The sequence below is a fragment of the Acanthochromis polyacanthus genome, chromosome 16 (assembly GCF_021347895.1).
Source record: "Acanthochromis polyacanthus isolate Apoly-LR-REF ecotype Palm Island chromosome 16, KAUST_Apoly_ChrSc, whole genome shotgun sequence".
In the NCBI taxonomy this organism is placed as follows: domain Eukaryota; kingdom Metazoa; phylum Chordata; class Actinopteri; family Pomacentridae; genus Acanthochromis; species Acanthochromis polyacanthus.
Genome location: NC_067128.1, coordinates 16,296,389 through 16,440,567, shown reverse-complemented (window position 1 = coordinate 16,440,567; position 144,179 = coordinate 16,296,389). Strand labels below are relative to the sequence as shown.

At 39.2% G+C, this 144,179-nt stretch overlaps 4 protein-coding genes and 2 long non-coding RNA genes across 7 annotated transcripts in view; 2 read left to right on the top strand and 4 right to left on the bottom strand.

Annotated features, from left to right (window-relative positions):
- Positions 1–2,974, bottom strand: part of LOC110950242 (uncharacterized) — a 39,207-nt gene extending 36,233 nt beyond the window's left edge. The window contains exons 1-2 of the long non-coding RNA XR_007947442.1: positions 2,865–2,974; positions 2,116–2,242 (exon numbers count right to left, since the gene is read on the bottom strand). This is a non-coding gene — a long non-coding RNA (uncharacterized LOC110950242). The remainder of the gene's footprint in view (positions 1–2,115; positions 2,243–2,864) is intronic.
- LOC110950256 (triadin) overlaps positions 1–22,048 on the top strand; it is a 37,036-nt gene extending 14,988 nt beyond the window's left edge. Inside the window, exons 7-32 of one of the 2 annotated variants that reach the window (XM_051960534.1) lie at positions 1–886; positions 2,129–2,260; positions 2,975–3,181; positions 3,261–3,323; positions 5,367–5,405; positions 5,742–5,783; positions 5,897–5,965; positions 6,106–6,141; positions 6,263–6,304; positions 6,406–6,459; positions 6,604–6,651; positions 6,749–7,030; positions 8,401–8,448; positions 8,541–8,579; positions 8,754–8,786; positions 8,959–9,006; positions 9,090–9,131; positions 10,859–10,906; positions 11,060–11,107; positions 11,210–11,257; positions 11,411–11,527; positions 11,920–11,955; positions 12,585–12,629; positions 12,721–12,747; positions 15,929–15,973; positions 16,429–22,048. The exon at positions 1–886 is cut by the window's left edge and continues 836 nt beyond it. In XM_051960534.1, the coding sequence (XP_051816494.1) occupies positions 1–886; positions 2,129–2,260; positions 2,975–3,181; positions 3,261–3,323; positions 5,367–5,405; positions 5,742–5,783; positions 5,897–5,965; positions 6,106–6,141; positions 6,263–6,304; positions 6,406–6,459; positions 6,604–6,651; positions 6,749–7,030; positions 8,401–8,448; positions 8,541–8,579; positions 8,754–8,786; positions 8,959–9,006; positions 9,090–9,131; positions 10,859–10,906; positions 11,060–11,107; positions 11,210–11,257; positions 11,411–11,527; positions 11,920–11,955; positions 12,585–12,629; positions 12,721–12,747; positions 15,929–15,973; positions 16,429–16,577 (2,673 nt within the window). In that variant the 3' untranslated portion in view covers positions 16,578–22,048. The remainder of the gene's footprint in view (positions 887–2,128; positions 2,261–2,974; positions 3,182–3,260; positions 3,324–5,366; positions 5,406–5,741; positions 5,784–5,896; positions 5,966–6,105; positions 6,142–6,262; positions 6,305–6,405; positions 6,460–6,603; positions 6,652–6,748; positions 7,031–8,400; positions 8,449–8,540; positions 8,580–8,753; positions 8,787–8,958; positions 9,007–9,089; positions 9,132–10,858; positions 10,907–11,059; positions 11,108–11,209; positions 11,258–11,410; positions 11,528–11,919; positions 11,956–12,584; positions 12,630–12,720; positions 12,748–15,928; positions 15,974–16,428) is intronic. The other variant, XM_051960533.1, reaches the window with a different exon arrangement.
- A 4,142-nt stretch (positions 22,049–26,190) lies between these two features.
- On the bottom strand, positions 26,191–98,170 carry clvs2 (clavesin 2). The gene is made up of 5 exons (XM_022192706.2): positions 96,767–98,170; positions 93,140–93,314; positions 40,477–40,587; positions 39,825–40,057; positions 26,191–37,240 (listed from the first exon to the last, which is right to left on the bottom strand). Exons 1-5 carry the CDS (start codon positions 97,153–97,155, stop codon positions 37,147–37,149), a joined length of 1,002 nt encoding a protein of 333 aa, XP_022048398.1. The 5' UTR covers positions 97,156–98,170; the 3' UTR covers positions 26,191–37,146.
- Positions 98,171–120,403: 22,233 nt separating this feature from the next.
- On the bottom strand, positions 120,404–131,416 carry smpdl3a (sphingomyelin phosphodiesterase acid like 3A). Its single transcript, XM_022192705.2, has 8 exons — positions 131,186–131,416; positions 129,353–129,566; positions 126,356–126,500; positions 125,441–125,537; positions 124,730–124,893; positions 124,299–124,479; positions 123,967–124,091; positions 120,404–123,273 (listed from the first exon to the last, which is right to left on the bottom strand). Exons 1-8 carry the CDS (start codon positions 131,277–131,279, stop codon positions 122,968–122,970), a joined length of 1,326 nt encoding a protein of 441 aa, XP_022048397.1. The 5' UTR covers positions 131,280–131,416; the 3' UTR covers positions 120,404–122,967.
- Positions 131,417–133,442: 2,026 nt separating this feature from the next.
- LOC110950234 (fatty acid-binding protein, brain) lies at positions 133,443–135,466 on the bottom strand. The gene is made up of 4 exons (XM_022192704.2): positions 135,317–135,466; positions 134,968–135,140; positions 134,385–134,486; positions 133,443–133,717 (listed from the first exon to the last, which is right to left on the bottom strand). Exons 1-4 carry the CDS (start codon positions 135,387–135,389, stop codon positions 133,667–133,669), a joined length of 399 nt encoding a protein of 132 aa, XP_022048396.1. The 5' UTR covers positions 135,390–135,466; the 3' UTR covers positions 133,443–133,666.
- Positions 135,467–142,608: 7,142 nt separating this feature from the next.
- LOC110959908 (uncharacterized) lies at positions 142,609–143,630 on the top strand. Its single transcript, XR_007936787.1, has 2 exons — positions 142,609–142,697; positions 142,787–143,630. It is a non-coding gene; the product is annotated as an uncharacterized LOC110959908 (long non-coding RNA).
- Positions 143,631–144,179: the final 549 nt, after the last annotated feature.

The following is a 144,179-nucleotide window of genomic DNA, read 5'->3' as shown; positions in this document are numbered from 1 at the left end:
ACTGACACCTCAGATGTCAGTGAATCAGCACTTCTTTCCAGTGAGGAGGAGGAGGAGGAGGAGGATGATGATGTTGATGAAGACGACATATTAGCTGAGAGTGTCGCGACATCTGACAGCGATGATGTCATTGAAGAAGACTCTGATGATGACCTGGATCTTCCTCCTATCACAAGTGACGACGAGGAATATGATGATGAGAAACTCCCAGAAGAGGAAGATCTGCCCCCTCTGCCTCCTGTTGAAGATGACGACGAAGAAATTAAAGTTGCTGAAGACACTGATGAGGATGACGAAGAGGATGATGATGATTTGGACCAATCAGACGAGGACATCTCTGTTGCATCCTCTGAACACTTTGCAGACGATGAAGACGATGAAGATGACGATGACGATGAATTTGACAGTGACCTTGACAAAGATGTCGTAGCCAAACTTGAGGACACTGAAGACGATCGTGACAAACTTGATGATGTCATTGAAGAAGACATCCATGATGATGATGATGATGATGAAGACAAAGAGGAAGAGGAGGATGTTCCCCCCTTTGCGAGTACAGACAGTGGAGTCTTAGGTGATGAAGATGATGATGATGACATTGCTTTTAAAACAGATGAAGAATCTGTTGGAGAGACTGTCTTCAGTGATGACATCTCCTATGACACAACTGATGATGATGATGATGATGATGAAAAAGATTTTGATACGAGCTCATCTGAGTTCAAATTTGATCTTGAAGATGAAAAAGAAACCACAGAAACAATTGTTGATGCTGACAAAGATGAAGATGACCTTAAAGATAAAATCACAGCAGAGTCATTAGCTGATGAGGATGAAGATCATGATGAAGATGATGATGATGGTGTTGATGACATCTTGCTGGCAGGTAAATTTCGGCATGATTGATTCATCTTAGTTTAAGATGTATTAAAGTTTACCATCAACACAACAGGGACCAGTTTCTGATTGGCTAAAAGCTTTCCATTCAAAAAAAAATCTTCCTAGACATCACACTCTAAAAAAAAAAAAAAAAAAGGAAAAATGAATGCACCATTTGCATCAATCTGAGTTATGACAGCTTCTAATGAAATGATGTCTGACCAACAAACTACAATTGGTACAAGTCTCTAAGGTGATTGCTCCTAAAAATTAAGTCGCTCTTAATGATATACTTAATTACTATAATTATGAGCACTGAATATTACATTCAAAGAGGACTTTAAATCCTGATCTCAAGGTGAAGAAAAATGTAGTCTTTTTGCCAGTTTCATTGGAATTTGATTTTAAATCAACTGACACTGAAATCTGAGTCTGAATTACACACAATATAAAACGTTGCTGCATTTACCAGTAACATTATTAACTCAGCCCAACGTGTGCAAATAATGTTTGCAATCTAAGAGGTTTTGTCTGAGATTTTTTTTTATCTTGCAATTTAATTAAGTGGTGGGAATTGGTCCATTGAATTACTTGTTAGAATGTAGGGCTGCATAGTATTTAAAATAACTGACAACTTAAAGATAGTGTGGGTTTAACTGTGGCCAAAGCTCTACATGTTTACTGCATGATCTGTTCTTATATAGAACTCAAGTCTCACATCGAAGCCCCAAGCAGCCAACATTTTATTTTCTCACTACAATGTTCTTACTTCAATAATCATCTGATAAAGTGCCATTTTCTAACAAAGACCTTTCTGTTTTTAGTCCTCATGAATTAAGTGGACAGTCAGATTCATGTCTGTTGTGTTGCTGAACTACAAGTCCACCGTAGCTGTATAATATTCCACTCAGCCTGAAACTCTGTTTCATGTTGTGCTCCAGACTTTCCATACATCTTTGGGAGGGCAACTCGATCTGGCTTTGCACTCATCATACAGAGCTTTGGGGTGCTGATATAAACGGTCATTTGTGTTGCTTGTGTGATGGCAACAGCACACTGCTCACCGGGTGCCTATTTTTGGTCAGCCTTTCTGTTGCCCAAATTAATTAATATCATTATAGCATCAGGTTGCTGATGTGTGTTTTAGTTGTTTCATTTTTATTTATTTTTCACATCATTCCAGTTCTCGAATGTTTAGCGTGTCACAATACATGTGAATGTGTATTTATACTTTACTGTGTGTTTGAAGCTGCCACAGCATCGGTGCTCACTGTCCAGGAGGAGGCAGCAAAGACTGAGGCAGACGACGATGATGAAGAGGACGAGCTTGAACAGGCTGAAGATGAAGACAAGACTGAAGAAGCTGAAATAGAGCAAACTGGTGAGAAGCACATTGTCATTGTGGTTGCTGTGATTTGTTAACGTATATGGTTGTTCTGTCAATCTGTTGACTTGAATGAGCTTCCACACTTCCTAAAATCTTCTGTAAAAATCTATGATGAGCATTATTCTCTTAGCTAAAATAGCAACAGTAAATTATTTTGTACTGGTTGTACGACAAATTTAGACACACCTATAATAATACAATATATAGAATCCTTTTTTAAAAGCAGCAAAATGTCTTTTACAGAGAAAATTATTGCTATGGAAGAGTGGGCAACAAAAAAAATTAATATTTCAGTCACAGTGCTTTATTATCTCTCGCTTCAGTCAGACATCTACAGTTCAGTGGAGCTTAGAATCCTCAAACCTTTCCTGCAGAAAGACTCTCAGTGGTGAAGCCAAAGCCAAGACCAGCCAACACTACAGCACTGTCAAATGGAGCTTATATGGTTGGTTTAAAAATGTAGTAAATCTTATTGCTATTTTCTCTTCTTGTTCTCCTGCAATCTGTTGCAGCTTTTTAACCAAATGTCTTATTTTTATGCTGGAAACAAATAAGTCTTAGAATCTGATATTTTACTGCAGCATTATGTTGCCCTTACCAAGGTAGGAAAACTCACATCCTGTCAGTTCATCCATCCACAGCTGTACAACAAGATCCTATAAATGAATGTCAATCTCTGTTCGAGTGACTTTCTGCTTTCACCATCAGTTACCAGCCAGCCTGTTGCTCCTGAGGAGGAGGATGGAGAGGACGAAGAGCCAGCGACCAAAGAGCCTCGGAAATCTGTCGATGAACCTGAAGATAAGAAAGAGGAGTATGATGAAGATGATGATGATGATGATAAGAAGGCAACAGTGGATGTGATGAAACCTGTGCCTGAACCGGAGGAAGAAGCACCAAAGACTGAACCCACAGGTCAGAACCCACAGATAGCTACAGAAGTTCTTTCATATTTGTCTTCTGTGTACTGAAACTTTATGCTTTGTGATTTCAGTGTGCCCCTGTATGCTTGCTGCAAAGACCAAAGAGTCTTCCACGAAGTCTGCAGACACAAAAGGTTTGTATTATGCATTTTTATGTACCACACTGCTCGGGGAATAAATTTATTGTGTTGAGTATTATATACAGTGCCTTGTGAAAGTGTTCGGCCCCTTGAACTTTTCAACCTTTCGCCACATTTCAGGCTTCAAACATAAAGATATAAAATTTTAATTTTTTGTCAAGAATCAACAACAAGTGGGACACAATCGTGAAGTGGAACGAAATTCATTGGATATTTTAAACTTTTTTTAACAAATAAAAACCTGAAAAGTGGGGCGTGCAATATTATTCGGCCCCCTTGCATTAATACTTTGTAGCGCCACCTTTTGCTGCAATTACAGCTGCAAGTCGCTTGGGGTATGTCTCTATCAGTTTTGCACATCGAGAGACTGAAATTCTTGCCCATTCTTCCTTGCAAAACAGCTCGAGCTCAGTGAGGTTGGATGCAGAGCGTTTGTGAACAGCAGTCTTTAGCTCTGCCCACAGATTCTCGATTGGATTCAGGTCTGGACTTTGACTTGGTCATTCTAACACCTGGATACATTTATTTGTGAACCATTCCATTGTAGATTTGGCTTTATGTTTTAGATCATTGTCCTGTTGGAAGATAAATCTCCGTCCCAGTCTCAGGTCTTTTGCAGACTCCAACAGGTTTTCTTCCAGAATGGTCCTGTATTTGGCTCCATTCATCTTCCCATCAATTTTAACCATCTTCCCTGTCCCTGCTGAAGAAAAGCAGGCCCAAACCATGAGGCTGCCACCACCATGTTTGACAGTGGGGATGGTGTGTTCAGGGTGATGAGCCGTGTTGCTTTTACGCCAAACACACCGTTTTGCATTGTGGCCAAAAAGTTTCATTTTGGTTTCATCTGACCAGAGCACCTTCTTCCACATGTTTGGTGTGTCTCCCAGGTGGCTTGTGGGAAACTTCAAACGAGACTTTTTATGGATATCTTTGAGAAATGGCTTTCTTCTTGCCACTCTTCCATAAAGGCCAGATTTGTGCAGTGTACGACTGATTGTTGTCCTATGGACAGACTCTCCCACCTCAGCTGTAGATCTCTGCAGTTCATCCAGAGTGACCATGGGCCTCTTGGCTGCATCTCTGATCAGTCTTCTCCTTGTTGGAGGTGAAAGTTTAGAGGGACGGTTGGGTCATGGTAGATTTGCAGTGGTCTGATACTCCTTCCATTTCAATATGATTGCTTGCACAGTGCTCCTTGAGATGTTTAAAGCTTGGGAAATCTTTTTGTATCCAAATCCGGCTTTAAACTTCTCCACAACAGTATCTCGGACTTGCCTGGTGTGTTCCTTGGTCTTCATGATGCTCTCTGCACTTTAAACAGAACCCTGAGACTATCACAGAGCAGGTGCATTTATACGGAGACTTGATTACACACAGGTGGATTCTATTTATCATCATCAGTCATTTAGGACAACATTGGATCATTCAGAGATCCTCACTGAACTTCTGGAGTGAGTTTGCTGCACTGAAAGTAAAGGGGCCGAATAATATTGCACACCCCACTTTTCAGTTTTTTATTTGTTAAAAAAGTATAAAATATCCAATAAATTTCGTTCCACTTCACGATTGTGTCCCAGTTGTTGTTGATGCTTGACAAAAAATTAAAATTTTACATCTTTATGTTTGAAGCCTGAAATGTGGCGAAAGGTTGAAAAGTTCAAGGGGGCCGAATACTTTCACAAGGCACTGTACATACCACATGTGCGACCAAAAACAGAAGCAAATGAGAAGTCACATTGTTGCAAGACAAGCTGACAAATCCACTGAAATGCATAGTAAAGAGATTATAGAGCACCCAAACAACTACTGCAATGTGTGTTTGGAAGCTCTGTTAAGACAAGACACATTCGTATCGTATCATATCCCATCATAAAGTATTGTATTGTTTCATATCATTTTGTATCCTGTCCTGTCCTGTTGTATCGCATCGTATTATATCTTGTCGCATCCTATCAAATCCTGTCCTATTGCATCGTATCGTATAGTTTTACATCCTCGACTTTGCAAATGAAGGTCTGGTTTTTGTGTTTGCAGATGCTCCCAGGAGGGTTTCAGCTGTGAGAAGGAAAAAGGGTAAGGATGACTAATGATTTTGAAGCTGTCTCTATTAATGTCACCAAGCAAAACTTTGAAAAAAAAAAAGAAAAAGAAATTGTATGTGTTCAAGTTCACTTGTGAAAATAAAGCTGATATTGTAGGGTAACTGCAGTTTCTAAGCTGAAACTAAAAATGCTTTGTGGAGGCTGGCTTGGAGGTAAATGGCAGAATTTAGGGCAGGAAAGTCCTTAGTCCTTTTGTGCGGCTATAATGTGGTAGCTGTAGTGAAACACTGTGATGCAGAACCAAGTGAAGGCCCTTCACATGGTTTAGTATCCATTTTTATTCATTATGATCATGTTTCAATTTAAGAGCGGGCACCTGTAAAGACAGAAGAAAAGCCCAAAAGAAAAGGTAAAACTGATCACCATCTTTGTATCACCTTTATCTTGAAACTTAGCATATTTATTCATGCTGATCCTTACCATGGTGTGATAAATACAGTCATGTCAATGTGTTGTATCCAGCTCTTCCCAGAATTGCAGGTCTGCAACCCAGAATCAAGAGGATCATGAGGACTTCTCCTCTTCTCAGAGGTACGGATATTTAATGCAGACATATAACAGTGAAAAGAGATTTGTCTGTCATTAGCAGAACATATATTTTAACACGTTTTCACAGTTTTGACATGAATTTCTGTTGGAATTAATAAAGTTTTATCTTATCTTCTATAAAGTGAAAAGAGAGGAGAAGACCAAGACTCCCAAAACAGGTGAGTGAACCATTCCACTACTAATAAGTCACATTCACCATCATTTTGTGATGACGGACAGAGAACGTATTGTACTTCAAATACAAACCAATTGCTGTTGGTGTTTGGTCCTAATTTACAGAGACCAAAAAACAAGAACAGGACACTGAATCTGGACAAGAAGGTAAAAACCCCACCATTTTCATTATTCACAATCACACTGAATTCTGATTGTTGCCTTGGATTATAAATAAACACAAACCTGTTATTTTGTTTTTATTACAGTTGGACCTTGCAAACCTGCACCTGTCTATTGTCCATCCCCACCTGGATGGTACGGTAAGTGGCAACGAATTCAGCTATCCATTTAAATGATATTCTGCAGGGAAAATTATAACCTGCAGATGATTGTCTGCTTCACTTATGCCGATTTCTCCTATTCATCAGAATAAATGTCAAGTTTGCTGTTTCTTTTTCTTTCAGTTCATCACGTAGTCACAGACAATCCATACCCTCCTCCGACCATGCCAGGTATTTACCCTGCTGTCATATCAGCTTTAAGTGTTTCGATCAGTGTGAGTATTGCTTTCTCTGCTGGAAGATTAAAACATAATTTTACCATTTTCAGCTCCGTCTGCTCCTGTTCTGACCGCCCACCCCGTCCCTCCTGGAGCTCCATCCACACAGTCTCTTTATCAACAGCAACCTCCTCCACCACCGATGCACCCGCTGTACGCACAGTATCTTCCATATCCACCAATGATGCAGCCAATGATGCCGCCTCCACCCGAATCCGCTCAGCCAGTCCAGCCAGCCCAGGCTGCGCAGCCAGAAGCCCCAGAACAAGCCACCCCTGTTCAGCCCGAGGTCCCGACTCCAGCTGCCGAAGCCCAGCCTGCTGCAGTTCCAGGTTAGGGTCAGGAGGAGTTCAGAGTTTAAACACCGGTTGATAATGCTTTAGCCTTATATTTTGTTCTATTTATTTGATTAATTGTTCCTACAGTCTCAAACCTGCCTGTCAGTGTGTTTTATGCAAGTCAAGTTCACATTTTTAAAACATTAAATATTTGAATGAGATGTGAAAAAAAAAAAAAAATCAAATCCAAACATAATACTTTAATTTCAAAGCTAAATTTTCAGTATCTTGAAAATGTTACTTATATCTTAATGTTACTGAAATAATCCTGTGAATCTTACATTAGTTACAATAATAAAACTACCTGCCTAATGTTGGATAGGTCCCTCTATTGCTGTCAAAACAGCTCTGGTTCATACAGGCCTTAACTCCACAGACCTCTGAATGTGCACTGTGGTATCAGGTGTTACGTTGCCTTGTTTTCCCAGAATATTCAACAGATGCTTGATGGCGTGAGATCTGGATGATTTGGAGGCAGAGTCAACATCTAAAACTCTTTGTGATGTTCCCCAAAACATCACTGAGCAATTTCTGCTGTGGGGCAGTGAGCGTTATGCTGCTGAAACAGGACCCTGCTCTCAGTGGGAACACCACTGCTATGAAGGGGGAAACGTGGTCTGCAAATATGATGCAACATGTCAAAGTAACATCTACACAAATGCCAGCAGAACACTGGCCAGAGCATTTTGCTGCCACTGCTGGCTTTCCTTCTTACCATAATGCATTCACTGCCTTCTCTTCCCCAAGGAAATAATGGGCATGTACCCTGCAAGACCTGTCGTTTTAAACATGTTCTCATCCAGTTGTCTAACTATCACTACGGGGTCCTTATCCAAGTCGCCCACATCAAGAACTGACTTCATGCTTGCTGCCTAATATATGTCCGATAGATGGGACTGTAATGAGATATTATGTCTCATTAGTGTATGTATTAGTGTGTATACATACACTATCATTCAAAAGTTTGGAGTCACCCAGACAACTTCATGATTTCCATGAAACTCACACTTTTGTTCATGTGCTAACATAATTGCACAAGGGTTTTACAATCATCAATGAGCCTTTCAACATCATTAGCTAACACAATATAGCATTAGAACAGGAGTGATGCTTGCTGGAAATGTTCCTCTGTACCCCTATGTAGATATTCCATTAAAAATCAGCTGTTTCCAGCTAGAATAGTCATTTACCACATTAACAATGTCTAGACTGTATTTTTGATTCACTTAATGTTATCATCACTGAAAAGAAAACTGCTTTTCTTTCAAAAATAAGAACAAATTTTTCATTTTCACAATAAAATTAAATGTTGCTTTTGAAAACAACTATAATTAAAGAAAAAAACAACTCTTTTTTTCTTCAAGAACCAGAGATGGTTGAGGAAGAAGTGAAGGCTGCTTCCACTAAGAAAGGTACAAACTACTTAATGTGCTAAACTTGCATGCATAATTACTTTCCACTTAATTACAACAGTGAACAATAATTAGGATCTTGTCATTTTCAGCTGCAGCAAAGAAAACCAAGGCTGCTGATTCAGAGAAAGGTACTGTGTGCTTCTCCACACCCACTAAACACCTAATTTGCCCCCTAACCGGAATATTTCCCTGTAACAAACTACAGCTGCAGAACACAGCAATGATGTACAATGTGCTATATGAATGCATTCATTAAGGAAAATTAACTTTGCATACCCATTTCACTGCAATTACCCCCTCAGAGCCAGCAGCAGCCAAAGACAAAGCCAAGAAAGGTAATTCATGTTTACTGCTGGTTAATTTGGTATTTTCACTATCGTGCACTTGAGTGTTGTTACAAATGATACAGACCGCAATATGAGCTGTACTCTGTGGTAAATATACAAACACATTTACACACACGAAGATATGAAGAACATCATTCAACTTTTTTTTTTTCAATTCTAGATGCTGCTGTTTCGAAAGACAAAAGCAAAGCAGCCACTGCAAAAAAAGGTGAATATCAACTATGCGTACCTTTTATATGATTATAAACCACATTTAAATGTTTACGCAAACCTGTGTGTCTGTTGCTACAGAGCCTGCTGCAAAAAAGGAGAAAGCCAAAGCGGCTAAGAAAGGTAAAGAACATGTTGGTAGATTCTATAAAATATGTACAATACAAACATTCAGTTTTTTTCTTATTTGGTTCCAATACACACGTGGACAAAATTGTTGGTACCCCTCAGTTAAAGAAGGAAAAACCCACAATTCTCACTGAAATCACTTGAAACTCACAAAAGTAACAATAAATAAAAATTGATTGAAAATTAAATAATCAAAATCAGCCATCACTTTTGAATTGTTGATTAACATAATTATTTAAAAAAACAAACTAATGAAATAGGGCTGGACAAAAATGATGGTACCCATAACTTAATATTTTGTTGCACAACCTTTTGAGGCAATCACTGCAATTAAACGATTTCTGTATTTGTCAATGAGCGTTCTGCAGCTGTCAACAGGTATTTTGGCCCACTCCTCATGAGCAAACAGCTCCAGTTGTCTCAGGTTTGATGGGTGTCTTCTCCAAATGGCATGTTTCAGCTCCTTCCACATATGTTCAATGGGATTCAGATCTGGGCTCATAGAAGGCCACTTTAGAATAGTCCAACGCTTTTCTCTCAGCCATTCTTGGGTGTTTTTGGCTGTGTGTTTTGGATCGTTGTCCTGTTGGAAGACCCATGACCTGCGACTGAGACCAAGCTTTCTGACACTAGGCAGCACATTTCTCTCCAGAATGCCTTGATAGTCTTCAGATTTCATCGTACCTTGCACACTTTCAAGACACCCTGTGCCAGAGGCAGCAAAGCAGCCCCAAAACATTACTGAGCCTCCTCCATGTTTCACCGTAGGGACAGTGTTCTTTTCTTCGTATGCTTGGTTTTTGAGTCTATGAACATAGAGTTGATGTGCCTTACCAAAAAGCTCCAGTTTGGTCTCATCTGTCCAAAGGACATTCTCCCAGAAGCTTTGTGGCTTGTCAACATGTATTTTTGCAAATTCCAGTCTCGCTTTTTTATGATTTTTTTTCAGCAGTGGTGTCCTCCTTGGTCGTCTCCCATGAAGTCCACTTTGGCTCAAACAACGACGAATGGTGCGATCTGACACTGATGTACCTTGGCCTTGGAGTTCACCTTTAATTTCTTTGGAGGTTGCTCTGGGCTCTTTGGATACAATTCCAACGATCCGTCTCTTCAATTTGTCATCAATTTTCCTCTTGCGGCCACGTCCAGGGAGGTTGGCTACTGTCCCGTGGGTCTTGAACTTCTGAATAATATGAGCCACTGTTGTCACAGGAACTTCAAGCTGTTTAGAGATGGTCTTATAGCCTTTACCTTTAAGATGTTTGTCTATAATTTTTTTTCGGATGTCCTGGGACAATTCTCTCCTTCGCTTTCTGTTGTCCATGTTCAGTGTGGTACACACCTTTTCACCAAACAGCAGGGTGACTACTTGTCTCCCTTTAAATAGGCAGACTGACTGATTATGAGTTTGGAAACACCTGTGATGTCAATTAAATGACACACCTGAGTTAATCATGTCACTCTGGTCAAATAGTTTTCAATCTTTTATAGAGGTACCATCATTTTTGTCCAGCCCTATTTCATTAGTTTGTTTTTTTTAATAATTATGTTAATCAACAATTCAAAAGTAATGGCTGTTTTTGATTATTTAATTTTCAATCAATTTTTATTTATTGTTACTTTTGTGAGTTTCAAGTGATTTCAGTGAGAATTGTGGGTTTTTCCTTCTTTAACTGAGGGGTACCAACAATTTTGTCCACGTGTGTATGTGTTTTGTATAGAGCCACCTGTGAAAGAGAAAGCCAAATCTGCTGCAGCTCCTAAGAAAGGTAAAAGACCATATAATGTTGTAGAATTTGTAGTATTTCCAAAATTAAATGCAATCTGACATAACCCTCTTTCATGTGAAGGCGAAGCTAACATTTTAACAAGAAAACAAATTATTCTAGCTGCTAATCACAACTCTTTCCTCATTATGTCAGAGCCTGCAGCTGTTCGACAGAGGAGGAAATCAGCTTCTGAAAAGACAGGTAATACCACACACTGACATTCATTCATTTGCATAAAGCCAATCATCAGTCATGTCAGTGACATGAAAGATGATTGCAAACTAATTGTTTTTCTCCCCTCAGAAGCATCATCTGTCAAGAGCAAAGTCAAGACATCTGCAGCAGTGACAGGTAAAGCTTTGACCATGCATGATGAAAATTAAAATTCTCACCCGGTTGAAGATTTTCTCACCTGCAGCATTTTTTTTCTATTATGCACATGGCATTAACTCACAATTTCATTCACTATCAGTTTAAATCTCTGAATTAATTTGCATTAAACAGATGCAGAACGGCATCCACAGCCAATCAGACTAAGACCAAGACTAGAAGCCTTCAAGAGGGCGAATGTTACCTCTCCGGCCAAAGAGGAGAAACCTGCCAGATCTTCATCTGAAACAGGTCATTTGTCAGCGTTTGCTCTCATGTTTTTCTCTCTAGTATCCTCTTCTTTCTCTCTTTTACCTCACCTCAACTGGTCGAGGCATACAGCTGCCCTCCTTGCACCTGGTTCTCCCACAGATTTCTTTCTTCTGGAATGGACTTTGATTCTTCCCACTGTGGCCAATGAGCTGCTCGAAGAGTATTGTTTGGGAGTGTTGTGTTTTTCTCTATAATGCAACATTGTAAGGTCCAGACTATGGCAGGTGTCCTGAGCTAACTTAAAGAAAAACACTGAATTGTACTAAATGTTTCTTTTGCTAAAGAGGGACCCAAATTATCTACTGTTAGCGCTTTGTGTTTCAGTGTTCTGAAGCCTAAGGTTGGTAACAGTGATGTCTTTTTATTTATAGCCAAGACAAGATCAAAATTATTGGCAGAGAAGAAAAGTAAGTTTGTATTTTTATGTCTGCTTTGGGTGCTTGTAGGTTAATCCTACATGTTGACTTTGTTACACTGATGGCATTCTTGATGTTTGGGGAGAAGACTCAATAGGGACATCAAGAAGGTAGAAGTTCCATTTTGTTGCTGTCTTCCCTGAGTTTAACCAATCAGCATTGTGGCCAGCACAACATTTTTTTCATGGTCACTCAGAATACTCCAGGGCAGTTAGTCTTTCTTTTGCTCTGAAATGGACCTAATTTGTTGCAAGCTAGGGTATGCTAGCATGTAAAACAAGTTTCATAAATGTGTTATTTGGCTTTGGGTTAAATTTTAAGAATCTGAACAAATAAATAAGTAGAAGTCAAACACAGGAAAAGAAGGAAGGAGGGTGAATTCTTCTCAGAGAAAAGCTCTTGAAACATGTTGACATCTTTCATGGCAAATGACACCTCTTGGAAAGAGACGCAGATTACGTGATTAAATGGGCTGTTTTATGCATGATATAGTTCTAATTAGGGACACGTCAAGCCATATTATGCTGAGAGGGGAATAATATCGCAAGAATATTGAATGTACACCACAATTACGGAGAGTTATTTGGCAGGCTGTAATAGGGCTGTCTCTTTTCTCACAGGCAAAGCAGAGAAGGCTGAAAAGAAGTCTGTCAAAAAGGCTCAAGGTATGGATTTAAAGTAGAGAAAGTGAATCTGATGTGGGCTGAGTACATTTCACACTGAGTGCCTTCATTTTTCTTCTCTCTCAATTTTTAGATAAAGAGAAACAACCACCACAAGCTCGTAAGTATGACCTAATCAAAGTTATTTATCCTCACATAATACCCAGTCATTTCAGTGACTATCAACATGTATCTGAAGAGGTCAAAGGCGAGATTGTTGGTATTTATTGCGGCAGATCTTTTATTGAAAAGGCTTCATCAGTTCTATTCAAGACCTTCAGACATTCAAACCTCTTCATTAATGTCACCTGTGGATCATTAAGCTCATCATGTTGGAAGTCACATGGTTTAAGATGGAGGATGTTAGACTTTATGTTGCTCATATCCTCCTCAACTGTTGTTGTAGCTTGACAACAGCATCCTTTTGTCAAGCTGGGGCATTTCCTACATAACCTTTAAGAGACTCAGGGCATTTCCTACTTATTCCACTGATATGCAGAGGTGGAAAAAATGAAAGAATAAGTTCTACAGCAAAATGTCAATTATTTATCTTTTTCTAGATTGCTAATTCTGATGCAACAATCTGTAGACAGTCTTTTATTGTTGTAGCTTATCAAGATAGAACTAGTTTCTTTAATTTATAGTTTGTTCCTTAAGCTACTAGCTCCCAATCTATAGGGGTGTCAAGATAAAAATTAAGGGATCACGAGTTATGAACCCATACGATAGTGATCACGTAATTCTTCCATCCTAACAGATGAACAGAAGCCTAAGTAGTGAACATGTGTGTTGATTATCAGTGTATTGGTGCTACAGGGCAATGCCTAGGAATTTATGACGGCGTTATCATATAAATCACCTTTAATTTAACATTTCCATCATTTAAATGAACTGATAAAGCCTCTTGGATGAATGGAAAAACACAACTACATAAATCCGACTTATTACCTTTGGATTTTCAATTCTCTGATGACTGAAGCTACAAAGACACACAGTGGTGCTATTAATTGCTTTATTTTCTGACAGTAATGCTTTATATCATATGCTTGTTGTTAATAGAGAATGGGAAAAGAGCTTCCTGTAAGGCCTGAGGTATTCAGTTAATTTTCACCATCTTTCCACTGGTTAATTCAATATGAAGAGACATTCACTTTAATGACATTAGGAACATAAGTGATTAGAATTTAATGAGATGAGCTGATTGGGACCAGATTACTGGCCCTTTGAGCTGCTTTGAATTATTGGAGGAGATTATGGCCTTTGATGAATATAGCAACAATAATACTTAGCTGGATTGATTAAATCCATGAACCAAAACACATTAAATTGGGGTATTAGTGGTCTGTTCTTATTGAGTCATCCAGTGGATTATCAACACTCCCTCACTGCCCCGAGTGACTCCACAATTTCCTAATATCTGACACAGCTGCTCCTGTTTCTTATGGTTGAGATCAAAACATTTTTGATTTCTTTGGTTCAAAGCAAAGTTTAAAGGTTAACATGAAGCATTTTATGATTTTGGTATAGAAAAATAATGTTTTTGTTTTCTGTTTTAACACGTTTGTATGGTATTTTTATATTCTTGAAGACATATCGTGAATGACATCAGCAGTCAATGCTATGACAGAATTTCCACCTTGCTGTATTCAAAAGCCTTAAAACGAGTAACCGAGACCACAAAATCATTAGGAAAATGTTTACTGAGTTAGCAGATTAAGTAAGAAGTTGAACATTTTCTCATAGACTTCTATACGATCAGACTAACTTCTGCTACCAGAGGAGTCACCCCCTGCTGGCTGTTAGAAAAAAATGCAGGTTTATGGCACTGACTTTTCAGAATCATATGTTATGTTTACCTTCTATGTATCATCCATGGTTTGAGCAGAATTCTAAGTGTGCTGCTGTGCTCAAGTTGCAGTGAACTGTGGATGCAAAAATAGGCAGGAATCTCATCGATCTGATATTTCAAAGGAAGCATCGATGCAGAATTGCTTCTGAGCCATTTCAAGCAAGAAGGGATTATTTTAATGAAAAAAACTTCCCAATATGTAAATTTGATATACAGACTTGAGTTTATAGAGATTTAATTAGTGTCTGGCAAGGGACTTTAAAGTAGACAAACTAAAATCAGAACAGTGCCTGTAATGATGGGTTTAATATTTTTTTTTGAGATGTCACTGCTTTATAGGCACTACCAACCAGTATATGAATTTTTGAATGATGAAATTACCAGTAATTACCAATAAAGCCAGTCACAGTTCTCTGGAAGAATAACAGACACTGACCTTGAGTAGTTTGGAAAGAAACAGTATCAAGTATATTTTTTAAATCACAAAATGACTAATAAATCATACTGAAACTTGGATTGAATTGAACTGACTCACTGAAGTGAGTCATAATGACAAAAAAGAAAAGTTTTTTAAGAGATGCCCTCGGAGCTTTCCACTCTGTGGTGTGCTATGAATTGGAGAAACAACAGATATTTTGTTGATACATGATGTTTATCTACTGTCAATTCCATCTTGGATAGTGGAAGCTAGACAAGAGTGCTAACTGTTATCATGCAAGTTATTTAAACATCTGCTGAGTGCCTGTGGTAAGGTCGAACAAGTGTTCCCCTGAAAAAACATTAACATTAGTGAAGTTGTCATTGCAGAAAATTGACATTTAAATGTTTCTCTTTTAATGAATGAGACACAAAACCAGTAAAAGCAAATATCCATCCATCCATTGTCTATATACTGCTTAATCCTCATTAGGGTTGCGGGGGGCTGGAATCTATCCCAGCTGATTTAGGGTGAAGGTAGGGGACACCCTGGACAGGTCGCCAGTCTATCACAAGGCTACATATACAGACAAACAGTCACTCTCACATCTACACCTATACAGACAATTTAGAATAACCAATTAACCTGGCTAACATGTTTTTGGACTGTGGGAGGAAGCCGGAGTACCTGGAAAAACCCATGCAGACACAGTGAGAACATGCAAACTCCATGCAGAAAGATTCCAAGCCCAGGCCAGGACGCAAACCGGGGACCTTCTAGCTGTGAGGCGACAGTACTAACCATGGAGACACTGTGCAGCCTACTTATTTCCAGCAAAACAGAATTTCAGTTTTAGCAGCACAACAAAATACATGAATAGAACATCACTGTGTTTGCTGAATGAAACCCAGTCTGCCCTACCTCTCTATCCTCTTGACATGCATGTAGATACACATCCTCTGTATCCTCCTCTCTCAAAGACACACAATCACATGATGCCGATATCTCATTTAGTTTTATTCTTATTTCTTGCAGAAGAGGCCCAGACTGAAGAAAATGTTACAGAAAAGAAGAAACCTGGTAAGAGTTGCAGTAATTGAATGACATTACATGATGATGGTCTATGATGGACAGTTTTATACTCAGCAACCTTTTAAAATGACAGGTACAGGGTTGGGTGTTTTCCTACAAACACCTGTGAGACCTGCAGACATGTGACAAATTCGAGAAAAAAATGAAATAATCAAGGCTTAAGTGGTAGCATTGAGATCAGCATTGCAAGCACAAAAATAGATCAGTCTTTTTATGGAGATAAGGGATTGAGGAGCAGGACAACACCTCAATCACTGCCCTCCCTGTTGTACATCAAAACCACTCTGCCCTTGCCACCTGTTCGTTCTCACTTCTCATGCCCTATCCAGCCTCCTTTTCCTGTCCAGTATAACTAACTGTTATTGCCTGCTAAGATTCAACCACAAACTTTAACCTAAACCATCTCTTTATAAATCACCTACCGATGTTTTGTGTCTTCACAGGCCAGAGATACTTCCAGTGCGTTTATGTCCCGGGCAAAAATGCACAGTACCCTCTACGACCTTTCACCCCAGCCATGTCCCCCACCATGTTGTCCCCTGCCCTCCGGTCAATGCTGGAGCAGAGAGCAGCCAAAGCGTCGGGGCATTAGGACTACAACTCCTCACCTCATTTTATTAACAGCACTGCATCTCCCAGTCCAGCAGGGGGAGATGTTTGAATCTGTGGCATCTTCAGATAGAGAAGACCACCACAGACTCACAGAGAAAAGTGGACAGAACTATTTTGTCTTTAATTTATTGATGTATTTTTTAAGTGGTTGAGCTCCTGGGGTTGATATTTCACATTTTCATTACTTGTTTATGCTTCCTGTGTTTTGCCACCACTACTTGCCACTGCCATGCCTCGCTTGTGTCTTGGATAAAAAATACTGGCACCATTTTGTGAAAAATTTTATAGTTATAGCAGCTATAATGTACATAAAGAACATGTTTATAATTTAGGATGGGATAAAGGGCCACAACTTTGCATGTCAGTTTTTGTTTTTCTTTCCATAACACCTTCTTTACAATGTATTGTTAATTTAAAACAGTTTAAATTTAGCTTAAGTTTTAAAGCAACTTATTTTCAAATTCAGTACTATCTGGAATATGGAAAATATCCTGCACTGAAATGTTAATGGGGAAGTTTACTTTATTAAATTCTGAAAACAAACAACTCAGATTGAATTTTGATGGCTTTAAACATCACTTCAAACGGCATATTCTATTGTTTTACTACACAAACCATTAAATCAGTTTTGTATTCAAACCCTAATATCAAATTTCATAACATAAAAGAACTCTGGATTGACAAGTTTCCACTGTGATCCCCCGCCCCTCAGTTTTTGATTTGAAAACATCAGATTTTACCATCTTGTAGCCTCAAATTCCCTCGCCGGCGCTTGTTTCTTCTGCTTTGCAACAGATTAGCATGCAAATGTTGGAGGGTCAAATCCCAGGAGCTCCCACATTGATCCCAGCTGCATCCCTGTCTCTGATGTGTCTCATCAACACGTAGGTGCACGCTGATGAGCGATGAAACACTCTCTTAGACATGTTAGACTGCATCTTGACCAGTTCACCTTCACAGGTGGTGTTTATTGCCAATTAAAGCTACTTCTGTTATTTTTGATTAAAAAGATAAAGAGATAAAAGACAAGATACATGTAGATACTTTATATACCGCACCGCACTGTGTGACACTAATCAAAATATGGATAATAGGATGAACAATAAAGGTTTGCTTAGATCCAGGAGGCACTGAAAAGACTTTTATAGGCTTATAAACATAAACTCAGTGTAGCGTAGCTGCAATACACATACATTTTTAATGTGTTTGCAAGACCATTATGCTAATGCCAGGTGCAAATTCAGTCAAGGTTCTTGTGTGTGACCTGTAGGGAATCAGCCTCCTCAATATGTTTTATTGATGATTCAATTAAAGGATTCAATGACAGCAATATAATACATTATTGCCTGACAATACCATTTAAAGAGCAGGATTGTCTGGATTTTTTTCTCATAAGCCGAAGACTGCAAGATTGTTTAAAAAAAGAAATGCAATTCATGGACAGTCAATGTCTTCTATTGTTGGTTTTTCATCCAAACTACTTGCATTGACTCTGTCCAAGTCACAAATATCAGATGTTTTAAGTCAGCATGTTCAGAGACAGGGAGTCAGTGCAGGACAAGTTTGATGTGACCAACTCATGAGACGCTGTGATGTTTGCTACAGTGAATGAATGTCATTTGTGTTACTCATCAGCGTATTAAGTCTGATACATTGTCATATTTTCAGTTACCTCACTCATTCATAGCTCTGGTTTTGGGCCTCAGCAACAAGGCTGCCTTGTTGGTGCTACAAAACCTTTGCTGAGGATTACCGGCAGTTTGCTGTTGTCGTCTTACCGAATGGAAACCTGATGCTAAGAGAACCAAAAGGATTTTGTTTTTTACATCAGGAATAATCCTGGGATTCAAACCCACACTGGCCCAGAGTCTGCTGTAATGTTCACTTGATATTAAGAGTTTATTCTTTCTCGATAGTGACAATCTACTAAGTGATTTTATTTCATTCATGTTTGTAACACCAGTTTTGTCAGTTTCACCGTTAGGTAACGTGATAAAGCAGTGCAAGTCACTCATACCGTTGTAATTTTAACCTAGTAAAACCTGGTGAACTGACTTATACCAGCTATTGAAGTGTAGACTGAAGTCTGAGGTAAGGCAGTTGCTAGTCTTTGTTGTGTTGCAAATCTATACACAACTTCACAGCACTAACCTCAAAAAGTGAAACAGAAAGTGAAGCACATTATAGAGATGATGCAAATCTATAAAGATGTGAGGGGAGACAAAAACATGCAAGTTCCATCAGTGCAACCTGAGGTGAAGAAGCATCTTATCCTTCAGCTGTATGTCCCTGTTACAACAGAAATAGCAGATAACTGAAGTTACTGTAGAGTTCTGACTGGAGTGATGTTTACAGAGCTACCTTTGTGTTTGCTGTCTGATCAAATCTCTGCTAGATGTACTGAAAATGTCAACCACGGTTCAGATTTTTGAGTGTGAACTTTGGGTTGAAAAGTCTCAACTGAAACGAGGTTAAGGCAGTTCTGGGCTTTCTGTTGCCGTGCAGGGTTTAGGTCAGCTGGCCTGAAAAATCCAAATATGAAGAGTTGTTTTATGTCCAAATGAGATCTGACAACCATTAGCAGTAGCAGCCTGCTGAGTGTATATGGATATAGGAGTGACCTTTAAAACACACTTTAAAAGGGTCCAGGTGTGAAAGAGATACTGTAGGTGGTTGTTTTTTTTTAAAAGAATCCTATTCCAGCACGGAGATGCAGCAGTTGTGTGGTTGTGCTGTCTGGAGGCCATGAAGATGTATAAAATTAACAGTCAGTAACTGCAGGATACAGCTGTAGCTATATGCTGTAATTATGTTTTTAAGTATTATTAGCAGTGATTTAATGTGACTTAAAGAGGGTTATCATCACATGTAAACAATGCAAACGAAAAGGAACATGGTGCAATCAGAGATCAATCTAATATGATGTCAGTACAAATTTTATGCATTTTCATGTGAAGCTAAAGATGGGAAACCAGGTTCAGCCTTGACTACTGTATGTCTCTGATTACATGTTTTAAATACATGTGTTTGGATGATGCTGTTAAGAGCAGATGATCTGCTTTTACTTATGCATGTTCTGCTGAAAACTACCGTGTGACACTGTTATTATTGTGTTTTACTTTGATGTCTTGCCTACTTTTTTTCATTCTTTGATTCTTCTCTGGTCAGTAGTTATCTGAAACCACAGCTGCACAAAGACCATGTCATAGGTATTGATCTGCGTCTTCCGAGCAGAAAAATGCTGATTTGGTTTTCCAGTAGACGTTTTCTAGACTTTATCCAGGATTAGAATGCTGTTTGATGCTCTTAAAAGTCTGTTCAGTTGTGTAATCGCTACATATTCCAGCTTAATTAACAGCATAAATCTTCTTATTGCCTGCTTCCTACTAACCATTTGACCAACTAAACTACTTAAAGGTTCCCTGCTTAGTCATTGAGCACTGATGGTTTGCAAGAGCTGTATTTCAGGAATCCGTTTCTTAACTGTGTCCATCAGTGTGCACAGAAAAATGCAGATTGGAGTTATGAGCATGGAGTTAAAGACATATTTATACTGATGACTGCAGAGAACAATGGTACAAATATAAGTAGCAATGGAGGGCAAATACATTTTAGCAAGTGTAGTGCACACTGTACATTAAATGAGCCTACCACAGGAGAAAAGTAGCAAGCTAAGCTATACCAATATGGCAAAATTAGTTACTAAATCAGAAACAACTTTTTTATTTGACTTTTTCTGTCCTGTTTTATTCATTTCCCACCTACAGACTTTGTAAAACATGTAGCTAGCTAGTAGTTAGACAGAAAAAGCTATTTGATTCAGAAAATAGCAGGAGCTACAAGAAATGCAGTTAAACTAGTAAGCTTATGCACGTACTTGTAGCAATGTTGCTGCCCAACGCTGAAAACACAATGTTGAGGCCTTTAACATAGAACCAGGCTAGTTTTTTCTTGATCTGTTTCCAGTATTTATGCTAAGCTAAACTGGCAACCTGCTGACTGTAGCTTCATATTGACTAGAGACATTTTAAAGTTAATATCAACTCTCTCAAATCTCTCAATGAGGGGAATAAGCATGTTTCCCCAAATGATAAACTACACAAAGTTGTCAACATTTACTTGAGCATACAAAGTGCCAGACATGTTATCTTATTGTTCTGTTGAATGTGGACTGTCCAGACTGCTGAATGCAGTGTAAACAGTCCAGCAATCTTTTTTCTAATGAATGAGATGGATGTGGGCATGATTGTTTGCAGTGATTAATAGACTGTCAATGTAAAATCAGCTCTGTTTCATGCGTTTGCCGCATTAACACAGTACGCTGCTGTGCACCCAGTGAGAAAAAGAGGGAAAACATGTAGCAGAATAATGCCAGCTGATATTACAGCTGCACATGCTGCTTTGTATCATGTTTGTTAAGACCTCAGTTTTTTAACCCTCTAAGGAATATTCAGATGATATAAAACCAGGTTTATGCTCCATTCAGTGTTTAGGTTTCCTACCTGCTGCAGGAGCTACAGTTCCACAGATAAGGTTTTTAAAAATGATTTGGGTTGCAGCATTTGGTTGGGACTTGCAGAGTAGTAACTCACTGTCCTCTTAAACTCAGTTTTCATTTCATATTTTCTGATGGTGACTCTCTCAGCAGTGACATAGATAACTGTCCTGGGATTTTTGTCACTAAAACCTACAGAATCAGTCTGAAAACCTTCAGTCAGTGGATGATATGGTGATTAGGTTGTAATTACAGCAATAAGGGTGAATTAATTGCTGGAATTGGAAGGTGTATTAATGTCATCTTATCCACAATACAAAAGATATGAGGTTGTGTGGTTGTGTTAGAGGATGATGTATTTATTTTGTTAACAGTTTCTTCTGTTTTCTGCATGATAAGGTCATTTGAACAAAGACTGCAACAGATTTTTTTGAGTTTTATTTCACACAGTTTTAATTCCCTTCCACACAAAGATCACCCTCCAGTGTAAAATACAACCAACAGCAGTCACTCAGATGCTGTACAAAGACTGTAGATAATTTCATTTGTTGCACTCTGGAGACTCAATACTTGGTTAGGTCTCACGCTGAAAGACAAATTCATACAGTGGTTTGTGCAGAAAATGTAATTTATTTTAATTAGAGAGGATATTTTTGTGTTGTTGTAGTTCATCAGGCTGTAATGTGGGCAATAATTTTAGCTATGTTCCATTAGAAAACAGTATGAACTACGTGTTGCATGTCTTATAAAGCAGAGGTGTGTGATGCAGCCACATGATAAGTCAGGCAGCCTGACTGAGTCACATTTCAGGAGCCAGTTAAAGGTCACAAGTGACATTTCAGGCTGTGGAAACATCACTCGAGGGACAATACTGAGAATATCTGCTGTGTAAGATGTAGAGTATGTTCACCACAATGCAGTTTTTGTGTCATAATTTGAATAAATATTTGCAGATATTTGCAAGGGTGTTACTGTGTGTTTCTTTATATATCTGGAATAATTCATATGGAAAGAAATTCGTTATGGGGGCGATCATGAGCAGGAATCTTGCTGAAACACACCTGAGCTATTTATTTGTGTTTATGAGAATAAGTAAAAGAAAAACACTCAGTAGAGATACAAAATGAGGAATCTACAGCAACTAATATCAGAAAATAATACAGAACCTGTGAGACCCTTCTGCCATTATGTTCTGTTATATTCTGAATTGTTACCAGGTGAGTGATTTTTCTGGTTTTCCTTCACACAATAATCATATTTTCACCATAAATTGATATACAAAAATGTATTAAAAAATCCCTTGATTTTCAAAATTTCCTGTGGGAGGAATGTTAAGTCACACCTACCCTTTGCAACTGCTTTTTTGGTTATGCATTTTACTGATAAAATTCAGTTCTGACCACATGGTGGTGGGTGTTATGAGTGGAAGCTCCAATTTACAGGTCACTGTGTTTTACTCATATAGTGTGCAATTTGAACGAAGTTTGGATTTCAAATAATATGTTGACATATTCTCTTAGTCTGATTTGTTCAGGTAGATCCTCAGTAAAACTAGTACAGTCGTATTGACAGTTATAAAGCAAAGCAAGAAAGAAAAAATGACTGTAAATTAGTCATAGGTTTTAAAATGTCAGTTAATGTGTCATATGTGGATATTTCAGATATGAATGTTCTCCTGTGTCCCCCATAGCAACAACAACAAGACAATATAGATAATTAGGGTCCGAGCACCGATGGTCCGAAGCTAGTCTATAACTAGCTGTACATGCTCCGATCTGCCTGAAACTTTACATGTGTGATCAGTCCAGTCCTGATCACATCAGTGGCCCCAAATACACTCTCGGTCACAACGCCACCTGGTGGACATGTGTGGATTCGCCGACTAGCAAGGAGTGTATTTGTGTCTGTTGATTATTGCCTTGCTGCAGTTAGGATTGTTAGAGACACATGCAAAGGTTCTGAAAAAGATGACCTGATTTTGAAATAAATTTAACGATGAATCATTTCTTTAGTATTTTAAGCAAGATTTGTGTTGTATTTCATCTTTTGCAGTTTCTAAAGACCAATAAAAAGAAAAGGCCCTGTGGAGTAAACATTGGGTCAATATTTGTAACGCCACATTAGGAGGTTGCCACAGATTGTAGACCTTTCAGGCTTATCTTCCATTCTGACTGCAAAACACGTCTAGTTCTGTGAGATTCTTTGGTCGTCTTGCATCTGCTGCTCTTTGAAGGTCGATGCACAAATGTTTGATGCTGTTCCGGTCGTGGACCCTGAGGCCAAAACCTTCAACTCGTGCCTCTTGAGGTGGATTTTCAGGTGTGTTCAGGATCATTATCTTGTTCTTGCATCTCCTCTTTTCATCCTGAGCTTTTTTTTTTTTACAGAAGGTATGATGGTATGATGTTTACCCTCAGAGTTTGCTGCTATTTAATTGAATGCATTCTTCCCTCTAATCAATGACATGTTCCCTCTGCCACAAGGCCAAAGCAAGATGAATGCATCCCAACATTAAACAGTTAGAAACCTTTGACCATTGCAGCTAAAAAGTGGTATTTTAACATCAGCAGGCTTGTGTAGCTGTTCAAACCTTTGATGTGGAATTTCGAGAATGCAGGATGTTTTTCTTCTGAGGACTCTTCACTGAAGGTCATATTTGTGTAGGTGTCGCTGAACCACTTCAGGGACTTCATCAATCTTCTTGAAGGCCTTTTGAGGGTTTTGATTTGCCTTTATACAGTCTATGGGTTTGAAACGACAAATGAGGCCAAGGAAACAGATATGGACTTTGTTGAACTTTGCAAACCACCGTTCAAGTTAATTATCAAATCAATTAATTGTGTGTCATTGTGGCGTAAAACACAATGTTATATAATTTAAATAATAGTAGGATGTGACTGGACTGCACAGTGGTGTAGTGGTTAGAATTTTCGTCTTGCAGCAAGAAGATCCCCGGTTCACGTCACGGCCTGGAGTCTGCATGGAGTTTGCATGTTCTGCCTGTGCATGCGTGGGTTTTCTCCGGGTGCTCCGGCTTCCTCCCACTCCAATAATATGCTGAAGTAAATTGATTACTCTAAATTGCCCGTAGGTGTGAGTGTGATTGTCTGTCTGTATATGTAGCCCTGTGACAGACTGGCGATCTGTCCAGGGTGTCCCCTGCCTTTGCCCGAGTCAGCTGGGATAGGCTCCAGCACCCCCAGCGACCCTAGTGAGGATAAAGCGGTGTATAGACAATGGATGGATGGATGGATGGTTGGGATGCCCATCAATGTCAACGTCACTTTTAGTTCTGTTTATTTATTTTTATTTTACTAACACCCATTTGCTTTTAACCCCTCACATGTTGTGTTGTTGTAAACTTACTTTTTCAAATAAATACTCGTCTAACCCTGTGGAAACCAGCGTTTGAGCTGTCTTTGTGTTGCTCCTCACGTACTTCAGACAGCCGGGAATAAACAACATTTTGTGGACCAAAGCCTGAACTACGATGTTTTTAGAGCAACATGCTATACTATAGGCTTTTTTTTAATTGACATATTACATTGACGTTTTTTTTGTTTTTGTTTTTTTGTTGTTCATTAGCAACATATTATAAGAATTTGAAGAGCATTAAAATTACTATACTTTTACTTGTGCAATGAACTATTTTTCTATGGCATTTTTTAGACCACATATTATACTCTGATGTTTTCTTGAATAACATACTATTTTGACAATATACTGCACTATGACATTTTGTGAACCACATATCATACATGACAATTTTAGGGAACATCCTATCATTTTGCGCTTTTTGAACCACATAATAATCTGTGGTTTTATTTTGTTGCTGACATGCTATACTATGAACTGCAGGTCAAAGTATACTATACTTTGACATTTTCTGAACTACATCCTATACTATGGCGTTATACATAGAATGCTTTGGTTACATGTTGATTTATCATCTAGATTTTTTTTTTCTGTTTTCTTTTTTGACGGGATTACCACAGACCTGACCGTGAACACCGTTGACACTTACCTGAAGGAGATGCTGCCTGCAAAGGGTCTGAATACTTATGACCATGTGATATTTCAGTTTTTCTTTTTTAATAAATTTGCAAAAATTGCTACATTTCTGTTTTTTTCTGTCAAGATGGGGTGCTGAGTGTACATTAATGAGAAATAAAATGAACTTTTTTGATTTTGGCAAATGGCTGCAATGACACAGAGAGTGAACAATTTCAAGGGGTCTGAATACTTTACCCACTGTACAACTTCTTTTGAAGAGGCCCTCAGATGCTGCAATCTCTGACCTTAAGGAGGAACTGCTACTTTCACTCTGTAACGAGATGGCGGTTATTTTAAAGACCCAGCTCCTGAGTGAAAATTTAACATCCATCAAAACAGAGCTGCAGACAGTTAAATCTGAGCTGTCGGTCAGTATTTCAAACATCAAGTCCGACCCGGGTGCCCTAAAGCAGGCTGTGGGTGAAACGGAAACTTCAGTCTCCACATCACCGATGACATCGTCACACTCCAAAGCAGAGCACCTGTCTGCTGAACAGAGAATAATAAACTGCTGAAACAGTTGGTCTGTCCTTTTGTCAGTGAAAGCTAAACAGGAAGTGGTTCACTGAGGATGTCGTCCATTCAGTCTCCTTCTTCACAACCAGATGAGGTTTTCCAGTATGCAAACTTTCAGATTGTCGCCCTACAAAAAGAAAGAATTGGCATGACTCCACCTTCTTCAAGAATTGTTAACTCGAAAACTAATGTTGCCGATTTCCCTAGATTTTACGTATGGCCAACTGAGCCAATATTCAGTTGGAGATAGTCAGACGTCAACTCTTTTTAAAATCTAGTGAATAGAGGAGGAATGACCCGTGTTGTAATCTTGCCTAAAAAGCTGTAAAGAATGCTCATTTATAACTTTATACCTTTTAGAGATCAGTTCTACTCATTAAACTATTCACAAAAATGGAAAGCTGGACCAAACTTTAGCATGCCACTGTTCATGTCAAACCTACTTAGATACTGCGTTGGTTTGAAAAGACAAATGTGGTGAGAAAAGTCTTAAGACACAAAAACAACACAACTGTGACCAGTGAGAAAATCTGCGTGTGTCCATATTTATTTTGATCATTTTACATAATGCATTTCAGCAAATTGCCTTTGAGGACATTTATACATTTAACACCTGCTAACTGAACAGCTTTTGCTCCTATAATATACTGGCTTTCCATAATAACTTCACAATTCAGGTTTAGTTTGGTCTCCCTACAGCTCCTACTGTAACTATACAATCAGTGATATGAAAATTAAATAAATCAACTGAAAGCAATGCATTCATTTTTCAAAAATTATCAGTCATTAAAAAAATGTCATTCAGCGTCCAACTGTTCAAAGCACAAATACTTAACGAGAAGAAACAATACATTAGGTTCTTAATGGAAGAAGTGGCTTTGGCTGAGAGAAATCGAACATTAGTCAAAGTCAGTGATAAATGAACATTGCTGGTCCAATTACCTACAAGCAAATAAATCATTACAGAGTGTGTAGTACACTGACAAAGCTTATGAACACAGAATTTCAGTCCAAAATGAAGCATTAATGTGAATAACGGCGCGTGAAAATTGATTAATGAAATCAGACAAAGATGATTGTTTCATTTCACATTTTCATGACAGACATCATTTGCAGAGATAATGTTTTTTTAATATCGTCACTTTGGAACAAAACTCTCGGTGTGAACATTGTATCAATCTATACAGTTGCTGTGCTGTCATTTCTGCCACTTTCACTGATCTATTAACTGGGAAAACAAAGTCATGCTAATCAGCGTAGTTTGGATTGCCCTATTTAACAGCAGGACATTTATTGTACAGCAGTGAAACCACACTTGTCCTCTTTCGGAGGTGTGTTTGAACCAGATGAAGGCAAACAATACATCCAATTTCTATATGGAGTTATGGCAAAGTCATCTCTTGTACAATCTCCCAAACATATGATAGACACGTTCAATGTATATATTTTATAATGGGATGAAGTTTTGCCCTAACTTGGAGAAATGCTGCCCCAGGCATGGAGAGTTTTTATTTTCATCACAAATGTGCTGCTAACCACACTGGGAACCACCATGGAGGTCCGCTAGAGAATTACCACAGCTGATTTTTTTAATTCTTAGTCGGTGTGTTTTATCATGAAATGCGCATTTGCTTCCTGCTTTTTTCCCCCATACGAAGTGATTTGGTCTCATCAATAGGATGTAAAGTTTTGTGCTACAGTACAAGCAGTAAAGTGGAGAAAGTATCAGTCAAACAGGAGTTAAAAGCTCCATTTTCTGTACTGCAGTAGTAGAAACACATGATTATCAGCGTTGTTTCTTTAAAAAACAAGCAACTTGATGAAGCCAAATTATATAATATAGTATATATGCTGTGCACTCACACCAAGAAGAGCCTTAAAGTTGGATTTTGTTTTAAACCAGTGAGCTCTTTAAAATCCTCTGATGGTTCTTGGATTACAGTAACGCTCTCACTGAAGTTCAATTAAAGCAGAAACCCTGTAATTTCTCCACGAAATGGTGAAAAGTTAATTTCACTTCTTATATTTACTTTGTTGATACTTAGTTTTAAAAAAATCACAATGAAGCTGCTAAAGCTGACAGCATGTAGTGTTTGGAGATGCTTCAGGATGTGAGGCAGCCTGCGCCCCACGGAAAATATGAATCTTCTGATGCCAAAAATGCGATTGTGAGTCATTTCATCAAGCAGTTTGTGAGTTCTGCTTGTGCTGAAGTACATATAGTAACTTGATGCTAAATTTGCAAGTCCTGCAGATCTCTTGCACGCCCATTATTGGTCATTTGTTTAGACTAGTGAAGCACTGCAAAATTAATGGAATAATGGAATTAATGTCAAGTTGCAAATCTGAGCTTGTAGGTTGCAAATGTGGGAAAAAGACACATCATAAACTTGCATGTAAATTCACAGATACTTCATTTATGTTCATATATGTGTTCTTGAAATATTACTTTGTATGGGAGAAAAACAACATGTGGGTTTTACATGTCCATTTTAAAGGATTCACAGTTTCCAGAGAAAAAAGCCCAGAACTGAGTTATTTGTGTTCATATTTGCTGAGATGGTCGAATCAAAGGTTTAAGTAAATGGCTAAGGACCTCCACAGTGGCTCCCTGAGTGGTTTTAAAAACCTGAAAGCCGTCAATACTGATACATCTGTTACAGCTGGTTTCTGAAATGTATCCAGCAATACTTTGATCCAAGAATTGGTAGGAAAGACATAACAACAACACAGAGATAACATTCGAAATGCTGGATTTCTTAAATAAAAAACTGATTCTAAACTCATACTTTACACTTCATACAACATCTGACACCTTTGTAATAAACAAGGTAGATAGCAATTTTAATAAAATACTGACAAAAAAAAAAACATTTCAAAATCTTGCATGTGTGGTAAAGCACAAAGCATCACCCAATAAAGTATATCTGTAATAAAATTAAAAATCTTCACCTGTGAGTTACTGTTTTTAAAGTCCCCTACATAGTTTTACAACAGAAACTTCTGATACTAGCGTCGAACACTTTAAAATAATCAGCGAACCTGCAGGATGCTCTGAGTGACACTCAGCTTCAAGCAGTATACAGATGTTTATTTCATGTAAACTTTGTATCCTAACAACTGGAAGCATCTACAGTGACTGTGTGAGTGTGTGTGTGTGTGTGTGTGTGTGTGTCCCTGTTTATGGTGCTGATCTTTACATTTCCTCCTGAATGTCTGATATTCAGATTGAATCGGCTCTTACTGTTCGGCTGCAACTGTGAAAAACAGATCAACTAATGCACATGAACCAGCATCTAAAACACTCGATGAGTGTGTCTGTCTGCATCCCCTCTGACCCACAGTTTAAGTCTCTCTGATGTCCACACAGTCTGATTGTATACTTCCCCTCTAAGTCTGTGACTGATTAATTCAAAGTCGTACAATTACTTCTCTAATGCATTTATAGTAAAAAGGCTGACAAATGCCAGTATTTGGTTAGTTTAAAAAAAAAGGTTTGACAAAAATAATCTTATTGTTAGTACTAAAGGCTTTAAATTACACCTTTGTGTTTTTGAAAACTGGCAGCTGTACTGGTGCTGATAAAACTTTGGATTGAAGATTGTTGATGAAGTATGCTTTGCTATTAATAGGCATCTTTCCACTGCAGGAACTCGGGGCAGGCAATGAGGTGGAACCAACATTTACAGGAATGGCCTTGTAATGGGCCCAATCAGGTTCTCTGTTTCCATTGTGGTGCATTATCCAACAGCTCTGACCGAGAAGTGCACCCAAACAATGATAAATAGTGATAATAGAGCGTATTGCAGCTGGATAGCTCGATGACTAACACCCCTGACTTTAACATAGAAGATTGGTGGTTCAAATCCAGGTCAGGGTGCAGTTGTTCAGTGATGACCCTTAGGCAAGATCCTCAGCGTTGTCCTATCTACCTTGTCTTGTATCTACTCTAAGATGTGTGTTGCTTTGGATAAAAGTGTCTGCCAAATGAAATTGTTGGTTGTCATTGCCAATTCTATGAGCACAAAGGAACAATGGATGCTTGTTAAGCTAGAAATATTGTCATTTTTACATTGCTGGAGGTGATGTTTCACAGGAGATGACTGCTGCTGAATGAGAACATCAAGGGGGCAGAAGAAATAACGTTCATTGTCTTGAATTTTTTCAGGGCAGCTCAGAAGCACCTGCCCCACAGTCGGTAAGCTCAAAGGTTTTAACCCACAGCCAAACAGCCTGCAAGGTCCTGCAGTGAAAAAACAGCCTGATGATTATCTTTCAGTCGAAGAAGAAGTTTCTTACATAGTTTATCCCTAACACCATGAAGAAACTGCTATCAGATGATTTAGAGAAACCTCAGATTATGTTCACTGACTAATATCCCCGATGAAAATGATTATATTCTTTCTTTATCTTGCTAAGATTTGGCAACTGCAATGACTTGGTTGAGTTTTTATGTCCTTATTTATTTTTATCTCATTCCTAGCAGACTGCGGTTCCAGTACTGGCACTGAACATTAGCCCTGGATATAAATAACTGACTACATTTACATGCACAAAATGTTCCAGATTTTGTCCCTCGTCCAAAAAGGACAATCATCCTCCTAAGCTGTTTATATGAGTAATGAATATATAAATATCATAATAATACTCCCGCTTAAATTCTCTAGTTTTCCATAGACAGGTAATAGGTTGTTGTTGTGATATGTATCCAAAAACTCGCAGACATCCAAATTCTTCCTTTGTTAATGTTTAAATACAGGTGTCTTTCTCCTTCTGAACAGAAATATGGCCCTTTCTTTTGGCATACATCTCTACCCCATTCTTGCAAACTGTTGTCTTGTTGGTTTGTGTGCAACAAACAGAGAACAGGCAAGAAGTCATGTGTCTGTGGTAGAACACCAATTGAGATGCATATGTGTTGAAAGAATGAAAATTAAGAGGGGCAATCAAAAATACTGTATTCGGGATATGCTGTTTACATCACCCATATCAAATTCAGAATAACAGTGGAATATTAGTGTGCATGTAAACGCTATTATTGTCATATATAATATAAATCCTGTAGAGGGTGGATTGGATAATTACAAATATTAATTTTTACTTTCGCAAAGAAGAGTCAGCAGGGATTGTAGGCCTTTTTAAATCGGGAGTCAAGGATTACTGAAGCAGATTTAGAATCAAAAGCAACGTACAATCCATATGCTGTCATTGATTGCAATTTGTAATTGTGTGAATGTGTGTGTTTGTATCGAGCTGTGTAGACAAATCTGAAACATGCAACAGCAAACTATGCTCCACAGTAAGGACTTACACTGTCGGAGCTACTATTTGCATAAAACATTATGTGGATGAGTCTTATGTGGTGAAAAGTAAACATTAACCATCTTAAAATAGAAATTAATTGGAAGATTAGGCAAGACAGTCCCCTGCGACTCTGCATGGCAAAAGAGCTTTAACACTGTCTAGACTTTCTCACTGAATTAAAGTCTTTAAAGCTTTGGAGGTTTATTAAATTACAGCAACATATTTAATGTCCTGTAGACTCCAGAAAGACTTTAAATTAGTTTAGTCTACTCCAGCAAGTGAAACAATAACTAAAAGTTAGTTGGTTTTTTTTTGCAGGTTTACAGTCTAAGTAATCACAAAAACAGAGCTGTCAGTCAGAGCTTGTTGTCCCCAGCATCCACCCAATCTTCTTCCAAGCGTTTACTCCAGTTCATGATGCTGAACTCCACACAGTTCACCAAAATAACATCTCATAATAAAAGCTGAGCCTGGGGTAGTTTCTAAAACGCTGCCTCTTTACTGCTTCAATCCCATTTTGTGATTTAGGCTGATGGCATGCCTGGATTTTTCTGAAGAAAATGCGACTTTGCGCAGGTTTAGAGAATAATGGCGGTGTAATTTTCCATCATTTTCATCCCCGGTAGCTTTTTGCCACCGTCACAGGCATTGAGAGGTCACTGGGTCTCACTGCACTGAGAAATCTCTTTAAGAAATGGCTTGAAAAGAAAGAGCTCTGCCTTGATAAATGGAGTTCAAAAAGCACCTATTGTGTGTTTTTTTCTCCTAAAATGACTTTAATGATGCAATCATCAGAGGATCAGAAGCTGTTTCCTTCTAATAGAGCTGATTGTGCTCAATGTTTTCTCCTCTCTCTTTAGTGCCATTACCATGGACGCCTCCACTGAACTTGCGTTTACTCAGTAAATGCTTTTACTTTAGTACATAGAAGACACAAAAACAGGAGGGTGTGACTGTTGAAGTTGCAGCTGACTGTGAGTGAAGTCGACTGAGAGAGTGGGATTTACTAAACCCACTCCCTCAGCAGTGATTGTCCAGTTACAGCTCAACAAACTGAACTCGTCCTGTCAAGCCCATGGGACTGTAGGGAGAGAAGCAATTCAGAAGGAGTGTGGCGTCTTTGTTTTAATGCTGCATTCATGCCATGTCATTTAACTACAAAGAGACGAGTGAGAAAGAAACTTTTACATGAGCCTCGATGAAAAGAACCAAAGACATGTCGACAAAGAGCTGTCATCGTGGCATCACCAGTGTCAGTTACAGCAAAAATGAAAACCTAGATGAACTCTAAACAATGAATTGTCTAAAAAGAAAACACTGTATTTGGTTTTGCTTAGCAACAAGCTGCACGAATATGAAAAGTTGCTCATTTAAGTTGGTTAATTTGGTGCGACTACAAAGAAGACTTGAAAATTCAGGCTGCAGAGTGGGTCTTAATACATATAAATCACATGGAGCACTTGAAAGTCTGCTCACAACAGGTCTGGAGATTAACAAGCGACTCTCCCATGAGGCGTCAAAAGAAATGTGACTGGATCACTAATGGCAGATTCAAGGTCAGTTTTCTGAAAGACATTCTTGAAGTGTTTAATGTATGACAACTGGCCAGGCTGGTTCTAATTCAGCTCATTAGCATTTTATTGTTAGTTTAAAAAATTAAACTCTGACATGCCAAATGCATCGTACAGATTGATTTTTAAAAAAAATATTATTAGTCATAATTGTACACATTATTGTACAAACACGTTGATTATTGTCCACCTGACAACACTGGTAGCTTTAGCCTCTTTAGCTTTGCCACTATATGAAATGAAGGAGACACATTTAAATTGAAAGTTGGTGAAAGTTCATTTTTACATTCTTTCTCCCTAATAATTTGTGTCTCAACCTGAACTGAGCGAGTGCTTAAATGTATTTGCTTCTCTGCTGCTCTCAGTGTTCACATACTGTATTTTAATACAACTGAATTCACAGTGAAGATGTTGTCATTTACACGTTTCTGTTTCTGCTGTCAGACACCTGAACGAATGTTAAGTAGTGACTGAAATTCAGTCCATTAAGACTTCGTGTTAACCAGTGTTTGTAGCTATTTGTAAGCTACTTATCTCTGCTTCACTAAAATTCTCTTTTGAAAAACAAGGTTCAAATCTTTGAATTTGATGAAATCTCCATGTAAAATGATCACTTAGGGAGAAGTTAGAAGGAATAAAAAGTAATTCCCAACTGTTTTCATTGCAGTGCTGTCAATCACAGACGAAAAGAGAGTCTTCTTCCTGTAAGGGGCTTGAGCAGAAGCAAATCAGCTGCATTTAAAGCTTTAGAATATAAAACGGCCTATTTAGAACAGGGATGAAATCAGTATTTGCACTATTTTGAGCTGAAATGTGAAGGACACACTGGGGACACATGAGACTTTAATTAACTTGCTAAAAAGGGGCACGATATGGGACCTGCTCAGTCTGTCACTGGTGCCATTGTAATCTGAATACGTGCCGTGTATAACCAAAAGCCCAACACGTTTAGCAACACGGGGTGAAGCAGAGGGTGAATTAATAATAAAAATTCAATGAGACATTACTGTGAGCTTTAAACAGAAGAATCCTTCCAGGCTTTCCTCACTGCTGCTGACTGATCACATATTCAGCACAGTGATCATCATCATCATCATCATCATCATCACACTGGCAGATTATCTCCATCAAACTCTGATTTAGACTTCAGTGGAACCATACGGACCACACTGAGCCGAAGGGGGAACCACTGATAACGGAGTCTAACTCCACTTTGCGCAGGGTTGAGCCTCTGAGCGCTTGTGAGTGGGGTTGACATGTCATGAACGCTGGTGTGATAGTTTAACATTCCAGCTGTCTGCTCTCATTGCAGCCGGCCACCTCACGCTTCTTGCCTGCCGGCTTTTCTGTGATCTGCTCTGCTGTCTGTTATCCAGCCCGCCTCTGCTGCTCTGCTCATCAGAGTCACAGTTTTCCAGCCTCCTGTCCTGTCTGCCGTCTTAACATTCGGCTGTCATACCTTTGCACTGCATGCGCCGGTGGGGAATGGGTGATGTGGAAGAACATAAACTACCACATGTCAAACACCTTCAGCTGGTGACAGTTTCATGCTAAAAAAAGTATTTATGGAAAACATTAGTGGAGCAAGCAAATAATAGTGTGTGCCAATATATCCTACTATATCTACACTGCAGCAGTAGTTTCTCTACCGGCTGAATTTCAAGTGTAATCTGACTAATTATAAGAAAATAATGTACTTTAAATATGGATCATCTGAAGTAAAATCTAATAATTGTTTAGTCTTTAAAGTTTCTGTACAGAAAATAATAAATGCAGAAAAAATGAAGGATCATACTTTGACCACATTTACTCTCAGTCATGTTTACAACTTCCGTCCCGCTGTGTCATTATTCAGTGAACTTTTTGGGGCTAAATTATTGCAGTTAACCAGATGTCTGCAGGTGTGGTGTGCTCGGGAAACATTTTAAAGAGGCCTTGTGGATTTTGTCTTGTAAACAAACAAAGCATTGCTTTAAATTTTATTTGCTATTTCAAATTTTTGTAGCATTTCTGTCCATGTTTACTGGTCCTAAACTCCACAGGACACCCTTTAGGGCCTTCCCACACCTGAAAATCCAACCGAAGTTTCATGTTTTTATTTCATTGTTTTCACTGATTTGGTTACTTTTGGTTTCATACTGCTTTTACATGAGTGCACTGAAGTACTTCATATTGCATACTTTCTCCCTGTCATCATTGCCCACATGAGCTGCATCTTCCTATACTTGACATTGAGTGATTTGTAGACAAATACCCAAAACAGGCAGCTTTCCACCGCAGGAACTTCAGACAAATGCAAGGAGGTGGAAACCTTCACATGAATGACCACCTAAGTGACCATTTCAGGCTTTCTGTTTCCATTGCTGAGTTGGATCTGACAGCTTTGACCACAACATCAAGTCAGAGCACATCAACATGACAACAAATAGTGGTGTATAGCTCAAGTGCTTCAAGTGGCTCTAGTTCTATTGGCAGATAGAAAATAAACAAAATGGAGGGTTTGTTATGTTAACCCATGTGGTAAATTTTACAATGTTGATGCTAATAATAAAGAGGAGAAAGACAGATAGTCGATGAGAACATCGAGATGGCAGGAAAAAGCCATTTCTTGTCCTCTCAATAGGGCCACTCAATAGTACCAGCCCTGGAGTAGGTATTTTTTTCATTACATAGATGGCCCGAGAAGAGGTTCTACAGGTGGCAGTTCTTGCAGCAGGAACACAAAGGAAGGTTACCTAAACAACCCATAAGTTCCACACTGGAATACACCCCAATGCTGTGTAGATCATCGCCAAAAGATAATTTTTTTCTCACTGGTTTAGTATTGCTTTTTCCACCTTGTGTAACGGCAACTCGTCTTTCCCCTTTCCCCATTCTGACTAATATCTCCGATAACTTTCATCCAAAAAAAATTTGTCAATCTAGAGACAAAACACAGTGGTTCAGTTTGATCCAGACTAAAACCTCCTTTTGTCAGACCAGAGTTTGGCTGTTGAGTCTGAGTTGTGGTTTGTGGGAGTTTCTACAACTGATTCAAATGAGCGTGGTGTGAAAAGACTGTAAGAGTCTGCTGCTAAAAGTTATCTAGTTCCTGAACCACACACTGAACGCAGGAATTGTGAGATCAGTGTACTTCCTGCACTCAAAAGAAGAAAACAATTAACCTAATGGTGCTACTGAAGTCATTTTCTTGTCACTTGACGGCACATGAATGCTTAAAGTCTTCAATCTGTTAATTATTATTTTAGCGTTGAATACAATTCAAAGCTCAAGAAAAAGCTAGCAAGTGTCAAACTGCAAATGCTAATTATGTGCTTAAATAAATGCAAAGAAATTCAATCACAGCTGGGATTAAGGAAAATAAATTAATTCTATCTTGGGGTATGTGGCAGAAAATAATCAGTCACTAATACTGTGTAACATATGTATAATTTCTATTAAACATGCAAACACACCAGTACAGTCCTTTAGTGCCTAATTCCCAAATCTTACAATACTGACATGTTTACCCCGATGGCATGGAAACAGATGGTTTGCTGTGGTAATGTCTGACTTGTCAGAAGATTATTATTGCCAAAATACAACACGTGCCACAAAGTCAAAGGAGAGGATGACACTTGCCTTTTCTCTGCTTTTATAAAATTACATTTAACCTTCTTCATTTGTCTGGCAGCCCATTATATTCTGAAAATATATCTTTTGGTCATCTCCTGCCAAACAAATAAATAATGATGTGAGTCGATGTTCAGAAAAGAGCCTGCAGCTTTCAACTAATGGCAGAGGAAAGTACTCTACTCTGTGACATGTGGGTCAGAGAAAGAGAGAAAATGGCTGAAAGGAAACAGCAGATGATTCATAGAGCCAGCTCTTACCGTAAAGGGGGGTTTGCTTTTCCAAGAGATAACTGGAGCGAGACCGATAGTTCAGACATTGTTTTCACAGGAAAGACGCCAAACCCCCTAATAAACACCTAGTAAACTCCCAGTAAACCCACTGCCTGTTTGCCAGTTTGGGTCCAGGAGGTTGAACAAGCTCGATAGTGTTGCTGCTGCTAATCCTGAGCCGTGCTTCTTGCCCACAGTTTCCTCGAATTACTGTACAAAAAAGAAAAAAACTGCTGCTCCGGAGCTCCGGCAGTGGCCCCAAGCCCTCTTTGAAGTATGACATCCAGTTTTTCACATCCCTCCTCATCTATATATTATACAACTGTAAGAAACACTGTTTTCACACACATGTGGGACCTTCACCATTTGTTTGTCATTTGTTCTCAGTTTTGCTTGCTATTGAGCCGTGTCTTCCCTGCCCCACATTGGATTGTTTAAAGACGTTAATTTACAGTTTCTTGAATTGGCACTTGACAAATAACTAAATAAATAAATAAATATATAGAACACCATCAGTAGCTCTTAGGATGGCCTTTGATCTGAGGAAACGTCTTTCTCGTCTCTGGCCGTCTTGAAACTTGAATCCAGCAGTAGGTGCGGCAGCGTTTCTCTGGAGGAAGGTGTTTTGCAGGGCGCGCGTTGCTTCCAGTATGTGCACAGGTAAGTCAGTGTATTTGTGTGTGTAAATACTGATTTGCGTTTGCTTGTCAGCTGTTAAAGTGTGGTTTAGTCTAGCGAGAGCAGCGGCTGCATGTTGTCTTCTTCGCTCTTGACTTTGTCTGGTCGCTTCAGGACTCCAGGTTCCACCACTGACTGAGACCTGCAAGAACACACAGAAAACAAAATGATCAGCTTTATTGTAGTACTGGTCCTAAAGCTCTCATTGATACTTAGTAATTGAGACCTGGATGTGAAATTTTTAAACAAGATTAAACAAACTGCACTGGCAGGTTTAAATTCTTAGTCAGGCAGATTCCAGTTTGTCATGTCCATGAAGATCTTTCCTCATACACAAGACAAAGCTATAGAGTTCCAAAGGGTTCTGTGCTTGGATGGATACTTTCCCCCTTGCACGTGCTTCCCTTACAGAAACTTATTTGGAAATGCTATATATACTTCATTGCTATGCAGATGACACCCAGTTATATTTATCTGTGAAGCCAAATGAAACAAATCATTTTTCTAAATTTCAAGCTTGTCCTAAGGACATAAATGCCTGGTTGAACTGTATTGTACTTCTTCTAGAGCTGCACAAAACCGAAGTTATGGTATTTGGTCCTAAACACCTCAGAAACACTCTCTGACTAGATACACACTCTAGATGGCATTGCATTGGCCTCTAGTTCTACTGTGAGGAATCTTGAAGTTATTCTTGAACAGGTATCCTGACATTTAATCCATAAAACGCATCTGTAGGAAAGTCTTCTTTCTTCTTTCAACAGTAGGATTGATGTTGAAAAACGAGTTCATGCATTTGTTTCTTCTAGGCAGAACTATTGTAAGTCACTATTATCATAAAGCTCCATTAACCCAGTACTTAGAGGAACTCGCAACATAAATCATGTTTCTCCCATATTAGCTTCACTTTAATGGCTCCCTGTCAAATCCAGGATAGAATTTAAAATCCTTCTTCTCACATATGAAATTCTTAATGGCCAAGTCCCAATGTATCTTAAAGACATTATTGCACCTTAATGTCCGAACAGAGCCCTTTGCTCTCAGACTGCAGGTTTACTTGTGGTTCCCAGAGTTTCCAGAAGCAGAATGGGAGGCAGAGCCTTCAGCCATCAGACCCCTCTATTGTAGAACCAGCTGCCAGTTTGCATTGAGGAGGCAGACACACTCCTTACTTTTAAGATTAGCCTTAAAACATTCCTCTTTTATCCTGAATTATTTCTTTGTTGCTATAGGAATAGACTACTGGGGAACTTCCCATAATGCACTACTAACCTCCCCTTGTTGACTTTCCACACATTGATATGACACTATATGACATTACTACAACATTGCATGCCACTAGCTTTGTGTCTCCTCTCTCCCACAGTTTGCATTTCATTTTTTCAATAAGCATCTCTGAATCTAGAGCTACATGTTTGTGATACTGGTCTAAAATCTGAAGTGTTTATTGTCTTTGCAAGCAATATTTGTTTGTTTCTGCTACGCTTTTCACTTTAACCTGTCGAGGCAGATATCAGCAGTCCCAGAGCCTGGTTCTACTGCAGATTTCTTGTTGTTTTCTCTTTCCATTGTTGCCACGAGTCATTTGGATGTCTAAAGCTTCTTTCTATGAATTGTGGCTGTAAGGTCTTCAAAGATTTCAGCCTCATGAAATGAAAAGCTCAAGAGAATTGCTTTTTAAATACACCGTGCCAGATAGCTTATAAGTGACTAATCATTCAATGATGATTGGCAGGGTTGTGTTGCCCTTCAGTGACAGTCTGCTGTCTTAACTCATTGCTGTTCATCTTTTAGGGTATGAATGTCTTTGAATGAATGAGTCAGTTGATGTTTTTCGGTGGTGAGAGGATTTACTGTCACAGAGAATCATACTGGTGCCCTATAGGGGGGAATGACACCACATGAAATGTCAAACGTGCTCACAGCTGCAACATGACAAAGAACCCTCTGCAGGAACGTATTCACTCTGTTAGGATGGAGCAAAGAAACTTGAACATCCCTTTGTAAATACAGAAGGAAATCCAAGAATTTCAACCAATATAATCTTACAAAATTCCTTATTGTATTCTTTAAGAGGTAGGGTTGTTTCATCTTTTCCATCTCTTATTTATTCATCTGTTAATATCATTATGTTTCTATGCTGCTTCTTTCTTTTCTGTCAGACCCACTTGAATCACACACAGGTCATATTTTCTACCATTACTTCCTGCTGTTTCCTGTAAAAGAAAGAAGTCATGAAGCCATATTCAGTAAGATGAAACCAATTAGAGCTCCTCATCAGCTGAGCCCAAGATGACAAGAAGACCACAGTGAGATCAGATCTACACATTACACATCTATTACTATCATCATCTAATTTGTTTAGTCTAATTGTGCAAAAATAACCTCATCAGTTTCACAATATAGTGCTGCTCTGTTTAAAACTGGTGAATATAAATGGATTACTTTAAGTGTTTTGGCCCATGCAACCCTAGACATACTGTAATTTGCTGCCTTGATTAGCTTTAAATGTACTATTTAGTTTTAAAATCTGCCTGGCTTCATTAGGCAGTAAAGAGTTTGGAAGAACAGTTTACCAGAATCTGTGCAGCAGTTGTAAATATTTTGGGTGCGAAGAGGATTAAGTGACACCGCATATGCTGTCTTGGAGACTACAAACAAGCTCTAAATCTGACATTGTATATGAAATCAATAAATACAATGGATGTGGAGGAGTTAAAACTGACCTCTTCATGGTTTTTGGGGACAGGTTCTTCTCCAGGTCTCTCTCCAGGTCTTGTACTGACAGAGTGTAGGATTCCGGACAGTAGTCAGTCTCCTCGTCGTAGGCGTGGTCCAGTAGCGTTCGAGCCCACGTCCCCATGTCATACGGCGGCATCATCCCACCGAGCTCTGACGGCAGGATCTCTGGGTGGATGAGCTGGTGGAGGCTGTTCAGGTTGTTGCCATGCATGAAGATCTGCATATGGAAAATATAACTACAGTAAGACAGATTGGCTGCATATTGCAGCTATGAACAGTAAACAACAAACATTAAAACTACTGTGGATCCATTTAAACAGCTTTCATGCAGACAAGACCGTAACTTCAGTGGCCAGTGACTTCTTTAATGTCCTCATCTATAACTTGAGCGTAATTTTTGAACATGTAGCTCTGTTTATGTGTTGCTATATGGTTTGTGACATTTGTGCAAGATGACTAACCACAATTACTTTGGAAACTATATATATAACTGTAGAAAACGAATTCTAATAGATGCAAGAATGTGTTCATATCCAGTGCAGTTCATTTCACCTCCACAGCTATTCAACACAATATAGACATGTTTCCTGATTTGCCACAGTTGAAAGCTGACTAATGATCAATGTCTTAGCTCACCCTCTTCCTGGTTTTGTCTTTGAGGAAGGGTCGAATGACGGTGTAGAGAGCATGGATGTACCAGGGCTGGTTCACGAAGTGGATTCCTCCAAATCTGGCAGGAAAACTGTCCTGTTGGAAAACACAAACAAAGGAACAGAACTGGTGAACATCCAGAAGGCTACCAATGGATAGTCCAATGTTGATCAGTGTTTTTTAAATCTGGTTATCAGTGGAGCATTTTCTGGTAAAAAGGCGTTCACAACAGCTTCAAAGTGAAACCTTTCTCACTTTCAATTTGATGACGTTGACTGAATGTTTGCATTTCGACCGTACGTGCAATAATGACAATTTTCATTCTCTAATGTGCATATAACAATCCCCCACCATTATGAAACCAACCAAGAACAAAAACAGAAAGATCTACCAAGAGAAATGGAAAAAGCAGCCTTAAGGAGGTTCACACCCATGACTTTGTATTGCTGAGCTTCTAAGGTAAGTAGCTGTTTTAATTAAAGCAGCACACAGCACAGCATTGTACTTCTTAGACGGCAAGGACAACAACCACGTTCAGCTTTGGAGAAGTAGACGCTGTAACCCCTCATACTGGTACATGCATGTTTTAGCAAGCATACTTTTCTTATTTTATATTAATGTGTACAAATGCTTCCATTTCAATGTCCTGGAAGCTTCTTTTCAGCTGCACACAGCCTATATAATTCCATATTTATGACATTTTATATGAAACATTAAATGTGCCAAAGTAAATGTTTTTATATAGACCACATTTTGCCTACCAGAGCAGTAGTATGCCTTTGCAGAAATACTTTCACACTCATCAGTATCATCTCTCTTCAACCTACAACTGAAATGTGTTTTATGACACGCTGATGTTGTAAACACGTCTTAGCTGATTGGAAAGAGGGTATCACTGGATAATCTATGATTCCTTTATAACTGGTGTATTTCTATTCTTTGTTTACAAACCCCAAAAATGGAAGAAAAAAAGTTTCAGGAGTCAAAATCAAAAAATGGAAAGCAAATACAATCAAATCCATTCTATTTTATTTGGAAATTTAGGTTTGTTAATTTTTTTTAAATAATTTAAACAAAATATTGAATGGTCTATCTGTTATTTTGTTACTAACTGAAAGAATCATAAAACAAAGCTAAAATTTTGGTTTTTGCTAATTCCTTTTATATTTCTCAGTTCGAACAGCAGAATGAAGAGCAGACAGGCAGCAGAAGTACAACGTAAAAATGTTTCTAAATGGATACTCCGATCATTTAGGCCAAACATCACCCACATTTTAACTGCTAACTGACTCTGAAATACCTGTTGGTGCTCACTGGGCTTTTACTGTCTACAATGGTTGTTTACTTTAAGATGATCATGCTGCAGCAGGTTATATTTTACTTGCACTGTTTCTGTACTTAAACTAATATATCATCAGCAAAATGTATAAGCCAACTTCAAAATGCTCAGAATAGAACATGGTTCTTTACTTTTGTGGGAGGACTATACATGGCCAGTCTCAGTGGATTTCATACAAAAATAAGAATCTCAAAATAAACGTATTAAATGATATTAAAAACTATGAATGAAAACAAGAAATGAATGTGTCATCCTAGTTGTGTTTTTCTATTTATGCTACAAACAACTGTTGTCAGAACTGAGGCAAAGCTCCTTATTATGATGTTCTTTATTTGTTAATGTGATATTGTTTCCTTTTGAAGCAGCTTTTTAGGATAGACAATCAGGCACACCGACAAATAACTACGCTGCAGAAGTTTTCTAGAAATGTTTAATGCGTATTTCACAGATCGTCAACCTGAAAAATTGCATATAGTGATTAAAAACATACAGAAACACTGCATAATGCAACACCTTGTGTATTTACCAGATGACATGAGGAGATAGGAGATAGAAAGCTCAACCTTTAAAAAACAGTTGTACATTATTTTTCCCAATACTTGAATCAATCAGTATGCATTTATCAAAAAGATAAATACACTACTTTTTGTGTTTTATTGCAAATTACAAGGAGCCTGTCTCAATCAAAAGGACTTTTTTCAGTGGTGTTTGAGTCCAGCAAATGAAAAATTACCTCTGTGGGTTTCCTGTCCCTTTTCATTGGATTAGTTCTGTAAATGGGCTCTAATCTCATAGTCAATAGGAAATGGTCGGTCTATTTTGAAGTCGCCGCACCAGAACGCCTGAGGGAAATGAGTCCTTGTTCATACAGGTTGGTGTGTGTGGAGTCGAGGCCCAGCACAGTGTTTCCTAGAAGGCTGGACACAATTATAATAATTACAGTTCACTGCGTGTGTGTGAGTCATAATTTGGCTTTGGTCCAGCTGTACGCTGAGATTATATTCTGACATAACAGAGCTGGCTGATGAAAATGGCTCAGGGCAGACATTTATATAAAAAACGTTGGCAATGTGGGAGAGACGGAGACAGTGGCAGTGTCTGAGGTCAGGCCAGGTTTGTAAATGAGGATTTGACCGATATGAATGATCGTGGTTGAAGTCGCCGGCAGTGGCTTGGCTCTGATAGATGGGATGTTGGCTACCAGACTGGACGAAGCTTTGGTCTCCTTTTGTCCAGAGCAGCACACAGTCTCCGTCTACATATTTACAAGGCTAACTGATGTGTTAACGGACGGCCTCAGGAGGAGGATTCCTGTTAATGTGGTGACCTTTTATCTCACTCGTCAATCAGACCAAAATGTACCTTTGACCAGCATGAGGAGGTTTCTTTCAAAGCAATAAGCATATTGTGATATTTACTGCAAATATTAATCACTTGCAAGAAAAAAACTCCCTCTGATCTTTCCCCCCGGGTGACACCAAAAATTCCACAAATCCACATGTAATCCTCCACTGCTAGCATATATGACTAGATTTTGGATTACTGGCAGGAAATAATATCGAAACAAAAAACCTTGTTATTTTTATTTATACCAGGTTTAATAAAAAAGATGCAATACAATGCCTTTGTTTCAGCATTTTGACAATAGTAGTTTATATTAACCCCCTGAACCCAAAAATATGCCAGCAGATTTGAAAGGCTTGTTTTGTTTTTATAAATTGTCAATACTGCACTATTTATCATGAACATAATTGCTTAAAGGTTGCTGCTAGAGGTACGGACCCGTACCCATAGCCTGTGGACTACGGATACGGCACTTGCCATTTGCCAATCAGATATGCGAGATCTGGTCACGTGACTCCCGGTAGACGCTAGCGGTACGGACCCGTAGCATCGGTACTACAGGTACGGACCCTAAACCTGACCCTAACACTAACCTTAACCTTAACCTTTGCTTACCTTTCAACAGTTTGCAGTGGTTAGCAGCTTCTTGACTCGCGAGACTCGCGTACGGGTCCGTATCTGTCTGGCAAATGGAAAGTGCCGTATCCGTAGCCCACAGGCTACGGGTACGGGTCCGTATCTGTAGACACTACCTTGCTTAAAATAGATTCAGCATGGCTCAAAAGCTGTTTGTAGAGGAGAAAGTCATTGAGAGGTTTTGCACGATACATTCAGCATGGTGAAATATCTTTATAGAATTGATGTGCAGAGCAATGGGGAAATGCAGAGCTTGTAGAGATTGTAAAAAAACAGAATTATTAAAATCCCTGTGCAGAGTCACCATTTCCCCCATTATTAGCTACACATGGATATTTGGAACAATGTTGTACATATTGATTTCAGAAAATTAAGCTGTTGATCTCGTCTTTTTTGCAGATTTTTTTGTAATGATTTGGCACTCTGCACAGAGGACATTTCTGAGTTTTCTCCACTTCTAGTTATGGTTATTCTGCTTCCGTAGAGGTCCAGGACTTTAAAATGCTGTGAAAAATTAGCCCACATCATAGAAAAATGTGACAGGAACAAAAAAAATAAGCAAGGCATGAAAGAGACAAAAAAAATAAAAGTACTAATGAGCTGCAGATTATACACCAGATTAAATTGTTAATCCATTCATTTTGCTTCAAATTATATTCATGAATCATCTTTCATTCACATTTTAACCTCATTGCTCCCTGAAGAATTGGACCACGATGTTGCAGATGGCGATAAAATTAAATTAGATTAAATTAAATCTTTCCTCTGTTGCTCCAGTCAGTCCACAATTAGATGAGAGTTTTTATTTACATTTCAATGAAAGATATTTTTAAAAGCTTTTAAAAGGATTCTCAGTTTTTGTGTCTGTATAAGCTCTACACATATACATATGCTATTCTCACCTTAAAACGAAAATAACGCATGAGATGTTGCAGATATGTTGGTTGTGAAATGCTGGCGTCCAAAAAATTCAGCGCTGGTAATAAAGAAATCTGTTTTGGCCAAGCGGCGGTCTGACAGCCCTTCCTCCTCTCAGCTGTCTGATCCCTCTGGGCTCCTCTGACTCTGAACCTCTGGCCTGCCCTCTGCTCTGAGAGACATTTTCGCTTTGATGAAGGGACCTGCTGCATTATACATGAAACACTGAAAATGGAATGTGAGCTGCAGGGCCTCTGCTGCACTGGAGGAAGGAGGAACGGGAGCTAAAGGATTGATCTGCCTTCACCAAAGTGATGTCTGAGGGAAAAGAAACAGGTATGAGGTATTCAAATACAGGTGGAAGACTCTGCAGTGAGAATAACAGAAGGTAGAGGAGAGTCAAGAGGTGATGAAAGATGTGAGGAGATCTGGAGCAGGGAGGATGGAGACAAGGGGAGAGTATACTGAAAAATATTTTTTCCTGCTTTAACATGTAAGATACTCCTTCTGCAAAGAGTAACTTTAAAGGTTTGATTCTTGTGCAATGAACCAAGAGAGCAAACAAATGTGGAGGTCGGTAATTTTAGTGATATTTTCAGTTCAGTTTAGAAGCTGAAGTGGCTTTTAACATCCTCCTCCAATCAAGTGAACAGATAAATCATCTGGCGGGAGAACAAAGCGAACCCTCTTTCAGTTGTAAAAGTTAAACTAAATTTGCTTTTGCTGAAAAAAACAAAAAGAAAGAAAAATGCATTAGATAAAAGTAGTTATTTGTTTATCTCAGTTATTAACCAGTGAATCAAGCATTTATGCTGGTCAGATGTGGTGGACAAAGGATAAAAACACTTCATTCTGATTCTGATGTAAAACAGTCTATCTGAAGCCTTTACTACGAAGCTTTTTGTTATCTGGCCTCACTAACCTAACAACCATTGTCATGTGAACTGGTCACACGAAGCTGGTTATCAGCTCAGTAAGTCAACTTAAGGTTTCTGATTGTGGCTATGAATACAACCACATAAAGGTAGAGTTACAAAGAGATGACCAATCACAAACACGTACAGGTCAAGAGCAGCATATAGGGCACTGATACGTCCTCTGCTAGTCGTGTGGTTTGTAATGGACTTTGTACAGCCTCTGCGTGTCCAGATGGCTTGTGGAGACTGTATTGTTTACAGCTGGCTGAAGACCGAGACTCTGTTAGCCTTTGCTTGGTTTTACTTAGTTCTTTGATTTAGCAACATCTGCCAGCTCTGTTTTCCTTTGTTTGACCACTTTTGCATTACTTCCGTCATTGAGCAATGAATTGCTTTATCTAACTAATGACATCCGGTGGTTTTGTTACACCCAGCTGACCCTAGGTTGGATCCTAACAACACTGTTAGAAATATTCATACACAAATGACACAGAGTTTATTCATGATTTCAAAGTGGAAAATTCTGTCCACATGTATGACCATAGTTGATAAAACTACAGCGACTTAAGCATAATAAAATGTGTTTTGTTATTTGACTACCTGTTGCCATATTCAGTGGTTGCTGTATTGACTAGAGAAGTCATGCTCTGTAACACAATAACATCACTGCTGTAAATATGATGTGAAACGAAAAAATCTGTCTATCCTGTCTCATTGTTATTGGAGATAATTTAGTATTGGAAGTAAATAATGAAGATCCCGCTTTATTGTGTCAAGTTGTGTGTAAAAGTGCACAAATCCCTCTCTTTGCAAACCCTCATATGGATCCTGTTGCTGCGGATATTTAATCAACTTAGAGGAAAGACTCCTACAAACAGCTGGAAGCAACGAACTGAACTACAGCTCCTGGTGACACGTTGAGGTCTGTGTGTCTCCTCCATCAGTTAAAGGCACTAACGATATATGTAATAAGTGCAGCCTTTTTGTAGTTCTGGAGGCGAGGCTCTCCGAATTGGAATCGCGGCTCCGCACCATGGAAAATAACCCGCTAGCAGCTAGCCAGGCCCCCTTAGCCGGTGCGGACCGCAATAGCTTAGCTTGTGTAGCATCTGTTAGCCGTCCCTTAGCAGCGCCCGAACAGCCGGGTGGATGGGTGACAGTTCGTAGGAAAAACAGTCCTAAACTCAAGCCTGCTGTCCCGGCTCACCACAAACCGCTTCATGTTTCTAATCGTTTTTCCCCGCTCAGCGACACACCCGCTGAGAAACCAACTCTGATCATTGGCAGCTCCATAGTCAGAAACGTGAAGCTAGCGACACCAGCGACCATAGTTAAATGCCTCCCAGGGGCCAGAGCGGGCGACATAGAAGCAAATTTGAAACTGCTGGCTAAAGATAATCGTAAATATAGTAAGATTGTTATTCACGTCGGCGGTAACGACACCCGGTTACGCCAATCGGAGATCACCAAAATTAGCGTGGCATCGGTGTGTACTTTCGCCAAAACCATGTCGGACTCCGTAGTTTTCTCTGGACCCTTGCCTGATCTGACCAGCGATGACATGTTTAGCCGCATGTCGTCGTTTCGCCGCTGGTTGTCTATGTGGTGTCCATCAAACGACGTGGGCTTTATTGATAATTGGAGCTCTTTTTGGGGAAAACCTGGTCTGATTAGGAGAGACGGCATCCATCCCACTTTGGCTGGTGCAGCTCTCATTTCTAGGAATATGGCTGATTTTATTAGTACTCCTAAAGCATGACAACCCAGAGTTAAGACCAGGATGCAGAGCTGTAGTCTTACACACCTCTCTGCAGTTTCCTCACAGCTGTCACCCTCCAGTAATTCAGTTAATTCAGTTAATTTTATTGAGACTGTGTCTGTCCCCCGACCACCAAAATTCAATAAATTAATCAAATCAAAAATATACAAAAGAAATAGTAACCACAAAAATTTAATAAAAATTAATACCTCTATTTCAACAGAGCAAAGAGACAGGAAAATTAAATGTGGTCTGTTAAATATTAGATCTCTCTTGTCTAAATCTCTGCTAGTAAATGAGTTGATAACTGATCACCAGATTGATTTGTTCTGTTTGACTGAAACCTGGTTGCAGCAGGAAGAATTTGTTAGCCTAAACGAATCAACTCCCCCTAGTCATATTAACTGTCATATTCCTCGAATCACAGGCCGAGGAGGAGGAGTAGCAGCAATCTACCATTCTAGTTTAAAATTGAACCAGAGGCCTAAACCTGATTACAGCTCATTTGAAAATCTCACTCTTAGTCTCTCTCATCCAAATTTGAAAGCTCAGAAACCAGTTTTATTTGTTGTTATATATCGTCCTCCTGCTCCTTATTCTGAGTTTTTATCTCAATTCTCAGACTTTTTATCTGAATTAGTGCTCAGTTCAGACAAAGTTATTATTGTGGGTGACTTTAACATTCATGTTGACGTAGACAGCGACAGCCTTACAACAGCTTTTAATTCATTATTAGACTCAATTGGGTTTTCTCAACATGTAAATAAACCAACTCATAGTTTTAATCACACTCTTGACCTTGTCCTGACTTATGGCTTAGAAATTGAAGAGTTAACAGTATTTCCCCAGAACCCTCTTCTTTCTGACCATTTTATGATAACATTTCAATTTAAAGTAAAGGATTGTTTAGCAGCTGAGAACAAATATCATTACAGTAGGTGTTTGTCTGACAATTCAGTATCTAAATTTAAGGAAATAATACCCTCACTGTTTACTTCAGCAACATTTACTGATAAATCAGAAGGCAAATATTATTATTTTACCCCCACAGAAGTGGATTATTATGTTAATAATGCTTCAGCCTCACTGCGTACAACTCTTGATAGTGTTGCACCTGTAAAAAAGAAAGTTATATCTCAGAGAAGACTTGCTCCTTGGTATAATTCCCAGCTGCGGACTTTAAAGCAGGCATCCCGAAAGCTGGAAAGAAAGTGGTATTCCACTAATTCAGAGGTAGTGTATGTGGCTTGGAAAAATAGTCTAGTAATCTATAAAAAAGCTCTTCATAATGCCAGGACAACTTATTATTCATCTTTAATAGATGAGAACAAGAACAACCCTAGGTTTCTCTTTAGCACTGTAGCCAGGCTGACAAAGAGTCAGAGCTCTGTTGAACCTTGTATTCCTTTAGCTTTAACCAGTAACGACTTCATGAGCTTCTTTACACAGAAAATAGTTATGATTAGAGATAAAATTAATCTGGCCCTTCCTACAAATGTCACAGATGCTTTTGAATTGGCTGTTAGACCTGATGAATCTTTAGAATTCTTCACTCCTATATGTCTCTCTGAACTAATTTCAACAGTTTCTACATCCAAACCATCAACATGTCTTTTAGATCCTATCCCAACTAGACTCTTCAAGGAGATTTTACCTTTAATTAATTCTTCAATGTTAGATCTGATTAATCTCTCTCTAGTAACAGGCTATGTACCACAGGCTTTTAAGGTTGCTGTCATCAAACCTTTGCTTAAAAAGCCCACTTTAGATCCAGATGTGTTAGCTAACTATAGACCGATATCCAACCTACCATTTCTCTCTAAAATTCTGGAAAGAACAGTTGCAAATCAATTGTGTGAACACCTACAAAGGAATAATTTGTTTGAAATGTTTCAGTCAGGCTTCAGAGTGCATCATAGCACAGAAACAGCTCTAGTGAAAGTTACTAATGACCTTCTCATAGCATCAGATAATGGACTAGTCTCTATACTTGTTTTGTTAGATCTTAGTGCAGCGTTTGACACAATCGACCACAAAATTTTATTACAGCGTCTAGAATATTCAATTGGCATTAAAGGGACAGCACTGGATTGGTTTAAATCCTACTTATCAGATAGGTTCCAGTTTGTGCATGTCAACAATAACTCTTCTGAGCAGACTAAAGTTAATCACGGAGTTCCTCAGGGTTCTGTCTTAGGACCGATACTTTTCACATTATACATGCTTCCTTTAGGCAATATTATTAGGAAGCATTGTATTAACTTCCATTGTTATGCAGATGACACACAATTGTATTTATCTATGAAGCCAGATGAAACTGATCAGTTAGCTAGACTGCAAGATTGTCTTAAGGACATTAAAACCTGGATGACTTTTAACTTCCTACTGCTAAATTCAGACAAAACTGAAGTCATTGTATTTGGCCCCAAACATCTTAGAAACTCGCTTTCAAAGCAAATAGTTACTCTGGATGGCATCACATTGGCCTCCAGTACTACTGTGAGGAATCTTGGAGTTATTTTTGACCAGGACATGTCCTTTAACTCACACATAAAGCAAGTCTGTAGGACTTCCTTTTTTCACCTGCGTAATATTGTAAAAATCAGGAACATTCTGTCTCAGAGTGATGCAGAAAAATTAGTTCATGCTTTTGTTACTTCCAGGCTTGACTATTGCAATTCCTTATTATCGGGTTGTCCAAATAGCTCTCTCAAACATCTACAGTTGATCCAAAACGCTGCTGCGAGAGTACTGACAGGAGTTAGCAAAAGAGATCATATTTCCCCTATACTTGCTTCTCTTCACTGGCTTCCTGTTAAATCCAGAATAGAATTTAAAATCCTTCTTCTGACATATAAAGCTCTTAATAACCAATCTCCATCATATCTTAAAGATCTGATAGTACCTTATTATCCTAGTAGAACTCTTCGCTCTCAAACTGCAGGCTTACTTGTTGTTCCTAGAATTTCTAAAAGTAGAATGGGAGGCAGAGCCTTCAGTTATCAGGCGCCTCTCCTGTGGAACCTGCTCCCAGTTTGGGTTCGGGAGGCAGACACCCTCTCTATTTTTAAGACCAGGCTTAAAGCGTTCCTTTTTGACAAATCTTATAGTTGGGGCTGACTGGGTGACCCACAGAGGTTCGGCTTGTGTCTTCATTGTACAGCTGACTCCTTCTTGGACGTCCCTTCGTTCTGCCCCTAGTCATGCTGCTATAGGCCTAGGCTGCTGGGGGACTTTTCTTGACGCACTGAGCCCTTCTCTATCTACCTTTACATTTAATATGTATACCGTTATTGCAGTACATTCACTCTGTTTCCCCCTGTGCTATTTCTCCGAGTGTCCCTGGTCCCAGAGCTGGATGCTTCAGATCTGCGGTCGATGTTCCACCAGCTGGTCCAGTCTCCACCATGTCCACTGTGGGATGCTGCTACTGACCTTCCACCAGCCCTCTGCTTCCAATTCCCTTTTTCCACGAGTCAACTCTGCATCGCCTTCAATATACTGTTATGCTAACTTACATACTGTTTGAATTTTACTGCTAGCTATATAAGGAGTATGTTTAATGTCAGAGCCGTACATCATAAGAGTAAACTATGAGTCAGTTTTCAATGTTAGCTTATACTTTGTCTGTGTCACATATCCTGTCATGCATGTATTCAAATGTGTGTTGTGTTTTCCTTGCTTTCTCACCCCTCCCTCTTCTCCCATCCCTCCCCCTTGCCCTCTTCTGTCCTTCTCAACCCGCCCGGCCAGCAGGCAGATGGGTCCCCCCTATTTAGAGCCGGGTTCTGCTCGAGGTTTCTTCCCTGTTAAAAGGGTGTTTTTCCTTGCCACTGTCGCCTTTGGGCTTGCTCTGGGGGTCAGGCATATGGGTTCTGTAAAGCGTCTTGAGACGATTTGACTGTAATTGACGCTATATAAATAAAATTGAATTGAATTGAATTGAATTGAATTGAATTGAATTAACTGTGTTTTTATATGTTCTTTGTGAGGCTCATAAGTGGCTGCACGGCTGACTGGCTGCTTAAGTTAACAGTCGCTAAAGTCAAATAATTTTGCTTTCATTCAACACCATAGCTGCATTTACTGAAACTTGGACATCAGAGCTTCGGTAAATGAACTTGACCTATCAGATCAGCAATGGCCACAACAAGACTTCAGGGGTGGCCCTGGATTCCCCTATTTCCTCCTTGGAGGCACCTCTGATTAGGCTACTATTATCTATTCTATTAAATGAGTTGCTCAGATGTGTTCTTGTGGTGTGTGAAACAGTTTTAGCTTCATTTTTTCAGGTGTAAACATGACAGTGCTAAACAGTCTTGGCAGCAAATAAAGATCAAACTAATTTAAACTGGTTAGTGGGCTTCCTGCTCACCTGCTAAAGTCAACGAGTACAAGGCTGTAGCGCTTTATCAGTCTCATTTTTAGGATTCTATAGGAAGGCCTAAAGAACAAGGAAGTTATTTGAATAATCTTGCAGTCAAGAGAAAATTAAAATAAAGCTTAGAATCTATATCTGTCATACAAAATACCACAGAAACTCTTCCTGTAAGCAGCACACTGAGCTCCAGGATCCTGAGAGAGTAGTGATGCTTGTTGATCAGTTGTTTGGAAGGCATCTGCTGGTGAGGTGTGCAGCATAAGTTACCATGGTGATACTCTAGTGAAAAGTGAATCACAGCTGGAACCCTGAAACCCCAGAATTAAAACTGAAGTCAGGTCCCTACACCCAAATTCTGCTTCACAGTACAAATCTGAACCGCATGAGTAGAAATAGGAGTATTTATGTGAAAAAGAAGGCATTTAAAATTGTCATGGAAATCCAACCAACAACTGGAAGTAAAAGTCAGACTAACAATCCGCACCCACAGTTCAGAGAAAATTCAATTTGGCGTTAGTTCGATCCAACAGATGTTAGTCAGGATTTGTCAGTAAAGCATCAATATATAGACACAAATCTGCACAATTGAATGACAATCTATTCGGAATGGACCAATCAGAGCAGAGGTGAAAAATACTCAGAGGATCATAATGAATGGAGATAATGTATCTACATGTCTGTCTTTTCTGCACCATCAGATTCTCATCATCTCAACTTTCACAGCTGCTGGTGTGAAAGGATGCAAACTCTTCATGGATCTAACAGCCACAAGAGCTCCCAAGAGCTTTATTATGTCTTAAATACATTTAAATCTGAACGCTTTTCTTACATTTCTACTTATTTGTCACTGTTCTTGGTGTCCATCTCAGCTAAGAGACTGAAACTGCACAAGCATCACTCAAAAACATGAAATATACATGAAGAAAACAGGTTTTGAGAGTCAATAAAGCATAAAGCCAATACAGAAAAACTGCCACGCTAAAAACACTAAGCAAGATGTGAGGACAATTCACAAATCAATGGCATGAAACCTTAAAGGAACCTTTTTTTAGCCATGTTTTTGCCAGAAGATGGTTTTGAGTCTCATCCACATCTGACAGAGTTGAAAAATACTAAAATTTTAACCAAGCTAGTTGGCAAATAAGCAGCTTAAATATTCAATGGATGCAAGCTGCCAATTGCAGAAACCAGTCAGTCACAACCACTTTAGCATTTCCTTTGATGTTCGGCCACTGGGAAGCAAACGTCGATTCTAAACAAATGAGGATTTATTTTTGGCTTCCTGCTCGAGGTCACTGCTGAGTGTGTTCAGTTCCAGCGAAAGGTTGAAGAGAATTAAAGGTGACAGAAGATGAAGATAAATCTGTTAACACCGACTGGACAAAATGTGAAACTGAGGAGAAAACAATCAGATTTATTTACACAATTGTACATTTAGATGTTGCTCCATCTCTCTGCTCTCCCTCCCGGGAGCTAGTGGCATCACTGGAAAAGGATAAACCCATTAGAAAAGATTTTCTCTTTAAAGCTTGGTTTTTTGCTGTAGAAAGCAGCTCCCACCTCCTGCTTTGTGACATTAAGCAACCCTGCAGATTTTCCTCTAAATCTAACCTGAGGCCACAACCTGCAGAATGCAGCGGAGCAGCTGCCAATCTTATTGGTGATGGTCTTTTTTGTTTGACAGCAATTATAGTAATGACTCACAACTAATCTCCTCATTGTTTTTTTTTTTATAAAGGAGACTCTACCATTCATTTTTGTCTTGAAACGTATGTTTTTGTTTTTCCTACTTTACATTTTATATTTGATTAGTTTCACTCCTAATATGTTTTTTAGTCCTCTGATAATAACAACTGAAGACTGATGTATGCAGGGGATGCACAGTTGTTCAGTGGTTAGTATTGTCACCTTGCAGCTAGAAGATCCCCGGTTCATGCCCCAGCCTGGGCCTGGGATCTTTCTGCATGGAGTTTGCATGTTCTCCCTGTGCATGCGTGAGTTGTATTTGGATCCTCCCACAGTCCAAAAACATGCTCAGGTTAATTGGTTATTCTAAATTGTCCATAGGTGTGAATGTGAGTGTGATTGTTTGTCTGTATACGTAGCCCTGTGATAGACTGGTGATCTGTCCAGAGTGTCCCCTGTCTTCACCCTAAGTCAGCTGTGAGAGACTACAGCCCCTCATTGACCCTAATGAGGATTAAGTGATGTTTAGATAATGGATGAACGGATAGATAATGGACGGTTAAGCCAATCACATCCAGCCGTAGTGAGGCCCACCTGCTTCACCAATGTTACCCTGTCGCCCTAATATCTGCCTCCAAACACTGTACAGATGACAGAGGTGGTAAACCACTGCATTAGTCTGGAAATGTTTCTTTCATTTTTTCTAATTCTATTATCCAAAACATACTTTAAACTGAGCTTATTTCCAATTGAAATATTGCACATGATCATGTAAATCTCAAAATGCACATCAAAGGTTCAAGTTCATATTGAGTGACTTTTTTTTGTTTTCATATAAATTTAGTTTCTGACTTGTAGGTATACTTTTACATCGACATCCAGGTGGAAATTCCAACTGAGAATCTGAATTTTTTTTTTTTTTTTTTTTTACAAAACTGTGATTTGGTGCTAAATAGCATAGCAGTATCTAAGACTCAGACAAACCTAATCCTAAAGCTTTGAAGTTACTAATTAATATACACAACCATTCAAAAGTTTGGGGTTGCCCAGACAATTTCATGTTTTCCATGAAAACTCACACTTTCATTCATGTGCTAGCATAATTCCACAAGGGTTTTCTAATCATCAGTCAGCCTTTCATCACCATTAGCTAACACAATGTAGCATTAGAACACAGGAGTGATGGTTGCTGGAAATGTTCCTCTGTACCCCTATGTAGATATTCCATTAAAAATCAGCCGTTCCCAGCTAGAATAGTCATTTACCATATTAACAATGTCTAGACTGTATTTATGACTCATTTATTGTTATCTTCATTAAAATCGCATTTCCTTCGAAGACATTTCTAAATGACTCCAAACTTTTGAATGTTAGTGTACATAGATTGACTGTTTACAATATTTGAATGATTGCAAAACAAACAAGAACAGAAATAATATATTTAGCAGAAAATAAATAATTGGTTCAAGTTTGTCTTAAAGAATATAATTTGTAGTTGAACCGTTAATGTATGGCTTTACCCAAACTATTTTTAAGACATTTTTGGGTAATTAGAAGATCTGACATGTTTTCTTCTCATTTTTAGATTTACTTTCTGCTACTACAGGTAATATTGTAACCACAGAAATTAATATAAAAGATTTACTGAGTGTAAACTGTGGTGAGTTCTTTTCTTTAATTTCAAAAGCACAGATGAAAAACAGTTATGTGGAAGCACATTTTTCCCTCCTGTCACATCTTTACTGACTGTGGGCTCCTTTTTCACTGTAATATAAAGTCCTGCCCTTCTATAGAAACTACTGATAGAAGTAGAGAGAACTCAAAAATCAATTTAGCACGGAAAGTGCCACAAGTCATAGAAAAGGACAAATCTTTGAGTATTAATTTTTTGTTTCCATCCTTGTCCCTCTCCTTTCTGCTCTGTGTTAGCACAGCCTGCAGTTCTGCTAAAATCTCCCTGAATTTTTTTTCAGGTGACTATTGTTACAGTCGTGGCTTAGAAACTTGTGACTTCTCAGCTGTGAGGAGTGCAGCATTTTTAGTTTCTCACAGAACCTGTTTTGTGCAATTGCTGTATTTTTAAATGAGACATCCGTAATAATGCGATTTTAATTGAATTTAGATCTGAATAATTTTATGGCAGCAGTGCATGTCACACAGGAGCAATTCAAGGACCATCAGAAAGCCGAAAATCCAATTATTTTTGGAAAAATGGTAAATTTTGGCATTTTTAAAAAAAAAAAAACATGTCTTAAAAGTCACCAGCAGATTTTGGGGTTCGGAGAATTGAATTAATTAATTTATAAATGCTCTTTTATACCACTCTGTGGTCCATGTCGCCTGTAAAGCACCAATCTGTTTTGTTGCAAATCATGAATAACAGCCAATCAACACTGAAGTGTTGTAAAGTTCTCTTTTACACCTCACACCACCTGTTTTGGCTTCAAAACAATAACACAAGAAGATTTTTTTTTTTAATTTGCATGATATTGAATGTACCTTTCTGTACTTGTCTGTTCTGCATTGTGCATGATAAGTTAGTCCACAGGCTTTAAACGGTGCCAGTTTAGAACACAGGTTAGGTGCTGTATCTGGTCCAGATTTGGAATGAAGATTGGGTTGTAAACGCTCACAGGGTCTAAGAATCAGACTGATTCCTGGGTAGGTTTTCTGAGGGTCATACAAGGAAGAATCTGGGGTATCAATGAAAACACAATGTGAGGGATAACCTCCTTAAACAGTATTCATTTTCAACAGTTTGGTCAACATTTGTGCAATACTTCTGTCACTGGAGTAGTAAATGCTCTTTAAAGATGCATTTCACTGAATTTTTTGCACAAAGTTTCTTTTTAATGTTGAATACGATCTTTAAATTGTTTTCCCCTTATTGTTATTGTCTTGATACATAAACAAATAAAGTCATTTCAATTAGGTTTGACCCAAAGACTTTTATTTTCCCCACAGATGCATATCAGCTTCAAAGTATCTGTCATTGATCTCTTTCATTACTAATAATCAATTTCATTATTGGCCTAAAAACGTGTCGATCCATATCTAATACACACTGACTTCATAAAAGTCCTTTTTAATAATTTCTTTCACTCTGTAAATTTATCTTGTAACACTGACAGGTGCCACTGATGTCTGATGGTGTGAAAGCTTTCAAGTCGTAACCTCAACAGCCCCTCCATCCATCACTCCCTTCTGTCCCACGTGACTTGAATGCAGCCATCAGTGTCATTTCTCCTGCTGCTGTTATAAAACACAAACGGACAGATTGCCACCAACACTGTGTGTGTGTTGAAAGACTGCGGGTTTAAAGGCGTCCATGCGACGCGCCGACTCGCCTGTGACGGCTGAAGCAAAGAACAGATGAAGTCAGCCAATTGTCAGCAGCCACATCTGCCTCTTTACTGAAACATCTGTCCAGCGGGATTACAAGCTGCTCTGTGACTCAAACAGTGAGTCATCTTTAAGGATGCTGAATTTACTGAACCACACAAAAGCTGCAGGAGAAATAAAGACAGAGTTTTACAGCTGAAAAAGACTCTAATTACTGCAACTGACATGAGACCCTGAAGACCGATGCAATGATAAGAGTTAGAGAAAGTGTGAAGATGGTGCATTTAGAGTATCCATATATTTTCTAGCCTTCCTGCATTAAATCACTGTTATTTGGTGTTTGATTTCAGGCTTTTTTCTTAAAGCAGAAGCAAAGTGCTACCTGCAGTTCTGACCCTGCAGCGTTTACAGAGAAACACTTCAGAGAGCTACAGGATGACTGAAAGGATTCCGCCTGTACAGGTATTATGTAACTGTCAGGTTGGGTGAATATTTAACAGCTGTAGCTTTCAAAAACAGTCGAGTTGAGCGGAAGAACCAGAGTGTGACAAGCAGCAGGTACAGCGCTTTGCCATTTATTCACATTTACATATCAGGTCATCCCAAGTATGCATGACAAATGCCTTTATGCCTTGTCTTTGTGATAGCTTTCTGTTTCCTGCACCTTTAATGAATCCCCGTTTCCTTCACTTGAGATATAGGTGTAAAGGAGTAAACTGACCTTAACGCAGTCACGCTAAAAGTCACTGCTGCATACGAGCACGAAAGGGAGTCTTTTGAAATATTTACCACTGCTTCATTGTCACAAAGCGTCGTAACTGTTGCAGGACTGCTGAGAGCTCCACAACTGACAGGCAGCTCTGATTGGATGCAGTTATGTTTGAATTGTGGCTCAGCAGGTTGACAAACCATCGCGCAAAAGCTAAATGGTATACAAATGACATTTCATCTTCTAGATATAGAAAGGTGAGAAAAATCTCAAGTTCTCATAATTCAAAAAGGAATAAAGAAGCAGTGTTGCGTTTTTCCAAAAGCCACAAAGGCCAGCATGGATTCAGTGTCTGTGAGCTCTTCGTTTGAATTTTAAGTCCCACAATTCTACTGCTTTGGTTCACACTCTCTGCTCAGCACCAAACAGCAGAATTCAGATCCACCTACCATCTTAAAATGAACGCTAATGCTGCTGCTTTGTATCAGCTGGACGAGTAAATAAGAAACTGTTAAAAAGGTCACCGCATCAACCCAAAAGGAGACGATCTGTCAGTGTTGTGTTCACAGCTGCTGTCTGCTGCCTGCCAGAAGAACTAAAAACAATCTGTCATCACAGCTTTTATCACAGAACACTTGTTGGATAGAAAGAAAATAAGGCCAGTATTTTACTTTATAGGCTATTAGGGAGGTCAAACTAATGACTGTTCTCAGTGTTGAATAATCTGCTGATATTTTTCTCAATTAATCAATTACTTATTTGGAATTTAAGCTGATGATCAAGCCCAACATGACATTCACAAAATGTTGGGTTTTGTCCACAACCAAAAGATATGTGGTTTACTGTTATTAAGGAGGAAATAAACAAGATAATATTCACATTAAATAAGCTGCAATCAAAAAATTAAACTTTCACTTCTTCAAAAATGTGTCAAACTGATTGTCTATAATCCTTTTCGGTCCCTTACAAAAATCAGTGTGTATTCTGCTCACATTTTAGATGTCAATGAGTTGTTAGCAGCTCCACCAAATTATGATTTTCCCCTCTAAACTTTTTATATAGTATCTGCCAGCAGACAGATGGGTCCCCCCACATAGAGTCAGGTTCTGCCCAAGGTTTTTTTTCCCCCTGTTAAAAGGGTGTTCTTGTTGCCACTGTCACCTTAGGGCTTGCTCTGGAGGTCAGGCATATACATAGGTTCTATACAGCGTCTTGAGACAATTTGACCTGTAATTGGTGCAAAATAAATAAAATTGAACTGAATTGAATTTCTATAAATGTTCAAATGACCCCATGTCTCACTGAAAAACTAGGACCGGAGAAAAACTGTAGACAGATTTCTCTATTAGAATGTTTATTTCTTTTTCCTCAAATAGAACTTTTGCTTCTAGAAAATTACTTACTTCTTTTACATCTATTTCTTTAAAATAATGTAGTAGTATAAAGGATCTGAATATTTCCAATTCATGCTGCAGCCACAAAGCGCTTCATCATAAATCATTAAAGCATGACTAATAAGTATGGCAGCTACCTGCTGACAGCATCTTATCACAGATGTACAGACATCAGCTCATATGTCAGCAAAAACTTTAAAGAAATGTCAGTACAGAAAGGTCAGAGATATGGTTGAATGAAACGGTGAGCATATCTTTATCGCAACTTCTGAAAACGTTCATTTTATTTTAAAAAAAGAATTTCTTTATGTTGTTTTTATATCCACATACATCATTTTGGGGTTTTGTATAAATTAACCTTCAAAATCCAGCAATTATCACATACAAACCCTGAACTGAATGTAGCTGAGCTCTGGTTTCACAGCAGCTCATTAGACGAAGGTGATTCAGCAACTGATGCCAAAAACAGCATTAAAATAAACCCCACTGATTTATACACACAGCCTGATGCTGGCAGAGAAACCAGAGCAACCACAGCTATTATTCATATAATCGAATAAACCCAATTAGGCTGTAAACATATTTTCTTGGAACATAAAGAACAAATCAATCAGAAGCTGGAAAGAAAGAGGAAAAGCAGATCTTTGTCAGGACAACGGCAGAGACGAGCACAAAGAGGCAGCTTTAACACGACAACAGGAGGAAGAGAAGGAGGATCAAAGCTGCTCTGTGCTGTGTAAAACACGTATTTTATGGTGGAATCTGCCGAAGCTGCAACGTCGGGTCGAACAGAGCTACAACCTGCAAGTCACAGGCGCTCATTTATTATTTAGTTTATCAAATGGGAGCTGTGACAGCAGCGTGAGACGAGATGGAACCAGAGGATAGGAGTCAGATCCACAGCAGCTTTCATCGCCCACTCAGTCAGAAACTTAGGGTGCTGGAAGAATCAGAGGAGAGTCTGTGTTTGACTCCTTTACTGGTGATAACGGCACATAAACAGCTGGTCCTGGACAATGTGACTCCAGAGGTTCAACTGAACTTGTTCCATAAATGCGATTTTAGTTTCCAGTTATCATTCTTCATGTCAGAGCACTAAGTCCACCTCATACATACAGGAGATGAAACTCAATTAGAATATCCATCCATACACCGCTTCATTAGGGTCATAGAGGGGCTGGAGTCTATCCCAGCTGGCTTAGGGTGAAAGCAGGAGACGCCCTGGACAGGTCACCAGTCTATCACAGGACAACATATAGAGACAAACAAGCATACTTGCATTCACCAGTTAACCTCAGCTTGTTATTGGACTGTGGGAAGAAGCTGAAACACTCGCAGAAAACCCACACATGCACAGGGAGAACATGCAAACTCTGTGCAGAAAGATCCTGGAAAGGGAAGGACACGAACCAGGAATCTTCTGGCTGCAAGGTGACGATACTGACCACCAAGCCACTGTGCAGCCCCCCTAGTTAGAACATACAGCAGGTCCTCGGTTTACGATGTCCTCGACCTACGCCATTTCGTGGTTACATCACCAACTCCCATAAATTTATTAAGACGGCCTTGTTTCATCATTCCGATGTACAGCGTTTGCAACGTTAAGACAAATTTCACACAGGAACTAGCTGGCAAGCAGAGCGGATGAACACGTCAACACACAGCGCTATATGAGGAAGACAGGTGTGTTGACATTCACCAGTTGTACGCCACATACATCACAGCATGTGAGTTCCAACTTACATCGTGCCGTAGGAACGGGATTCCGACGCAAGTCAATGATGTCCTGTATATGAAATAATTTTATGTTGCCACACTGAGTTGAGGCAGACTGGGTTTGAATTATTTCCTTTGTGAGTACCAGATTTGTTAAAGCAGCACTAATCTCCCCTTTGATCACTTGGGATTAGACTGGCAAATTTGTTAATAAGAACTGTGTTTTTTATATGGCAGAAGACACATCATGAACAAAATAAGCAGTCAGAGTCATAGCTGAGCATTTCTACCTTAGAGCTTGCAGTGTAGTGCTGACAGTCCCAAAAACACGGTTTCAGACTTAAAAGGGTTTTATACATAAGAAACCTATAGAACCAATCCTGTCTGCTTGCAATGAGGGGCTTTCTGTGTCATTATTCTACTTCAGAATCGGTTCCTGGATTGAACATGTACAGCACTATGTATCACAGACTAATTTTAGAGTGTCTGAGCAGAGTTGCAGGTGAGCTGGTGTGCTGGAGCTGATGTGAACAGGGCGGGTTTATCTTCACAGTCTCTGGGAAGCAATAATGCAGTTACAGCTAAGCAATTTCAAGGTCAAAAAGCATTATTTTGACAGACGAAAACAAGAAAAGTAATCAGAGAGTGCCATACTCCTCCAAGGCTGCTCAGTCGTTGTATGATTTCCTACAGATAAGTCCTGATAAGTCCACAGCAGTTGATTCGTAGAAGGATCACGATCATGTGATCATCAACAGGCAGCTGATGTAGTGTTTACTTGTTGTCACAGTTACAGTGACGCTGTGCCGCTATCTCATAATGATACAGAAACCTTTAACAAATCCGTGGATCCAGACTATAAGCCTCATCACTGCCAGAATCAAATCAGTGGGTCTTTGTGTCATTTCTGACCTTCCCTGAAAATTGTATTCAAATCCATTATTACGTTTTTGAGTAATGTTGCGAACAGACAGACAAACAAACATAAGCCAATCGTCACATAACTCCATCGTGTTCCTTGGAGGATCAATTATAAATATGTAACTTCAGTACAGAGATGAGTTTTTAGACTTTCAGTCAACAACCAGGAAGGAACTTTAAACTCTTACATGACTGAGATACCGTTTCTTTAATAAATATTTTAGTTTTAAGCCTGGTGGAGTTATCTACGTTTCCACAGAACAATATTCTCACACTCAGCTGCCTACCAAATGTCATGGTGCCTTCAGACACAACGCAACATACGCTTCTTCATTCAGTGCACTAATCGAAGAAGTTGTAAAGACTAAAGCAAAAACAGTTTTTCAAACGTCTCGCAGGACTGTATCACTAAAAATGTGAAGAACTACTTTTCTTTACCTCAGTTAAGAAACTTTAATGGGTCTCTAGAGCCACAAACAAGTTGCTTGACTATGAAAACACACCTGACACGACCGCTTGGATGGAAACCTGTTTCCAAGTTTTCTTCCTGAGAGCTCAATACAAACGCAGACTTGTTTTGCGGTGAATCCAGACATGTGCAATATCAGCTTTTCCTCCATTTCACCTTCCGTGCCGGGCTGGATGCCTTGTTTTTATTGGCCGCGTGGGTATTCATTACAGCACACAGCGGTCAGAGTTCAACTCATTTGAATTTTGACAGCTCTGTGCACCAGTTCTCCAAGAAGCCTGATGAATCTTCACCATTATAATACAGCACGAACAAACACAAGTATGTTTCTGAGCTCGGTGTTGTCATGTTGTGGGTGAAAGCTTCATTAGAGTTAGTGTCTTCTTGAAACTTTTCTGGGTCATATTAAATAAATCCATTTGACTTTTCTGTCTGTTGCTTTAAATAAATATATTTTAAGGTCTGGTAAAAGAGTAACAGTTTTTATCTGCTTATATTATGCATCAGAGACAAAAACATACAAACAAATTGATTATTAAAAAAAGATCAATAGACTGATCCTCATCTGCAGCTCCCCTGGTGTGCTGGTGTCTAGAGCTTGTTTAAATGTGAAACAAGTTGCTTCTTTGCTTAAAATGAGGTTGAGATCCTACAAATGCAGCTCTCAAAGTGAAAAGTTCAAGTCCTAAGCTACAAATGTGTGAAATGAAAAGTTTTTCAGGCTTCCAAACACATCTTCTTTCACACAAAAATACTTTTCACTCTAAATACAAGCCAGTAAAATGTTTTCCGCTCATTTTCTCCCTTCAGTGTTTTGTATTTTCAGCAGAACGGATGAATTGATTTATACATTCAATGGTACAAGTGCCGTCTTCAATTTGTGATGTTTACAGGAGAAGTTATTAACTATTAAATAGAGCCTTGTAAAAGCCGGCAGAAATATTGTACTCTCCAAACGTCTGCTGCAGGACGGGGAGAGAATAATGAAAATAATTGTCTCTTGTGGCAGCAGCTTATTCATAATGTGTTTTAAACAGCTAAAAATAAACAAACGAGCGCATTACTTAGTGAGCCTAAGCTGAATGAAGCATTTTTGTGTCCCTGTTGTGGAACATTTTCTATCCTTCTCTGGGATTGTTGCAAAAAGAAAAGAAAAGAAAAAAGCCTTTAAGTGCTGTAAACTGGAATTCCAGCATTTGAGGAAAAAAAAAATGCAGAAACATCCAACATTTTTGTTGAAGCGTTTGAGTCTATCAGCACTCCAGTAGCGAGCAGCTGACGTTACAGAACCTGACAAGTGTCGTCTACCGCTCTATATGTGCCTGAGCTGTGGTCATACATCTTCCCTCTCCGTCATGCTTTTTCAGTCTTTCTGCAGCACATCAGGTTGATGAGCTCTCTCTATTCTGCTCTGCCTCTGTCACTTCACATCCGCACAAAGATGAGCAAACGTGTCCTCCAGTAAAAAGGAGGCAAAGTGAGTTGGTGGAGAAAAAAGATGACATCCATTTGAGACGTTTTTTTTCTTTTCTCAGGGTTTAAAGTGTAGCCCGGAGGGATGACACTGTTTTGCTGTTGGCCTTTTCTTCACAAAAGCTACCTTTATGGGAAGATGCCTGAGTGGAGTTAATGCTGAACATTAATAGAGGGTAAATTAAGGGTGAATCTGCCTGTATGAGAGTTTTCTGTCAATGCTGAGGCAGATTTGCGCAGCAGTGCTGCTTCTGCCATGTCTGAAATTTCCAACCAGCTAAAACAAACCAGCTTCTCTGATAAAATAATCCTTTTATTCCACTTTTCCAAAGGACAAATGCAGCATGATTCAACCTTGGACTCCATTTCTTCCTATTTCTTTGTAGCCATTTATTCAATCTCAACAGTCTTCCTCGTCCTGCTGTTCCTCCAGATGCAGTCGATACACTTTCATCTCTGTTCCAAACCTTTTAACCAATCAGACCTACTCATACTCTGTAATGATGCTTCAATCATTTATCCCATTTGTTCCGTTTTTTACTGTGTCTTTTACAAATCCACATGATTCAGACAAGTCAACTGAGCTGACTAGAAGGTGGGGATGTCTGTACTAGCCCACACTGTGGAAAAAAGTCCCATCAAAACACAAATAAATATGGCAGTAAAAGTGCTGGAAAACAAGGATATGGAATGGAAAGTGTTCTCAAAGTGTAAATAAAGATATTTAATAGCAGTGAAACAGTATGAAACAGCAAAACACTATTTGTAAAAATGCTGATTTTAGATGTCGATATTATTCAGAGTTTTGGCCTATTTTTCGTTTGTTTTTAATTTAATTTTTTTTACAGCCAACATGCAAATTACTTCTGTTGTTTTCTGTGATTTCACTCGATATGTTTACTAGCTATTATCCTCGATTCGATAATACAAGGGAAACCAGTAAAATTACAGTAAATTGTCCCAGAAATTACAGGTACAAATTGTTAAAATGTTTCATTTTTTACAGTATGTGGGTTTGGGAAAGCCGTGTAAAAGCCATTTAATAGACTATTAACATCTGACAAGGGTTGTGATATCCATCTAAATTAATTAGGAATTTTATTTGGCGTGGAAAATGCAGCCGTACGCCTCCATCAACCGGTCAAGCTGCAGGTTATAACCACGTCTGTTTAGACTTGACCTCTGAGATATAAAATGTCATCAGCTTTAAAGGATTTATGTGAAATTTGGTCATATTTAGTGTATGAATTCTTCAGTTATGGCCAAAAGCATGTTTTGTTTCACAGTGACCTTTGCTCACTAAAAGCTGTTCAGTTAATCCTTGAGTCTAACTGGATGCTTGCGCCAAATCCAAAGAAACTCCCTCAAGGCATTCCTTATATATCACGTTCTTGAGAATAAAAACACAATGCCTCCGGCCTCCACTCTCACCATCGTGGAGGCATAAAAATATAAATTTAAAAAGACATAAATAAAGCCAGGAAAATAGAGAAGACATTGATGATGAAAACACAGGCTGGATTCAGTCCAGTAATTCAGTTTAATTGTATTTGTCAGGGAAAATATGCTCCTTCCCGCTTCTTCCTGAATCCCTCCAAGTGATAAAAATGTGTCACAAGCAAGAGCTGCTTTTATTTTTAGCACATTTTGGCTGCCACAGGTAAAATGTTGAGTGTTTTTACACTAGTTTTTAGAGAGCTAACATGTCTGACGTGTCAGAATGTCTGCTATCATGCAATAACAGCGACCGATGGATTCATTCCGGTTTGACGTTTCAGCTCCAGGGTCCAGATGTTGCACATGCTGCTTGACTGCAACACTTCAGAAGGAACAAAGCCACGACTAAACAGAATTTATTTCATGAGAGGAAACACACAGGTGGAATTAGTTTGTCTGTTCTACTTTAAGTTACATTTTTCTGTGTAGCTTATGTCTCGTGCAGCTCGGCTAATCTCCTGACTGCTCCACATGCAGACGTGTGTAAACAGTAAGCGCAGCAGGACCAGACGTTAGTTTCAGAAAATTTGAGAAGAATCCTAATAATCCTGTAATCCACAATCCCTGTGAATGTACTGAGTGCAACTGCAGCTGCAACAATTGATCATTTACTTGTCAAGTGTGAAAATAACTATCAATTATTTTTGCTATCAATTAAGTATTTTTGAAAGAGATGTTAAAATTATCTGACTCAATTTTCTTTAATTAGAATATTTTCTGAGTTCTTTAATTCTCTGTGACAGTAAAGTGAATATGTTTGGGTTGTGGACAAAACTAGAGATTTAATTAAAAGTCATCTAGAAATTTAGGAAACACTGCTCCACATTTTTCATGACTTAAAACAAATAAATCAATTTTCTCAGTTAACAACTAATTGGCTGATAAAATAATTGTTAAAAATAATGATAAATATAATAACTGATTAACTGACAGTGAAAATATTCAGTACTTGTAGCTCGGGTTCCAATTCAGAAGTGATTTTTCTGAGCTGGTTTTACAGCCTTTTAAATTCACTTACAGTATTATAAATGCAAAACACTTGAGTGAGTGTGATGAGATTCATAGCAAAGTATCCAACTGCGGCTCAACTGGTTTTCACCTGGAGTAAGAAATAGCCTTTTGAAGTTCACAGTGGCTCTTTCCTTTTTCTTTTGAACTGCAGAGGTGCAGCGAGCAGAAAATTTTCATTTGATGCATTCCTCGGGGTGAAGGCTCAGTCTAACCTCGATTTGTGCTTAATTACAAGGAAGCAAATCAAAGCACATAGAGCAGATTACAGGCAACAGAGAGCAGCAGTTTTATCAATACACCGGTGTTACATCTGCAGGTCCCACCTAACTGTAGCTCTGTCTGTGCTAACCTCACAAGACAGCAGGTTTGACACACATGTAAAGAGACAGAAAACACTTAATACGGGTCTCAGGTATGAAAAGCAGCCTGGCAGTTTCCTTCCTGTTGTGAGGGAAGGTCACACCAATTAAACTTCACTCTCTACAGGATTCCAAAGTACTGAAAACCTCACTCAGGAAGTCTGAGAGGGAAAGGAAGGAGAGAAATGAAGTCTGTCCCCAACTGAGATAAAACCCATGCATGCACAGAGAGAACATGCAAACTCCATGCAGAAAGATCCCAGGAAGGCCAGGACATGGATCAGGGATATTAGTCGTGCGTCGCGATTTAAAAAATGGATCCAATTAGTTAGAGGCTTTGTAATTAATTTAACGTAATTAATCACATTTTTATCAAACTACAATATTTGACACAATAAGCAAAATTCTTCAATTCAAATAAATTTTGCTTAGGGAATGAATCAATTAATAGACATATACGTGAACTCAAACAGCAAAAATGTTTGTTTCACTTATATTTATCTGTGCATTTTTCATCTCTCTACTACATTCACAGATTACTGAAAACTCAAAGCGCTATTATACTCAACATTTTAAGATTTTTTTGCAAACTCCAGCACTTTCAATCTTGAAAAGTGGTCTATTGTGGGTTGGCAACAATGTTTGCCAGGACTGTCATAGCTAATGTATGGTGAGCAGGCGTCAACTAACCGTGACGTCACCCGTTGGTTTCAACGGCGAGAAAATGAAGCCCGGATTTTGCTACTTCCTGGTCGCCGTTTTGGATTTTTTGGAGCCAGTGATGTAAAAAGCGTCATCAAACAGACTGGACCGGAGAGCAACTAGGGGCAGGATTGGCTGAGGACTCTTTTATCCCGCCCACGTTTTACAGCAGAGGCTTCTGTTGCTGTCTATCAAGTATAGCCACGCCCCCTGGCTCCGCCAACTTTAACGATTTATTTAAAATTCAGTATTGATTTATTTTAAGATCGGCCATCTGATCTCTCATTTTGACCATGAAAACTAACAGGAAAAAAATCCTGAGCTGTAGAAGATCAGTCTATCAAATTTTATTTTTTCCAAAAATGAATTGGGGTCTATGGAGCAAAAGCTTTTTGGAGCCAACCCTAGCGGACGGCGGGATATTGCAAGTTTTTGACACTTCCGGGTTGGCTTCAATTCTGGAGCCAGATGCTACGTCCACTATATATACAGTCTATGATGGTGAGTCACCTCGGAGCTCATTTGTATAAAGCAGTTTCATTTATGCAAGCTGAGGTCTGACGCATCGTTAAACTTTCGCTAAATGTCTAAACTAGCCGTCATTGAACTAAAACAAGGACAGATTCAGCAGCTCATTTCTCGCTTCAAATGCTTTCAGAAATATTTTTGCTGAACAGTTTTCGAAATAAAAGAAAAAGCTTTTGACCGAGCCACCCTGTCGTTCTGACGTTTCTACGCTGATTCACAGTTCATCCTGTACATCTTCTTCATGGCTGGCAAACAGACTTTAGGTTCATTACCGCCACCTAGCTGGCTGGAGCGTGCATCAGCGTCACTGGCATGACAGAAATCAGAGAACTGAGAAATGGTGCGATTAAATACGTTATTTTGTTGAAGGTGTTATTTTTTCTGTAATTAATTAATTGTAATTAACACTTTATAGTCCCAGCCCTAACACACACACACATATATATATATATATATATATATATGTGTGTGTGTGTGTGTGTGTGTGTGTGTGTGTGAGTGTGTGTGTGTGTGTGTATAGCTGGTTCATTCAAATGAAGCATATCTTCAAAGCTACTTCACAGTTTTATATAAAGAACAGAGTGATAGGCTTTTTAAGAATTGTATTACACTGCTTCTTAGCATTGCCAGATCATTACCCCTCACAGCTCTGTGTGTGTTTATAGTTTAAGTCTGTGTGTTTTTGATGCCGTTGACCTGAGTGTCCAGATTGTGGGCTAAAGCTCAACAGATCTTGTCTTGGTGCCAAAAAGCCGGAGGGAGGTCGAGAGATGCAGCGACAGAGGACTGACTTGCCCAGTTCAACACTGCGTCAAGACTCCTGGAGCTTTTGAGCCGCAAAAACATACACTCCTGATCCTGACCGAGTCCCTGGAGATTAAAGATGCAACCCAGAGCTATCTCTGTGTCCATCTGTTTATAATACATCATGAAAATAATTCATAAATGTGTTCGTATTTTACATGAAGCTGAACTGTTATAACTGGTAGCCTGTAGTTTTACTGAATGCTGACATTTTTCCTAATACATTTAACTGCTGTCAAAAAATCTATGATTACATTCAAAGTAAAGTGAACAAAACTTTTTTGGAAAATATGTGTTGACTGGTTCAAGTCATATTCCCCCATGAGTACAAGAAAGTTCTGTTCTATGATTTGGGGTTGAACAAATAAGCAATATCAAATTAAAACTGCAATTTCAAATCCCAAAAGCTGCAATTCAGGATGTGTGTTATGCAGCGTGTCTCTGACCCAAGGTTTAAACTGTTGTCAGTGGTTTTATAAATGTGTCAAATCCCAATTTGACATATTCTCTAAATCATCCAGTCTTATTCCTGTTGATGAATTTATCCATTTTACTTCTCAAAAATCTTTCCATTGGACCTGAAGAGGACCTGAAAGTTAACACAGAGACACGATGATTCCTAACGCCATCATCAGAGCTACGCCTGTGAGTTACTTATTATCAGCCTATTCTGATCAGCTTCATATCTGAATAACTTATTTTTTAACTCTTTACAACAAACAGCATGTTAAAATTAGACTTAGATTGCCATGCAATACATTCATCCATAATCTATACACTGTGTAACCCTCTGTAGGGTCATGGAGGGGCTGGAGTCTATCCTAGCTAACTTAAGGTGAAGGCAGGGGACACCCTGGACAGGTCATCAGTCTGTCATAGGGCTACATTTAGAGACAATCAGTCACCCTCGCATTCACACCTACAGACAATTTAGTCATTGGTTATGACTGTAGGAGGAAGCCACGGAACCTGATAAGAACCAACGCAGGTACAGGAAGAACAAGAACATTAGACAGACCCCAGGATCTTCTAGCTGTGATGCTACAGTGCTAACCACCTCACTACCATGCTGCACCCTACAGGAAATTAGAAATCTCCAAGGTCGCCAACCAACTAGTTTTCATTACCAGCATGTCAAACAGGCTAATTTGTCCAAGCCGCTGCTGCCTGACAGATAAGCACAAGGCATCCTTTGGTGTCAATATTCAATTCGATTCCACTTTAAGAGCTTCAAAAGGAGACTGGAAGAGTGGAGATGGTGTAAATCACATGACTTCAACCCAGGAGACTGTGGTTCATGTATATTCTATCCTTTTTTTTGGTAGCTTTAGTGTTGTTTTCACTCACTGTTCAACTTTAGGCACCAAAACTACTGGGTTTAGGTTTATAAAAGGTCATGATTTGTGTTAAAATACACCTTTTCTTTTATCAGGTATCTTCGCATTCCCGTAAGAGCAGCAACAGCGATGAAAACAGCTGTGAGCGTTTACCTACAGACTCAGCATCTACTTCTGCTGTTCAGAGTTTAGAGCCATCTATGGTTTACAACTAACCTGCACACTAAAAAATTACCCTCAAATGCGACACCAGGAGGTCCTGACAAAGCAGCAACATGTGACAGGTTGAGAGGCTCAGCCAGCATGAAGAAATAAAAACTCAAATGTATAAGGACCATCCTTGGCATCATCATTAGTTTGTTAGAGTTGTACGGTCTACATGTTTCAGGAAAGCTTAGAAACAAATGGAAAAAGTCTTCTATACTAAACAGTAAAATATGCCTGTCATTGCCTTTCATGGTGATCCATAAACATTCGAGATGCACATCTAGACTGGATATGTCTTGCAGATATCCATCAGTCAACTTTGCCAATTCCAGAAGAACACTTCAGTAATCAGCAATCAATCATTCTTCCAGGACAAATGACATCCCTTTTAGAATTTGTGTGTGTGTAGTTTCTCATTTAAGATATCCGGTTTCATATAAAACACTTTATTTCTGGCTCAAGATATCATTCAAACTAGAAGCCTTTCCTACGATGTCAGAGGTAAGAGAATACATGTGATCATTTCTTTCCAAATGTGAATGAAAATGCAGTTTAGTTACAAAGGAACACTGTTTTTGGGAGACAGAGGCAATGAATGTAGTGTAGGAAAGGCCCACTGAAAATATATGGCATTCTGAAGTATATGCTTGGCTACCAATCTCTGTAAATGTAGTAATTCACACATCTTATGTTGCAGGTTTAATGCCTCCCGAAACTACAATCTAAAAAACTAAAAAAATGTCTGTTCCTCGCCAGTCGAAGTTAATCAAACCATTGTTTTAACAGCTTCACATTCATGGTCTTCATAGTCTTAAACATTCATTGTTCAGATTAGGTCCTTCCTCCTCATTGGCGGCATCACAAGAGGGCAGAGCATCTGAAACACACCGTACTCATTAAATGTAAGAACAAAAGGCCAGTGCTGTTTTCTATTGCTGATTTGATTTCAAAGATGTGAATATGATCTTGAATATTGGCAGACGATATCAGCTAATGGCAGCTTCTCCTCAAATCATCTACAAAGTCTCATATCAGCCAAACTGTGTGCGGTTGATTTTATGGAAGTGCAAGAGTGTTTGGTCAGATAGCGGCTGTCTTCTTCCATCTGCAGTGAGGAGATAACAGGCAGACAGGACAGTTGGAATCAATACGCTGCTCTCTGTAAAGACAAACCTGGTCAACAGCTCCTCTGTTCACAACAAACCAGCTCAAGTCCCCATTTATAGACTGTAACAATAGATTTTTGACATTTACGAGCATGTCTGAGCAGAGTGACAGATTTTATCTACTGGTAATGTCTCACTGTCTGTCTTTCTGCTCATGAAATAAAAAGTAATGAACACATCCCTTAAAACCGTTTCCAGTTAACCAAATTTCCAACACATAACTGGCAAATGCATTTATATGTACTAATTACACGGCTTCCGAAAAACTAAATTACAGGGTGCTTGGAAACCTTTTATCATTTATTATGCATGATGATGATGATGATGATGAAAAGGTTTCTAATTCAGTGAAATTAATGTTTCGTGATATCAGACTTTTTTCCATTTTATTATTGAGGTGATAATTTAGAAGCAATTACCTCAAAAGAATTTACAATATATCCTGAGTTGTTTCCTAGAAAAGATACAGTGGGTCAGTACTCATCTCGTGTATTTGCTGCAGCCATTGTTGGCACAGTTTTCTCAGGAGTCCCGGTTATTCTGCAGGGATCTGTATGTTACATAATAATGCTAATGCAGAGTCAATCCACTGAGAGCTTGCTAACTGGAGCTGTACTCTACTATCTATGCTAATGTGGTCTAAATATCTGCACATATCCGGCCTCTATAGTAGGCCAAATGCATGCTAGTGAAGGCAAGTTAATAATAAATGAACTGAAGTCATGTGGAAATTGTCAAACATTTAGACTTAGCCCAAAAATAAATACATTTACAAACCTATGTAGACACTCCCAAACCTAAAAGGTGAAATGTAAAATGTTACAAAACAGAGAAAAGTAGCAACACATATATTAGAGAAGCTGGAATAGGCCATCTTTCCAGTTGATGACATATGTGTTGATCATATAAACAACTCATTCATTACCGATGAATTGATCAAAATTTATAACAGCTGCATAAACAATCTCATTGCCACTAGTTGGGCAAAAAAACAACTCCCAAATAGAGCGCTGACATATAAACAGCTGAAAGGATATAAATAGATATGTAAAGTAAAGCTACAAAAAAGAGGTCAAACACAGAACAAGCCTAAAATGCAACACGAGCAGCTGTCTATGGCTGGGTGTTAACATGCTCACTTTGGAAACATGCTGATGTGTAGCAGGCACAGGATTTATCATGGCTATCATTATTACCTCTGCCAGGAGGTTATGTAATCACCGGAGTTTGTCTGTATGTCTGTCTGTTTGTCTGTTAACAGCATAACTCAAAAAGTCATGGACGGATTTTCACCAAATTTTTACAGAATGTCCGGAAGAGCAAAAGTAACAATCGATTAAATTTTAAAATCTGTCCATTACTTTTTGAGTTATGCTGTTAACAGACAAACAGACAGACAGACAGATGGCCTGGCAGAGGTCTGCGCTCTCCGAGTGCTTTTCTAGTATAAGTATTAGACAAACTAAGTGTTTGACCTGATGACAGTGTATGAAAAGTCAGCGGATCACCAACTCACCAAGTTTTGTGTCAATCTGTCAAGCTGAAGTTGAGATACTTCACAGGATAACTGGAGAGTTTACTGATGTGTGACAAGTCAACAAAATGATATCACTGTTCATCCTGAAGCATCGTTTTGGACGTTAAATCATTCAATCGTCTCAGATCATTCCCATGCATGTGTTTAATAGAGCTCCATCATCACCTCATTCAAAGGCAGTGGAGTTACAGTTTTGCATGAACAAGGTGGAGCTACACTCTGCATTTGGACACTGGAGGGGTTGAAGGAGGCATAAAGGGCATTTCATGGCTTCTACATGACCTATGCGGACTTTCAAAACAGACAGCTGATGCACACATGCTTCTATTAATACTACAATAGGTACATGTCGATCACATTGCTCCTCGTATCGAACACAAACAAACAAAGGGCTCCTGTGGATGTTTACTGAGGGCATAATACGACTTTGCACAGTTGATGAACAGAACACAGGATTACTGGAGCATTTAGGACTTATTATTGTGTTTGGGCATCATCGATGAAAATGTCTAATGTTGAATACAAAAGAAGTGGAGGTCATAAAACCTCCTCACAGAGTCTCCCCTCATTTGTTTTCCTGGCACAGATGCCGTAAGTGCACTTGCACTGTGGACAGTCCATGTGGTCACAAAGTTTAGGCTGCACAGATTTCTTTCTGCAGGGATCTACATGGACCCTCATGGACCTGGGTGGATGAATACTGTGTACTCTTATGGATGCAGAAAGGAGAGCTGGCCTCCAGTCAGCAGACTTTCCCCCAGGAGACCTGAGCTTGAGTCTAGCCTTCTAGCTTTATACACTGGCTGTCCAAAAATAAAAAAATCGCACACTCTAATATTTTGTTGGACTGCCTTTAGCTTTGATTATGGCACACATTCACTGACGCATCATTTCAATAAGCTTCTGCAATATCACAGCATTTATTTCCGTCCAGAGTTGCACTTATTTTCTTCTTATATTGATGATGGGAGAGTCAGACTGCTGCACAAAGTCTTCTCCAGCACCTCCCAAAGATTCTGAGTGGGGCTGAGGTCTGGACTCTGGAGGCCAATCCATGCATGAAAATGATGTCTCATGTTCCCTGAACCACTCATTCTCAATGCGAACCCCATGAATCCTGGCATCGTCATCTTGGAACATGTCCATGCCATCAGGGAAGAAAAACTTCCATTGATGGAAAGACCTGGTCATTCAGTATATTCAGGTAGTCAGCTGACCTCATTCTTTGGGAGCATAATGTTGCTGAACCTGACCAACCCCAGATCATAACCCTAACCCCCACAGGCTTAAAGGCACTAGCTATGAAGAGTGCATCACTTCATCCACCTCTCTTCTTACCCTGATGCCCCCATCACTTTGGAACAGGGTAAATCTGGACTCATCAGACCACGTGACCTTCTTTCAGTGCTCTAGAGTCCAATCTTTATGCTAGCTAGCAACCTGAAGCCTGTTTTTTCTGATTAGCCTCACTGATCAGTGGTTTTCTTAGGGCTACACAGCTGTTTAGTCCCAATCCTTTGAGTTCCCTTTGCATTGTGCGGATAGAAATATTCTTACTTTCACTATTAGACATAGCTGTGAGTTCTACTGTTGATTTCCTACGATCATCTAAGAGTTTGTTCTGACCACATTTGTTCCTCGAAGTTGATGGTTCACCACTATCTTTCAGATTTAATTATGCATTGGACGGTTCTTAACCTGATTTTAGCAGTTTCAACAATTTTCTTAGTTGCTTTCTTTGCTTGATGCAGGCCAATAATTTGACCCTTCTGAGACAGATTAACATCTTTTCCACTCACTGCATCATCTAGGATTAAATAAGTTGTTGGAGCTCAAACATATCAATCATCACTGCAGTGATAGAATGGAAGGCTGTGGAAGGCTCTTATCTATTTGCTTAGATAAATCCAAGTGGTGACTTTTTGTTTTGGACAGGCAATGCAGCTTTATAGGCTGAGTTTGGCTTTCACTATCACTCATATTTTACTCTCGGTGTTCACTTGTGTTTTCAGATAATAGATGAAAACACTAAAACTACTTAGTTAAGTTTAGACACCAAAACTGCTTGATTAGTTTAGAAACTGATCATGGTTTGAATTATAATCCCCTGTTCCAACATTGACTGCATGCTACAAATCTCAATTTTGTACGTTTCCAAGGTAACAACTCCACCAAGCATTTCACGGTGGACTTATTTACACAGCTGCAAGAGGTCACCAACATTATTGGGGTTCATTTCTGTTTAATTGGCCAACAGCGTCTCATTCCTGAACAGAATGTGGCTGCATAAATTAACAATCCTTTTCATATCGTGTGTCTGCAATCGAGGAGGCAGCAACTTCAAGACTGTTTCTCTAGAATGATTAAGCAGTTACAGGGGTTTGGAGGGTTGGGGTTAGTCTATTCCATGAGTTAAATCCAATACAGTGACAGCAGCTGTCACAAACAACAAATGTCCTAAAAATGCAGTCGTGAAAGTGTAGCCTCCTCTGCTGCAGACACATGCTACTCAATCCATTCAATAGCTGTCAAAGCACTGCATTAAAAACCAAAAATCAGAGCCTCAGCATGGCTTTTGGAAAACTACAAGCATCAAACACCCACAAGATTAACATGAAATGGATGAAAAATGTTAAATGTGAAGGAATTCTTTATTTTTCTGGAATGGCCTGCATCAAGTGAGTTTTTAGTATTGTGTGCAACATTACACTACTAATAACACATCACACATTCACGCAACACGTAATACATTTACAGCATTTGGTGGCGCACTCGCTGACACTCAATCGGCTGCCGGCGAGCGTCTTGGAAGGAAGAGGAGAAGCGTCTGAGGGGAAGAGATGGAGAAGTGTGTTTCTGTCTCGGCACACACCGACACTCAGACGCACAACAAAAGGGAGCCCATCTGGAGGAGAGGGCAGAGCAGATAGCGCGGCAGTTCGACATGTTGCCGTGGCAACGTGGCGAGGGTGGGATGAAGCAGGAGGGAGCCGGAGAGGGCGGAAGAAGAAAGGCGGAGGGGGGTGGGGGTGGTGGTGGTGGGGGGGGGGGGGGGGATAAGACGAAGCACATTGTAGCATGCAACTGGCTGCTGATGAAAAACACGAAGCTTCTTTAAGGTTCAAAGAGAGAAGAGGCTGAAAAGTAAACAGCAAGAAGAGACGTTTTCAAGGATGAGATCTGCAACGAATTGTCTTAAACTGATTAGACTTCTGTAGAAAACACAGATTACCGGTGATGGATAATTGTTGATTCTGTCTATTGCGTTTATTTTTAAACAAAATGAATAATTATCTCAGCGTGGCTTTAAAAGCTCCGGCTGCTGTCACGTCATATAAACTGCCACTATTGTCTGCGGTGAACAATGATGGAGTGGCTGAATTGAGGCGGAGGGGAGAAAGATAAGGGGGAAGGGGAGGATGATGATGTTGTTAGAGAGGGGGGAGGGTAAAAACAACAAAAGTAAAAGAGGTCAGAGACGGGACAGAGGGAGAAAGTGAAGCAGAGGAAGGCTATTCCACTGTTGTCTCCATAATACAGATGCTTTTTATCCTGAGTGTGAGGCCATTTATCCCATTACAGTTGTGTTCTCTTTTCCGTCAACATCCAGTCAACTTTCTTGTTCAACACTTGGATGACAAAGTAAAATCGTAGGTTGGAGAAAAGATGCCATTTGAAATGACATTGTATAATTATAAGAACACAGATTAGAAGGATGCTGCACTGCACTTTGTGGTTGTCAAACTGATTATTAATTTTCCCATCTGACAACTAGAGCTGAGCAATATTCAGACACTAATGTTTGGGCTAAACAAAAAACGCATTAATCCAACAGTTTGCATGAATCTTTCTGAGTTCTGACAACCTCTAATAGAATTATGTTCAGCCAACAGACTACTTTGAGGTAGAGGAATTAGTTTTCCTCTACAATCAGATGTATTTAATTAGCAGTCTTAACTGTCTGAGATTCAAAAATTAAGCCATTTTCATCATGGTCCCTTGATTTGAATTTAGTTTTCAATCAACGAAAGCACACACAATATTAAGTTGATGCAATTACCAACATTACTGTGTCAACACAACTCATTAAACAATGGTTTGTCTGCATCAGTAAATTAGTTTTTTAATCTTGGACCTATAAATTTAATTAAGGGTTGGCAATAGTTAAATCAGTTTATTACGTTTAGACTTTATTATTGTATTTTTTGATTAATTCCAAATGGACTGTTTTAAATAAAGGCTTAGAAGAAAAATGTGTGTCTGCTTGAATTTAAACAGCTTGCTTTGAAATAATCCATTTGTTTTAATGTTAATGCAGCAATGGGAAACGCACATTTACACAGATAAATAAAAAAATAATATGGATAATGACACGGATTAATTAGACAAAGCAAGTAAAACCTGGAGGCACACAGAGAACCACACTGAGGTTAAGGTTCAGAGCGACTTTCCAGGAGCAGGTATCACTGGAGGGGAAAGCTGCACTGGTTTCACCTCGACATCAGATCCAGCAGCCTTCAGAGCGGCCATCGAAACATAAGTCTAAAGCCCCATTTACACAACAACGTTTCACAAGAAAACACGAAAGCATTTCCTTTGCCTTGTTAGGCTTACATGATAATGGAGTGAAAAAAAAATCTGCATTTACACTAGAACACTGGAAGGACTGAAAATGCCATAGTATGCATGCCAGGCTGGTAGTCAGTGATGTAACTTTATAGAGGCACACCCCACGTGACCACTACCTGCTGATTTAGAGGTGGGCTGATTATCTGTCTTATATATCGACTGCGTCTTTGTTGATTGCAGCAATGTCGCAACAGATGCATATTTTTCCAAAGGAGATTCAATAAATTCAGTAGACTCAGCAGCACAAGCCCAACATGGTAGTTCGCCACTGTTCTTGTTGTCGTCCAGTGAGCGACTAGGATTAAGTGTAATGCGCATGCACAAAGTGGAGTGCGACGTCAGCGTTCTCACAACTCCAGGCACTCGTTCACTTGACGATGGTGACTGTTGCGTTCGAGAAAAAGTCCCCTCTGGATGCCGTATTCAAAAGTTTCCGTTTAAGGTCATCCAAAGGCCTCTACACACTGTGCAATTTTGGCCGTCCCAGACTGAAGATAAAAATCATGAGAGAATCATGGCGATATCTTTGGTCGTGGCTCTAAATCAGTGGTCCTACATCGCACTATGAGACAGGTTCAAGGACAGCCATTGTCATGGTCTTCTGACCAAAGACAAGCTGCGATAAAAACGAGCCAATAGAAACGCAGTATGAAATGGCTTACTGATCAGTGCCACACTGACACTAAACCCAAATAGATGATTTGGGGCAACAATGGCAAAACACATCAAAACAAGAATGTGGAATTTTAACAGAGAAGACAGAGTAGTAAAACTGTGGCAGTAGCAGCCTCCGTGACATGTCCACCAGTTCGTACCACAACTGAACAATAAAGGACGAAGCATGGAAGGATATAACGGCGTAACTGCAACTCCCAGGTAACCTAATATTAACGGCTAGCAAACATACACAAACGCATAAATCTAACAAGGGCGAGGGCTCCCGTTTATGCTTCAGTTATTTATTTTTCATGGATGGCCGGCGCATGCTTACGACGTTTTATTCTTGTCGACTCACGTACATTGTAGGCTACAATTCAGCTACGTTTTCATCGTGCAGTTTGCACAGAGCAAACTTCATGTCTTGCCTAAAGATAATTAGATTCATGTCAATCTGTACAGGCCTTTACACACCATTTTTGCAATGCAACAAAACCTTGTTTCATCCTAAAACTGTTGTTATGTAAAAAAGGCTTAAGAACAATGATTCCACAAGGCACGCAAACCTTGTTCTCCAGTGGCGAGGACTTATACTCCAAAGTGCAGAAAAAGCAGCTACTTATTTTGGCTTTAACATTTAACTAATGTTGAATTTCATCCTTCATAGCTCAAAGCAAAAACGAAAAAAGCAAAAACAACAACACTGGCCTTTGAACTCAACATTTAAGGGGTTTGGGCACAACTGAAACTGTTGGATGGACAAAAATCCAGATTAGCATGGAGAGCTAAACAACTGATCCCTGGAACAAGGGTGATCTGCCAACAAATTTACAAGAAAAATCCTGCTGACAGACAGACAGACAGATGTAAGCATTTTACTGGCGTTCACATCATTATTAGGACATCAAAAGCTAAACTGTGCAGCTTTAAACAGATGAATATATGAAGCTGCAGCGTTTCGTCTACTGGCTGCCAGCTGCCGAACATTCAGTTACCCGTCAGAGATTCAGCAGAAGCTCATTCATTACTGTGAGTGGCAGGTAGTTGATCTGAGGTCAGACACTGTGACAGATCACCTTAACGAGGTGATTCACATCTCTGCAACACGACATGCTGCTTCATCCACAGCGTCTTCAAACAGCTGGCAGCAATAAAACAAAAACACGAAAAACATCAAAGCATGAAAAATGAAAAAGACGAAAAGAAGAAATGGAAAAAATCCCTGTATACGTGGCTAAAAACCTCTCACATCCATTTCAATTGACAATACATTTTCTTCACTGAAAGGTTTTCTATTCTTCTAATGTGAATTGTAATCCTTTTATTCCATTTTTCCTTTCGAATGTTTTCAGTGTGTTATGTAAAGCACTTTGAATGTCCTTTGTGCATGAAATGTGCTAACTTTCCTCACCGCTCTGTGTCTTTTATATTGTCTTTGTGCTCTTCAAAAAAGAAGAAATCTCCTTTATAAAGTGAATAACAAAAGCCTGTTGCTTGAAAAGATTAAATATTCTTCCTTTCATTTCATTGGGAATTTCTATACTTTTAAATGCTTGGATGTGCTTTTTTCATATCTGCCTTGACAATCTGCAAAGTTATTTCCTGAACTCTTGAACTAGTGATATTTTGAGGATTTAATGTAAAATCTGCAATATTAACAATGACGTCACGGCATTTTTTTGAGAGTATTTTAACGCATTTCTTTAAATCCTATTTAAAAACGTTTTGCAAACTTCTTTGAAGAAGAAAAAGCCAAAAGAAAGTTGTGCATACTTGAAACTTTAATCCCTCTGTTACATGGTAATCCTGGAGGATTATGACTGGATGGGCTTGAATCCCATGTTACACACTGTCTCACCTCCTGTGTTTTCATGGACTCTTCAGCGTAATCTCTTTTAAGAGAGCATAAAGAAGTGTACATGGAAGGGTGCTTCTCACACAGCTGGCAAAATCAAGCATGTAACTGTGCTGTATGTAGTGTGTCTAAGAGGAAAATGAATAGAAATCGCAGACAGAACAGTCTGTCTGCAGCACAAAGCGTCCAGCAGCATGCTAAAAGCTACACTGTGGAGAGGTTTAACGTAAGGACACAAAGCTCTGTTGTATCAATTCTTCCCTCGTCGCCCGTTATGTTTTTACTGTTCAGACATAAATCAGAGAGCAAACGAAAAAACAAAACAAAAAGGAGATTTTCCCCTTGCAAGCAGTAGAGCAAAAAGTTCCCAAAGCAGGATTCTGTATCCACAACAACCATTAGACATATGTGCAAAGAGGATATTCATGTTCCCCAGAGGATAACTTATCATGTTGCGTATTCAATACCTGAGGGTAGAGATTCGTGTTTGAATTTGCATTTATGTGATAAATAATTCAAAAGTCAAGCTAAAGAAAAGGTTAACGAGTTAACTTCATGCCCAGTGGAAATCAAGTTTTTATTCAAATGTCCACATGGTGATTTTTATTTGCTAGAACAGACAACCAGAGCAAAAATGAGCAGCCATGACTGAGAATGTCCACCTTCAAACTAGGGGTAGCCGAGACGTACCCAAAAACACGGATTCTGGGACCGACCATGTCAGACTGCACAGTGAGATCTTCTGTATTATCATTCGTTTTTAGGATTCACTTTCAGTTTGAAGTAATTTGGGTGAATTTTTCCAATATTTCAACGTGCCATTGTGTTATACAGAGTAGTTTTACAGTGTTTGAGCAGAGATGTAGGTGAGCTGGTGTGTTTGTGCTACAGCGAGTACTTAGTGGTGAGTAGAGAGAGAGGCAGGGACGATCCACATTGTAGAGCAGGCAATAGTGGAGAGTTGTATATGAAGCCAGGGAGGGATAACTTTTATGGAAAAAACTTCTAGTATGGGGTTTAATGAATGACAAGAGAGGGACTGGAAGGTGTCAGGTAGGAGGTTGTTAAAATGAATCAGGAATCCCAAAAAGTTATGGCACATTTTCCATTATGTTAGAGGATATTCATGCTTCCAGGATGATGAACTCTTAATTTTAGCCAGTCATCATGGCATTGATCAGGTGACTATCAGTCATGGTGCTGGGATATTTGGTGTAGCCTCCTAAGACCTTTGCTTTAAATGGGCTTGCATTTTACATTTCTTCCACTTATTTGGGAGAAGGAGTAACCAATAATTATAATAATCAGATATCTAATATCTGATTATTATATTTATGTTATTATTGTTGTTTTTATCATCATCATCATCATTATTATATTTACTCTGCTAAGGAGGCGGCACCTCTGCGGAGGTATCTGCCAATCAGTGCTGGTTTGTCCGTTTGTTTGTCTGTTAGCAACGTTACTCAAAAATGGACAAACAGATTTGGAGGAAACTTTCAGAGAAGGTCAGAAATGAGACAAGGACCAAGTGATTATATTTTGGCAGTGATATGGCTTATAGTCTGGATCAGGCGTGAACTAACCGTGACGTCACCCGTTGGTTTCAACGCTGAGAAAATGAAACCCGGATTTTGCTACTTCCTGGTCGCCATTTTGGATTTTTTTGGAGCCAGTGGCGTAAAAATTGTCATCAAACAGGCTGGACCGGAGAGCAACTTGGGGCAGGACCAGTCTATGGGCGGGCCAGACAGAGCTGAAGACTCTCTTATCCCGCCCACATTTTACTGCAGAGGCTTCTGTTGCTGCTTTCAAAATAAAAGGATCTGTCAATTATTCCAGACAAGACTGTCTATCAAGTATAGCCACGCCCCCTGGCTCCGCCAACTTTAACGATTTATTTAAAATTCAGTATTGATTTATTTTAAGATCGGCCACTTGATCTCTCATTTTGACCATGAAAACTAACGGGAAAAAATCCTGAGCTGTAGAAAATCAGTCTATGAAATTTTATTTTTTGATGAATTGGGGTCTATGGAGCAAAAGCTTTTTGGAGCCAACCCTAGCGGACGGCGTGATATAGACCCTTTAATGACCCACGTCACGAATGACGTCACAGCTTTAGCTGGAGGCAAAAGAGGAAGCCCGCGACCGGACAAAAATGCGAAAGACTGAGGGACTAGGCTCTATCAACTTTTCTAAAATGTCGTCCTGCTGTGTTTTGGATGCCAGAATAGGAGGAATGACATTGGCGAACGCAAATTAAAGTTTTATAGGATTCCACCGAACACTCGTGCTCAGAGGGAACGAAGACAGTTGTGGTTAAATGCACTGAGGCGAAAAGACTGGACAGAGACGATCAGCTGCAGTCAATTCCAGCCATTTTCAGTACAAAAAAAAAAAAAATCGCTAATATTCTATTTGTAAATAAAAAATATTCAATTCAATTCAATTCAGCTTTATTCCAGACACTGGGTCCAAATACACACACCATAAGAACAAGGACACAACAAGACACAGAAAAAAAATACAATCAAAAACAATAACCCGTTAAATATGACGAGAAATACAGGGAATATTGGACGCGCATCGCGAGGTGCATTTCCTTGAAAACGACCGATTCGTGGATTATATACAGACTTCAAGACATGTTTTGGACAAAATAGTTCACTGGCTTGTGTTGTCTGGATGACCAAGGTTAGATTATGGCCGTTTTTGTGGAATATTTTCATCTGTGTGTAATAATGAACCCGGAAATGTGAGTCGCGCTGTGTACGTTAAAGCCGTGTACAGAGAAAGGATGGATGGATATTCGTTGTTTGTCGGACAAATGTGTTTATATTACCCGCTGTGGTAATCACATCTGAAAGTGGTTTATACCGACGGATTCATGAGAATCTAAGCTTTCCATCGGCGTATAGTGTTTGTATAATCGCGTTTGCAGCCTTCGGACATTCTTTAAATTCCTATGCAAATTAGTAAGTGTACCGCCGGCGGTACACTGAAGTTTAACGGGTTAAAAATGCTCGAGTTTGCAGCGCAAACTCCCAGCGCAAACTAAATACTCCCAGTCCTGCTTGACTTCTCGCTCCGCTTTTGCCTCCAGCATAAGCCCCGCCCACAAAAAACGTCACAATGTTTGTAAACAAATAAAGGGTCTATTGCAAGTTTTTGACATTTCTGGGTGGGCTTCATTTTTGGAGCCAGATGCTACGTCCATCTTCATATACAGTTTGTGGTCTGGATCCACGAATTTGTTAAAGATTTCTGTATCATTGTGAGATAGCAGCACGGCGTCACTGTGACTACAAGTGAATGCTACATCAGCTTCTTACTGATGATCACATTGCGATCCAACTACAAATCCACCATTGCGGACTTCTCAGGAAATGATACAAGGAACAACTGATTAAATAGTGGGGGTGTTTCCGAGTCCACCGAGTACGTCTATATTAAATGGCCACATTCCATAGTGCCGTGATTTCTGCCACAAACTATTCCAAGGTTTCAGTCGTCAGAAATGATACAATGACTGAGCAGTCTTGGCAGAATACTTCGCTATCAGTATTATTATTATTATTATTATTATTATTATTATTATTAATTTGAACTATACACTCTTATTGAAAAAAGCCTGGTCTTAGAAGGTTAAAAATTCTACTTAGAAGAATTCATATTACTTTGGTGGTCCTGTTGCCAAAAAACTTCCTGTCAGGGCAATATGTTCTTCTGGACTAACACTTTAATGAAAGGGAAAGAATACTGAAAACCATGTTTTTCCATTTGCTATTGCTTTCTATTCACAGTCCTCTAATGTTGAAAGGCACTTTGCTTATGTTTTCATCTGCAATCAAACCAAATTTTCCAGGTTTTTTCCCCAAGAACAAGCTCAAGTTGAAAGCAATCAAATCTGCCAGGGACATTCTCAGTCTCCAGAGGACGAACCCTTTCTATTTCTAAAAGCTTTATTGTACTGCCACATTCACTACAGAGACACAACATGAGCAAAGAGCCATTAAATTGTCTGATTCAAATCATGCTGTCATGCTGATAAGCCCTTAAAAGTGATATATCACGAGCTTCAGGACAAATAAAATAATTTTATCAACATTACTGTGGCAGCTCCAAGTACTGAACTGTCAGTTTGTCATTTATTCTCTTCAAAAGCTGTAATAATGGGTCATGCCTCGCAAACTACAACGAGTGGCCCCGTCCTCATCTCTTTCTGCCCACATTTTCTGTCTGCCTTTTGATTTCATACTTAAAGGCAAAAATGCCCCCAAAATAATCCAAAGAATAAGCCAAACAAAAAACAGTTGCATATTTGGGGACGTAACAAACACTGAAGCCTCAAGGGGCCACCAGCAGGGAACCAGACTCACTTCTGCTGTGATCTGTACATCACACTGTGCCACAAATTTGGATCCCAGGGCATGTGGCCTACATACTATTTGTATTTGCTCTAAACTAACATTGTCGGGTTGCCATGACAAACTTTAAATCACAGCTGAGGCAGATGGAGCAGCGACTGAACAATGTCATATTATCTTATTTTTAAAAAAACAGATTTTCCTGTTTAGAGGATAAATAATATCAAGCAAAATTTGAAGTAGATTATTAACTTTATTTTAAGGTAGCTCATCTTGATTTGTTAGTTCAATATCCAGTGTCCTTTACAGCTGACAATGAAAAGTGCATCGTTGGCAAGCTAATTCACACGCGAGACAAAAACAACTGTGATAAACTGACTTAAATTAAAAATGTAGCTGAAGTAAACACAGGCTGCTGCAGAATTATAAACAAAGACTCCTCTTGGTTTTAAAATTATAATTAAGTTTTTCCAGATAATTGAAAATTTTGCACGCTTGTAATTGCTATTGTTGTTTGTCTCATAATGACATCAGATAATCCAGCAGAAAGAGCCGAAAAATCAGTGGAGACAAAGAGAAACGAGGACAGCGGGAGCCGATATAAAGTTGCTGATGCACACAGAAGTTAACTGAGCGATGCGTTCAGTGCAAATCAGCCATCAAACCACATCAAACCCTCATGCAGAGGGACTCTGCACGGCTGCCCTGTGCATTAGTGTGACCCAGCTGCTTTTAAACACTTACTGGTTTGCACATTCATAACTAGACCTGCTCAGACTGAAGTGACTCACTGTGGCTGTTTAGCTGGATCAGATGTGTCTCTCTCTGGATGTGACTCAGGCTCGCTTCTACTATTCTCACATACTGTAAAGAGGCTGTAAAGCAAGTACTGAATGCATTTGCTATTTATTGATGTGTGGTATATTACAGGGAAAAAATTGTTACGTAGGGAGGAATATTGCCATAAATGTAACTGCATTTAAGCATCCCTAGATAGACATTTCTATTTTGGTTCAAAGAAATGGTTCTAAATGAAGAGAGCCACTTGACTCTACGGCAGATGTGAACCTTCCAGTTTTTTATTGGAAATTATGCATGCTAATGTCTCAATGTACTCTAAAAAAGAAATTCTAAAACAAATAAACTAAATTTTTAAAAAACAATTTAGAAATCAAAATGTATTCTAAATTCTTGACTCAAAGTAGCCACCTTTGGCAGATAGAACAGCTGAACACACTCGTGGCATTCTGTCCACAATATTCTTCAGAAAGTTCTCCCCAACTCTGTTGCAGAAGTTCCCATAAATGTGCGGCACTTGTAGGTTGCTTTGCTTTCACTCTTCTGTCCAGTTCATCCCAAACCAGCTCCATAGGGTTTAAGTCTGGAGACTGTGCTGCCACTTCATGTTTTCAAGCTTAGCATCTTGTTCTTTTTTTCTAAGGTAGTTCTGGCTCAGCTTGGACTTATGTTTTGGGTCATTATCTTGCTGTAGGATGAACCTCTGACCAACTAGGAACATATCAGAGGGTACTGCATGGTGCTGCAGAATGCTGTGGTAGCCGTTTTGGTTCAGGGTATCTCTCACTTTGTATAAGTCACCGACCCTGGATCAACAGCCCCAGACCATCATGCTTCCTCCTCCATGTTGTCACACACACTGAGCAACTATCCTTTCTCCTACTTGACGGCGTACAAAAATTGTTCGTAATGAACCAAAGATTTCAAAATATGATTCATCAGTCCAAAAATACTTTCTTCCAGTCTTGAATAGTCCATTGGTGGTGTTTCATGGCTCAGACAAACCTTTTCATCTTATCCTGACACCTTAGCAACGGCTTTCTTGCTGCAACTCGACCTGTCAAACCTGCAACTCCAAGTCTTCTCTTCACAGCTGAAACTGAGACTTCTTACTACGATCACCATTAAGCTGTGTTTGAAGCTGTTGTCCTGTGAGTCGCCTTTCACCAAGCTGCTGACTCTCAGAAACTTGTCTTCTGATTCTGTTGTGGCTTTGGTTGGTCTACATGGGAATTTGCTCACAAAAGGGAAAATAAACATTTAGGTCATACTTAAATTTTTTTTCTCACCTTTTACATCCTGTGAAAAACAGGACTGAATTTATTGCCATGTCTGCTTTTAGTAGCAGGTTTTGTGCATTTTATTCGTGAAATTGAATGAAGTCTGATCAAATCACCCCATCACTCTTGTTCCCTTTGTTTCCTCCCCCAAAATGTCGACCATCCTTTCGGGTGAGCAGGCGCACAGTTGGGAATGACTCAGGGCTCAGCTAATAGCTCCCATCAATAATTCAGGCTCTAATCTGTGTCTGGAGAGCCGTCAGAAATGTGTTATATATGGGCTCGTCACAGTGATGCACTGGCTTGAGTCTACAGTTATTCCCCGAGTCTGAAGGAGAGAGATTTCTCCCTCGCCGACATCAACGCTGTGCTGACAGAATGAAACTGATGTTTACAGAAAGTGAAGGAAAGAAGAGTATCCTGCTAATGTGAAAACAATATTTATTTAAATCTCGCTGGGGTTTAAGCAGAAGACAGACTGATTGAAGAAAGCTGACATTCGACATTGATTTAGCTCTGTTATTGAGCTTAGTTATAAAATGAGGAGCTTGTTACAGAGTCCCCTATACAATGATACAAAAACATCTGAAAACAGTCGTTATTCAGCAAAAATAATAGAAAACAAAACAGCAATGTCAACACAAACTGAAATATTGCTCTAATTAATCATTTTAAGAATGCAGATGCATTCAATTTGGAAGAAGGAAAAAATAAAATGAATGTCCTCTTGTGTATTGTATATGCAGTTTTGCCATCTATTTACATCATTTATCGTATATAATATTTAAACAAGGAAACCAAAAACAACCAATATCAATATTGATATTGAAGACCAATATCAATCAATATCAAATAATCAAAGCAATTCAAACACATTAAAAACCAAATTGTTTATGAATACTGTCCTGCTCATCAGTTTACGATGCCTCAAACAAGCAGAAATATTGAAATGACTGTTTTCACGGTGTTAAAGACATAAATGCAAATGCTTCACGCTTACGTAGTTCTTTCTTCAACTTCCAAAGTGCTTTATAATGTATTTGTCATTCACCCACTCACACACCACTGGTAGCAGAGCTGCCATGCAGAGAACCATCTCCCACTGGGAGCTACGAGACGTTCAGGGGACTGGGGGAAGCTTCGGCACATAGAGGAGGCTGGTGGTTGAACCAGCAAACTTCCAATTAGTGGATAACCTGCTCCACCACCTGAGCTGCAGTAAAACCTCTGACTATTTAATTTATACTTAAGTGTAATTATATTTAATTGCACCTCTTCATTTAAACAGAGCACTGCTGCGCAACATTCCTGATAAAGTAAAAATCTTTGTAATCTCATTATAAAACTGGACCTTGTTCACAGTCCATTCCTGACATGGCTATTCTTGAGATGATCCCATCTTATTTATCATCTCTTTTAAACAGGAATAACAGGGTCTACAGCCTCCGCTCGCAGGACTTCCTGCATTTCACTGTTCCTAAGGCCAGAACAGAAATGGGGAAGAATGCTTTTAGATATGCTGCTCCAACTACATGGAACATTTTGCAGTCAGAGCTCAAACTCCAAAGTCTGGTATCTGTGAATGCATTTAAGGCTATGATCAATTCAATCATATCCAAGCTTCTGGAGTGCAAATGTTTTAATTGAGAGCAAATGTTTTAATTTAACAAATCTTGTAAAATTAATCATCTGTATTTTCCATGTCTATCTTTAAATGTGATTGTGTGTTAAAAGTGTTGTTTTTAATTGTATGAACTGCCATTCTTTCCAGATCTCTCTTGTAAAAGAGATCTTGGATTTCAATGGGACAAATCTGGTTTAATAAATGTAATAATAATAATAATAATAAGGAGCAAAATATCAAAATTTTTCACCCAAAATCAAATGCACACTCTTAACATCTGTTAATGGCACAGACGGGGATTCAGTGAGCGGATGCTAGTGCTGTTACATCTTTTTTGACCTTCATGCTGCAGCTCTGTGGTATTTTTTCAAATTCCTGAACAAATTTGTTGTGTTGCTTTGCGGCAAAGACAAAAGTGGCATGCCTGCATATGACTTGTTCTTGCTAAACATCACTTTCCCCGAATCCAAAATACTTCAAAACAACAGATGACGGTCACCTTCTGCTCCAGACATCTGATTCTCATTTCTTCCGTCTGCTCTCTGTTATGTTTCGCTCTTCTACTCTGAACTGTGGATAAAAAAAATTGTAGGGAGATTTTTTTGCTCAAGCTGCCGCTGCAGGGGTTCGAGCACAGCGGCATGACGGCTCCCCAAAAGCGAAGCCAAAACATTTCAATCATTCGCTGGTGACTGATTGTTAGTTTTTGAAGCGGCTGGTTTGATATGCAGCGGAGTTTTCTGTGAGGGAAGACCCAAATTTTCAGTCTTATAGTCAAACATGTTTAATTGCGGGAAGCCAAAATCATACAAGGACCCGGATGGCTGAGAGTCGACACCGATACACCTGGACTGAAATGACTCATCTCAGTAGACGCAGAATCTCCAACGTTCCCTCAAACAAAAGGAACAGCACCACAATGTCCTCAACTGAGCAAATATGGAAGCATTCTGTTCAGTACCAACTAAGTAATATGATCTGATTCCCATCCTAACTTTTAAACCTTGTTTGCAATCAACGACAGTTTTGATCAACCCTCCTGTTGTCTTCATTTACAAGCACCAAAAAATATTGTTTCCTTGTCTGAAAAAATCCAAAAATTCAGTAAAAAAAAAATCCACATATTTCTGAAAATTTGCAAAAAGTTCAGGAAGAAAATTCCAATAATTCCTTCAAAGTTTTATTTAACCCCCCCCTCCCCCCCCCAAATTTGGCAAGAAAATTCTTGTAAATATTTTCAAAAAATGAGTAAAAATCTTCCAAAAAAATCCTAAAAATATCTAAAGTGATTACTTATATATCATTAAAACTGTTAATATTTTCTTTAAGAACATTCACAAAAAAATAAAAATTAAAAAAAATAAAAAAAAATAAAAAAAAAATCGACCAAAATCCAGTGAAATTTTCTGGATTTTGGTTGATTTTTTGGTGAATGTTCTTAAGAAACATTTTTAACATTTTTTCCACCAAAAAATGTTTAAAGATTTCTCAAAAATGTTGAAAATGTGGACATCAGAAGTTTCACTGTGAAAATAGATTTCCCCCCCACATTTTCAAACTTTAAAACGGGTCAATTTTAACCCGCAGGACAAAGCAAGGGTTAAGATCCAATTTATTATTGGAAATTTTGAGATGAAATCCGTATGTATCAAAATCATTTATTTTCGAATTTAGGTCAGCTAAAGTAGAAATCTGAAATGTTAAATCCATTGCTCTGCATCTAGGGTAAGATTTTGTAGACATGTGATGTAGGATGTAATTTCAGTGCACAATTCAAAGGATGCAGCTCTGACAGTTTGGCATCCATCAGCACCTCATCAGATAATCTCTTAGACCACACTGCGTCTTACTCAACACTTCCCCCCCCTCCCCTAGAAACACTTCCGCTTAGATTTCACTTTGACTAATGGAGCCCAACACAAGCTGGCAGATGATTCACAGGGATGTTGAGAAAGCAATAACAAGCGCCTGCATCCAAACACACACACAGCAGCAACCGAGACATTTCCTCTCCGGTTTTGGCTGATTACCAGAGGACGGCTGTACTCTCCTCTCCACCGGCTCATTTCAATAACGACGTTAAAGGTCCTGATGACTGAGGAGACTAATGTGAAATGAGCAATCCTGAAGACACTAATACAGCTGCAGAGAGCACTGTCACATTTTTCTGTTTACATGGGAATATACCAACTCTTATTAGAAGAGGCCACAACGAAAGGAAGCCAAAGTGACAACCAGTAAAAATCACATTATTGCATCATCTACCTGCCAAGCGAGCCTTGAAAAAAACACAACATCCAGCAGTGCGTAATCGAAATAGAAATGTCATTATTTCCTTCTATTGCTCTTTAAACAAGCTCACGGATTCAACGCGACGCCTGACTTATTCTTAAGTGGAACATTTTGACTGCAGAGGGGATGATGGAAAGGGAGCTGGAGGTTTGTTCCGCTGCTGTCGCAAAAGGGAAAACAGTACTTTAGAGCTGAGGAGAGCTTAAGACTTTCCCTCAGCTCTGACAGGAAACATAAAGTAGCTTTAAAGGGGAAAAAAAAGATGGGAAGTGCTGCACAGGGTCAAGAAATAAAGTAAGAAGAGACCAAATCAAGTGCTCAACAAGGATCGAGCCAGTGGTCAGTAAAGATGAAAAAATAATGACTGTCCCACTTCCTATTGATGGAAGTCCTTAAAGTCCAAAAGCTCTCTGGTTTGAAATCACTTTACTGATAGGCAAGACTGTAAATTCATCAACGGTAAGAAGAGATTGAGAAATTGTGTAACATAGAGCCAAAACTTACAATTAATTCTGATCAATTTGTGATTTTTTAATATAAATACATATAAAATATCAGAAATCTGTAAAAATTGCTAAACTACCATCTAATTTTTTTTTAGTTTGACAAGCGAGTCTTTTACATAACATAAACCAAAGGAAATAAGTAAACCCTTCTATTTCAGAGGTTAGAACCAGCAAACATTTCATAAATACATTTGATATGTTAATGTGATTATCAGAAGGCTGAAACTTTACCATTAGTTTTAGCTTTATTATGAAATAAAGGAAGAAACTGAGAAAGACGGTAACACATGGGGGAGATATTTGCCGACTTTCTCATCCCACTGGTTAAGATTAAGATTTTTTTTTTACCTTGTTAACATATCCATATGGTGTTTTTTATTTGCTGGAAGACACAATAAACTGTCAACACCATGGCTGAGCATTTAAACCTTGAAGCTGCAGCGTGCTGATGACAGTCTTAAAAACATGGATTCAGGCCTCCAGGGTAACATATTTAATAAATCTAAAGAACCAATGCCGTCTACTCGCAAAGTGGGATTTCTAGACCAATATTCTTCAGAATGAGTTTCCAGCTTAAACATGTACGGCCAAATTACTCCAGTAAGTAGTTTTACAGGATCTGAGCAGAATCATGTCTATATATTTACTGCTTCCAAGGATTGTAGAGGAACATAAAAATGCCCTGCTTCTTACTGATAGAAGACCTTAGTGTTGGTCTGCAGTCCAAAGGTATTCCAGACGCTTTGATTTAAAATAGGTTTGAGACCAAGATTTGGAAAGTGTTTCCCTGACTGTCCCAGTTTCCTGAAACAACTGATTTCTGTGAGAAGGACTCGAGTAAAAAATTTCTGTGAAAATCCATAGGATATGACGTTTATGATCAATACCGAGTGTCTCGCTTCGATAGCGCTCTTTTTCTTCCATTTATCCCCTCAACAATGAACAATCGACGGGTTTCCAGCACGGCGCAGATTACAACAAAAACTCCAGGTGAGGACAAAAAGTTTTATATAATGAAACCTGGCTGGATAACTGACGTCTAACTGACATCAGGGGAAAAACTTGGGCCAACTACAACAAATAATGGGTTATACAATCCCTTTGAGTTGCAGTGTGCTTTATCTTTGCAATTTCTCTGAAGAGAGAGTGATGGGAAATGACAGATATTTAGTCAAAATACTGCTAGTGGCATGTTAAAATAAAAAGCCTTAACGAGAAACTGAGGGAAAACAGAACCACTAACAAAGGAACAATGGTCGACAATTGTTGCGGAAATCCACAAAATGGAAAAATTAACTCAAAGTGAAGCAAAACTGGACAAAAAATGGACTAAATGGACAGAATACAGGACTTGAAATGGCAACATTGGAGGGGAAAAAGAGGAAAATTATGATAAACAGGACTGAAAGATGATGTAGATGCTCTGTTGCTGTTTGTTTGTTTTTCTTTCATTGTTTGTGTATTTGTATAAAAAAAAAAACTTGAATCAAAAAAAAACTGGGGCCAACATCAGTAAGGGATTGGACTTATGGAGGGACAACACAGGGTAAAGAAACATAACATTGATCAAACTACAGTGTTACATAGCCAGACCTACCTCTGACTTCACTGTAGCACCATGCCAGTAGTGGAGAGTCAAATATACTCTGTATTGTCATACATAGTTCACAGTCAAGCTATAGAACAGAGTATTACTCCTTACCGCATCTATCGACATGACGCTAATCAGTCACGTTTAGTCATGTGTGTGCCACATTCCCACTCAGTCTTACTTATGTAGTGTAAGATTTGGACAGAATATAAAAGATTAAAAAAAGGAACAGAGACATAAGTGCCATACACCTGCATTTCTTTCTACCAACCAGCAGGGGGCGACTAATCTGATTGCAAAAAGCACCTCGACAGTATAGAAGTCTATGTGTGAAAATGACCCTACTTTTCACTTGATTTGTTACCTCAAACATTTTCCTAATGAGTCTATGGTCTCAACTGCTAGGTTTAGGTCTCCTTCAATACAGGATGATGCTCATTTTGCAAATTATTGTCCCATTGAGAGGAAAATTATCTTTAAAATGGCAGAGCATATTTAAGGGCAGGGCTACCATGACACTGACAGTTCATTATGAGCACAGTGTCCTCCAGTTCCCAGTCATATTCACTCCTCAGTTTTTACATCTGAACAAAATGATGATATCCAAATTGTAAACTCGAGGCTACACAATGGTAGTTTACTGTGGTCATGTTCATCTTTCACATACTGTCTATTGTGCAAGCATGTGCAACAGGATGCTGACTGGAGCAGCCACTTGTGTCATCAATAACAAGTGTTTTCTGAATGTTGCACAGAGAACTGTCAAAATTCAAGCAACTTAAAATCTGGACAGGACTTGGGGATAACCCTGACAATGGATAAAAACAAAAAGCAATGCTGACATCTTAGTTAGCAGCTGCTAACCAACCAGACCAGACTGTGGTTGCTTCCTACCTGCAGCCCCTCGATGGCCAGCCGCAGCATGCTGGGGGTCAGTTTGGACGCCTGTTTGAAGGTGAAGTTACTCCAGTCAATGATGAGGATGAAGCCGTTGACCTGCAGCTCAGGATCTTCTATCATAGATTCCAACGACAGCAGGATCGCCCTCAGTATGTCCACAAACGTGTACCTAAGAAAAATGTAGAAGGGTTTTTTATTTGCCAGCACAGTTAAGACAGAACGTGGACAATGATGAGTTGAGATGATTAGTCAGTGGACAGAAATTAATTTGAGCTAAGACAATGGGTGAATAATGGATAGGCGAATGAAGGACATTTTAGAGGCGTTTGATATATATTTAATTGTTTCCGTCGCTTTTCAAGGAAAAATTCTTCGCGCATTCTCAACCTACAGCTTTTCGAAAAAGAGGATTTGCTGTCGTGGGTTTTGGTTTGACTTTTGATTGGATCAAGCAGAATTTTTGAAGACATCAGTTTAGACTGAGTCATTTTTAACTTTCCATGGGCTAAACAATGAATTATTCAAAAGCTACCCTAAGTTTAATTAGCTAATGATCACTAGTTGCAGCACTAGATTAGGGTCAAAATTTGTCCTCATATCATAAAATCTCATGAAAAGAGCTAAAAATAGTATCATTCAGCCAGGCAGACAAGACTTAGTCACTGGAATCTATCCATATTCTTCCCATTCAGTTTAATTTCATCTTGATTTAATTATGCCTTTGGAATCCATTGTTTAATGACAAGATGATGTATAAGAGCTAAACCGTATCTGCTGGATGGTATTTTGGTGTGTTTAATTGCTTTCAGTGGTGATGGTGTGGTTCCTTCTGCTACTGGTCAGGCGGTTTGCTGCCTCGGTGTGTCCTTGTGGGTTTTCATCCAGCTGATGCCTCAGATACTTCACTGTCCCATTCAACAGTCAGGGGTTTTTTTTCTGGTTGCTGCTGCCCTCATTATCTTGTCTCCCTCTTCATCTTTCTCTGCTATCTGATTCTTTATCAAGCAACTGCTCGCCTCCCTCCAGAGATAATAAGCTATTTTTTTCTAAATTAGCTTAACTGGCAGCTAAATAGACAAGCTTCTGCACAAGAGTCTACCACAGCTTGTCTAACACACGATAGAATAGCTCTGTTTCTGAAATCCGGTGGGTAGAAAAATAAGAATTACATGAAACAACCAAACAGATTCCACTGATCAGAGAGGAGAGATCAATCTTTAAGTGTACATCATCTTACAGCTGATTGGAATAAACTTGCAGATTCTCTACAGCTCGCAGCACACCATTCCCTATTACATAATGATTTTGTTGTATGAAGTGGAGTCTGTTGCAGCATGTGTTAGGCTGCATCACCAGCAGTCATGACAGAGCTAAATAGCTCCCTCATGGTTTATGCTGGCCTCATTTTTTTTTTTTTTTTTTAAATCTGGTACACACCAGATTCATACAATGTATAATCAGACCCAATAACACGAGGAACAGAAGGTCAACATGTCTATAAACTCTGAGTCACCTACTCTCTAAATAGGCCTGATTACTTATTAAACCAATCATGCCCAGGACCCACTTACACCTTTAACCTCAGTCTGGATAATAAACCTGCACAGTCTATGCAGACATTTATGAGAAAAAGCACTGGACAGAGTGATTGTGAATTCAGGATGAAGCGTGGGGTCACAGTTCAGGAAAAAGGTTGTCTGCAGGTATATTTCTAATAAATTCTCAGTGAATTTCAACATGTGATTCCAAGTTAAAAACACATTAAATCACAACTCAATGGTGATGACGATTAGGAACATGCCATTATTTGGGGTAACTTAACTTCCCCTGTATTGCTCCAAGAGTACCCTGCATTCATTTCAGTTCATTTTAAATCCAAACCCGTCGGTCAGTTACAGCCTGGCAGCTGTAAGTACCTACAGAAGTAAATTTTTACCAATCAATCAGCAACAGGATCTAGTTTAAATCAGTGGCTCCCAACCAGGTGGTCAGGAGCTGAGGAGTCTTGAGATGATTTACAGGACAGAAAAGAAAAGAAAACATGTAGGCAACATGTGATAAGGGTGTGTTAGTTAGAAATGCTACATTTCAATCAATCATAAGATAAAAGTCTAAGAGTCTGCAGCCATGCTAGCAGCTCTTTCAGGCCATACGTAAGCACTAATCAGTCAGAACTTCCAAGTTCCTGGTGGACATTTCAACTGGAACATCCCTTGGAGTTACATTTCTGACTCGAACAGTCAGTAGAACATCACCAATCCTGACTTCAAAATCAAAGACTGTAGCTCAGCACATTATTACCATTGACAACTGGAGTATAGTATTGTTTAATAGCACCTCTGTTTTTTTGTACACAGTGACATCCAATGTTTATCTGTGGACATGTTGCTACAGTTCTGTAGTAGTTGCTGTCAACTAGTATTTGAAACAATGGAAGTGTCTAACGTGGTTTTCCAAATTGTTATACTGACTAAACTCTATTGTGACTCATTCCCAAGTCTGACTTCAGAGACAGATGGAACATGGCGTAGGAACATGCTAGCTATTGTTACTAAACTTCCATTATAGATGAGACTGATGGGGATCTCATTTCACACATTTACATCAAGAAAATGACCATGAACAATGAAGGCGTCAGGTTAAAATGTCTGAGCTACACCTGCATGGACATAACTGGACATTGCAAGTGACACAGATGTAATAAACTTCTGATATTGAACAGAAAATTCAATTGCAACTGAGGTGCTTTGTTTTCATTAAGGCAAGTATATAGTCATAAACTAAAGCAGTAGAAGTTTGGATCAGTACTATCAGTATCCTTTTTAATGTTGTATTGTCTTGTTCTTGTCTTTTAAAACTCTGGCTTCATGGGCTGGTATAAATATACAGTTTATTGCTGTTATCAGTATTATTTCAAGGCTAAAATGTCTATATGGGTCACCAATCTGATGACAGTTCTCCTGAGGAAAAGTGTGTGACTTTCATGACTATCAGTGCAGTAGATCTGTACAGCATACACACTCCACCCTCTGGGTATCTTGAATATCTGTGAAAATTTGAATGCCAATCAAAGTGGTGGATAAACTGACCAAGTGGACAGACGCTAATACTCATGTCCCAGTTATGTTTAATGTGGGATTTGTGAGCAAGTAAAATATGTGTGAAACAAAGCCAACTCTCCACACCCTTCTGGTCTGTGTGAATAAACCACAACTCAGTCTCAGTTAGGAGAAAGATCAACACTACACCATACCACAAACAGCACCTCCCAGACAAACTAGAACTCCAACTGTGAGCCAATAAGCCCAACATCATTGTTCAACTCACTGATAATCTTCTGCAGCCCTGAGATCAGTTCAACAGTCATATATAGGTGCTGTGTTCAGGAGGCTACTTGTCTAGTGTATTGTCTCTCTTTTGGAATTTAGTACAACTTTCTCATAACTTGCTAAAGGTTGAAGATGAGTTGGTACACAGAGCTCCAGTAGTTTTCAGATACAGTGACAGTGTGGTGCTGAATGGACAGCTCCATCAGCCACTTCTAATTCTGGATTCCCAAACACTGATCTCTGTTCCTCCAGTTATACCAGCTCTGTCTCCACCAGCTCCAACCTTCATTACCTGCTCTGGTCCCAGTTGGCAGCGAACAGAACCAGTATTTTCCTGCCGTATCTGTCCAGATTGGAGAGCACTCCGGGGAAACCGTCCTTCAGGGCCTGCTTAATGCCGGGGTCGGTGGCTTTCAAGTTCTTGAACATGTCCAGGTTTTGCTGTCTGTACTCAAAGTACTGTGCCAGCAGCCGGAACGCCTCAAAGTGGTTGAATTTCCTCGCTCGGAGGAATCTGAGGATAAACGCGTCGTCTGTCCTGAGGAAGCCGATGTCCGGCCGGGTGATGATCATGTCCCGGACCTCCTGGATGTCCTGGTGTAAAGTCTCCGGGTTTTCCTTCAGCTCCACCTTGGCCTTCTCCAGGGTCTCTGGAGAGAGGCCAGCCTGTAAGTGAGTCATCTTTTGCAACAGCTGTCCCTCCACAGGGGACCACACAGCAGCGTCCTAAGGAAATAAAGAAAATGAGGGGAGGGGGGGGAAGGCAACCTCCAGCAGCAACAGGGTAGAGAAGTGGACTGATTGTTGTCTGTCTGCTCTCCTGATCAGTAGCTGACTTCAGATGAAGGCCTGCTGCTCTGTACACGTAATCCACCCTGAACTGGCACAGACGCTGCTGCTGTGATGCTCCTCTTGTGCATTATCAACATATGGGTCGCTCACTTTTACGCACGGAAACATTTCAATTCCACCCGCATGCATTCAACTTCAGGACTATTTTTTTCCCACCGTGTACGTGATGAATCAGGTCCTCCGGGCTTCAGGCGGCACATCCAACCTGCTGATCCGGGCGGCCTGAGCTCAGAGCCGACAGACAGCCGCTTCCGTCCATGTCAAAGCCTCTCCCCTCTTTCTCTGTCTTTCCGTGGCACAATGACGACGACAGCATCACCGTCTCCCCGGCGTCGCTCACGGCGGCCAGGCAATGCGGCACGACCCTGCAGCACCTGCTATATCATCATCATCATCCCTCCGCCTTCACAACGCATCTCCATCCGCCGAGCACTGGTGCTGCTGCGGGTGCCGCCGACGGCTCCGTCAGCGCCAATCGAGACAGATTTGGCCGCTTGTTTCCGCGTCTACATCCCAGTTTTAATCACTCCTCCTCATCATCCACAAACTGGGTGTGAATTCAGTTCTGGAATAGTGTGTTCCCACCAGAGCGCCAAAAAGGAGGGTATCCACAAGCACAGGTGTCCCGTGAGGTTTTGTTCCCCCCCTCCCGCCGCTGGTTTCTGGTTTTTTTTGGAGAGGGGTGGGGTGGATGCTGGGGATGGGATTACCTCCTCCTCCTCCTCCTCCTCCTGCTGCCGTCTGTTCGCCGGGAAAGTGACAACAAGAGAGTCTGCGCTCCGGTCGGTGTGTGGACACCAGCGGCTGGGGGAAGGGAGGCGGTGGGAGGAGGGGGTGGAGTAAAAGATGAGAAGGAGACACATGCAAAGAAGAGAAAGAAAGAAAGGAAGGAAGGAGTGAGGTGGGGAGGGGAAGGGAGGGCAAAGGCAGGAAGATGGAGAGGTGGAGGAGAGCTGGGAAAGTAGACACAGGGAGAACGGATGCTGATGATGGAGAGAGGAATGACGGCAACTAAGGGTGGAGGGCCACCTGACACCTAAAAATGAGGATGGATTCTGTTTATTTTTAAATTAATGTCCCCTAAATGACATTTTTCTTTCACTAGTTTGCCATAAAGAACCATATTTGCAGGATTTTAGCCAATAGATCATGTTTATGCCATCTTTCTTTCAACTGCCTTTTTGTCCAGCTACTAAGATGGAAAAAATGTGATGTCTCACATGTATGAAGTTTTTCCTTTTTCTCTGCGTTCTGTTATTTCATCTGCAAGTAGAGAAACATGAACTGAGCATCTTAATGAGGCATCTTTCACTTACCCCTCTATTGCCGTGGTGATTTACAGACTTCTTTTAACAGCAGCTGCTTATTAGAAACACAAGGTCAGGTCAACTCAATGCTTTTCAGTAAAAAAAAAAAAATCATTTAAAAAAGATTGCCTTCACCAATTTATCTAATAAATTTAACATTGAATCTTATTTTTAATGTGAATCTACCTGAGTAATTTAGTTATTTTGGTTAAAACTCTAAAGATTCCAATAAAATACAACTTTAACTGCTTATATGAATGTTACAGCTAACAGCCTGTTGTATTATTACTAGGAGAGTAAAAAATTACTGGCTGCAGGTTGTAACACCAATCACAAACCCATCACCAAAAACTCCATATGAAATTCCTAGTCTTTAGCTCATTCATCCATTTGCTCAAGTGCTGTTGCAAAGTCTTGTTCACAGATACGTCTGTTTCAAAAATACTGAATCTCTTCATCAAATTTCAGTTAGATTGAATATGTCTGATGCTAGAAGGGGAAATTTCAAAGATATTTTTTCTACTACATCAAATGAAATATTCAAACCCATGCATGGATTATTAAAATCCCCCCCAAAAAATTACAAAAGTTATTAGCCCCATGTTGTCATAATTAGTGATGACTCTGCAGTGAAGCGTATTTAAATAATGCATGCTTCATTATTTTAAAGTTTCTTTTAGGTGTTTTTCTTTTACCCTTACACAGCTATCTTGTAAAGGAAATCTCCACCTTTACCTCAGTGTTTTTTCAAGTTGAAACGCTGTAAAAATAATGCATTGGTATAAACAACCTAGATGTCTAGAAGCACATATATATTGATCTAAAAATCAAGAAATCATTCCTGACATGGTGTTTTCACTGACAATGAAATATCGACTGAACCTGCTTGCTGCTAAAAGTTGCGTTTCTGTTTTTTGCCTCATCATCATGAGAAAAGAATGAAAATGAATTAAATATCACACCATTCTGCCACTACGATGAGGAGTAAGTGAGTTATCAGCGTGAAAATCATTGCATAAAGTAGCCGCATGGGCACCAACAGCTGTGTTCTAAAACAGTGAAATTATGGTGAGAGAGAGAAAAAAGATGCTACTGCATGAGTTAGTTATTACTTCCTGATCTCTGTCTTGTTTTTTCTGCCACCAACAAAAAAAGCTGAGGTGATATTTTGCTTGTTTTTAAACCATCAGCTTATTATCAGCACCAACAATAGCAAGCAAGAGAAGATGGAGTGTTTATGAATGAATGGATGAATGTGAAGGAGGGGAGTTAGGGAGGGAGGAGGAGACACCTGCTCAGTGGTGGCCAGACAGCTGCACTTTAACAGGCTGAATTAATTTCCATTGTATCTGCCCACTTATCTCGCTGCTGTGTTACTGTGTCACTGTGCACGGCTGAGTGCTCGGCTCAGCTGCCCCCAACGCTGCCGGCCAAATCAGCAGAGTCATGACAAAGTTGTAACAAACAGAAGACGTGGAGGGAATGCAGAGTGTGAATGGAGTGTTCAGTTTTTAGGCTATGTTAAAGAAGAATGGAATATCCTGAACAATGAGGCAATTGTAAAAAAACAAACAAAAAACAAACATTAGTTGTGCTCTGAAAGTTGCATTGTTATCACCTACAAGGATATTTCTGAATGCTAAAAATAAGTAGAGAGACAGAAAAAAAAAAGTAGTTGGTAAAACAAAAAAACAAATACACATTTCAAAAGTTTGGGGTCACCCAGACAACTTCATGTTTTCCATGAAAACTCACATTTTCATTCATCTGCTAGCATAACTGCACAACGGTTTTCTAATCATCGATGAGCCTTTCAACACCATTAGCTAACACAATGTAGCATTAGAACACAGGAGTGATGGTTGCTGGAAATGTTCCTCTGTACCCCTATGTGGATATTCCATTTCAAATTTCCAGCTAGGATTGTCACTTACCACATTAATGTCTAGACTGTATTTGTGATTTATTTAACTCTAGTGTTATCCGGCAGGTTAAAACTGACCTGTTTTAAAGTTTGAAAAGGTGTGCGTGTGTGTGTGTGTGTGTGTGTGGGGGGGGGGGGGGGGGGGGGGGTATTTTCACAGTGAAACTTCTGATGTCAACATTTTTGGGAAATCTGAACATTTTTTGGTGGAAAAAGAAATTTTATGAATGTTCTTAAAGAAAACAGAAGTTTTACTGATATATATGTAATCATTTTAGATATTTTTAGGATTTCTTGGAATATTTTTACAATTTTTTTTTGAAAATTTTTACAAGAATTTTCTTGCCAGATTTGGGAGATTGAAAAAAAAAAACTTTAGGGAAACTTAAGGAATTATTGAAATTTTCTTCCTGAAGATTTTGCAAAATTTTTTTCTGATTTTTTTTTTTTTTTTTTTTTTAGACATGGAAACAATATTTTTTGGTGCCTGTAAATGAGGACAAGAGGAAGGTTATTGTCATCTTCACTGAAAAAGAAAAAAAAAACACCCCGAAAACTTCTCTTTCAAACGTAAGAACATTTCTAAGTGACCCCAAACTTAAATGGCAGTGCAGTTGTTGAAGAATAATAGTCGCATAGAAATGCAGGAAATGTTGAAAAATAACCGAAATAATGTTGGCATATAAATTTAGTTTTCATTCAGGGACCACAGCTGCAGAAGCATTGAGCCTGTGTGGTTATGGCAACAGTTAAAACAGCCTGGTCAGATGGTCACACTCTTCCAAACATCAATAAGTCAATACAGAATGAAGAACCCGGGAGCCCTCATATGAATGTGGGTATTGAGCCTGCAGTCGGTGTTTTGTCCTTCTGCTTCATTTTACTGGTTTAGAACATGCAGAATATCTAAAATGGTCAAGGCCAGCAGATCTACATCTTCCCACTGTACGGAGATATTTCATTAAAATAACAAATAAAGCATAAGTTTGCATTTATATGCACTCAAAGTGAATTGTTTGACCTTGGATTGTTAAGGTTGTGTGTTTGTTTTCCCATTGTCCTTTCATCTCGGTTCAGTTTGGCTCACAAAGTTGCGAAGGGAGGAAAAGCATTTCAGAAAACTGTTTTCTTTTAGGGATTTCAGCTGTTAAATGAGAAATTCTTTTTATATATATCCACACACACACACACACACACACACACACACACACACACACACACACACACACACACACACACACACACACACACACACACACACACACACACACACACACACACACACACACACACACACACACACACACACACACACACACACACACACACACACACACACACACACACACACACACACCATTCCCTGCTGAATTAAACACAGATGAAATGACCTCCCACTCACAACAAAACAGGTCCAATGTTATGGTGCTCCAGTGGAGCAGCAGAGTTCTCAAATATGAGGCTGCTTTCTTAGGTTGTTTTTTTTTTTTTTTTCCCATGAATTTAAAATGCCAAGTAATATTTTTTGTCCTACATAATCAACCTACACTTTGTTGAAACTGGACTTCAGGTATTGCATTTCCGTCCACACACCTTCTGTTTGAAGCACTGGGCAGTGGGTGCAGACTAATGTTAGAATACCCCCTGTCAGTGGGGGCAGGTGAAGGGGTGAGTCCTTAATGGAGGGGGGGTAGAGACTGTAACAGGCTCCCAAGGGACCTGGGGGGTCTCAGTAATTGCCCTCAGCTCTGATGGGCTGCTGTAGGAGTGAATTAAATGAATTGTGGACGTGCATTAAAATTACCTCTGGTTTTCAAAGGCGCAGCTGTCATTTTCTGAAGCACTCACTTGATTCCTCTTTTGGTCTCTGAGGGCCAAATGGCTGATTAGAAAATGACAGCAGGATTAAAGAAGTTCAGGCGAGGATGTCCAGTTGGTTCAGGGACACCGAGGCTCTGTTGACTGTAGGTAAAAAGATACAGTCCTGTTTTTAAACCCAGAAATGTGTCACAGATATTCATTGATCCCAGTTACAAATCCAGCTGTTAAAATAAAAATACATAATTAATGCTAATAAGATGATTAATTGCCATCATGTCAAAGCACTTTTGGATGTAAATCATTATGTTTATCCTGCTTATGTAGACAGGGAGGTGAAATTTGTGAATATGCAAGAGGGCTATGAGCAATGTTTTTTCTTCTTTTAATAAAGGTGTTATATCTCAACTACTCACAGATTTGCATTTTTTTTTTATTCTTAAACGTTTCTATTCAACACATAATATGATGAAGTGGAAGGATCTCCTTTTTACATTTGCCAGAAAGCACTGCTGGTCAGTGAAAGATACTGATAACAGTTTAGAGTCCTGTTAAACTGAGTGTGAATGAAACAAACAAAAAAACAGCACACATGATATAGCAACCGATGCATACACAAAATATGAGACACGATGTAAAGAAATCCAACTTAACCTGCATTTTTTTTGTTGCCAGGGAATCAGGACACAGAACCAAACACAGAAGCACCATGACGCCCTCTGCTGGTCAATGTGTCCAATTTTTATAAAGCCACTGACATGAAGAGAAAAAGATTTTATTAAGTCACAAAATATTTATAAAGTCATCCATGAACTGCAATCTATAGCATCACTGATGATCCAGTATGAAAGATTGAATTAACACCCAAATATTGATCCACTATTGGATCCTTTAAGACCTGAAAGTTGCAATGTGAACTTTTTTATCCAGTACATGTCACAGATGCTGAATTGGACTCAGATGTGGGGAAATTGGAGGCCAAATCCGTGGCCTTGGCTCTTCCTCATGTTCTTCAAACTGTTCTTGAACAATGTTTGCATTGTGGCAGATAGTATTTTCCTGCTGGAAAACAATCCTGCAATCATGGGATACTGCTGCCATGAAAGGGTGTGTGTGGTCTAAAGCAAAAGGAGTTCATGTTATATGTACTGCAACCTTGGATTTGAGTAGCTTGTACACTGTATCTGAAGTTTAGGTAGGTGGTATATGCCATAGAAATATCTAAAAAAATAAATAAATATTAAAGCAAGACTTAAGGTTTCCTAGCAGAATGTTGCTCAGAGCATCACAGCTTCCTGCCATCTCGTCTCCAGGTGAACAACGCACACACCAAGCTGTTCACTTGATGTTAAAAAAAACAACATAATACATCAGACTAGGACACCTTCTTCCACTGAGACACGGTCCAATTCTGACACCTGCCCATTATGGGTGTTTTCAGTGATGGACAGGTTTCAGCATGGACATTCTAAGGGGTTTGTAGCTATACAGTGTCAAACACTGCAAGCTGTGATGCATTTTCCCATCATAGCAGCATCAAAATTTTCACTAATTTGTGCAACAGCAGCAGCTCATCTACGGGATTGGACCACATAAACCAGCCTTCAATCCCATTGTGCATAAATAGGTGTGGGGGCAGCCCTGTCACAGGTTCACTGCTTGTCCTACCCTGGATAACGTCAGGTAGAGACTGGCCACTGCATACCACCAACACCCCACTAACCTGCTCTTCTGGAGATGTTTTGTCTGCTTGGTCCTTGTCTTCCATGTCCTCACATTACCCATTTTTCCTGCTTCCAAAACTTCAACATCAAGAACTAACTGTTCACTTGCTGCCTAATGTCTTCCAGCTCTTAACAGGTGTCACTTTAACAAGATAATCAGTGTTATTCACTCCACCTGTCAGTGTTTCAATGCAGTGGCAGAGCAGTGGATAATTTCTATGACAGAATAAAAGCAAAACAATTCTGCAGTCGCAATGTGATAGAACTGGTGGACTGTCCAGGGTGTTTCCTGTCTTCACCCTAAGTCAGGGGTGTCAAACTCAGTTCCTGGAGGGCCACTATCCTGCATGTTTTAGATGTTTCCCTCTTCCAACACACCTGATTCAAATGATCGGCTTATGATCAAGCTCAGCAGAAGCCTGATAACGAGCCTGGTCATTTGAATCAGGTGTGTTGGAAGAAGGAAACATCTAAAACATGCAGGATAGTGGCCCTCCAGGAACGGAGTTTGACACCCCTGCCCTAAGTCATCTGGTATAGACTCCGTCCCTTAATGAGGATTAAGGATAGTTATTATTGTGATTTTAACTTATTTTGCTCTTTACTTCCCTTTACCTTTTCATAAGGAAATCAAACCAACTAAGAAATCATGTGAGAATTCTGTACTGACTTTGAGAATTGTTTACTTGCAGCGTTTGTATTTTAGATACATTTTGCAAGTGAAAATAAATGCAGTAATCATTAATTATATAGCAAACCAAATGTCACGCCAAACTTACCTTAATTATGCTCAATTTTTTGACTGTAAACAGAAAAAAAAACTAATTTGAGCTTTTCCGGAAGCAGTCGGCTCTGAAATCTCCACAGCAGCAACATATACACACGTGGACAAATTGTTGGTACCCCTCAGTTAAAGAATGAAAAACCCACAATTCTCACTGAAATCACGTGAAACTCACAAAAGTAACAATAAATAAAAATTTATTGAAAATTAAATAATCAAAAACAGCCATCACTTTTGAATTGTTGATTAACATAATTATTTAAAAAAACAAACTAATGAAACAGGCCTGGACAAAAATGATGGTACCTCTATAAAAGATTGAAAACTATTTGACCAGAGTGACATGATTAACTCAGGTGTGTCATTTAATTGACATCACAGGTGTTTCCAAACTCATAATCAGTCAGTCTGCCTATTTAAAGGGAGACAAGTAGTCACCCTGCTGTTTGGTGAAAAGGTGTGTACCACACTGAACATGGACAACAGAAAGCGAAGGAGAGAATTGTCCCAGGACATCCGAAAAAAAATTATAGACAAACGTCTTAAAGGTAAAGGCTATAAGACCATCTCTAAACAGCTTGAAGTTCCTGTGACAACAGTGGCTCATATTATTCAGAAGTTCAAGACCCACGGGACAGTAGCCAACCTCCCTGGACGTGGCCGCAAGAGGAAAATTGATGACAAATTGAAGAGACGGATCGTTGGAATTGTATCCAAAGAGCCCAGAGCAACCTCCAAAGAAATTAAAGGTGAACTCCAAGGCCAAGGTACATCAGTGTCAGATCGCACCATTCGTCGTTGTTTGAGCCAAAGTGGACTTCATGGGAGACGACCAAGGAGGACACCACTGCTGAAAAAAACTCATAAAAAAGCGAGACTGGAATTTGCAAAAATGCATGTTGACAAGCCACAAAGCTTCTGGGAGAATGTCCTTTGGACAGATGAGACCAAACTGGAGCTTTTTGGTAAGGCACATCAACTCTATGTTCATAGACTCAAAAACCAAGCATACGAAGAAAAGAACACTGTCCCTACGGTGAAACATGGAGGAGGCTCAGTAATGTTTAGGGGCTGCTTTGCTGCATCTGGCACAGGGTGTCTTGAAAGTGTGCAAGGTACGATGAAATCTGAAGACTATCAAGGCATTCTGGAGAGAAATGTGCTGCCTAGTGTCAGAAAGCTTGGTCTCAGTCGCAGGTCATGGGTCTTCCAACAGGACAACGATCCAAAACACACAGCCAAAAACAGCCAAGAATGGCTGAGAGAAAAGCGTTGGACTATTCTAAAGTGGCCTTCTATGAGCCCAGATCTGAATCCCATTGAACATATGTGGAAGGAGCTGAAACATGCCATTTGGAGAAGACACCCATCAAACCTGAGACAACTGGAGCTGTTTGCTCATGAGGAGTGGGCCAAAATACCTGTTGACAGCTGCAGAACGCTCATTGACAAATACAGAAATCGTTTAATTGCAGTGATTGCCTCAAAAGGTTGTGCAACAAAATATTAAGTTATGGGTACCATCATTTTTGTCCAGCCCTATTTCATTAGTTTGTTTTTTTAAATAATTATGTTAATCAACAATTCAAAAGTGATGGCTGATTTTGATTATTTAATTTTCAATAAATTTTTATTTATTGTTACTTTTGTGAGTTTCAAGTGATTTCAGTGAGAATTGTGGGTTTTTCCATCTTTAACTGAGGGGTACCAACAATTTTGTCCACGTGTGTAGTACGAGACTGAAAGCAGCCTAAACTGCAACACTACTCCTGGACCAACAGCAGATGGCATCGTTGATGCAGTTATTAAAGCTAATTTTAAAACTTAGCCTGTGACCTCAACAGGAATTGAATTAAGTCTGATAACATCTGTGGCTGCAACTGTTGATGTGATTATAACAACTTACAAATTGGGTTAATCTGTTTTCATCACACTGTTTAGAGCACATCACTTATGTCTGCTCCTCTAGAGCTGTTTCCCCCTATGTAGTAATTCAGTAAATCAAGAGGTGGACAAAATAACAGAAACACTTTATCAACAACCTGTGCTATTATGTTTGTGGCAACATCCAGAGACATACAGAGGCCATGTCAACGTTTAACCACGTTCAAACTGTAAAATGCAATCACTAAAAAGAAGGAAAATTGACCTTGATTGTAATTTTCAAGCTTTTCTCTTTGTCTTTTAGATTTTCTTTTTTGTTTCATTCAGATTTGGAGTTGAAGCCATGGTACCACATTAAAAAAAAATAAAATCAGAAGGCCTTGAACACTGTGTAACAATTGTGCTTTAACACAGAATTCCATCTGTAAAGCGAATGGTTTTGTAAAAGGAACAAAGATGGGAACAAGGAACAGGATCTCTGGTAACCTGGTTTCTCTCTGCACCTCCACTGAACCCCAGGGTTCACGGGACCATGAGGTCAGTACAGTGCTGATCAGGTGGAATAAAATGGATTGTGACCCCCATAGTGATCAAAGACAGTGGTGAACATGCCACACCCCTCTGCCCCTCTGTGCCTGTGCCCCTCTGCTCCTGTACATGCCTCGCTGAGGGCAAACCCACTGACCCTGCAAACAGAGCAGACAGCGATGGAGGGGGGCTGGGAGATCCTGGGCGATTCCTGGAAAAGAGGGAAGAATAGATGGATGGATGGACTGGGGAAGGAACAGAGGGATTAAGCATTAACAGCCAGCTTAACCTCTTCTCTTCAGAGAATTACTGCTTGCTGCAGGTTTCTGCAATATGGCAGGTCTGTTCAAGGGAGAGGGAGTAAACAAGGATGGAGGAAATGATTTGCTGCACGTCAGCATGTTTGTTTAAAGAGGAGCTTTTCTTCAACTCTGTTGGCTGGTTTCAGGATATTGTATTGCTTTATATGTACACTACCACTCAAACGTTTGGACACACAGTCTCATTTAGTGCTTTTTGTATTATTTTCTAGGTTAATACTGAAGATTAGCCCCTTTTTGTTGACAACATAATTCCACATGTATTCTTTTATAGTTCTGATGTCTTCGGTATTAATCTACAATGTATAAAATAATTAAATAAAATCCATTAAATGGGAAGGTCTGACCAAACCAGGCCTGGAATGTGAAAACTGAATTTCTACTTCTCTTGTTTTAAATTACGTAAAATCATGACTTGAAAATCACGACAGTAAATAAAAAGGCGAGGAGAAAAAACCACACCCTCTACCTAAGAACACATACATGGAAGGTGAAATCTCAAACATAACTGCAGGATCTGTGCCTCTTTGAAAGTCTGTATCTGACTGCTTCAGTCTTCACACAAATTTAAGGAACCTGTTCGCTTTAAGAAATTAATTTTGAGGGATTTACAGTCCTGCCATCATCTATACCAGCAATACTGGACAACAACTTCCTTCTTCACCAATGAGCATGACTCTATTAGTTTGTAGGAGCAAGTGAGAGGATGTGTGAGTCTGTCAGAGACTGCTGGTGTTCTTTTGACATACTCTATAGGTATAGCTAGCTGCAGAGTGGCTCAGAAACACAGCACAAAAGATCCCGGGTTGTCCTCTCCTCATGCTGGAAGAGCTGTACCATGCCCACTGTCTTTAAAAAGAGCATCATAAAAAACACTTGCCACCCCGACCACGCCCTGTTTTACCGTTGCCATCAGGTAGATGGTTCAGGTCTTTCAAAACACGGACAAATAGATTCAAAACCAGTTTTAACCATCAGCAATAACCACTCTCAACTCTGTTTAACTGTGGATTAAGTGCAATACATCACAAGTGCAATAATGACATTGTAATAGGAAGTGAATATAGTGTGTGTGAGGTTTGATGTGTTGTATCTATTATTTATTTAAGCTATTTTTGTGCCCTGTTTTTATATTAGTTAGGCTACTTTGTGAATGACGCCCTGACTGGATGGCATTTTTTACTTGTTACAATGACAATAAAGTTCTATTCTTCTTCTTCTTCTAAAACTGGGTTGAGTTTGGATATAAATAAGGTCCATATCTTAGTTGGGTACATTAAAGCAGCTGTGTGAAGCGACTGATTTCACACAGGAGGAGACTGTATGAATAACTTTCTGATAAAAGACCCCTGGAGCGTAACAGTGGAGATGTTAGATAAGATTAGATAATCTCTGTTCTCTGTCCTGAGAAAGCAAACTCAATTTTACAGTTAAGATTTTTTTCCCATGTTATATTTGAATCATTCTGACTTGCTTGCATGTTCAGTTTTTCAGAAACTAGATGTACTTTCATGTATGTTCAGTCACTGTGACTCTCAGTTTAATCTGATGCTTGATAATCACACACCTCTAGAGGCCTTGTGGATGGTTACATCATGTAAAACAAAATGGGTCTCGCTTATCTAGTTAAAAGCCTTTTCACAGTTGGCATTAACATGCTTCTGGGGTGATCTGATCACAAGTGGAAGCACAAGTGAGAATGCACCCTAGACACATTAACCTCTGAACCCCAAAACCTGCTGGTGGGTTTAAAAGGAATGTTTTCCTTAAGAACCACCCAAATGTCTATTTATCAGAGCCAGAAACGGTAAAAACCAAGAAGAATCAATAGATTTTTAGTTTTTTTATTTCCTTGAATGTGGTGTGCAGTTACATCAGGAAATTGTGATATTTCATCTCAATCGCTACATCTGTCATTCAAAAGTTCACAAAAAACAACAGTTTCCAGCAGTTCCTGCAAAAAGACTAACAATTTTGTGTTTCTCAACACAACTGAGAAGCCATGAGTGACTCACCTTTGGCCAGTGATCACATAACAACAATTCAGGGATTACTGGGCTGAACTGCAGGCTGTGTTTATATAAAGCAGTGAGGAGATGACAAGAGCGATTAAGAGAAAAATAAAACATACTATATCAATAAAATTAATGCAGCATGGTTCTTCAATAGTATAGAGAGAAGCACGTTGTCAGTAAGTTGTTGGAAGGTACATGACAGCATGGTGAAATATCTTTTTGGAGCTGATGTGCAGAGTGGTGTGAAAAATGTGTAGTTTTCAGAGGTAGTAAAAAGCAAATATGCATGTAGACTTGATTTTTTTCCCCACAGGATCAGTAACACCTCAAAATGCTGTGTACACTAAATACTTTGTTTTCCTCCAAATTTTTGTGAAAGAAAAAGAAAATAAACTTCTGACTTTCCTGGGTTTTTTTTGATTGTGACATTTTAAGATTTGATTTTTTTTTGAAGTGTCTCTACTTTTATCTCTATTTTTGTTTCCATAGAGGTGCAGAATTTTATATTACAGTGAATATGAGCCCACAATATGTTAAAAATGGTACAGGAGCAACAATGGTCAGACACTGCTCGGGGTTCAGAGGGTTATGGATGGACTGAGATTCAATCAATAAAAGGTTTGAGTCTACATACACAACTGTTCAAAAGTTTAGGGTCACCCAGACAATTTCATGTTTTCCATGAAAACTCACACTTTTATTCATGTGCTGACATAACCGCACAAGGGTTTTCCAATCATCAGCTAGCGTTTCAACACCATTAGCTAACACAATGTAGCATTAGAACACAGGAGTGATGGTTGCTGGAAATGTTCCTCTGTACCCCTATGGAGATATTCCATTAAAAATCAGCCGTTTCCAGCCAGAACAGTCATTTTTCACATTAACAATGTCTAGACTGTATATATGTATGTATATGATTAATTCAGTTTTATCTTCATAGAAAAAAAATGCTTTTCTTTCAAACACAAGGACATCTCTAAGTGACCCCATTTTTTGCAAACTTGTAAAACATCCTATTAGCAAGGCTAGCACCAGTGCTTTCCTGGTCATATCCACCATTGCACAAAATCACCTCATGTAGGCAAATGAGATAAATGGAGCCTTTTATTATCTTCACCCTACAGGGAGCTTTCCAAAAGGTCAGTTTTCAGTGACCAAAAAATGTGTTTGTGAGGGCGAAAGGCCAAAACACAGAGAAAGCCATGTTTTAAACAGTAGTTTTAGATGCTGCCACAAGGCACAGGTTAATGCCAGATGTTAACAGGGCCAAACATCACATCCTCAATACATTACCTTTAGTCCAACTTTAATCAAGAGGTTTCATTTATTTCAGGGAAGAAGGAAATAAATACTAAACCATGAAAGCCTATTTCTCTACTGCTCCATTTTTGACATACTTTTTATGAATTCCTTCTCTGGTGACTCTGTTTCATAACAGCCTGTCACACATGCAGAGACAAATTCCATAACACTCTCATATAATGAGATGCTTTTTTTTTTCAGTGTGCACCATCTTTTGAGCCCATTCATAAATTCATCAGCACCACAATAATCAGAGCTTTGTGCTCATATACAATAGCTTTACTCCAGTGGGAAATGTACGACTCGCGTTACTAGGTGAAATTTTAATTGGAAGTGGAGACTCAACCGTGTAGTCGGGATGTCAATAGCTGGCCTCCTTCCAACTCGTTCATACTGAAAATGCACACACACACACACACACACACACACACACACACACACACACACACACACACACACACACACACACACACACACACACACACACACACACACACACACACACTAGTAAAAGACTTTCCAAGTTTACAACTCTCTAGCTCTAGAAAGATAAATTGTGTCACTGTGAATATTATGCTGCTAAGGTCTTTATAGTCATCCTTTCTCTTTGAGTCTCTAAATCATTAAAACTTTAAAGTTTCCAGACTTTCTAAGCTTTGTCTTTGGTCAAACTGTCTGGTCATCACAGACTGAGCTAACTGGTAACCAGAAAAACATCTTGTCAACTCTGCTGCCAAACATCCAAATCTATATATGTACTACAAGCAAAACTGAATAATCACCAAAGTCCGTAGAAATAATGGATCTAGCCTCAAAGTCTGAAAAGTGAAGACAATGAGTAGGTGCTCTAAACCTACATTCTTTCTAAGAGCCAGCAGGTGACGCCACTGGTTGCAAAAACATAAGAATGTACGGAAGTGAATGAAAAAATGACTGTACTTCTCACTTGATTTATTACCTGAGTAAACCTTTTCTTGAAGAGTTCATGGTCTCACTTGATAGTTTCAAGTCTACTTCTAAAGAGTATGATGTTCTTTTTCTACATTATGGTCCCATTTACATTAAAACAGATGACAAAACAGGGTAAGCTTTAAGGCAGCGCTACCTTGTGATTGACAAGTTGCTACCCCATGGCCGTAGTCTAGATCTCACTCAGGCCCACCCCTCGCTTATAACATCCAGCTTTAAAATATCAAGATGGTTAATTCTAAACTTGAGGCTTGAGGCCACAATCCACCTGGTGAGGATCGGTGACTATGTCCATATTTCATCCATCCATCCATCCATTATCTATACACTGCTTAATCCTATGTAGGGTCGTGTGGGGTGGAGTCTATCCCAGATGACTTAGGGTGAAGGCAGGGGACATCATGGACAGGTTGCCAGTCTATCACAGGGCTACATATATAGACAGACGATCACACTCACATTCACACCTACGGACAATTTAGAATCAATTAACCTCATCATGTTTTGGACTGTGGGAGGAAGCTGGAGTACCTGTAGAAAACCTATGCATGCACAGGGGAACATGCAAACTCCATACAGAACAAGGCCGGGAAGGCAGGCATGCTAACCGGGGAGCTTCTTGCTGCAAGGCAACAGTGCTAACCACCGAGTCACCATGCAGTCATCTTTCATACAGTCTTTGGTTTTTATGTAGTTGTTGGCCAGTGAATACCAAAAATGTAATAACAGTTTGGATTGTGTTCAAACATGCTTGAAAACTGCGCTCAGCTAAATAACATTTATCCTGTGGTGCCAATGGTGAAGAGATCACAGGGTCATTCAAAGGATTTACCCACCTGGGAACATGACTCCATTCAGCAAATTTCCTGCACCTGTCATTAGGATGATCAGATATTTTGTGCACCAAGGAGAAATTTTAGCTTAAATGATGGCATTTGATAAGAATTTGCTGAACTCATTTTCAACATTGGGCTGCACAGTGGAGTAGTGGTTAGCACTTTCGCCTTGCAGCAAGAAGATCCCCGGTTCATATCCTGGCTTGGGCCTGGGATCTTTCTGCATGGAGTTTGCATGTTCTCCCTGTGCATGCGTGGGTTTTCTTCGGGCACTCCGGCTTCCTCCCACAGTCCAAAAATATGCTGAGGTGTATAGGTTACTCTACATTGGCCGTAGGTGTGAATGTGAGTGTGATTGTTCGTCTGTAATTGTAGCCCTGTGATAGACTGGCGACCTGTCCAGGGTGTCTCCTGCCTTCGTCCGAGTCAGCTGGGATAGGCTCCAGCACCCCCCGCGACCCTAGTGAGGATAAAGCGGTGTATAGAGAACGGATGGATGGATGGATGGATTTTCAACGTTGGAGAAATTCTTCTTTAGTTGTTGCATAATTTTGCTGACAAACAGACATACAGCGACACTGTATATACACCTCCATCGAGGTTCTTGCAGCAGTGAATCATAAATAAATTCAGAATTTTTCATTACATTACTGTCTTCTTGCTGCTCACCTTGTCAAACTTTTAAAAATGCTACAAAAAATTGATGATAAAACACAGGTTATTTCCTACTTCATGTTGAAACAGATCTTCCCTTGTGTGTCTTGCTCGATGGTCAGTTGGTCAGTTCACCTCCCTATTGTTCCTTGCCTGAGTGCTTGTCATACCAATCAGGTTTGTGCTTATGTTTTAATTTTTTAAAAACTGACTTCAGAGGGTTTTCCCTGCTTTTGTTGCTCCCCTAGATTTCTGGTAAACCATTGCCTGATCCCTGTGTCCCTGTCATTTGGGGTTTAGTTATTTTTTTGGTGAGCTTTAGTTAATAAAAGTTGCTTCTTTTTTTATAAACCACAAGGCTTTTAAATGTCTGCATTTGCATCCTCTTTTGACTCAAAACCCAATATGTATTATATTTATCCTGTTTTATATGTAAGTATGATCAGCAAACATGAGCAAAATTAAATCACAAAGCTATAATGGCAAACGAGAATCTGCTAAAATTCATATATTTTCAGAGTAAATGTTTTTTTAATTCACAGAACAAACATTTTCTTCTCCAATCCAGCTTTCCTGCTCTCTTCAAATTAGCATTTTATTTGGGTGGACGTTGATCCAAGTTGGCCCGGCTGCCATCAGAGTGAAGTAATGGCTTCTGTGGAGTGTGATTGGCTTCTGGGGAACTGCCTATGGTGGGCTCATACAAAGGAGAGATCTGGGCTACAAGAGGCTTAGAGCAAACTCCAATCTGAGACTGGACCCCCACTAGTGTAAGAGCGTGCGCACACACACACACACACACACACACACACACACACACACACACACACACACACACACACACTCTAGCTTTAGATTGCCTGTTGCTGTCTCCATCGCTGATGAAGGCGCCCATTCATGCCCGCTGACAAATTACTACTGAAGCATGAGACTAAAGAGACCCCCCATCCCTCTGTCTCTGTCTCTCTCTCTCCCCCTCCCTCCTTTATAGACTGTGTGAGACTTGGGTGTGAGAAAATATCACACGGGAGTCCAGAGCTATGAAAGAAGCATTATGTTTAGCTCTTCTAACCAGAATGAACAGTTAGGTTGTTTCAGGGAAAATGTATGTTTTACATAGCTTTTAACCTGAACTTTTCACTGTAAATAAAAACGACAACTTGAACGGTGTAGCATGTTTCAATACAAAGTTAAAAACTCCTTTAAAAGAAGGTGTGATACTGGTTACTATGCAGATAGTAGCAGAAAAAGAACAATAGGACATTGTGCCTTGCATGCAAAGAGCTTTGTGGTTTACCAGTTAGTAATCTTCTGTTTATTTAAACATAGTTAAATAAAATAATTGCCTACTTTTCAACACTTCTGCATGAACGTTAACAAAGAACACAGATTAAGACTTTTGTATTACTAGACCTTTTAATAAGATCAGCACCACAGTGATTAGCAGGCTTTGCTCACATATGATGCAGTTTGAAGAGGATTTTTAGTTTTAAACATGCAACATTTATCATAATAATAATAATAATAATAATGCCAAATTATTGCCTCAACAATTTCAGTTGATCTGGAATGAATTGAAAAATTCATACTGGAGCTGATAACGTTGCATAATATTTGTAAGCAGACCCAAGTAGAATGTCGATTCAGCAGCCAAAGGCACTGATTACAGTTAGTCCAGACAAGGGTGTTATAGTCAAAAGGATTAGCTAAGGTCCAGAAGGAGGAGGTCACCTGTGGTCACAGGCCACTGCTGACCTTGCATAAGAGGTAAAAGGACGCTCCAAATGTGCCGGTGTCTGCATTAATGCAGCAAACCTCCAAGCCAGGTGGCTAAAGTGTAAAAAAAAATCCAAATTAAGTACTCAAGTCATGTGTCAGATAATTAGAGGTGGTTGTTTTTTCATTAAGTCATGTTGTAACTACACTGTGTATGGCATAAATATTAAAATAATCTAGGCAACTTTCTGCTGCAGGAATTCGAGGCAGGCGCAAGGTGGCATGAGCATTTACACAAGCAGCCCCCTAATTAAGCCCTTCTGCCTTTCTGTTTCCATTGCGGTGAAGAATCCAACATCCGACTCAATCACTGTGGGATCATTTCAATAAGCTTCTGCAGTGTCACAGGATTTATTTCTGTCCACAGTTACATTAATTTTCCACCAAGATCTTATGTCGATGATGGGAGAGTCGGAACGCTGCACAAAGTCTTCTTCAGCAAACCCCAAAGATTCTCAATGGGACTGAAGTCTGGACTCTCAATCCATGTGTGAAAATGACGTCTCATGTTCCCTGATCCACTCATTCACAGTGTGAGCCCCATGAATCCTGGCATCGTCATCTTGGAAATTGCTCGTGCCATCAGGGAAGAAAAATTCCATTGATGGAAAGACCTGGTCATTCAGTAATTTCAGGTAGTCAGCTGACCTCATTCTTTGGGAACATAACGTTGCTGAACCTGACCAATCCCAGATTACAACCCTAACCCCCACGGGCTTGTAGGCACTAGGCTTGATGAGTGCATCACTTCATCCACCTCTCTTCTTACCCTGATGCTCCCATCACTTTGGAACAGGGTAAATCTAGACTCATCAGACTACATGACCGAGCACATTTGTTCCTCAAAGATGATGATTCACCACTATCCTTCCAGGTTTAAATAATGCATTGGACAGTCCTAACCTTATTTTAATAGTGTCAGAAATCTCCTTCGTTGCTTTCTTTGCTTGATGCAGGCCAATAAGTTGTCCCTTCTGAGACAGATTAACATCCTTTCCATGACCACAGGATATGTGTCCCGACATGGCTGTTTAAATGACAATCTCCTCATTGCATCAGATAGGGATAAATAGGTTGTTGCCTGCTGAAACGTATTCATCACTGCAGTATTTATCAATGCAAGGCTCTTACCTATTTGCTTAGTTAAATCCAGGTGGCGGCTTTTATTGTTTCTTTGCATTGAAGGGGAATACACCAATCAGGCATAACATTATGACCACCTAATATTGTGTTGGTCCCCGTTATACTGCTAAAGCTCCTCTGACTGAGTGGGGCATGGACAATGGACCTCTGGGGATGCCCTGTGGCACCTGAATAGTGGCAGTGAATTCTGTGGGTCCTGTGGGTGGACAGGACAGGGTGGAACCTACCTAGATCAGACTGATCCTGGAACATCCCACAGATGCTCAATAAGATTTGGATCTGGGGAGTGTGGAACCCTAGTGAGCACCTCAGCTCTGTTTTGTTCCCCGGGTCACTCCTGAGCAGTTTTTGTGGAGTGTCAGGGTGCATCGTCCTGCTGAGGGTGGAAACTGGCATCAAGGACTGCTGATACCATGGAGGGTTGAGGGGGTTGCTTGACCTGCAATGTCTAGGTGGGTGGTACATGTCAAACATCCACATGAATGTCAGGACTCAAAGTTTCCTAGCAGAACATTGCATTATGACAAGATGATCGATGTTTTTCACTTCACCTATGATCGGTGTATAAATCAGGATAAACTGTTGGATCCATCAACCTGACTGAGGCTTTTTTGATTCATTGGTGCACGATTCAGCAGAAGCAACAAAACAAATAAATGTGAGTTTAAACCCACTGAAAAAAGTTGATAAGGAAACTTTAAAGGTGCTTTCTTTATACCCTGACACACACACTTCTCTTAAGAGGTAGTAAAGATTGAGAATTGTTTCATTGTACATGTCCAGTCCACTCAAACTGGTTTGGCGAAGCCCCCTTTATGGTAAAGCCTCTGAAGAAGCAGTGAATAGTTTGAGTGTGTTGGGGTGGGACTGACTCATAGTAATTTAAGTGCTGCTGTAAAAACAACCATTTTGACTTTACAGGGTTCCTAATGTTGCTATTATAGTAAAAGAAAACTTAATGAGCCTCCACCTAATTAGCAAAGGTTAATACGAAGTCCTAATTAGCTAACTAGAAAATGCTACTTAGATCTCTTTTGCTGTAAAGGGATTTAAGAGGATCAGCTTCAGTTAGAAAGGATCAAGACATTCTCACTAGATGGTGTTGCTTTACAGAGAATTTGTCACCATCACCAAACCAAAAAACTGCAGTTAAGAGCTAAAGAATAACTCCAACCGAAATGGGGACTGACTGGCTATAAGAATTTAGGATAAGAGGCCCAGTGTTTAAACCGTGAAGATGTGAAAAGGTTTTAGGTGAGTTGGAAACCTGAAGTGATCTGAACCATACAGTCACACACAGATTCCAGCTCCCCAGGAGAGGGCAGTTAGATGGCTGTACTGTCCTGACAGTAATCCTCAGATTAACTGCTTGTGGGCCTCCACCAGTCAGCCAGACAGACAGCCAGCCAGCCAGTCAACTGGAACAAAAGCAGAAATGTATGCAAACCTGAACATGTTGGTCAGCCAGCCCAACGGAGAGCCGGCCAGTCAGACAGTCATTTAAGAAGACAGAGGTCTACCAAGCAGCCAACCAGCTTATTATAGTGTTTCTAAAGGTTTTCAGGTTTTGCCATTGGATCACTTCTCTTTCACCCTGTACCAGCTGTCCCTTTAGTTTTGTGGCCACAACTTTTTGTTTTGAGGTGGTGCTAATTAGTTTGGGGAGATAATCGTTCTTTGCCGCTGACACTGTTACACTTTGAGTTACTTGTAAAGATTGTTTTTACATTGCTGTGTGTCGCTACTTTTCACCATTCTCATTTGTATAACGTTTGAAAAGCAAAACAGTTGTGCACAGTTGAGGCTGATGGTAATGTATTTAGCTGGGCAGGTTCATTACCATGAACCAAAACTAAGCTAAGACCATGTATTGAAATTCATGCTAATGGAAAGATGACATTTTATGGTAATTCATGAAATTGCTACCGTGGCATTTCACCTAAATACACAACCACAAGATGACGTTAGAAGAAAAGTCATAGATTCATGAAAATAATTTAGATACTTCACATGGATTAATGGTTATTTCTAATGATTTATATATCAGATTATTAGACCTGCATTATTTAGAGGTGATAAACTCAGAGTGTAATTAAAAAAACAGAGATAGTCTAGTAAAGTAAATGCAGAAATGGCTCAAACCTGCATTCCTTTTACCAGCCAACTGGGGGCGACTACTCTGGTTGAAAAAGAAGCCAGATTGTGTAATAGTCCATGAGAAAACTATCTTACTTCTTCCTTGATTTATTGCCTCAGTAAAAATGTTACTGATGAATTGATGGTCTCTATCACTAGTTTCACAGCGTTTTGAACACAACATGGTGTTGGCTTTTGTAAATGATGCTCCCATTTAGAGTCATGCAGAATTTAAAGTCAGTCATGTTTTCAGGCGGGTCTGCCTTCCAATTAACAGGTCGATATTGTATTACTGTGGGTAGTGTCAGATCCACCACTCAGCTGTTGAATGTCCATGGTTAAATGTCAAATCCAAGACTTCAAAACACAAACGACAAAGTAGTAGGTGTCGTCATGGTAGCTACGTCCATCTTTTATATGCAGTGTACAGATTCACTGGTAAAAATTAAACACTGATATGATGGTGATAATGCAAATAAGATAATATCTGGTTGAGATAGTAGGAGGTGATGCTGCACCTTAATGCTTGTTTCCACCTATCATAAAACAGAAAAACGGGGAAGAAGGTCCAGTAATCATGTAGCTACTGTGACATCTGTGGCTCCTGCTGCTATACAGTCATGGTGGAGGAGATAAAAGCTTTTTTTTTTTAATCTTCCATAAACATAACAATAATATTGTTAGTATAAATTCTTCACACCACAATAATGCGTGTTGTCAAAATCTGACATTGAGTATTAGAGTATCATACCACACTACACTGTAACTTGGTCAGCACAGTGCAAAAACAACGCAGCTAGTTTAGAGAAATCTTAAAAATAAATAAATAAACCTGTCACAGATCCGCCCCTCTACCAACATCACACACTTTTATTTGCTTCATCCAACTGGCAGGCCAGCAGTTAAATAATTCAATCAGAGTGACCTAAGAGATGAATTCAGAGGACTGAGAGCTCTACTCCCGTTACCGTGGCAATGGAGTCCTCTCCATCGCCATCCTCACTACAAACTCTGTCTCCACGGTTACGTTCTGTCAGCGACTGAGAGGAGGGAGGCTGGGGTTGTTCAGGAATAATAACAGCAAAGGGGGGCACATGAGGGGAAAGAGTTTCACAAAGTACAGATTCACTGCTGAAGAATGTTTCTAAACTCCTGACAAAATGTAACCAGTATCCAGATACTTATGAGTTTTTAAATGTTTCATGTCTTATAAACACTAATTTATTTATTGTGTGAGATTACTTTCCCCCCACATATTTAGTAATAATTTAGCTAAGCTTTCTCTAACTCTAGATTTCATTTTTAGCTTTGTTGCATCACTCCTGGTATTTTTGAGCACGTTGGATTTGTTTTCATTTTGTGGCAACTTTAATCAGAATGTAGTCCTCTAAATTTGGTTGATTCTTTTGTTTGACAATGTCCAAGTGGAAAGATCAAGCGATTGTATTGACATCAGAATTTCATTTAAGCTACACAAAAAAGGCCCGTTAACGACAAGTCTATCTTTTGCTGGAGATGGGACGCTGTACTCTGTTGCTTTTGAGCTGATGCATTATTACATTTAAAAAAAGCCCCTGGTGAAGCTTTAAGAGAAGTACAATCAACATTTGTGGAGGGAGGCAAAGGGACAAAAGAGCCGGGAGGGCGGAGGAAGAGAAGGAGAGGGGCAAATGCCTGAGATGGTGGCTGAGAAACGAGAGGAGTTTCTGGAAAGTCTGAACAGAAGAAGAATAGGATGAGGGGGCTGATGGCGGGAGGGAGTGAAATAGAAGTGAGGGGGTCGTTTGAGGTTAGTCACTGTTCCGTCGCCTCCCTGTAGAGACAAACGAGCCTGGGCAAGTTTTAATGTGGCTTTCAAGGTGGCAACTGTTACAGCCCTTCTTAAAATCAGCAACACACAAAGACAATAACTGCTCAAATAAGCTGCCAATGAAACAGACGATGCGGTTTAACGTGTTTTTTGAGTAAAGCGCTTTATTTAATAGAAAAATAAGAAAAAAATAAAATCAATACTTTCACTTGTCACATTTAACATGATCCATGTTCCATTTATATCTACATTTTATGCAGCGCTTTGTCACATTGTCCTTCATACATACTCTATGTGTCAAATGTATTCATGATCCAATTGCTGTCCACGTTTCATACATGTCTTGTATTTAATGAACATGCCTTTCAATGACAGAATTAGCTGCTGGTGTGAGCACTCTTGCAGAATGTACAAAGTGGCAGGCTTCTCTTTCCATGTCTCCATATTAACTGTTCAGTTAGCTCATGTCAAGTAAGTGCACATTAAAAAATGTAAAAATCAATCTAACTCTTTTCTCTTCCTGTAAGATTGTGGGTAGAACATTAAATATGATTTCAGCCAACTAGCAAACAATCCATCATTCAAACCCCAGTTAACCACTGGGGTTTAGTTAGAAAAGGGAATGTGAATCTAAGTTTGAAAAAAATGCTGTTCACATTTCAAAGAATGTGGTTTCTCTGAGTTCTGATCTAACAGTATAGATAAACAATGGATGAGTTACTACAGGACCTCTACAGTTCTGTATCGCGCTGTTTTCAAGAAGCCTTGCATGATTTTAGTATTGCAGTGACATCTAAACAATTTGATTTAAAGTTTTATTGAAAGACACATATTTCCTTTTGCCTTAGAATTCGTCCCAGACTGTTCAGCTCAATGTGTTGTCGACATTTGTCAGAATTCAGGTTACCCAGAAGATTAGGCGTAAACAATTAGTGCATGAAGGGATATAAGAAATAACACTAATGTGAATAGCTGAGGAGCTTCAGCTCATTCTGTAAAGCAGATTTTAATTGAAACAATACATTTTTATCTTGTCTTTGAGGTACAGTGATGAGGGGGATCCACCTAAAAGTATATATGCCTCTATGATAAGACGTCCTTCCCATTTAATGTCAGATTAACTATCACAGACTGAGAAAATGCAGGTTTTCTCGCATTTAAAAAAATGCAAGCAGCTGATATTGTGCAAGTATTGTGCTGCATTTCCCTTTTCCTGATTCAAGTCAGAAATTACATAATTTAATAAACACGCTCCGCTTAAAACATCCCCCGCCTTATATATAGTGCCTCTGAGTGCAAGAAATAATAATATATACTGGACGATACACCTACAAAATGATACATCTTCACTACAATGAAAACAATCAGGTCAAGGTCATGCACCAAAAAAGGCAGCTCTACATTATGCACAGGTGGCGTTGGTGCAATATGCATGAAATACTTCAGGTAGTTTCTGACATATGCTCCAGAAACAGAATCAAAAAATATTTGAAGTGCCTCACAACGACCTTGAAAATGAGGTCAAGGCCATGCACCCCAAAAGGCACATCTACAATACCAACAGGCTTAGTGTGCGCAATATGAGTGAAATCCCTCAAGTAGTTTCTGAGATATGCTCCGGAAACCAAAAAATATTTGAAGTGCCTCACTATGACCTTGAAAATGAGGTCAAGGTCATGCACCCCGAAAGGCACACCTATACTATATAGAGATGGCCTGGGTGCAATATGAATGAAATCCCTCAAGTAGTTTCTGAGATATGCTGCGGACACGAAATGTGGACGGACGGACAGACGGACATGCCCATGCCAATACCCCCCTCCGTGCCTACGGCCGGCAGGGGATAAAAAACAATCAGCACCAACAAATCCTTCATTTTAATGGACATTTGTGTGAAAGTCTAAACTGAGAAACTAATGAGTTAGGGAAGAACTTTTAAGCCTGAAGGGTTGCATCTTAATATTATGTTGTTGTTTTTTACACTATACAAGTATATATATAATGGTTCTTTTTCAAAAAATAATAATTTCCTTCTTGGTTGTTCAATATGAATCGCAGTCAAGTCACAGATGTCTTATTGGTAAATATTGCATTTTATGACCCTTTTGTTTTTAACAAAGCATGATGCAGAAAAGACACTTGAGGTAATTTAGAAACGGTGTCATCACATAAATTGTCAACAGAGTGGTTGCAACTCTATTGTCTGTTGTAATGTCAGTACTGCCTGCAGTACATGTAGCAGAGCAGGCATCAAACCTGAGCAGATGATGGTGCAGAGTACGGCAATGTTTTCACAGTAAACTGCTATCTACTTTATGAAATGTATTGCTGGAAAATTAAGAGACACGACACTATCATTCTCCTCTTCAGTATAAGTCTAAAATGTTGTATGTGGAAATATGTATATTAAAAGAATGCAGATCGATATAATTATTTGCTACAAAAAAGTGGAAAAATACAGTATCAGTCTGGTTCTAATATACATTCTGTGCTGTATATGGTAAATGTGTGATTCCATTGAGGAATATCATAGATGAAAACTGTAAACAGAAAAGAAAAACACATTCGGTTTAATATTTAGGAGCAGAAAAATTTTTTTCCTCTTTGTGCTTCGAGGATTGAAAGAAAATTTAACAATAAAAAAAAAAAATTATTGTGATCCCTGAGACAAATGCCTCAACAATCCTTCGTTTTGATGCACATTCATGCTACCATTCTGCACCTGCAATACATTTAGAGTAGGACGCCTGGTCCAGGTAGAGCACGGCACACACCTGACAGACCTTACAGAAGCCTTCACAGACGATACTGCTGTTGTAGCTGACCATGAAGTGGTTGAAATACATGTCAAAGGCTTTGGTCTGCGGCAGCCTGAAGCTCAGGCCCAGCTGGAGCAGGCTTTGTGGCTGCAGGTCAGTCAGTCCAAAAGCCTCAGTCATGATATATTCAAGCTTCCAGTCAGATCTTTGTTTCTCGTTGGCTTCCGTCAGATTCAAATAGTACTGCCAGATATCCTTCAGAGAGAGAGAAAAGCACCAAAAGAGGGAGAAAGAGCAGAAAGAAAAAAAGTCTTTGAGTCTTTTTCAATGCCAGAAGCAGTTTTTGTGTGCTGATTGACACCATGATTAATCATCAAAAAGGAGTTCTTGCTTGTGTCTTTGAGCAGTGAGATAAAAGTTAGAGTAGGTGTTTGAGCGCAGGACATTTTTAGTTTGACCTAATTTTGTCAATATGCCCACCAGGTTTAACTTTTCTCATCCCCCTTCTGCATTGTTAAAACAGTTGGTAGTTTTTTGGGGGATTTTGTTGGGCTTCATTGTGAAATAAAAATCACAGAAACGTCTTTGGATCTCACTTTACCAAAACAGCAGGTCCATCCCGACTATAAAGATCCAGATCCTTCAAACCTTTCAGATCAAATTTTTCTATCCTCTAGATTTTACTCTTTATATGTCATAGCAGAATATATTGTCAAGATTAGAACCGTTTAATGTTTTATAGCCTCATTTAGTAGTTGCTGCATGTAAGATGGAGATTTTTGTGTGTTTTTGGTCTATTGTGCTTCCATTTTTTTGAGGACAACCTCAATCTTTTCCACTGTTAAAACAGAAGTCTAAGGAAGACCTTGACCAGTCCTTTTCATTCGGGTACTATGAGGTGATATGATATTAAGACATAATCTGACTGTGTAGCACGCAGCTTCTTACCAACATTGTGTAATCCTTGGCGTTGTACAAATACATGCGGAAACCTGGATTGTTAGAATAGGGCTCCACAAGATCCTTGATTGGTGTAACAGCCGGTGACACGAAAAGAGAATTCACAGGTTTACCTACAGAACAAGACAGCACAAATCTGACATAAGTGGGTCGCACAAAGTAGTGAATGTTCTCAATACATGTCAGAAATTAACTTGGGTGTCCAATTTGAAACGGTAAAATCGGGGTTAACTGGACAAGTTAAAAGTCAGTTCCAATAGCTGCATTTTAATAAGAAGAAATATGTTTAACCACATTTAGACATAGTCTTTTGTTTTTACCTTGGCGGTTCAGCAGCACCATGATGCTGTCTCGGTGGGTGTGACCGTAGAAATGTCCTGCAATGACCTCACTGTACTCCCTGAAGATGGCAACCAGCCTCTCATTGTGACTCTTTGTTATGGCTGTGGTGCTTGTGGCAAAAGGCAGGTACCCCACTGGCACATGGGCTATAATGTACACCTAGAGAGAGGTAGGCCGCATTTAAATCCAAATGCAAGGAACACTTGACTGACTCAACTAGATCTGCATACAATGTTTGTAAACATACCCAACATTTTGATTCATGAGGGAAAAATGAGCTCTGATTTTAACTATGACTAATATATTAATATATGGTGAATAATATACTGATTTAAAAGAATCAAAAAGTAGCACTAAAACACCAGCTATACCTCAGTATTCAACATATAAAAACAGAATATTGTAAAACCTTTTCTAGGTCTTTTGCTGCTTTCTCCAGAGTTCTCTCCAGCCACTCAAACTGTCTAGCTGGGTCTGTCATATTACTGGAGACTTTATTAGGACCGTAGTAAAGGATAGTGTTGAGACTAATCAGTCGCAAACCAGGTTTCACCAACTGGGAGTAGAAACCACCTGCAGGAACAGAAGAAAGCACAAAATAAAGCTTTTTTGGTGCCAACCCTAGAGTATTAGCATCACTTGACTTTCACTGGTATAAACCAAACACTGATCACGCTAACATGAACATGCAAGCATGTCAAAAATCAATGAGAGTAGCTTATTCAAATCACTAATATGGACCATTAATGAATTAGTTGATTGACAGAAATCAAACTGTGGTTAATTTAATTATTTAAGTCATCTAACATTTTCAGGTACAGCATCTCAAATGGTGGATTTCCTTCTTTTCTCTCTGGATTTTGGACAGTTGATTTCACAAGCTTTAAATACAAGAATGAACACGCTAACATTAATGGAAAGCATCGTGACCTATGCTGGCAACATGATGTGTTAGTTATTTCACAAAGTGTAAGTACTGTGGTGCATTTCAAATTACCAGCTCAGTTTCCTCTCGTTTTTTCCAAATTAAAAATACTTTAAGAACTTTAATTATATTTAAACTAGAGTCATGATTCAATTGATTCAACGTTTTGTGTAGGTCTGGCAGGCATTAGCTCACCTCGTGAGAGTGTGCGTATAGCTTCTGGCTCCAACCAGGGCTTCCAGAGCCGAGCTGCAGCTTGGTAGATGGCATTAGTGGTATTTGGCATCTGGTCCTAAGAACAATGATGTAAAACAACAGTTTAGCCTGAGCGAAATACACAATACATTCCAAAATGTCATTACAAATGTGAAATACAGTTTCACATATAACAGCAGTTATGATAAATTCCTGGTATATAACGGCTTTTTAAAATGTTGTCATTTCAATATTTAGATTACCTAATATTTAAAAATTGTTTTTGACTGATATCAGTTTCGAAATGTTGGCATTTTGTAAAAACAGGTTGTGATTTCATTGTCAAAAAACCATGCTGTCATACAACTAAAAGGAAAACACAGTCCCGGATGTACACTACTGTTCAAAAGTTTGGGGTCACCCAGGCAATTTCATGTTTTCCATGAAAACTCACACTTTCATTCATGTGCTTCATATATGTACTTTTATTCATGCTAACAGGAATCATTTTGTTCGTGTTAACATAATTGCACAAGGGTTTTCTAATCATCAATTAGCCTTTCATCACCCATTAGCTAACACAATGTAGCATTAGAACATAGGAGTGATGGTTGCTGGAAATGGAATTTTGTACCCCTATGGAGATATTCCATTAAAAATCAGCCATTTCCAGCTAAAATAGTCATTTACCACGTTAACAATGTCTACAAAAAAAAACTGAAGCATAGTCCTTAATACTGGCACAAAATGTCACCCAAACACCCTAAAAAGTCGAAACAAATTAACAGTATCAGAAAGCTTCATTCTGCATGTATCATATAATATGCTACATCCTTTAATCATCTGTTCTGCATACAGAATCGTTTTTTGTGACCAAAGCTTTGATACTGCTTCTGCTCTGTAGAATAAAGTCACCTGTGGCCAGTAGTCATGGTTTCCCACTGCAGGATAGACTGTCATGTTGGGGAAGTGCTGTCTGATGGTCTGAGTCATATTACTGATCACCTGGATCACAAGGTCTGTAGAGAGCTCACCCACTGGGACATGAGGTGGACTATCACTGTGAGACAGAGAAAACAAAATCCAGCATTATTAACCATTATAAGCTAAAGAGTATCAATATTGGGTTTAGATGAATGACAGTAGACTCCAAGTGAATGTCGTTCATGGGATAGTGCCAGTGAGCTAAGTGCTTTGACCAGTTGGTTCACACACTGCCTGCTCCCTGTTAGCATAAAACTGAGGTCTTGGCTACTTCTTGCAAATCAAAGTCATTCATCCACCAACTTCAGAAAAGCTAACCGTTGTTCATCTAAAATAAAGAAAGATTCAGAAACTGCATGGCAAATGTTTACCTCAAAAGTTTTCAGAAAGTTTTCAGGCTTCCAGCTCATCATGTGCAACCAGTTGTTGAGTTGTACTAAAATTTAGTCTGTAATGTTCCCTGTCAGTCATCTGTCATTGCCAGTTCCACACCTGTTCAAGCGTAAAATGTTGGGAAATGTTGCAGCACCTTACGACCAAAAGCCTCTGAGGGCACAAACCACTTGACTACTCCTGGATTCTAAAAGGGAACAACTTGGCACATCCAATGAAAACTTCGACTTATTTTACAAAAAAAATGTTCAAAAAATGTGTTTTGAGGTGAGAAATAACCTATTTAGTTGCTGAATCTGTGTTCATTTTAGATTAAGAGCAATTAGTGTGAGTTTCCAGAGGCATTCAGTGGTGGTTGGACAGTCTCTATATGTATCACAGCAATTAACTTGAGGAGTAGTTAGTATCACTAAAATCGTGGGACCAGGTTAACATCCGCTATAATCAGCATGTTATTACAGTAACCTCAACTTCTCATGTGGCTGCTTTTTACAATCAAACACTTCCGGGAAGGAGGAATAAACATGCCTGTAAACTGAGTAGAACAGGTCACTGAGAGCAGTTCGTCACTATTGTATCATTCATCCCTGTCAGTAGGAATCTGAGAAAACAAAACTTGCTGGCACAATATTGCAGACATACTGTAAATTCCACTGTACAATGGACTTCCTGTTAAGTGAAAAGGCAAACTAATGGCATAAAGCCCAATAACAATAGAATAAAGCCACAATCTGCTTTCACAGCAACTTAATCCTCCACTCTGGGGAGTCTTTTCAAGTTTTGAGTGGGAGCCGTTCTTTTAAGTATGTTTAATAAGCTGATGAATTCCTGGCTTAGCTGATTAGCAGCAGATTAATACGGAGCTCTGTGAGTGTACTTCTGCTGAGACTGATACTTACAACTATGCTTCCTTATTCTATGTCATTATCACAGTGTAGTGAACATGAGTTTCCACCACTCACAGAGAGCACTCACTTCTCTTTAAGCTACTTTTAATGGTGAGGGGATAACTCTACTCATCTTTCAAGGCCTGGAGCTTCAGTGCTTGAATGGGGCTATATAGTTTTATTTGCTACTGTTAAATACTCCGTCAATCCTGTGCTCTTTCCATCTCCACTGGTGGTAATCTACTTAGTACTAGAGATGCAGATAACTGAGAGGCTACATATACGGTTATTATGGACATTTAATGAATAAGGTTCATTGGGTGCTCAACCAAAGACCCACAGGAGTTCATGAAGTGGAAAAGTGGTTTCATATTAAGCTTGAGCCAGACGATACATGAGGAAGTGATACTTGTGCTTGCTGACACATGAAAGCAAATGCGCAATAATTTTTTGTTGTTTGTTTTAACAGGAAACTCCGTGACAATATAATTCCTAAACTTAACCTCAAACCTTACTGAGTCACCTCTTTAAAAATGAAGAGTTGTGACAACTGTTCATCACTTTTTAAAGCTCTGTGGGAACACCAACAACATAATCAGCGTAGATGTTAAGATATAATTTGAAGTAAAAAAATAAAACTTTTAAATAAAAAAAACTCATTTTTTGGCCACTTCTTTTCTTGCACATTCATCTGTCTTGTCATATGCTTGTCTATGTTACCCACAATGCAACTCAACTGCCAGCAGTTAGGATCTAGATAGATCCACTGTAGGTATATGCTCTGCAATGGAGGAACTTCTTCGAGCGGAACATTGACACATCATGAGATGAGCACTGTCATGTAAATCACTCATTCCCAGCATAAATAAAATAAAACAACAAACAACAATAAAAACACATTTGTTGTGATGTGGCTTTAGCTGATAAAAAAGATAAGACAAAATTTGATGATAGGTGTCCTTTACCTGCTGTTGTTTCCTATCGCAGTGAGAATATCTGACCAACATAAAATGGTCGTCTGTGCCGTGCACCTGTTGTATAACGTGGCTAACATCAAATGAACCTAAATCAGTGCCTTGAAGAAATGAGTATCATCCAGATTGACTTTCATTCACAGAAAAATCCTATATCTCATTGTCTAAACAGTACAGAAGACACACTTGATGAACACTGTGTTTTTTTTTGGACAAATATTGGTGCTGAAATGTGGAGAAAATTCAAAGTATGTAGCTTGCTGGTATTAATGTGACAGCTGGCAGTTCAGACAGTGATACGGAAATGTTTCTATGTCTAACATAGTACGGTTGTTTTGTGACTTTTACATAAACGTGACCTGTGTGATAATTAGATGAATGCGAAGGATAGCGTGTCTAACAGGGCTATATGTACTCAAAAGAACACATGACTGCTACAGTAATGAAGGAAGAGGATATGAAACTACTGCAACACCACTGCTATTGTTTCTATTAGCTGTCTGGTCACAAGGCTGATCGTTTTAATGCAACACACTTCCAGTTAATCAGTGTATGACCTCATTTTACAGTAAAGCAGCAGGACAAAGCCTTTAAAGTCAAACCTTCAAAGAATAATGACAAGAAAAAGCTCCGACACATCATAACATGGATCCCTGCCTCATCAGTGTACTGACCCAGTCCATATGATGAAATCCTGTGGCTGTGTGAGCGTCGCCATGTGAGTGAAGGCTGACTGGATGAGGCTGTACGGAGAGTCACACAGGAAGTCCCCGAACATGCCGGCATGGGTGGCAGGGAAGCCTTTAGAGGAGAAGCAAACCTTGGTGGGGTCTGGGGCCAGGTGGTAGGAGGGGTCCAGGTGGAGGTCGGTGATGTGCCAGAACCTGCCTGGATAGACGGAGCGTAAAGGATGGAACAGAACCAGATAAAAAGCCTATAATGTAGTTTGAACAATGAGATAAAAAGTAAGCCTTGATAAAACTTGATACAAATTGTTTCATCTGTTTTTGCAATACATGCTACGAATCACGTCATAAGGTCATTTTACTCTACAAGATATTACTTAATTTCAACAAGAAATGCGAAAATTGTAAATAATAACTAGATTAATGCTATAATATACTAATGTGAACCTAAGAACCTCATGATTGCATCTCTACTTTACTACAGATGGAGGTATTAGCTTCATTAGACCGTGACCTTCAGCGTGCACTGCAGGGGTTTGTAGCCGAGTGTCAAGCAGCTGTGATGACAGTCAGAACCTCAAAGTCTGAGGCCATGGTTCACTACTGAACGTTGATGGATTGCTCCCTCTAGTCAGGGAAGCTGTTGCCCCAAGCGAAGGAGTTTTATCATCTCAGCGTCTTGTTCATGAGTGATGGAAAAATGAAGCGCGAGATGGATAAGCAGAATGGTGCCAAAAGGCGAAGCTCTCGATTTACCAGTTTATTGACATTCCAACCCTCATCTATAGTCAATAACTGTTGGTAGTGATCAAAAGAATGATACGGTGGACACAAGCAGCCGAAATGAGTTTCCTCCAGAGGGAAGCTGGGTTCAGCCTTAGACAAAGGGTGAGAAGTTTAGACATGTGGAGGGAGCTGGGAGTAAAGCTGAAAGGAGCCAGCCGAGGTGGTTTGAACATCTGATTGGGAAGACTTCCTTTGGAGGTTTTCTGAGCACATCCACCTGGGAGGAGACCCTGGGGTAGACCCAGAACCTGCTGGAGGGATTATGTATCTCATCTGGCCTGAGAACCGGCAGATCTGGAATGACCTGCTTCATCTGCTGCCTCCGAGACCCAACTCCAGATAAATGGAAGATGGATGGATGGATGAACTATTGTAAATTTATTCTTCTATGTTAAACATATATGCTGTAGTTTTGTTTTTGCTGTTGGTTTCTGATTCTTTTTTTAATCCCCACTCTTCCTTTTTACTGTACCTTTTGCTTATTTGTACAGTAATCTGTTTCCTCTTTTTGTAATCTTATAGCAGTCTTTTGTCCTTCAATTTTCTTAATATTTGTAACCTATTTTATTATAAACAATAAAACTATCTCTAAATATGTTTTGTAATTCAAACACAATCCATAAACTTTCATTTACCATGAAATGTACAAGTAAGAGTGAGGTTCTTTGAGGAGACGTTTTAGGCTGAACTCCGTTTAAAAATTTGTCAATTGCCAGGTTTTTAATAGTCAGAAAACAAAACCTGACTTTCACAGTAATTGTTAACACTTCAGCTAAAGCTATAATGTCTTAGTGTAAATTCGGCGAGCATGACATGAGCCAAGCAACACTAATTTTATTAATATTTACTGTTTAATCACGAAACTTCACACAAAACGTTTGCTATTGTTCAACCTGGTAACTGAAACCTATCAGGTATCAGACAAAGCGTATTACTCTATGCTGTTCATTTCCCTCTGTGTACTTCTGTGGACAACAGCACAAAGAAATAAACCTGCGTTTGTCCAGTTGTCTCGAGCGGGCAGTTTCCTCTCACCTGTCCCCGGCAGGGAGCTGCCTCCAGTCGGTGCCGCGGATACCGGAGCTCCGCCAAACGACAGCAGCAGCAGCAAACACAACAGCTGGGCCATGTTCAGGGTGTAAAAAGCGACAGAACAACGTCTCACATCGTCTGAATGTGAAGCACCTGATAACAGTCAGTAGGTCAGTGCTCTCTGAGGTAAACAGGAAGTAGAGCTACCAGCTGGTCACGTGACTCCTGTGTTGTGGCGTTCAGGGGGCTTATGGAGGAAAAAAATTAAAGTTTCCTCATAGTAAGTGTGAACTGAGAAGGCAGGCCTGGCAAGTAACTAATTACATTTACTTAAATTCTATACTGAAATTTAACAATGAGGTATTTGATGATTTCCCTGTCATTCTCTTTTGAAGTTCTGACACAATTCTGCCACAAATATTGCATTTTTATAACACTGATGTGTGAAATCTACAGCTTGCACGATTTTGCATAGTGAGGCTCTTGTAAAATAGGAAGCAATATAATTTTGATAGCCCAACAAAATCATATTAATTACAGGACACCACAGAAGTGAATCAACCCCTGTGCAATACCACTTAAATATGAAATGATCTCAATACGTGACATATTTGTGCATTGACAAGTGGAGCATTTTCTCCCACAAACCGTAAAAAAACCCAGACATTTCAGAACAAGCCTGTACAAACCTCTAAATGGAAATTCAGTGCAACAAAATCAAACATCAGTGACACAAATCTGAGCAGCTGTTCCAGTTCCAATCTTTATTGCATGAACATAATTTAAAAATGAGTTGCCACACCAGAACATTCTTAGCTTTGAACTTAAAAGCCATATCGATCTGCATGTCTGCATCATGGCTCCACATTTAAAAGAATTCCCAGAGTAACTGAAAAAATGGATTATGAGACTTTACAAAGACAGGAAAAGCAACTGGAAGATGTGTACTGTAACTAAAAATGAGTGTGAACACAGTTAGAGCAGCAATCAGGATGCATAGAAGAAGCCACAGTTCCAATAATTAGAGCCGTAGTGGTCGATGTCTGGGTTTCAGTAAATGCCAAAATGGTACAGAATGAAAGTGCACACAAAATTATCTGGGTGTCATACGTGTGCAGCTACTCATGTTCATCAGAGAGTGCAAAGAAATAGATATTGTTTTACTGTAAAAATGTGATCCATTAACCCAGCAGGATACTTGCAGCAGTGACATTATTGTGCATATGATAACATTAACAACATACATAATAATAATTATAATAATAACAATAATAATAATAATAAATACAGTTGTGAAAAGTGCGCTAGGAGCTGCTGATTCAGATGATAATTCTCTGTGAGCAAGACATTGTTTAAGCTTAGTCGTTGAGTTACAGAAATACTCAATCAAGATTTCCATCAAACTATTTTGCTTGTCTAGGATTAGGCTTAATCTATGTCTAGAAATCTATCTGTACAATCAACCCCATTTCACATTGTCATGTCACGAATATTATAATAACAATATTGAATCACGGTCACTGTAGAGAAACACCTCTTTCCAGAATCAGTGCCTCTTCTAGTCCGGTTAGTCCACAGTCTTTGTCATCAGCAGATTTCATGAAAAGTGTTTCTTTTTTGTTTGAAGCTCAGTGAACCTTGAGATCTGTGGCTTATCCAGAGGAACAAGGAATCTAGTTCTGGACTGCTACTGAATATTTCAATTCTTTGGCATTTAAATGTACAATAATTCTTCAATTAGATTCCATGCAAAGTAAATGATAAAATATTTTTGTGTGGACTGACCTTTAGAGAACAGTACCTGAACAAATATACCGCGAAAGTAAGAACTAAAGTCCTCTGAGGGCTTAAAACTAGGTTTGAATTGCATTAAAGGAATAATCAGAGGCAAGCTGTGCACTCTAAGGGGATAATTTGTCATATTGATGCAGTTCCTTTACTACATTAGGCCACTAGATTTGCACTAGAAAGTACTTTTTGTCTTGGAAATGAACTGATTCTCAAAAATTGTCTCAAAATTGCATAATTTTTGTAATAATCAGAAACTGTTGTGTATTCCTTGATTGTGCAATGACAATACGATATGTTTAAGCCGCAATAGTGACACTTTGTGGCTTATGCTCCCCTCCTCTGCAGGAAGGTCAGAGCTCCAGGTTTTAAACAGGGATTAAATGTTCTTGTGGTGGAATTCCCTCATCAATCATAGTGAATAACGGAACCATTCTAAAACAATTTCAGTACAGCAAGGAAGAGACAAGGGTTCATTCTGTGTGTTTTTATTTCATATTTCACACAGGGTTGCAAAGATGATCCATCCATTATGACAGAAATGTATTCATATAAAAAAAAAATCTTACAAAACATGTGCAGCTTGTAGGCCTTGTATATGTGGAGGAGGACGAAGTGCAAAGAGAAGCATACAGTCAACAATAATTATAAAATCAACACTTCTTGGCCGGTTTGGGACGCTGTCGGTCGGAGCACTCATGCCTTCTCGTAGGTACGCACCGCATGGATGTCTTCAAAGGTCAGATTCTGCAGGGGAGAGAAGACGGTTACCATGGTTCCCTAAACTTCCCTAATGTTACCAACAGAGCAGGTTTAATGGATCAGTGCTGTGGATGAGCACAGAATATTTAACAACTACAACTGGTGAGGCAGCTCTGTCAGCTGACCGGTTTGCTGGCTGGTAGGCTGATTTATCATAACAAAAACAGATTCTTGGCTGCATTTGAAGCTGCAGACGGACAATTAAGTTCTTTTAGAAGTGTTTTGTGACTTTTTACTGCTTATTTGTTTACTGCATTTTTGCTTTAAATGTATTTTATTCATGCAGGGAGCTCAAAAAGACCATTAGCACCTGTTTTTAAATCTGAAATGATCCTTATATAACATCTTACAGGTTATACACTGCTCCTTGAAGCATGAAGAAAGCAACCTTTACACACAGGAAGGTAATGAATGAGAAAAGCTGATAGCAAAATAAAATTTCAAACAAAGATCCTTATTTAATCTGTGCTTCCAGGGATACGAAATTGATCTGAATATAGTTAAATATGTAGGATAAATATACTAGATGAGGATTTAACCTCTATTTCTTCTTTCTAGTAAGGTGGCTACAGTACCGTTTCTGATTTGTAAGTAAACGTACTCCATTAAAGTCATGTAAACACCACATTAGATGTGGATCTATTTGTCTTACCATGACCAGTTTGCCATCCTTGATTTCTCTGACAAACTTGGTCTCTTTGCCGTCCCACTTCTGGACGTGGACCAGCTTGTCTCCGTCCATAGTCACTGTGGACTGAAAAGAAAGAAAGAGGAGCACTTTTAACAAATGAGGTGGAAAATTTGTGTGTTAAACTGCTGCCAAATGTTGTTCTATTTCCAGAGGTCTCGAGATGTTGACTCTTGTTTTTGATCCTCAAATAGAAACAAAGAAAACAATCCTATTTGAGAAAAATAAAAAGTTTTAATTTATAATCTTTTGGGGGGAAAATGATGATGCAAATGAGATCTTGTAGTAAACCATATGTTGTGCAGTTTGCATGTAGAATTATTTGATTTAAAGCACAGTTAAATTTGATCTTCCCTCCCCTGTGCCCAGCGTCTCCAGATTAGCTGCGGATTGTTTACCGTGAAAAACACTCTAATCTCTCATGTCATATGCAAACATAAAGTATGTTTCATCCTGGTTTACTTTTACACTCACACATACTCTTTACTTTTTATATAAATCCAGACAGACCACAGGAATATTTAGAAAGATTTTTCTGTCCACTTACTTTGCAGTTCCTGTCATCAGCGGTGGTTTCGTCGAACTCCTCTCCCAGCTTGAAGGAGATCTCTGTGTTTTTGAAGGTGCTCTGGGTGCGGATCACAACCTTGTCTCCCTCCTGGCTGATGATTACAGTCGGCTTGGTCACATTTCCAACCTGCCTGGTGGCAAAGCCCACGCCTGAGAGAGGGGCAGAGGAGAGGTAGAGCTGTTAACACATTTCATTTGTATTTTTTTTCACAAAATGCATATAATTAAGCATCTAAGCTGATGCACAGCAATTTTCCAACTCGATTTATCACATTTCTAGGTAAATATAAAAACACAAGAGAAAGAAAAGAGCTGCTGTTACTCACCAAGTGCTTTCATGTACTCATCAAAATTCTCGCTGTCAACCAGTTTCCAGGTGGCACAGAAGGAGTCGACCATGGTGACGGTTTTAGAGAGGCGAAGTTATCTCCAAAGTACACTGAGCGAGCTGCAGCCTGAGCAAGTTTACCCTCTTGTGTTATTTTTCTGCCTCTTATTATTATGCACACAAGTGGGCGGCACCAAGCGTCCCATTGGCTCAGGAGATTTCCACTGAGCTGTGATTGGGTATTTAAATTGGGTCATGCATTAAGACTTGAAAAACGTTAAATTAGCCCATTTGTATGCATAATGATGTAATTACACATCATTCATGGCTGACAATTGGGTTTGGTGGAGTGATGCTCAGGAAAGAGTAACAGAGAGTGAAGAATGAAAATCAAGTTTTTTTCTTGCATTTCATCAAAATGAACCAAAAAACTCGAATTTGATACTGAAACATGCACCACAGTTCTTTCTAAGCTTATAGTTTGTCTGGGAAAGCATATGCTGTGGATGATCAGTGTCAGCTTTAGAGAACACACTGTTCTTTTGTCACTCAGATAGCAAATCCTTTTGAGCTGATTCATATTTAAGTTTCAACTAATGTCCTCCCCTGTTGGTCTGGTGTTAGAGACAGGCCTTCCTGTGTGTGGAATGTGTCCTGTAGGGGAGAGCACTGAAGCAGAATCACTTTGTTTGACAGCCCTTTGTCCTTAACTACATTAGCAACCCCCCACAACTGCAATTTCTTCATGCTCAACTCACACATTAATTACTGTGACTAAATGTCTATGTGTGTGAGAAAGACTACCAGAGAGAGACAGGGAGTGTGTGTGCAACTTTCTCACACCCTGTAAATGTATGTTCGTGTCGTATGTGGTGCAAGAATTGCACTAAGCAAAGTTTATAGCTGATATTATCCACCTTATCTTCATTTATAGATGAGTTATCAATACATGTTTTCATCAGTTCTTCCTAAACAACTAGGTATATTTTCAGTCTTGCGTCGGGGCAATGTAAATTAACTTAAATACTTGCTGCTCAACATGTGTTATTTGCTTGTTTGTATGGAATAATGCATGTTTTCTGTCTGATATCTTTTGATTTTATTGGTTACAAGTTTTGTGTTTTTCATATTCAAGTGAAATATTGTACGTTTACTTACTTTATTTATCTGGGAGTTTCAGTGAAGGCACACTTCTAAAACGACAAAAATCAAATCCCTTTTCTGCCTTGTTCTTTAATCTCCCACTGACTTTCCCTCTTTCTTTTTCTCCACTGTTTTCTTCTTCACTACTCCTTTTTCGCTGCATGCTACTAAAACAGCCCTCAGTCTTCATTCATAATCATCATCATCTGAAATGTGAACATGAAGCTCTCCCAAACTGAAAATGATACCTACAAATATTATATATGCTGCAGTAATGTTGCAATGAAATTATTTATCTTATATTTATGGTGCAGGAATCGATTTGATAATGATTTTGACAACACTGTCCACTGCTGTAAACCATACAGTATGTGCAACCGAGGACTTATTTTGATTTTCTTTTCACTGTCACTAAAACTTCCAGGTCATGAGTTCAATCTAATGCTCATACAGATTACTAAATCTTCTACGCTCTTCTGGACTCCTCCCCAAAACAGTGAAGACTGTTTTAGCACTTGCATTAATGTTTCTGGAAAGAGAGAGTCAGTTATCACATATGAGTACATGCATGTGCATCGGTATACTTCTGGCTATGTTGAAGGAAAAAAAGAACTTTACTGATAAATCACCTTTAAAAACAGAGCGTACAAAGTAGTGTGATAGACAAAGACAAAGGCTGTGGCATGGGGTGTGAGTGAACCCCTCATGTAGAAGGATCTCTGGTGCCACTCTGTGGTTACAAATGTAATAATAGAAAGCTACAACTAGTCCAATCTGTTCATTTGTTAATATTTGCTTTGCCCGACCACTGACACTGCATAAGACCTTTTTGGAGTGCCAGGAATTATTTTTGGACCAAGCACATTTTTGAGTGTCTAACTGTGCTCAAAAACTCACTGAAATTTGCACACACATCGGAACTGGTGAAAAAAAATGTATTTTTATGGGACTTGCGCATGCGTGTGACAAACTGACTCCACAGCACCCCCTGCAACATTTGTAACATCAACTATGGACAGGACATTTCACCTACATCTACTCAGTTTGGTAGACATATGCAGCATGTTAGGGCACACAAAAACATCAGTGGAACCCATAGTCTAAACCCAACAGGAAGTCCACTGTTTTGCTTTAACTTGATTTGATTTTTTGTTATTTTTGTTTATTTTCAGTGGTAACAGGAAATGACATGTTTTTTTACACTTTGATCTGCTATTGTTAGCGTATTGCCCATATTCACTTCAGATATGGCTACATAAGTCTTAAGATGATGATGATTCATGGAGAAAATGGTGAGTTTTCCTCAAACGGTGTGTCTGTGGCATCGCGATGAATTTCAGTGTCTCACCATGACAACTGAAGTGTTTATATCTCAGCTGCACATCATCCAATCTGTCCCACATTTCATTGACTGGAGAAGAGTCCAGGTCTGAAGACATCAACATTCCAAAAGTGAGTCACAGACATAGTGCCAGCTACTGGTAACAGGAAGTTGCACATACCATTGCAAGAAACTGTGTGATCTGATGATTACCTGACTTTTTTTCTAAGATTAAGTGTTACTGAGTTATTTCATTCACATGCACCACCAGTGGTTCAAACTTCGAATGTATCCAATACATTGATTTGTGACCAAAATACCTGAAAATGTAATGAAATTCACATACAAAACAAAGCAAAAAAGTAGCATGCTAACATGCTACACTAAGATGACGCATTTCTAGATAGATAGATAGATAAAGACATGCATGTTTGAATGTTGTGTGAAGTTTTGTGGATGGCAGACATTGTCTTGCAGCAAAAGGTGAGGACAGCTTTGGCTGTGGATTGCATTGTGAAGCTGAAACACAGGCAGGCAACCTCAGACCATGTCGAGCCTCCTGGACATTTAGAGACCACCCAGAGCAACAACAATTGGTAGGTTCATCACATACAACTGTGTATGAAAGGAATCTACCAAAGGTAAATGTTGGCCATAAAGAGAAAAAGTTCTAGAAATAAATACATTGACATTGTTTATGACTCACTTGCAAAGGCACATGCCACCCACACATGTATGTATATCTTCATTCTTATCTTTTTTATACACAGCGCCAACATCCAACAAGATAATAAATTCATCATTTTGAGATGAAAAATGGGCACTCATCAGTCTATACTTTTGTACTGACAAAATTTCAGCTAACACATAAGCAATTTACAATTTGTATTACTTTTGTGTCATAGCTGGACTACATTCTAGACGATAAACAACCAAAAAGTGAGCTTATCGTCAAAGACGGGAAAACATGTCTGACGAGAAAATTTTCTGACTTTGGGGCTTCGGTTGGACATGGATTCTGAGGTACCTAACGTCAGGTGTTCAAAATTCTTAATGAATGATGGTGGAACACAAAAGTATTTAGAGGTAGTATGTTTTTTATATTTTGAATCATAAACCCTAACTTGCACGTGCATATATTCACAGATTGGAAATGCTTGCCTACGCCTCGTAAAAGAGATCCTGCAGACACAGGTACGGTTTGGAATCAGAGAATATCCATTAGATTACAACTGATTGCCCTCCAGAACTGTACTAATTATCAGTGCTTACCGATGGCAATCACTGATCACTGTGGTCCAGCCATTCTGTGATAGTTTAGAAGCCTATCCACTGGGTGTCAATCCTTTCTTTGAATCAAATATTTCTTGCATTAATGCTAAATTGACTATTTCTCAGGGGAAGTCTGTTCATGTTCTTGACCTACATATTCCACCAACATGGCTGCCACCACAAAGCTGCAGCCCTTTACGGTCTTTGCCCGTAAGTATATTTAGACATATATAACAAGATGACGGAGAAATGGACATGAAAATTTGCTTCTCGGTTTAGGCAAACTCACAAGAAATGGATGCCATTGTCATTCCTCTCTGGGTTCCTGGACACTTCATGCTGTGTGTAAGTTCTTTGTGTATTTAAGCTTATGTTTGTGAAGTTGTTTATTGGAACATTGTCAAGAAGTCTCCTCCACGTGCTCACTCGGGGTTTTTCGTCCTTTGCATTATGGCCCAGTAGCACTGTCTCTCACTGAAGTAATAAGATCATTATCAGTGTAAGATGTAACGTCACATACTTATGAAATGTATGTACAACATAATTTGCTACATTTTTTTCATCTTACAGTCTAAACCTTTGCCTCACCCTTCATTACTCTCTTTAAAATCCCATTCTTATTTCCTACAACTTCACGACAACAACCTGTCAATTCAAATCTTCTTGCTTTGTAATGACGTTTTGGTTAAGAATTTGAGTGTCTTTGAATCTTTGAATTCCCTGTAATTCCTGTATTCTACAGGTGATGAAGCCAGTGCAGAAAGAAATTCTGTTCATTGACTCTCAATATCACACCAAAAAACAGGGGTTTGGACATGACAGATATCGCAATTGCTTGAGGCAATAAGCTTGTAGAGTACTTTTATTTAGTCAAAGACGTTCCCTTGACTAAGGTCTGTGATGTTACAACTGAGATTTATTTCTATTTGCTATGTATTTTGCAAAAACAGCGAAAATGCAATGAATTCCAGTTATCATAATAAATTTCGAAGCCCTCAGTTGTAAGATCTCTTTTTTTGCATGTGTTCCTGTAGTCACGTTCTCCTGACTGCCGGGTTCGGTTTGCTTGATTGTAGCAGTCACGTTCAGCTGACTGCTCTACAGTTATCTGGTTGCTGACTCTACATATCTAATAAGTCCAAACTTAACGTACATTTTCTTTAAATAACAGTGATCTTGCAAAGCAGCTGGTTCCAGGTCCCTGGATTGAAAAAACAGGCAAAGACATAGAGGTAACAGTCTTCAAGATTGCATTACTTCATCAGAAAATACAACTGCATTTATGGGAATCAAGTGTCCACTGTTGCTGTGTCCCAAAAGGAGGGTGGCCTGCAGTGAATATTGTAACTATTTTGCTCAAAACTTTTTTAGTATTAATATACACCCCCATATAAACTGACTTGGCCCATCAAAGCAATATCATGATACCATGCTTTTAAAAATAAATTGTATTAGATAAATTTTGATATTTGTTCTACTATCGTGGTGCAGGGGCTTTCGAGACAGACACATGCAAATGACTGTGGCATTTTTATGATAATGGTAAGCTTTCAAACATGGAGCTTTCAAATTAGCTGAACATATTTTCAGTACCTTAACCTGTTTAATGTTTCTGACACAGTACGCCTGGTACCTCATTCTTGGTGCTCCATTAGACTTCACTGTTGTAAGTTGAACCAATAATTTGATCGTTACAGTTCCTGTAAGTTTGACAAACTAGATATTTAAAGTAGCAGCAACATACATGTACATGAAGTTAATCATTGTGGATTTGTGGAATGTGCTCTTCCTATAAGGACGACATGCCAGTTCTGCGGAGATGGTGGTGTTCCGTTATTATGGAAAACCTAATCCTGGAAGGGTATGATTGATTTAACCTTTGTTAGATCAAAGAGATTTAACAAAGGAGATTAGATTTCTTTGTTAGATAAAAATATTGTTATATTGTATCCCCAGCTGGCCTTTTAAGCATTATGACTATTTTTCTTAGTTTATTTTTTGTTTCTTCAGGCATGGGAGAAGGTTTGGCCATTTCACTAAGGAGGGAAAGGACATGATTTCTGGCTGTCTTTCACCTGTTTTCTGACTGAAGCGGAAAAGAAGAGATGTAAGAATATGTGACAACAACACAGTGAGTGATATAATATGGCGACTTTACATGTATGTGTAATTAAGATCTTCTTCAAAGGACAGTGTTGTCACCAATAACCATAACAGGCAGCCTTGGTTTAAGACCCACTGAATGTTCTCACTGGGAAGCACACCATAGTATTTGTCATGTTTGTCCTTTGTTTCATTTTATTAGTAAGTTTGAACCACCGGTCATAAGCCTGACACACAATAATAAACAGTTACACTAATATTATAAGTCGTACATCAGCATTGCAGATCAGAGACCAAGGGCTATCAAGAAATAATATCAGAACTAACTGAGATCTAGACTGTAATAAAAAAATCCCCACAGTTGAACAGAGACAGAGATGCATATTATAATAGATATTTGAAGACATATTAAGTGTTTTCTTTTTTCAAATTTCACTTATTGTTACCATGAACTTGTGAAACTCTTGCTGCTTGCGTCAGCAGCATCCTTTACAAACTGACAAAAAAATGGACATTTGGAAGACCACCGACTATATCAATAAACATTTAGTGTAGTTTTGATATGTTTATCTTGGAATGTTCCATCTATTTAGAATCATGACTGGGAAGACAATGAGGTGCTGAAGGTTGGTGAAAAGCCACTCAAGATCTATTGACCAACATTTTGTAGAATTATTTGTGAAAAATGAATTTTGAAATTACAGGAGGAAGTGAAAGAGGCACAGCGGGTGCACCAGCTTCACTGTGCTGATCTTGTTGACTGCATGAGAGGGAGCATATCTATCAGGAAAAAGCTAGAGGTAAGTATATCAGCATGAAGACATAAATGTTATGTCATCAGTTACATTTCAAAATGAAAGCTTCTATTAAAATTAAATTAAATTAGAGCAATTTTGGTCACACTGCCAATGTGAACAACCACCATCCACTAAACTGACTATTTGTTTTCAGGCTATAATAACTGGAGATGTTCCCTCATCATGGGAGCTCAGGAGGGAGAGGCCAACCCTTCACTTTGAAGATGAGCAACTCGACCAGGTTGTCTCATTCTTGTTTAAAGTCATCAAGGAAACACCAGGAGCAAGGCAGCGAACAGACTGGGTTGCCTTCATTTTTGATGTCCTTTTGCCAGAGGTATGACAAGATTGTGTTGTTTGCATGAAGTGATTAATGACTGAATGAATGTGAATGTCATGTGTGTATTAAACACATTTATGTGTTTAATACATTTATGTGTTTAATCCAAATGAACTATAAGGGAAACACTGCATCTTAAACTTGGAAAGTTTAAGGGAAATTTTTAGGAATTTTTTTTTTGTATTGAAGTTAATAAAATATTACATATATTTTCCTTTTGTTAGTCTTCCAGTGAAAATTAAAGGACTATGTTAATTTGAGATAGTTTTTTGTTTTGTTTTTTTAACTATGCAAATTTTTTTCTTCTGGTCTAGGTGACAGTTGCAGTTCTGGCCGAAAGACATCAACTGACATTATCGGAGGCTTTAGAAAGGTTCAGAAGGGGTCCACAATATGAACCATGGTAATAATAATATGTGAACAATTGATGATGATTGATGATGATGAAACATCTACTTGAATGCCTTTTTAATTTTAATTTTTTTTTTACAGTGAGATGAAAATGTTGGGAAACAGCATGATGAAAAACCTGTCGGAGGAGGGAAGAGTAAAGCTGAAAGCTTTTGAAAAAAAAAAAGAAAACAGCCCTCTCCCCTGAGGCATTCCTCCAGAGACTTTAGATTTTTCATCCTACTGTTATGGTTATGGTCCTGCTCCTGCCCTACGCATGTTTTTGGACCCTTGCTGCTTTTTCCCCTTCATGGATTTTCCCCCTTGGACTCTGTCTTTGGATTACCTCAGTTTGTGTTTGTTGCTTCGTTTGAGTTCCTCTGTTGTGTGATTACTTCTCCTCTGCTTTGTTGTATCAAGCCGTGTAGCGCCACAGCATTAGTTAATTTGGTTTTTGCCCTGCTGCCCTAGTTCTAGTCGCTGTAGTTGTGTTTTTGGAGTTTTTGTTAAATGAAACCCTTTTTCATTACCACCTTTTGCCTGTCTGTTTGCCTGCGCTTGGGTTCTCCAACCCAAAACCTAACACCTACACACACTCGTACATCACTACTTTGTTGTACTTTGTTTTACTCTATATTTTTATCCAAAAAGGTTCATTTGTTTATTTGTCTTTTGGATATTAGATTTCATTTTTCAAATTAGAATGTTGACAGGAGCATGTGCCAGTGGATGCAATGAGCTCTTAATCAACTTTGTTTCTCAGCAGAGCAACACATTGAAAAGGTGATGATTCACTTCAATTGTCATGGTTTTAAAGCTCTGGCTGACTATCATTCTTCATCACTAAATGAATGTAGTTACCTGACTATGAAATTCAAAAGCAGTCTTGTGTATGTTGTTGACTGTTCACATCATCCAACCAAATAAAGTCTGACACAAAATGTTACACTTGATATAAATTATTTATTTACATTTACAGAAAAATGACCTAATCAAGACAAAGTAGTAATAACTATGAGAAATAGAACCCAAGATACAGAAGCTGACCTCTCTGAGGCATTCCTCAAGAGACTTTAGATTTTTCATCCCACACACACTCATACCTCACCACTTTGTTGTGCTTTGAAGAGATCTATATTTGGGATTATTTGTTATATAAGAGATGCTATTTCACTGATGTCTGACTGGGGAGTAATACAGACATTATTAATGAAGCTTCGTTTAAGGCAGTAACATTTTTCTAGATGTTCATGTGGCAATCATTGTACATATATATTAAGTGTGGCATTCATTGTACATAATTTAATTTAAATTTCATTTAGGATACTTTTTTGTGTGTGTGATTGGATTTTTACGGATATTTTATGTTAAATTTAGAGAGTGTGTGTATTATTGTGTGTATTATCCAGCTTCAGTGGCTAACTGACCAGCAGAGGGCACGTTCGCTACACAGTAGAGTGGTGATAACAAAATTTTGAGTGCTTTTCGACGTGAA

Excerpts from the sequence above, each read along its gene's own strand:
- LOC110950234 (XM_022192704.2), bottom strand. The coding sequence starts at position 135,389 with ATGGTCGACTCCTTCTGTGCCACCTGGAAACTGGTTGACAGCGAGAAT. Across the intron at positions 135,141-135,316 it reads TGAGTACATGAAAGCACTTG|GCGTGGGCTTTGCCACCAGG; the intron begins GTGAGTAACAGC and ends CCCCTCTCTCAG. Across the intron at positions 133,718-134,384 it reads AGGATGGCAAACTGGTCATG|AATCTGACCTTTGAAGACAT; the intron begins GTAAGACAAATA and ends TCTCCCCTGCAG.
- clvs2 (XM_022192706.2), bottom strand. The coding sequence starts at position 97,155 with ATGACTCACTTACAGGCTGGCCTCTCTCCAGAGACCCTGGAGAAGGCC. Across the intron at positions 93,315-96,766 it reads GCCAACTGGGACCAGAGCAG|GTACACGTTTGTGGACATAC; the intron begins GTAATGAAGGTT and ends CATTTTTCTTAG. Across the intron at positions 40,588-93,139 it reads TGGCCATCGAGGGGCTGCAG|GACAGTTTTCCTGCCAGATT; the intron begins GTAGGAAGCAAC and ends GTTTTCCAACAG.
- smpdl3a (XM_022192705.2), bottom strand. The coding sequence starts at position 131,279 with ATGGCCCAGCTGTTGTGTTTGCTGCTGCTGCTGTCGTTTGGCGGAGCT. Across the intron at positions 126,501-129,352 it reads GATTTCATCATATGGACTGG|TGATAGTCCACCTCATGTCC; the intron begins GTCAGTACACTG and ends TCTGTCTCACAG. Across the intron at positions 123,274-123,966 it reads CCAAGGATTACACAATGTTG|GATATCTGGCAGTACTATTT; the intron begins GTAAGAAGCTGC and ends CTCTCTCTGAAG.